Source organism: Rattus norvegicus, chromosome 12 (assembly GCF_021556685.1).
Source record: "Rattus norvegicus strain SHRSP/BbbUtx chromosome 12, alternate assembly SHRSP_T2T, whole genome shotgun sequence".
NCBI lineage: Eukaryota > Metazoa > Chordata > Mammalia > Rodentia > Muridae > Rattus > Rattus norvegicus.
Window position 1 is genome coordinate 50,296,191 of NC_141545.1, and position 126,912 is coordinate 50,423,102.

The following is a 126,912-nucleotide window of genomic DNA, read 5'->3' on the forward strand; positions in this document are numbered from 1 at the left end:
GCTCTGATTCTGTTCCGGAAAGCTCTGCTGCTGCTCTCTCCTCTCTCCCATTATCACCGTGGAAGAATGGCTTATTCCTTTACCCTGGAGCCCAGGATTTCCCGTTGCTGCAGTGGACATCTTTGTCAGGGTCCGTTTTATCATTCGTGATAGCCTAGTATACATTAAAAAAAAGATCTTTTCCCCAAGTTGTTTTTTAAAGATTTTATTTATATGAGTACACTGTTGCTGTCTTCAGACACCAGAAGAGGGCATTGGATCCCTACAGATGGTTGTGAGCCACCATGTGGTTTCTGGGAATTGAACTCAGGGCCTCTGGAAGAGCAATCAGTGCTCTTAACCACTGAGCCATTTCTCCAGCCCCCAAGTTTTTATTACACTTATTTGATATGTGTTTCATCCTTACAACCTCAGGTTTTCAGCTGCCTCTCATTTAATTTAGTCTCAAGATCCTTTGGTCTTTGAAAGTATTGGTAATAGTTTGATTTTAAGACTTATTTCCACCTTACCTAGAGACGCTCCTTGTGCAGATTGATCTGGTTTGAGCTTTTGGGCCATACTCATGTTTGCATCTTGTTTTAACTTCTTCGGGCTCCCAGACACTTGTGAACACTGCCATGTCTTCCTGGGCATACAGTTGCAGTAGCAAATGGGTTTTAGGCATAGACAGTGGCTTACCTTGATGGCCACAGTGCCTCAGACTCATCCCTAAACCCTTACCCACATCACAGAAAAGCCCTCTGAGGAAAAGGTGGAGTAAGAGGCCACTATATTGGCTGATTTTCAAAATTCATGTCTGTATATTGCAGTGTGTGGGGGGGACCACATTAGCCCCAAATGCTGAGGTTCCACTCCTTGCTATTGGCAGGGGCCCCTTCATTTCCACAGTGTCTGTGAGCCCGGAGCATGTCATGCCAGATGAACTGATGAGGTGCAGGGGTGCCGGGCTCACTCGTCTGCGCAGACGTGATCACATTTGGGATCTAAAGCCACTACGTTCCTTGTGATAGAGAACAGAACGGTCTTGGCCAGGGCCTACGATCTTAAGAAACAGGGAGAGGTCGGTTCAGGGTTCAAAGTTCCCTTGGCACAGGAGACACAAGTGCCAGGGATCTGGGATTGGCTGAGAACAAGATTTTAATGATAGGGGAGGGCTTGGAAAGCTAAATTAGAATAATCCTAACAGAGGAATCATCGCCAAAGCTAGCTTCCACAGGACTGGAAGGTACTGTGTTGACTAGCGAAAGGAAAATGTCATCAAGTCTCAGCCAACCATAAACCCCATGAACTACAGCAGTGAGCCAAGAGGCAAGAGATGGCCATTAAGTTCATTGGTTACACAGACGTCAGTGGGCAACCATTCTGATTGGATTTAAGGCCTGGGCCACAGGAAGAAACACATACCTGGTACTGTAAATGTGGCCCCAGGGGTGAAGATACCACTATTATTCTGATATACAGAAGCAGCCTATGTAGGTTTTTATCTCTGTACCCACAGGATGGGTCACTCAAGACATCATCAGAGGAGCCTCTTTGTATGGCCAACTGGTGCAGAAGATTTCATCAGGAGACAGTGGAGCCGGGGGAGCGGAGCTGAGCAGATAGGCTACAACAGTTGGTATATAGTTTGGAGCTGCTGGTATTGGGAAAACTGGGTGAAGGGACTATAAAAGCACACTGTTGGGGAATGGCTGGAAGAAACGTCTGAAGAAGGGTTTGGCTGGAAACCAAACCCGGATCACTGGCAAGGAGTCAAGAGAACTGGTTACTATTCTAACATAGGCAGGAAAAGGAGAGATGGATACTTTGTTTCAAAAAGCCCAAAGCCTTTGCTGAAGGCTGGGATTGGGACACGCCCCAAGTGGTTTTCAGCAGCATTTTTCCCCTCCTTTTCCTCATTCTGGGCTATTTTGTTTATAAAAAGGCTGAAAGAGTGGCTGACAACTGGAAAAAACAGGTGAAAATGGAGAAGGTTGGGAATCAAATCTGGAAGGAAATGGAAGGAAAGTAAGAGGGTCGGTTCCTCTCCTTTCTGAAAAAGCAACAACCATTGGTTGTGCAGCTAGAGAAACCGAAAGTAGAGGTAGACAAACTTGGAGAACAAACAGGTTAATTCCCAGGGATGGAACCAGAGAGATGGAGTCCCCACCTCCCCACCCCCACCCCACCCCACCCCCAGGTGAAAGAGGGCAAGGAACTGTGTCAGAGGGCAGCCTAGTCGAAGAAATGGAAAAGCAAGAGTATGGTCAGGTGAGACAGCCTTTTTCAGGAGACAGGGTTAAATCCACAGCACGCCTGGAGGACAGGCAGCCCCAGGGTCACGAAAATCACCTACAGCATTCCCTGCAGTTGCACCTCGCATGCCTGCCGACGGGGATGATCCACACGGCTATGACAAGATAGGGCAGCATCCTGTAGAAATGGCGGACCCAAGGTGCTTTAAAGAGGCAATGATGTCTCACTTGCCCAGTGTGAAACAAACTCTAAATAAGGAGGCTTCTCAAAATAGAATTATTCCCCAATGCTGGGGGTGGGGGTGGATTGGAAACAGCTGTACTAAGAGGCCAATCCTCAATGACAATTGTCATGTTGGAGAGAAGCAGCCAGCAATTTGTAAGAGCACAAAAGAGAGAGGGCAAGCAATAAAACGAGGGGTCAGTTGATAGCTGAAGGTCGGTAGGCTGTCGTGTAAGAAGGGGGTTCCGTTTGAAGAGGCAATCATAGAACAACAACATCGTTCAGCACCTTTAAGGAGACTTGAGGAGAAGTCCGCACCATCTACAAAAATTATACAAGGCTCGGTAAGTTTTCACTGACTTTTTTTTTTTTTTTTTTTTTTTTTTTACAAAAATTAGGCTCAGCTGCAAACAAAGCCACATCAGACCCTGATCTGAGACTAGTGCCTCGGTATTTGAAAATGCAAATATGGAATGGGAAAAAAGTTACTAGTCTATTAAGGGGGGAAGGTAGCCCCTATGGAAGAGTGGATCGGGGAGACGACAGATAGGGGTTCTAGCACACACTATGCTGTTGATAACTGGGCAAACCATAACTAAAGGCTCTAGACATCAAAATGCAGAGTGCTTTAGCCGCAGGGTATATATGGCAGCGTGCAACAAAATTGTGTACAAGGACAACATTTTCTCTAAATCGGAATCATAAAGAAGGCCAAGGCTCCCGTGGGTGAGCCGGCAACGTGGCAGGGGTTACCATTGGACCAATGAGTGTAGGTCCAAGAGAGATCCAAGGCAATCTCTTGCCATTTGGGAAACAAGATGGGGGCCTAGCTTGAGGCCCCACAGCCAAAGTACAAGCCGTTTGCCCCGTGTCAGCCAGAAAATAACAAGCAAGCAGAAAAGGCTCAACTAAGAAGCGTCGCACATCTACTAGGCAGTCCTGCTCTCAACTTGGCCACAGAGAAACGTCTTACACTATCTCCTGAAATGCAGCTTTGTAGAATAACTGTTGGAGTTTATGTGGGGATGACCTTGGGGAGGAGAAGTTCGACTTCCCAAGGATCCATTGTTAAGCCAGGAATAATGGAAGAAGATCTGAAGGGGGGGATGAAAATAATGGCTTACTTAAAAAAAAACCAAAAAAAAAAAAAACCAAAACAAACAAACAAACAACCAAAACACTGCATTTGAACACAGGTGATGGGATCTCTCAGCTCTTACCATTCATTTTCCTCCATCAAAGGCTGAGCTGAGCTGCCTCCATAGAACCATCAGGAAGGTATGTGGAAGTCCTGGAAAACGTGCATTCCAGCAAACAGTTGTTAATGATCAGAGGCCAAAATTAAAGTTGCCAGTGAATGACATTGAAATAGAGTTTGGCGGATGCAGGAGCTGTCGTGACTATCACTCCACAAACACCTCAGTATTCAGAGCAGGTGCTTCAGAAGGTTTATACCCAGTTTCTAGGAGTTGGAAATCTCAGATAAAATGGGATGCGTGGTGGGTTCCACATTGATAACTGTATTTCAGGGTCAGCGTGGGACCAGAAGGTCAACTGGGAAAGTTATAGGACCTTCTGGCCTGAAATAGCCATACATTTATGGAAACGGGATTGATTTAAAAAGTAAAGGCCCTTTGAGGCTGAGAAAGAAGGGATTGGGCCAGCAGAAGAGAAGAGAAAGCATCTGGGGCAAAAGATGTTGTTAGGAGAGAGTGGAGCTGGGAGAATCACAGCTGAGGAGGGTGCAATGGTTGGTATAGCCTTGGAGCTGCTGTTAGTGGGAAAATGGGGAGAAGGGACCATTTAAGCAGACTGTTGGGAAACCGAGGGAGGAACACCTGGGAGAAAGCTCTGGAGAAGGGCCTGGGCTGCAAACCGGGAGGAGGGCAGACAACGAGGTAAGAGAACCGGTTGCCGTTCGCACACAGCTAGGCCTTTTGCCATGCATGGTGACTAACGTTATTGATCAGAGCAGCAGCCAGTGGAGGGCTGGCTCACACTCACATGCACACACTTGTTACATTCCCTCCCAGGCAGCTGAGGTTCAGACAGTGTTGTAGAGCGGAGGGCAAGGGGGAGAGGGGAAGACACTGTAAGGACAGAAGGGTGGGGAGGATTGCAGCAGAGGAAACCACTGCACCATCGGAACCCAAAACAGCCTCAGTTGCCGCCACAAGCTAAAGCCATCTGGTGTGGAGTGGCTCTCAAGCCCCCACCAGGCAGAGAAGCCATAGGGTGCAATCTCCGGCCCGTCAACTGTGAGCCAATGGATGATCTCACACACGAGTATAAGGGCAGCTGGATCCTGTCAGCTGGGCATGGTGGCAGCATCTTTAATTCCAGCACTCGCAAAGCAGAGGCAGGTGGATCTCTCAGTTCAAAGCTAGCCCAGTCTATACATAGCATGTTCCAGGACAGCCAAGACAACATCATAGAGACCCTGTCTCAAAACAGAAAGAGAGAAAGAGAGAGAGAGAGAGAGAAAGAGGGACACAGAGATGACAGAGGACAGCTCTGGGAAGTCAGTGGGAGGTGTGGGTCGAATATGTTCACATACAGTTTCCTGAAGGATTCATAAAATGTATTAATACTGCACTATACTTCATAGTTGAAACAAGCAATCCGCTATGCACTTAGCATCACCTTAGCCTTTCAGCACTGTTAGAGCTTCATCCATGACTGAAGCCATGACAGCAGGCTCCCTCCCCAACAGATGCCTAAGCAGAGCAGGGTGCCTGCTTCTTAGAGCGTCAGTCTGAAGTGGATACAAATAACTTCAGGACATAAAGTAAAAAGTCATGAAAAGGCACCAGATATTGCCATTGGTGGAGCCATGACATTGATATCATGTTGCTGTCTCATGATACAAAGGAAGGCCCTGAAATAATAGTTATCGGTGTGCAAGTTTGTTCCACTGATAGACTGCTACATCAATGAAAAACCATTCCAAAGGGGAAGGCCCATGTTTAAGCTCTGGGACAGCACCTCACGTGATGTCCTCAGAACTATCTTCTTCCCCTGGTTTTTTTTAGCCCATCCTGTCCCACTGTGACACAACCCAGAGGCTGGAGAATTTATGTGAAAAACACTTACTATCTCTAGAATCTGGAACGTCTGACATCGAGGGTGCAGTGGTAACCAGTCTGGCCCAGACTATCATCCCATAGCGCCTCCAGGTGAGAGAGAGCAGGCTCACTCTACCTCACATCAACCCACCGCCACAGCATCCCTTTGTGACAGCCGCACTGTCAGAGAGAACTCCCCGGAAACACCCCACGTCTCGGCCTAATGAGGTACTGCAAATTACAATCCCAACCCACACGCCTTGGGGAACTCCACTCACCCACAGCCACCTCGAAGAGGCAGCCACCCTGTCAGAGCGAGCCGGGAAGCCTCCCTGTGCAACGGTTCTAGTTTCAGACCAATGTCGGGAGCCAGCGGGTAAGTCTTACACCCAGTAGCAGAGTTCCCGGACAGGGTCCCTGGTTCCACGTCCTGCAGTAACCTGTCCCAAGAGGCATCCGTGAGAGGATACCCACAACTAAGGGCAGCATGCATGGGTGTGTGCCCGGTGGTCATGTGAGGCTCTCAACAGAGTTCAAAAATTATACCGTAAGTGCTGATGGTGGTTTCTGCTCCGGCATCTCCCCCCAGGTCTTCCCTGCCTCCCTGACTCTTCCAACACCAGGCCCCCTTTCTCTTTCTTTTCACAAAGAGGCAAGTACAAATGAAAAGCAAACAAACATAAAAAGGCAACAAGAAAACATGATAGGCAAACAAGACTAGTAACACAGAGAGAGGAAGAGAACAGGAGAGAGAGAAAAAGAGGGGGATGGAGGGGAGAGGGAGGGGGAAAGGAGAGGGAGGTGAGAGGAGGAGGGAGGGGGGAGGGAGAGGAGGGGAGAGGGAGGGGGAGGGAGAGAGAGAGAACACAACACAAATCTCAAGCCAAGAAACATGAGACAAAAAAATCTACAAGGATGCCATTGAGTTCCTTTTCTGGTGGCCATATGGTGCTAGGCATTGGACCAATCCTTAAATGTAGTTTATATACCCAGAGAGACTGGAGGAAACTCATTTCTCCACTCAGACCCCCTTTTTTTGTAATTTGGTAAGGGATTGGGGGAGCTCATGTCCAATTCCCCCAGCAGGTGCTGCAAGCATGTCTGCTTTGACCCTGTGCACCAGAAAACCTGAGTAAATGGTGGTTATTCTGGAGCATGAGAAGGCGGCATTGAGTATCGGCCTCCGCCTCCTGTTCCTGAAGTGAGCGAGAGCTCACAGAATCACGCCAGTGCACACAGAGTCCAACTCTCAAACCCGAGAGGCCAGAGAGACCCCAGGGGTTGACTGGAGGATCCTCTTGTGTGGAATGGATATTTGAAGTATAGGTACGGGGATTTATTGGAAACAGCATAAGGCACTCAGTGACCCAGGCAGGGCACAGCCAAGACTCGGATGAGCCTCATCGGCCATGTGCCAGCCTGGGCTTTGTGAGCACGCAGACAGCTGCAGAGAGAGCTGGGCAGAGAGAAGGGGTTGCAGAAGGGGTATCTTAGAATGATGTGTGTGCTCCATTAACTCTTCATGCCCCAGAAGAATGTGAAGTGGAGATTTGAAGCTCACTTCTTCCCACCGGGGGGGGGGGGCATCGGCTGAGAGCTGAGAGCAGCATGTACTTATTCCCAGAACAGCCTGAGCACAGCGGCGCGCTCGGTGGACAACGACTGGGTGCGCGGTGCTCCTCTGTCTAGGAGGTAACGGAACTAGAGCCTCCACAGAGCTGTGTGGAGCGTGAGGCTTTATTGCCTTAGGTCAGACACCCAGGCAGGGATGGGCAGACTCACAGGGTTAGTGTTTCCTCCTCAGCCCGCCCTGGTCCACAATTCAGCTGCCTCAGAGTCTCTGAGTGGTGTCCACTGTCTTGGTCTCCATGCCCCGCCCCCACCCCTGCAGAGGCTTCTCAGGGTGAGGGCAGGAGGACACCCAGGCACTGTTCCCAAGGCTTCTGCCTCCTGCAGGAGCTGCCCAGCCAGCAGCTGCCCCCGTGCAGGTCATACTGCTCCCGGGGTGGGGTGGGGGGTGACAGCTCTGGGGCTGGAGCAGGGAAGAGGGGACCAGTCCTGCTCTAGCTCAGAGCCCTCAGGGAGGTGCCCTCCACCCTCCAAGGCTCAGAGGGAAGATCTGCAGCCTCTGGGCACTCCAGACCTCAGCCTCTCATTCCAGCAACCTGAGTGTGTGCTCACACTTGAATTTCCTCAGGCATCTGTCACATGGGCCTGGGCAACACATTCATTCTGAGCCCACCTCCAGCTTCTTTACTCACACCTTCCAAGTATTTGTGCCAACCGTGGGCCACACATGGCCAAGACCAATGGCACACAAGTGAAAGAGAAGGCAGAAGTCAGTTCTTTACCCCAAACTTCCAAACTACCTGCTTGTGTCCTGGGCACCCTGTGTCCTTATGGCTGCCCGGGCTCTAGGGTATGTAGAAAGAGCCCTGAGCATATGTACAGACTGCACCCACCCCCGCCCCCGCCCCCGCCCCCACCCCCGCCCCCGCCCCCGCCCAGACCCCCAGCTTCTCCTAGATGGCTGCAATCCCACAGCTGCCCCTGCTCCAGCTTACAGGACATCTCAAGGATCCAGTGACATTGCATGGGTGGTTCGTTAGTACACACTAGACACCACTCTGTGACCCAGCACCCGGGTTCCTTTCTGGGTCCCTGCTGGATTCTGCAGGCCTCCCCCTGGGTGAGCGCCCCACCCCCAACGGCCCAGTTTACTGTTTACTGATTTCGTTACCTCTGGTAGAGGTGAGAGAGTTTGCAGACTTGCGCCGTGAACACCCAGATGTGTCCAAGACCCTTGCATAAAAAAGACTGCATTCCGGGCCCTGGGAGAACTCGGCAAGGGTCAGAGAGGATGGGCAAGCATTTGGACACCACTGCTAGTAGAGGAGCAGTGAGCAGAGCAGGAGTTTCCAGCTCAACAGGGACACAACTCGCCAGTCACGTCCTTGCATCTGTTAAGTCTGCGGATGGTCTTTCCTGCCCAGGGCAGGGGCCCCATAGGAAAGCTCTGAAGACAGCTCTAACCAGAGTTCCAGACCTTGTCCGTGAGCCCTGGCCCCCAGTGCACTACCATCCAGAGCCACACAACTCAACCCAAGGTTTCCAGCCACGTCAGAGAAGGGAGGTGCGGTGTCCCTCTCCAGGCTGCCACCCAATGTCCTCTAGGAAGGGAGGCGGGATACCCCGTCTACCTGTTGGGTTGGTTTCTCTGGTGTCAGACGCTAGCAGACACCATGCATCACACATAGGGGAGAGATCTGGGGATGAGAATGGGAGATTCCTATGCTCACACATGGATTCTGCTTCTTGCTATCACCTGAGACGGTGTCTTAAAGTCAGCACCCTAGCCCCAGACATGCCAGGACCCCTTGTCTCATGTGTTCCTGCTCTCCCCTCTGCCTGCCCAGGCTCTCAGGCCCCCTCTCCAGTGCCATCATAAGCACAGCAGGGGCACTGGAGGGAGGGGACACCCATTCTAGGGGTCGTGTACAGCTGCTGCACCCCATGTCTGGAAGCAGGCATGGCTGTCCTGCCCTCTCCTTCCCCATGCTGCCCCTTCCAGTCCATCTGCATACTCCCTGCCCTCACCCTGACTCTGCCCAGTCTGCTCGTAGTAAGGCCTGCATCACAGGACCCACACCAGCCTCACCTGCCCTTAGTGGGCGCCTCCTCCCAACTCTTGTAAAAGAACAAGCCTCTCTCTGCAGGGAAGGACAAAGACACTTGGCATCTGGGGGGGGGGGGCTCAGCCACAGCGCATGTCCACGTCTCCCTTCCACCTGACAGTGGCACCTGACCCCCACTTGTGAGTTCTCTCCCCTCAGAGTTCTCCAACTTACTCCATAGTGACCCACTCCCTGCCCTCAGGCCCAGTCTCACACCACCAACTCATAAAACAATACGGAACTGCTTTTCATCGCAAGAGCAACCTGGTCACCTAAAATGGTGGCTTAGACGGTTCCCACGGCTCTTCTTAGAGACTATGGTTCACTCAGCAGGGAAGGTTCGTCATAGCCTTCAAAACTCAGCTTAAACGTCATCTTCCTCCAGTGGGGTCCCTGTGTATCTTTCTGTCATTCTGAGCCTGTCCTGCTTTTCAAAACGGTGTACGCGTGGACTGTGGCCGCGGGCAGTTTGTCCTGACAAATTGTGTCTCCCCCTTCAATTTCAGAACTCTAAACGGGAGTGGCCTAAAGGTACCAGTCACAGGTCAGAGACTAGCACCATGGATTAAAATGCAGTAAGACCTAACCACGTGTTGTGTACAAAAAGGCCGACTTTCAATAGGGAAACACAAGCTAAAGGAAAAGGGGTGGAGAAAGGCGCCGGGTTTGCTCACACGAATCAAAAGCCAAGCAGCTAAAGACGCATCAAGCAAAGCAGCCATCACAGCGAGGCAAAAGACCGTGGACAAACAGGCTTCCCCTTTGGCTCAAAGCCATAGCGCCCCCAAGTCTACACCGCTGAGGAGAGTGCGGAGGAGGCAAACCCAGGTATATTTGCAGAAGAAGCGGATAAGTTCTCTACTGCAATCGGAGACTCAGCCCTCCCCTCTTACTGATAGACGAAGAAGACAGAAAGGCAGGAGAACCTCATAGACAGGCAGAGCCTCCCTCACCCGCCACCCTTCACCGTCACCATCCACACAGCCCTGCAGTGAGCAACAGGAGAATCTACATCAAGAGCACATGGAACCTTCCCAGGAAAGCAGGCGGACTCCAGAGAGGGCGCTGAGGGCAGAACTGCGCATGCGCGCAGGACAGGCGCGAGACCCAGACCACCAACTTCAGCCTCTGCCACGGGGGAGAGACGGAGGCAGAACCTGCTGTGCCTTCCTGACCCGGCCTTGAAAGTCCCACTACCCCCTTGATCATATTCTATTGACCTCTCGTGCAGCCAGGGTTCATGGAGGAAGATGGCATCAGGGTGGGACTATTTGAGGGGTGAGTACCTGGAAATATCTCGGGAATCATCATCTTCCGTCTCTCAGGACACTGGCTGACCGCCAGGCCCCGTGCTGGCACCAGTCCCCATGGTGGCACCAGGCCCCATGGTGGCCACTGACCACATCACTGAGTCACTGGGGCTCGTCCCCACTGGCTTCCTTTTTTCTCTCCAAAACATTTTCCATGTAAGCCTTGAGCGCTGTCTCTAGCACAGTGCGCGCTCGCGACCCTTTCTGTGTCGGGGCGAGTGTCCCAAGTGTGTGCTGTCCTCTAGATACACATGTGGCTGAGGAACTAAACTGTAGTTTACTTTTTGTAAAGTTTGGACACACGGGTCTGGGGGTACACGCTGCCCCTGCCCTGTGGAGTTTAGAGCCCATCCGCCATGCTCAACTCTGGTTTCCTGTTAATGACCTACAACATTTATCATGGCCGGGCCCCTCCCATCACCTGTCCCGGCCACTGTCTGTCACACTGGTTTGCTTGGAGTCTTTGGAAACTGGAGCACTAGCTTCACCCTCCACCCAGAACATTCTTCCCACACACAACCCCTGCTTTTCTTTTAATCTCACTATTTGATTCCCAAGCCAGCGTTTCCTTCTGGGTGTCTGTAAGGGGGTCTCCAGACTTGGACATCACTGAGCAGCAGGAGGGTGGGGGCACCGGACTGGCCCAAGGGATGGACGCAGGGACAAAGCCCTGCGCTTCAGCTACTCTCACCTACTCACAACCTCAGCTTTCATATCTGTAAAATGGGGGTAAGAAACACCCAGCCTCTTTCTCAGGAGGCTTACCCTGTGAGTTACACACACAAAAAGCGCGAGTGAGGCCCACCGAGTCGGCGGGGTGGAGGTTCGTGCAGACCAGGTATGGCCCTTGTAATAATCCCATGGGTACGGAGTTGAGTGCGTTGTGGAGTTGTGGAGAGGGTAGAACCAAGTTCACTCACAGCAGAACTAGGAAGGGGGCAGGGGGCAGGGCAGAGAACGCCAAAGCATCATCTGAGCTCTGAGCTGTGCGCTGTTGCAAATCCTCTGGAATCAAAACATCTGGGGTCTGTTCATTCAATGGTGGGTGGTGATGTGGTTTGGCACAGGGACTGGCAAAGGTGGTTACCTCCACCAGGGACATTATTTGCTCCTCCTGTCGGACTCCGAGACTGGCCAACCCTCCCTTGGTGAATCAGAGATTGGGCTGTTTGCCCTGCACAACACCTGAGAGGTGCACTCCAGATGGGGCCGAGGCAGGCAGACGTACCAGGCACACACTGGGAGCCCTGCAGGAGGCCGAAGGCTATGGTAGGGTCTGCAGGCACAGCCTGTGCCCCTCTGTGCGGGCTTGACTGGTGCACAGGACATACACTAGGAGACTGGTGGGACCAAGAAGTAGAGGGAAATGGGTGTGCAGATTCTGGGTCAAACCCCCACCAGAAGTGTCCAGGAGGAAGGCGGGAGGGCTCAGCATGGGTCCCTCCCAGCTGCAGGTCCTGGTGTACACTTAAGGAGTCTGGCAAATGGCAGCTACTGTCACTGGGCGGTAACCACCCCCCCCCCTCCAGGAAGGGGTCACTTTGGTTTTGCGTAGTAGTTTTCATGAATACCACTTTGAAAAAGTTTAATGGGAAACCGGACCGTTCTCTTCCATTAAGAGAAGATTGCAGGGTTGGCTATGCATTTAGAGAGTTTACGGACAGAGGCAGAAGTGCTTGGAAAACAAAAATGGCTGCTGGGAGGAGGGAAAAGTTTAGGCTTGGCGAATGAGACTGGGAATCAAACTAGGCTGGAAGGTAAGCTACCGCCCTGCCCTGCTTCGAGGGGCCTGGAAGAGCAGTAAATAGCACTAGTTAATGTGTAACCGGCCGAGCATACCACCAGAGAATTGCCGTGGGCCTACACAGGCACCTTCAGGCTTCCCGGTCTTTGTGCAACATATGCCTGCTAATAATGAATTGATACTGATAGGCAACGTTAGATTTAAAGCATTTTTTCTTTTAAAGAGGCTGTGGTATTGTGTGGCTTACATTCCTCCTTTGTCAGAGAAATGCTAAAATAACTGGGCTACACAGCATAGGGTGGTCCCCCAAGACTGGAAGGGATTGGTGTCAGCTGTTCTAGAAGCTGGTCAACAATCACAACGGTTGGGTTGTGGTGGAGGCAGGAAGCCACAAAGCTAGTACAATGTAACCTAGCAAGGGGAATCAATGTTACTAAAGGCCGGCTGCTTGGTGAAGGGTATTGTGCTGACTTATAGAAACAAATTAGATTTGATGATGGTGCCACTGAACAAACGTCATGTCGCCACTTTAAGAGTTTGGGATTTGATTGGGGAGCCTGGGGGTGGTGGGGTGCATACTACAGGATTCTGGAGGATACTTTATAGAATCCATACAGAGGTTGAGTTCAGCTGTGAATAGAGCCATAACAGACCCTGAAACCAGACAGTCGTTGATAGAAATATTGGTGTTTGAGGATGCAAACACCGAATGTTAAGAGAGCCATCAGACCACGGGAAGCACGTGGAGCCCCTGTAGATGAATGGAAAAGAGAAACAACTAGTCTCGATTCTCAGGAGCATAATGCAAACATCATAAGGCAAATTGTAGCTAGAAATACCAGGAACCAAAATGTTCAATGTTTTCATTGTGGCGAATTGGGTCATTTCCAAAGAAATTGTAAGGCTAAAAGAATCAGAGCTCAAAATAACAGGTACAATGACTCTAGAGAATATGGTATCAGGTAAGAGAACACGCAGGTTCTTATCGCCAGGAACCACAGAGTCCAGGGTATTGCAGCCGCTGTGGAATGGGCAAACATTAGTCAACCGATTGCCAGTCCAAGAGAGACATACAAGGTAACGTCTTGCCATCGGAGAAAACAAGCGAGGCCTGCCCGCCTGAGGCCAGTCAGGAGGTATCAAGCAGAGAAGAAAATCAAAATTGGGTATTTCTCATCTTGTGCATGCTACAGAAGGAAGTGCAGCTTTGGGTCTGGCCACAGATACCCCTCTTACATTTTCCCCAAAAGTTGAATTAGTTACAAGTTAACCACTGGTGTGTATATACAGTCCCTCAGCTTCAGGGACAGTGGGAATAGTCTTGGGAAGAAGTGGATTCACTTCTCAAGGATTTATTGTGCATCCAAGTGTAGTAGATGGGGATAGCAAGGAAGAAATAAAAATGATTTATATATGGGACAAAGGAGATGCAAATTGATGCTTGGGGCTAGAAATGCTCAACCGTTACTGTTCCCTTACATCAAGGGTGAGACCGCTCCAGTAGAAAGGACAGGAGCTCTTGGGAGTACTGGGAAACTAGAAACATGGCAGACAATGGCCAATGGTCAGAGACCCAAATTAATGGTACAAATGAATGCTGTGGACATAGAAGGTTTGGTGGATACAGGAGCTGATGTTAGTACACGTTCCCAAAAGTCTTGGAATCCAGATTGGCTACTTCAGAAGGTTTACACATGACTTGTAGGAATTGGTAAATTATCACACTCGACGTGAATAAGGCAATGGGTTACCTATGTGGGACCTGAGGGGCAAACAGAGAAGTTGAGACCTTATGTGACTGATATGTCCATAAACTTATGGGGAAGGGGGTCTTTCACAACAATGGGGGTACTCAAATATTCCTGTAATTTGGGGGACAGCAAATGAGGAAACCAGAGGCAATACGGTAGATGCTCCCGGGGAAGGCATCGATGCAGGTGACAGAGAGCAATCGCAAGCTGAGCCCACGGTCAAAAAACAGGACGTCACAGGGATTGCACCTCCAAATTTACAAAAGGGGCCACTGCTGACATTCCAACGGCCTTGCCCCAAAAACGGTCATCAACCCAACCTTTGCGGCAGGAGCAGCAGCCCACAGCCAAAGAAAAATTGCAGGCACTTGAACAACTGGTACAAGAACAGCTGGAGGCTCAACATAGAGAAGAGTCTATCAGCCCCTGGAGTTCCCGTGTTTGCTGTAAAAACAATTCTTTGCTACGCTGCCTCTGAGAGAAGCTCACCCAAGAACTGCTCCTGAGGTTCCTGTGGCAGTTCGCCACTTTTAAGGCCTCGCCTCTGGACGGTTGTCAAGCCTAACAGTTCCTTCAGGGATTGAACGACAGCCGCTGGTTCATGCCTGGGGTCGACCTGCCAAAAGGCCCAGTCTGCAGCTGCTGAGACGAATTTGGTGTTTGCTATGGGACTGAACTGCTGCCAAAGAAGATCGAGCCGCCCCCGCCCCCAAAGAACTGTTGCTGAACAGGTCCACTTCCTAATAACTCTTCTCTTCCACTACGTCTGCTGGGTGGTGGGCTAGAGGAGAGGTGCAACCCTGATTAAGAGTAGCCTGCAAACAAAATTTATGCCCGCACCAGGATTGGTCTATGCCCTGAGCATCTGGACGCCCCTCTGACTGCCACAGTCTGACTCTGGGGACCACGCAGTTTTCTGAGAGTAGAAGTGCTAGCTGTGGGGAAAACAGCACCCTTGTGGCCCTGTCAGCTGCTGGGTCAGGGAGCCTGGCTGGGCTCCCTACCTCCCAGGGTTCACTGTGTGTCTCCCGCCTGGCAGCTGTGCCCTCTCTTCTAGACAAACAAATCTGGAGCTGGGACCAAACTGCCTCTCTCCCTAGAGCTTGATTTCACACCCTTGGGAGCCTCAGAACACAGGGCTACTGCTCTGGAGGCGGCTTTTCAGGTGCTAACCAGCAAAGTACTTGTGGCCACTGGGGGAAACACTCCTGCTCCTCCATACCCCGTCCTGCCTGTGCGCAGCCCACTCTCAGCCCCGGGAGATCCCTGCCTGGTCCACCCTGGTCCCAGCCCTGTTGCATGTTTGGGGTTGGGAGCCCAAAGAATGAACAATATAAAATCTCTAAGACCTCGGAAGTGCCGCTGCCTTTCTCTGGGCTCCAGAATCCCATCTGTGTAAAAAGGATGCTCTACTATCCCAGGCTGGGGGAGAGCACTGACTGATATAACTGTGGACCATACCAGGAGGGCGGGGGCGGGGCCGAGGGCTTTCTGGTGGCACAGATGTCCTTGAGTCACCTATCTTCAGCCCCGCCTCCTCCACCCCCAGCCCCTCCCCCCACTCCTGAGAAAACCTCTCAATAAATTCATGGTTCACCAAGCTGCACGGGGTGGGGAGGGGAGGGGGGTGCATCACTTCCCTCGATGTGCGCCCAGGGTGACTGGCCTCTGTGTCAAGCAACCGGCCTGCTCCGCTTGGCACCTTCAGCTGGCCCTTTGCAGAGCATCTTCCCAGCTGAGCACGTCACACCCTCTGCACACCTGAGTGTCCCTTAGTAACCAGCAACTCTGCCCACGCATGGCCTCAAGGAGAAGCTACAGTCTATGTACACAGGCCTGAGAACATCAGAATGGGTTGGGGGGCTCCATCTATGTGGCTGCAATAAAGCCCTCACCTCAGCTAGGTAAGGCCACCTTCTGGGTGCAGCTGGCTTGGGGAGGAGCACCCCGCACCCTGCAGCCTTCCCCTGGAAAGGAATTTTGAGAGAAAACCCTGCCATTGGCGCTCGCTCTCTCTCTCTCTCTCTCTCTCTCTCTCTCTCTCTCTCTCTCTCTCTCTCTCCTCTCCCTCTCTCTCTCTCTCCTCTCTCTCTCTCCTCTCTCTCTCTCCTCTCTCTCTCTCCTCTCTCATCTCTCTGGTAACTATGTGTCTGTTCATGGCAGGTCACTTTGGAACAATCACATAGCACACCCTGGCTCACCATGAGACTGTACACTAAGTAAAGTCATTTCAACAGTGTAGAAGCAGACTTCACACCATGGGGGATATTCCAGGAGGTGTCTTCTGTGGCATGCCAGGCCTGGCAACAAAGACTGGATATGTTTTCCAATTAGACTCTTAACTCAATCACCTGGTAAGTTTGGCTCACCATCCTTGCTTTAACTGATACTGGATTCCTGACACTGGCTGGCAGCTGGACGCTGACAGGCCTTTCTCAGGGAGTACAAACTGTAGCATTGCTTACAGTCTGTGTGTGTGTGTGTGTGTGTGTGTGTGTGTGTGTGTGTGTGTGTGTGTGAGAGAGAGAGAGAGAGAGAGAGAGAGAGAGAGAGAGAGAAGAGAGATCCATGCTGCTACCCTATGGGTCCTATGTCAACCCAAACGTGTGCCCCCCCATCCCCGCAGAGACCCCCCCCTATCCCCCACCCCTGCAGCATTCAATCAGTGCCACAGTCCCTGGGTCACTAAAGCATAATGCTGCCTCTCACTGCTACTCATTCAGGAAGCTTTTGAACAAGGCCATCTCTCAAGACCACCCTCTGCTGTCAGCTCTTCCTTCTGGTCTCCAAGCATTTGTGTTCCCGCTGTGGAGAACCTACATCCGGAACAAACTCTCTCAGCCACCGGATCACTGTTCTCACATGTGGGCAGCTCCGGGCCTGTCATTCCTCTGGACCTCAGTCTGGGCTCCGTCCAGCACCTGGGGCCGATCTCACTCTCATTTCGGCGATTTTACTTTAAGCTCTCACAGACAAATAACAACCAGGGGAATTGCATGCTGCAATCTTACACATTTCCCTAAGCCACGCGCTGAATCACATCCCAGGCGCTCGGACCGCCCACCAGGAACCTCTGCCGACTTCCACCTCAAGGGAGTCGCCCAGCAGCTGCTCTCAACGGTGGCGGCCTCTAGTGGCCGCTCCGTAATCAAGAGCTGTTCTTCCCTCCTGCTTCTGATCCTTCCTTTCCCAAACCACGCAAGTTCCTGGTGTCGGGATCGTTCCCAGAGAATCCTGTTCTCCAGCACAAAACGATCCTTTCTCTAGGCACTTTGGCTCTGGCATACCACCCAGGCAGAGTAAGCAGGGCGGTGCCACAAGGCTGCCCTCACGTCAGACGCTAGTTACAATTCAGGGCTCTCTAGTCATCCATCCCCTGCCCCCCCCCCCCCATATAGTTAGCAGTTCTTACTAAGGCAAATACAGTAGAGACGACACACACAGAGGAGCAACGAGAGTACTAGATTTGCATTTACAGTTTGGCACAAAGACACACACGGGCAATGCCCTGCAGGGTCCGTACATGAGGATCACAAGATGCCTCATCTCCCCCCACCCCCACCCAAGCTCAGATGCTATAATTTGAGCATTAAATAACCCCACAAGCTCATGTGTTGAAGCACTTGATCCCTGGCTGGTGTTCCACAAGACTTTGGAAACTTGAGGGCAGGAATCGTGGCTGCTGGGTGGAGCTGGGTCACCCGTGCGAGGCAGGGAGTCAGCTTCTGAAAGTTATAGGCCGGCCCTCTAGACACTCTTTACTATCCTACACTTCGTTGGCACTGTCAGGATTAACTGTAAACTTAAGCATGTGCAGTTTCTGTATCCCCCATACAGCTCTTTGCTGTCCAACAGCCTCATGCCCCGTAGCCACAGATGTCATGATAGACACCCCCCCCATAGCCACAGATAGGATGCAGTACAGCCACCAAGTCATGATAGACCAACAGTGACCGATACCATGAGCCCAAATAAACCTCTCCCTGCCTTAAGCTGCTTCTGTTAGGTACTCCTTTAGAGAACAGCTAACACAGACCTCCATCCAGTCTTTTCTGCTGGTGTCTCACCAACTAGGCGTTGATTGGTTGTGGCACCTGCCACACACCGGACAGCCTCCCACCTCCTGCCCTCCCCAGAGGTCACTTCTCCCCAAAGCTGTCGGCCCTCTCACCCTGGGGGGTTGGCCTTTGACTCTGTCCACAAACTGTCTCAGAGGGGTGGAAGGCCACCTCATGAACAAAGGAAGTCCTTTCAAGCCGGGAAGTTTGGTATAGACAGGAACAAGGTTCAGAAACCAGATCTATTTCTTATCACGCTTCCTTGGAAGTGTGACAAACTATAAACTAAGCATGAGCACTTTCTGTGCCCCTATACAGCTCCATAAACAAGGGGCAGGGAGCACAAAGACCTCCCATCTTTTCCACACACAGCATAACAAGCAAACAGGGAGTGGAAAGAGAGGCAAGATGTTATAATCAGGGTGTGAGTATCCTAGGAGAAGGAAGGTAGGCCAGGCATTGCCAAGTGCCAAGATAAATTCAACCACGAGACAGGAGGGTCCTGACCTACCGCCCTGTCCCACTTAACAGAAAAATGGGTTCAGACTTTCCCTGAAGCCCTTCTCGAGGAATCCAGACAAGCAATTTGCTTATGCAAATTTGCATAAAAAATGAGGCGATTCTGGACTTGAGGACCATTTTGGATTCGGAAATTTGGAAAGACTGCACAACTGAACAACATCAAATTGTTGCTTCATCTCCCAGGAGCAAGCTTGTCATAGTGAGGCTGCCCCCAAGACATCCCTGATCTCCAGGACATTTGCCCAGACGCACTTGATGGACGACCTCTGCTGTGACAAAATGCTAGTGAGAACCAACTACAAGACCATGGGCCCTAGGAATGCAAAGATGGCCACCCAGAGCATTCCGTGGAGGGGGCGGGGCTTAAGGGAGCATTCCACGGAGAGGGCAGGGCCTAGAGAGAGGGCTGGGGCTCCCAGGGAAGGCGGGGTGGGGGGGCGTATGGAACAGCCCGGAAGGGGGTCACATTAGCAGCTAGATGGACTCAGCATCCTCACCCGAGTTCAGCCATGGCTGTGCACACAGCGGCTTGTTTTCGTGCTTCCCCACCCCATCCCCCCCCCCCCCGGAGCGAGCAAGTGGGACACAGGTGTCCTGGCTTAACCGAGTCCTACATAGATGTCTGTACAGACATCTGACGCCCAAGGAATCTTAGTTACTTCCTGTTCTATTCCTTCTCCAGCCACCGTGGCATGCTACACACTTTGCCCGGAGGTAGGGGGGAGGTGTGTGTGGGAGGGATGGAAAGACTAGAATTCAGGCCTCTTGTCTTCAGAGCCAGACTGGAAGACAGACACAGGTCAGCAGGGACAGACCCAGCTTCAGGACAGACTCAGGAGACTACGGAGCGCAGAACCCGCAGGACTGGGACAGGGATCACTTCCTATTTTTCACCTGCTTCTAAAAGTCAACTGTCAACCAGCCTTTGGGTAGGCTGCACACCCACCTGTTGTTTGGCCTAGAAACCGGCTGAAACTAGACAGTGACGCGGTTCCCCCAGGGTAGCTGTGTCATTCTGTTTGCAGGGAGGGCAGAGGGCATGGGCTGCAGAGCGTGGTGAGATTATCATTGATAGCGGTTGTTCCCGTGGTGTCTTGTGCGGTCCAGACAACATCGCATTGGCATTGCCTCTGGAATACTTCTGATCATTCCTCCTAATCCCTTGTACTCCTCACGGGTGGAGGGATCGGAGCCCTACACATGCTCGCTGCCAAGCAGGTCCTACCTCTTCCTCACCACCCCGGCCTTGCCTAGGCTCAACCCTGCGCAGCCTGCTTAGGCCCCATGAGTATCTGCCAAATGCTCACGTGTGAGGATCTCTCTCAGATGTGGGAAGAGTTCTGACTCAAATACTCGAGCCCACTGGGACCCACACTGCAGAAGTTAGAGGTAATTCCTGGGGCTCAGCAGCAGGGTCAGCATAAGAGGCAGGCTCCTGCAGGCAGCGCTGTGCCCCTGCCCCATCCTGCCAGCCGCCAAGCTTGGGTCACATCTAGACAGCGTTTTCAAGGCCCTGGTGTCACACCTCTGTTGAACTGTTGCCCTGCTGGGAATCCCTGTGGGGCTGGACGCTGACCTCACTGTCCCGAAGAAGCACACACGGGCGTTTATCTCGGGAGCACTAGCGAACACAGGAGTGATCCCATCCAGGTGGCTAGTCCTCTGGAGGGAGCACGGGGAGAGCAGCCACACCTAGTTCACCCTTGAACGCCTGTCTCCAGTGTTCAGCTGGGCAATCTCTACGCTCCCTGTCGCTTGGACCTAATCCAGTCATTACCCAGTTTTTAGTTCATCCAGACTCAAGCAGACAACCAACCCTGTGACCACACCCAACACCCTTTGTTTCCCACAGAGGGTGATGACGTTGGTGCCTAAGTCCACAATTCAAAAACACAGAGGACATTCATAGAGGGCTCTCAGGCTTCCAACCTCAACTTGCCTCGGAGTCTGCACCACTCTGAGGCCAACATGTGTCCATCACAGTTGGGATTCAACGCTGCTAGAATCGATGTGGAGGATTCCGGGGCCCTGGGAATTGGAGGAGGGTAGGCTGGAAGGGCGATTACCGCAACTCTTGTGGGTTTGGTCTAATGCTGCTTGCATTGTGTCAATCTGAGTCCCCCAAATTGCACGAGAAACCGCAGGGAGGAAACCCTGCCCCCAGTTGGTTTCGATTGGTAAATAAAGTTGCTGGCGGCCAATAGCTGGGCAGAGAGATAGAGGCGGGGCTTTTAGGATTCCTGGGCAAGGGTGGGGGGCACGGGGTGCGGGGACAGAGAACCTGAGGCGAGGCTTTTAAGCAAGTGGGGGCGTGGATGGTGGAGTGGGGGCGGGGCGGGGGCGGGGGCGGGGTCAGAGAGCCTAGCGGTCAAGTCGGAGCTGAGAAGCAGCCCAAGAAGGCTGCACATCTGGGTCTGGGGCAGCCAAGATGGAATACAGGTTTTAGTTTAGTAAAAAATTGGGACTATCGGAAGGTGGATTAGCCACGTAGAGGTTAGGAAGTGGCGCGGCCATTGAGCTGACTTAAGCATGTCAAAATATAAAGGCCGAGTGTGCGTCTCTCCCGAGCATTGGGGTGGGTAGCAGGACCGCGCCGGGGTGGGTTGCAAGAACGCGGCGCCGCCACCGGGATCATATTGAGTGGTGCTAACTGGGTGCTGCTACACTTTTGTTTGTTCTTGTTTGCGAGTTTCCTACTCCCAGTGAGATCAAGGGTAAGCAAGGTCTTGCTGAAGGTTCTGACTCTGTTGGGCCCAGGGAAGGTCTGAGAACCCAGGGGAAAGAGCAGGTGACCGCGTGTCACGGCCCAAGACGGCTGGAAGCCTAAAGTCTAGCACTTCCTACTCCTGCCTGTGATTCCAGAGGTCAGCCTGCTGGCAGGGCGAGTGTGATTCCGGCCACAGTGGGTGGCGTCGCTCAGGTGCAATACCAGAGATGGGAAGTCACGGGAGACTGTGCCCAGGGTAGTCAGTGTGCGGCCTCCAGAGACTGACTGAGGGAGGGGTTTCTGTAAAGGAAGGGTGTGCAGAAGTCTGGCTCTTACACGGCTTCGGAAACCCTGTTGTAGGGCTTGTGTGCCTCTGGCTTGTGCTCTGAGTATCAGCGCCCTTCCTTGCTCCACTATTGAGACCCCGTCTTTCCAAGGAGGCCAGATCGTTTCTCAGTCTCGGGGATTTTCAAAGCCCTGGGTCATGTTTGGCAGCACATCTTTCGTACGGCACACGGGATTCGGGTTTTGGTTGAGGGTGTGACTCAGTAGAGGAACTCTGGTTGGAAAGGATCACACGGGCACAGCCTCCAAACACGGGGACAGTGTTCTCTCAGAGGCCCAGTGGTGGGCGAGACTCTCCACGCTGCACTGTCAGGTCTGCCCAGCTCCAGTACTCAGGATGTGAGGAGTCCAGGCCCGGCTGAGGATTGACAGCAAAGAGATGTGTGACCCTGGCTGAGCTCCACCCCTCACTCACACAAGGATGATTCTGGACTCTGCATCCGTCTTGAGACCCAGGATGGAGCCTGTAGGCAGCAGATCCGAAAGGCCACGCCCTCTGAGGGCCACTGCTTTTCACAGCTATGGCATCATTCTGTTCTCTGACCTGCGACCTCCCGGTGGCCTTTCCTGTTCATTTGACTCAGTGTCCGGTGTAAACACTGGCAAGGTCCCCACTTCCTACTCAAGTCCACCTCCAAGTCCTAACCACAGACTTGAAAGATTTTGGAGATGCTGTCACTGCAACACTTCCATTTAGTGTCTTAATGGTAGGGACACATGTGGGGTTGGGATGAAAATCCACATTTTTCCGAGTACCCAACATCATGCTAGATGCTAAACAACAGCTCAGTTACTCGACGTGGGATTCGCTGTACCCTGAAGCCCATGCACAGCAAGGGCTCCACACTTACAGGAACGGATCCAGTAATGGTTGGGGGCAGGGAGGGGGTCGTCTATATTCCTTTGCGTTCTTAGAGATGTCTGCGACTGAACATAGAAGACAAGGAGAAAGGCCATGGGCGTTATTAAGGAGAAAGGACAGTGAATGAGGTCAATGTCGTGGGCAGAAGGTTCTAGAGACTGATGGCTGACATCCCGTCCCGGTCACAGCTACGGAATCGGACTGATGGAAAACTATCGAGACCAGACACCTCCATCCATCCCTACTGCGGGGTGAAGGGGTCCAGGCCCCCGATGAGGACTGCAGACATGGGGGGACACTGGCAGTGCCTTGAGGTGAATACTGTAGAATAGCACCATCCACGGAGCAGCAGGGCCCGGAGTTCTCCCCCTGCTCTTGGTCCCCGGGACCACCTCATCAACACCACTGCTCCTAAAACTCAGATCACTTGGCAACGTTGAAGACTCAGAAAGAGCCCGTCTGTGTGTCAGCCTCCTCTGCCCTACCCTTTCCTCTCTCAGGAGTTCTGGCCTGTGGTGCCTCTTTCTCACATTTATGACTCATCGTGTGGGATCTGAGGGATCTGGTCCATCCGGACACTTGACCTCCTGGAAAGACAGCGAGATCACTGCCTCTGCAGAGACAATCTTGCTTATCGGTGCCCTGTTTTGGACGCCAGGCTACGACACAGAGTAGGAGCAGCCCTTCCCAGCTGGGTGGGCTCTTCATGGGGACAAGGGCAGGACAGCTGCGGGGGGTCAGCATTTATGTCAAGGTTCATGAGAGGGCCTGGGGCACCGGGTGCTCTGCGTATGAGGGAGTGCGTTCTGCCTTCTGGATAGGAAGGTGATTCTGTGACGTGCTTCTCCACCGCCTCTTCCTGGAGACGGCAAAGGGTGGACCGGGTGAGGAGGGGTGAAGGGCAGGGAGAGAGTGTGATGAGGGTGTGGTGAGCAGAGGCAAAGGACTCCCACTCCCCCACCTCTCCCTCGGCTTTCAATTTGAGGAAACCGAGATCACGGAAAGAGCCGCTCGCTGTGGCCGCTTTTTTGTCAAGGCCAGAAAGGTCAAGGAAAGGTCATAGGAAGATCCATGAAGTAAATGCCTGACCTGAGAAATCCTCCTCCAACGTAGGACTTGTTTCTGGCTAGAGAGACAGGCAGGCCAGGAGGATGGGTATCAGCAATAAAATATGTCCTTGGAGAAACACAAAGAACCCATATTTAAGTGCAGGCTCCAGGGTAGACATGGGGGGCACTGCATGGCTTTACCCAGTGTCATTCGGCCTCCCACCCCAGAGACCCAGGGTCATGGGACTCGGCTTTCCCAGCCCAGGGTCCTACAGATGCCCTATCTGCTGCTTCAGGCTCACTGACAGAGCTGCCCCTGAGGCCTGCCCAGTGAGAGCCCAGGCAACCTCACTGTTGGGAGGACAGTCACACTCTTCCACACACAACACCTTAGCTAAGGCCACAAGACAACTTGGTGGCTGCTGGATGTGAGTGGCAGGATATCTGAGGAGCCTTCTGGAACACACAGTCTCCCAGCCAGCCTCCTCCCCCTCTCCCTCCCCCTCCCCCTCCCCCTGCCTCTCCTACCCGGTCACTGCTTCTCCCCTGACACCGTGCAATTCTCTGTGCTGCTGCAAACTCCTATAATGTGTATCACCACCTTAGGAGGTCAATGACCTGTATCCCTGGGGCTCACAGCCACTCGGCTGTATGGCCTCTGCTCTCTGTAAAATAAGGTTTGCACTGGTTTGCACTGGTTAGGTTGGCCATATTTAGTGGACATTTAGGGTATAATGTTGTGTTTGATTCTTTCGTATTTAATGTTGCTCATATGTCTGTTCTATAGTGAGTGTTCCTGGGAGGCAAACCTCAGGCCCCAGGGAGCCTCCTCTGAGGTCCACCAAACAGTTTCAGTTTCAGGTAGAAACTATGCCAACCTCTCACCATTCCCCGCCAAGTGGAGATCTGAAGGGAAGCCTGCACACGTTTCCCCCAGGACAGGATGCTCTCGGGGCCACCTCAGCAACCAACACCGCAGGAAAGCTGAATTGCAGCCCGAACGCAGCTGAAAATACTTGTCAGAGCCTGACATCACTAAGAGCAACTTAGACTCGGAGACGTTCAGAAAGGAGCGACTGGGATGCCAGGGTGCGACGTCCCAGGTTGGGTGGCGACAGAATCCTCGCTTTGGGGTGCTGACGTGACTGCACTAGAAAGTCATCGACATCCAGTCAGTGGGAACACTTGGTGGCAGAGGGATGTGGCAATAGCAGGGCCAGGATGGTTCAGAAGAAACCTCCAATGTGGTTGCCTGTAGCTATGGAGGGAACTTCATAGAGGTGCCCTGCCCCTGGCTGTGCAGGGGACCTCACACAGATGCTCTGCCCTGCCCCTGGCTGTGCAGGGAACTGCAGAGGCAGAATGAGAGTTCCGGAGTGAGTTCAGGCAGACAGGAGGCAGCAGAAAGGAATGTCCTCAGAGCAGGGACACATGGTCCCGGCCAAGCTTCTTCTCATACGAAGTGTCAGGTCAGGAGAGAGCACACAGACAGGACAGCTTCCTCCACTCTCAGGGAACCACAGCCCAGGAGCTACTTTGTCCCCAGTAATCAATGCTAACAGTTCATCCGAGGCTGCCCAGTGGAATCTGGGCACGCTCACTGTGGTGGGGACAACGTTGAGTTTGAGTTTTGAGCCACATAGGAGCCAAGAAGAACGTGGGTTCTTCAAGAGGGTCCCGGAAGCTGATGAGGAAAAGTCTCAAGAAGTGGGGACCTAGAGTCGACGCCACTCTCCGAGTTACATTCTATTGAGAAACTGCCCTAACTGTTGTGCGGGACTGCCATGCAAAGGCAGGAGTCTGGGTCAGCTACGCGCCATTCTCTTAGCCAAGCACTTCTTCAGGGTACCCTACTCTTTTCACAGCCTCTGTGGGGTGAGAAAATCTGGGAAAAGGAGTAGGAGGGAGTCCGAATCATCATCGTGGACTCTGGTTGATGCTTTGCGTCCCCAGGGAGCTAACTACATTGCTTCTATCTGGTCCACGAGACCTGTGTGACTCTGGGCAAGGCTCTTCATGGAAGGTCAAATACAGAGTTCCACTCGCTACACAGGGCTGATGTGGGGGGACCACAGGGCTGACGACAGTTCCTCCTGGGAACTCCACGATACCATGCTCATGTGAACTCTGAACCTACCAAGCTCCCCCACCACCCCTGCCTGCCCCATGTCTTTCCTAGCTAGAGGAAACACCCTCACACATCCGGCTCTCCCCAGACCTGTAGCACTGGCTGCTCAGGCACAACCAGGAAGCAGCAGTCTGTTTTCCTCAGACTTCATGTGCAATCAATACACTAAGCTTTATACCCTGAGAATAGTAGATAACCAGAGGAGCGTTCTAGTAAACAAGCCACGAACCATGGAGAAGAGAACAGGAAGTCCCTCTCCCATGCCCCACGGCTTCTCAGTGAGGCCCGAGCACAGGACAGCAGGCACCTGCCCGGGCTTTGTGTCAGGACATTGCCTTTCTCTCTAAGAATTATTCCAGAATCTGCCCCTTGAGTGGTTCAAGTCTGCCGTACACTGTAAGACCCTCTTCCCAGTGCAGCTCTGGTTCAGCTGTCCCCTGAGACAGCGGGGACAACAGGAGAAAAGAGTATCTAGGAAGCTTCCCCCGACATCCACGCTATTTTGAATATATTGTCCCTGCATGTGGCTCAAGGGCACAAGATGCAAAGATGCTAAGACGTTCAAACAGGGCGGTCCAGAAAGCTACTGCAGAGCCCACAAGAGGTTCTGCATCCTTGTCACAGGAATCCAAGACAGGTCAGGCGGCAGATACCAAGGCCTTCCTACTGTCTACCCCAGTTCAGAGTTTGCTGGGCCCCTCAGCCTTTGGCCCAGTAGCAGCGGAGCCCCAGTGAGCCATATGCAAGCAGGAGGCTACACACGCTGAGTGGCCTAGCTGCAGCCAGTTCTCAGCCTCTCCTGGGTCCAGGCTGCTTCAGTGGGTTGGTCAGATCTAGTCAGCCTGACCCTGGGAGGCCGGAGACCTTCCCTGAACCATCCCGCCCCAGCACAGCAGCTCCCCACAGCTGCTGCTTCTTCACAATGATCCCCTAGGTTTGGCCGGTTCAGGCGGATCTAATTTATGCAACTGTCACATGGGCAGTTGGTCGGAATGTCCTGGGTTCCGGGCCAGTTGGGCATCTAGCAGACTACTGGTCTATCAGGGTGACCAGTGTTGGGGAAAGGAGGAGGGGACTTGGGCCACCTGCAGGGCTTCATTTGAAACGAAAGCATTGCCTTGTTAAGTTTGAGGTGGAAATGCAGGGCCAGGAGTGAGCAATGTTCTGTTCGCTCTCTAGTGAATGAACACAGCCTCTCCACCAGGAAGGCAGCCACCTCTCCCCCTCCCAACCACCGCGGCGGAGGAGGAGGATTTGGGAAGAGCAGTGAATGCTTCTCAGGCTTTCTGTCCAGGCAATGACATGTGGGTGCCAAGGGTTGGGAGAATCTCTATCCTGAGAGAACCCACTGTGTTCTCGGCCTTAAGAGTCAAGACTGCTTGGGAAACTGATGCTGACCAAATTGCTTTTAATGTACATTTCACGCCCGGCCTCACCCCAAGTTCCAAGAGGGCTCGGGTGTCTAGGAGCTAGCGACTGGCTGTTTCTCTGGAGTGGGTAAGGGAGTGAGAGGCTTAGAGAATCCAGGCCGTGCCTGCCTACAGCCTCAACTCGCCTGTGTTGGTGGCCTTGCAGCTGTCATTCTCACCCCCTTTATTTAACACAGTCCTCTCTCTTGACTGGCACATGAGCTGATGCCTGTGGCAGGAAACCACCCCCTCCAGCCCCAGGGATACACGAGGCCAAGAAATTGTCTATGTTTCTAGAACTAAGCTCTCTCTCTCTCTCTCTCTCTCTCTCTCTCTCTCTCTCTCTCTCCTACTTCAGGGACCCAGACCCCCCCCCCAAAGCACACTGGCTGTAGCAAGATGCTCTAATCCCCTTCTTGAAGCTAATCTCGGGGTTCACTCATCCTAGCCCCCCGTGCACCAAGCCTATGTTTTCTTCCTTAGGAGAAAACCGTTTTGTTTTTTTTTTCCCCTTTCTTTCAAACAATCCCCATACTGGGTTGGAAACCCAAAGCTGCCCTTCTCTGAGCTGACTGCCTTCTCTGAGCTGGCAGTGACCACCATAAGAGCGCCTCCTAACCCTTTTGGATGCAAACAACGAAGCTCCTAGACAGAGCTTATGAAGCGCCTCAGGCTGTGTCTGTGAGAAAGGAGCAGACCCTGGGAACGCATCTCCACCACAGAGTAGGGGGCAGACAAGAGAGACTGGCTGGCTAAAGCGCTACCCCTCACTGCGCCATGCTAGCCCTCCACACTTACCCCGTAGAAGCGAGATGACTTTCTGCGCAGCCTTTTTTTTTTTTTTTTTTTTTTTTTTTTTGGTTCTTTTTTTCGGAGCTGGGGACCGAACCCAGGGCCTTGCGCTTCCTAGGTAAGCGCTCTACCACTGAGCTAAATCCCCAGCCCCCCCCTTTTTTTTAATAACATTTTCAAGGCCAAGCTAATAAGGCCAACTTGTGGTTTCGATTCAGGGGGCTTCCTTCCCATAGGCCGGTGGTGTGATGCCTGTAGCCGGGTATCCAACCGGGAAGTAATAGCTGTGTAGCTATTTCCTCTGAGTTCAAACCTTCTCTTCTGGAGGGAAGGGGACTATTTATACGATTCAGGAAGCTAGTGAATCTTAGAGGTTGGGTAATCCAGAAAAGTCGGAGCTTCTCAAGTCTCCCACCCCCCAGCCGAGAGGCAAGGCTCCCCTGGGACCAGATGGCAGCCACAAGCCATGTGTCAGAGCTTTCCTGACTTTCGACCTGCGCTGGGGTGTGCTGTTCAGAGAGATGTCATGTCCTGTGGGACACCCTGTGCATGACCACAACAAACTCATTGGTTCACAAAGCTACACTTGGGTGGAATCCCCACAGATGACTCCACCATGGTCTCTGCAGAAGCCAGTCCCCACCCCACCCCCATTGACACAAGAGCGATAACAGCTGGAGAAATGGCTAGGCAGTTAGGAGGACTCCTGTTTCCTTCAGGGTTGGAAAAAGCAGAGCTGTCCTACCCTGAGCTACTGCCTTCCCAGCAGCCACACATGTAAGGCAGCTCACAACTGCCCCTGAGGTCATCCGTGCATATGTGACCTACTCTTACACAGAGATATATGTATATATTATTTAAAAAAAATGTGGAGATTCCCCTATGGGTCAGTCTTAAAAACGAGTCCGGGGGGAGGGGTGCACACCGGACCTCGTTCTCTTGTACTGAACCCACGTCCCATAAAATTCACATTTCAAAGGTGTGTGGTTTTCAAATAAGCACAGCCTTTACAGTTAGCTCTCTTTGAGAGAGCTTCACCAGTCTTCCCCTTCCCTACCTCATAGGCTTGGAAACCTATGTCCCCCTTCCTTTGAATTTTGACGTTTTATGTAAATGGGATTCTAAGGCTTTAGGAGAGGGTGGCTGTGGCTGTGGGTGTGTGCATGCCCGCGGCAAGCTCCAGGGGCATGAGTTCCGAGGGACTTGCTTCTCTTTCTGCCTTGCTCTTGTGCGTGAGGTAGGGTCAGCCTCTCTTGTCTCTGCATCACAGTGTGCTCCAGTCTCAGCCGGCTGGACAGCGGATTCTGTGGATGCTGGGTCTCATCAGGAAGACTGCTGTTCCTCTGAGTGGCCTCTGGTGGGGGTAGCAGGTGTGAGCTGAGATTGTCGGTGTTGCCAGAAAGTGCTTTCATGAGCGGAGCCACACTCCCAGCCCCTGGCTTCATTTAAACCAGAGAGACCCGTGTTCAGAAGGCGTCGTTCACAGATGGATAGCAAGTTTTGTACGGATTTGCACGGTTTTGTGCTTACTAAGTGTCTTAATTCCTGAAGTGAAATCTCCAACTCCTGATTCTGGGGGAGAGGGTATCATTAACTTCAGTGTTTAACATGAGGTGGGCGGGGGGCGGTCCTGCAGCATTCTTTGCAAGCAGGATTCCACTCCAGGGCTCCCCAAGATGGTTACTCTTGACTGCCCACTTGCTGAGTTTAGAGTCGTTGTGCAAACACACCACAGGCCATGCCTTCGAGGGATGGTCTAAGTCAGGCCTGCTGTTGGTACCCATTGCAGGGGCTGGGGGCCAAGTCTGAACCAAAAGGAGAAAGCAGACTGAGGACCAGCGTCCAACTATGTGTCTTGATTATGGACGTGATCCAACCCGGCACCTTCCCACCACGACAAGCTGTTTCCCCTAGAACTTCGAGGCAGAACCAGCCCCCTTTCTTTCTCAAATGGCTTTGGCGCCAGAGTAATGAGGCCGTAACGCCATGCCACAGTGTTGGTTTAAGAGGCTACTCGATGAATGGCTTTGCCAACCTTGCTGAACCTGGATTGAACGCACAATTCCCCAGGCCCAGGCCAACGTCACTTAAAATTGGAAAGTGTGAGTCTCCAAGCACGTTGCTTTTTTTTTGTTTGTACATTCCGTCCTGTGCATGAGTTTCTGCTGCAACAGAGATGTTGCCAAGTAGCTCGCTGGGCCTGGATCCTTTGTTTGATTTGGATGGAAACCATGGGTAAGCAGGAGATGGCAAGGAGCAGCAGGCGACTGGGAGCAGTAGCAGAGGGGCGCTCTGTAGGTGTGCCTGTGCTGCTTCAAGCCTTGGGTATTGGGAGGCCAGCATCCCCATGCCGGTTGGTTTTAACCATAACTGGGTGCAACCTAGAATCACCTGGGAAGCAATAATGTACATGAGGTTGGCCTGCAAGCACGTCTGTGCGGCACTGTCTTGTTAATAAATAACTCTTGGTGTAAGAAGAGCGAGTCCACTGTGGGCGGCACTATCCCCTAGGCAGGGGGCCCTGAACTAAGAATGCTAGCTAAGCAAGCAAGGCAGGCAGGCAGGCAGGCAGGCAGGCACCACCATGCATTCTGCTCTCAGCTCTTAACTGGGGCAGGCGGGAGGCTTTTGATTTCTTTACTTCCCGCTCAGTGACGGACTATGCCCCAGAAGCATAAAATCCAGTTTCTCTCCAATGTTGCTCTTGGTCAGGATGTTTTATCACAGCAACAGAAAGGAAACTAGGAAAGCTCCTAAGACAGGACGGCCCAGCTCTCCAGAGCGGCCAGCCTTAGGGCTCCCAGCACCAGGGCCGGGACTCTTGGTCTTTGTAGTTTGACAGCTCTCCGGATCGGTGGTTTCTCTTACATGGCTCTCCTTCTGCAACTTCTCAGTCTCGGTTGTCAATCTCCCCCCACCCCCTGCCCTTTGTCTCCTGTTCAGCTTTCTCCTGGCTGAGACTGCCTGGGCATTCAGCTACCCCCCTCATTGCCAGGGCTCCAACCACAGCAGTTGTCTGTTTTCCACGGGTGCACTCATTCCACTGGTTGGAGAACCACGCATCCTGGGAGGAAAGACCAACCCAGAGGATGTAACAGACAGACAGCCACGAGAACACAACACACTGGATAGCCTTGAAAGCAAGGGTTGGGAAAGCAGAGGGGACGGGTGGGGCGGAGTGGGGGTGGGGGACAGAGAACATGAAAGCTGCAGGAAATTCAGAGCCACAGAGAGAGGGAGAATAAACCCGAAGACAGGGAGGCAACCCTGAGCTGGGAGTCTGCCTAGAGACTCTGGGTCAGAGATTTTCCCAGCCCTCGGGTCCCTTCCCTTTCTGGACCCCCTATTCTTTCTGACGGACTCCTCGGTCTTCCTCCCTTGGGCAGGCTCTTTTCTTGCTTTGGACGGTTTCCTCTTCCAGAACGACTGTTGGGGACTTCACAATGTTTGCAAACTTGGGATAGAAAGCTACTGGGAATGGTAGGGAGGGCCTCATCAGAGGGGCCCATCCCTGCTTTCTGAAATCTGGCTAAGTCCCCCCCCCAACACACACACACACACACACACACACACACACACACACACACACACACACGTGCGCGAGCGCGCCACTGCAGCAGCCCTGTCAACCCCTGCACCCACCGGAGTTCCCTCTCTCCAAGGTGGCGGCTCTCCTAACAGCCGCTAGAGACTCCTTCTGTTCCGACTCATCTGCAATCCCTCCCCCCCATCCCCCACCCCGCCTCTGCTGCACCCTTGGCTTTCACACATGAGCAAGGGGCCAGGAGGTGGGCTACTCATCGATATATGCATGAGGACCGGAGTGGGTCTCCAGAGTCCATGTGACAAAGTTGGGCATGTCCTCCTTGGGGGCTTGTAATCCCAGCACTAGGGGAGCAGGGCCAGCATGCGGTTGTGCAATCTGCACTAGGGCTTGCCATTCCAAGCCTACTGAGTGAGTCTCACTCAGGCCAACAAGAAACACTGTCTCGAAAAGAACAAAGGCAAACAACACCCCCTCCCTACCCCCCTCCCTCCCTGCAGAATACTACACTCCAGGTGGTCCTCCAGCCTCCACATCGGTGCATGCATTGTCACAGAAACACAAAGAGAGATCACTGGATCTCCATCCTGGCTGGACTAATAGCATTCCCCACCAGCAGTGTGTCAGGACCAACATACCCCACCCCCTTCTTCACCCTCTTCCCAGCATTAGAACTGAGAACAAGAGTACCGTGTGACATGGCCTTCGGGGGTGGGGGACATCAACACCCCCAGTGGGATCCCCGAAGATCTCAGCCAAAGCAGGCTGACAGGCTTGGTGTATGGAGCCCATAAGTGTAGGAAGATAGGAGATTGTGGTACTACGGAAGCTGCAAGGCACGCACAAAGTCCTGGGGGTCTACCCTCGGAACGAGCAGACCACTGACCAGGAGCGCCATGCCATGCTGCCTGCCCCATCTCAGCTCTCAGGAAGTAGAGGCAGGAGGATCAGAAATTCAAGGTCATCCTCAAGCATTGAGGGAGTTCACGACCAGCCTGGGCTGGAGGCCTTGCCTCAAAAGGAAGGTGTGGGAAAGAGTGGTGCATATTATTAGTCTGCATCCGAGAAATATTAAATTGAGGAGGTGATGGAGTCGGACGGGTGTCACCGTGTTGTGTGAAACGAGCCAGAACGGGGAACGTGAGCGCCTGGGGAATGTTGGGTTTTTAAGTCCTACCTACACAGGTAGACCATGAGAGCAGAAGGTGGGAGGGGAAGGAAGAGAGTGAATGTAGTCAAAAAGTACAGGGTACACTTGAGATATTTTGGTAGGGGACCCAGTGCTGTGCCCAAAGCACAGACACTAATAAAGGGAAAAAAGACCCCTGAGGAGAGAGACGCCTTTTATTGGGCTCAGTGGGGATGGGCACAGCACAGTGCGGTGCTCCCCACCCCCACCGATTCACAGGGAGCCAAATGTGTTCTTCTGGGCGATAAGTGCAGGGAGGGGGGGCGGGTGGGAATGGAGAGGAGGCAAAGTTCACTGAGACTTGATGGGTGCCACAAACCCAGCAAGAGTGAGGTGTCTGGGCTTCGCAACAGCTGCCAGAATGGAGTCTCACCTCAGTCACACAGACTCAGTCACTCAGTCCCAACAGTGTGGTGTGGGTAGGAGGGGAGTCTGGCCACCTGCTTGCCCCACAGTCCTTTGCTCCAGGTGGCTGGGGTACCAAAGGAAAGTCTAGAAGATGGGAGTCAAAATGCTCCCGCCTCTCTCTTTCCCCTCTGCTTACTGTGGGCAAAGGGACGCCAGGAGTACTCATGGCCCGAACTGTGCTTCAGGTACTGTGCCCAGTGTCTGCCCAGCACTCCAGGGAGAGGCTGCTCTCTAGGGAGTCTCAAGGAGCAGATGGGGAGTTTTAAAGAAATGTGTTGAAACTGTGTATCAATCGAAGCCAGTGTGGCGTCTAAACATTTGTATCCGGAAACTCCGGCATTTTTTTTTTAACCTGTGTGCATTTGATGTCTACATCCTGCTGAACTTGGTCATGTGGATGCCCTGTCATTCTGCCAACACAATGGTGATACCTTACTGTGCCCGCTGTCTCGGTCACTGTTCAATTGCTGTGAGAAGCCACCATGACCAAGGCAACTCTTATAAAAGAAAGCCTTTAATTGAGGACTTAGAGTCCATGACTATCTCTACAGGGGGTGGGGGGTGGGGAGCAGGCAGGCTCCGCAGGCACTAGAGTGGTAGCCGAGAGTTTTGCATCCTGATCCACAGGCAGCAGGTTGAGCGACTGGGCCTGGCACGGGACCCCAAAGCTTCCCCCACTCCCCGAGTGATAACACTGACTCTGACGAAGTCACACCCCCCAATCCTTCCCAAGCACTAACTTGGGTCCAGCCACTCAAATCTAGGAGGAGCCCGTGGGTGCCGTTATCATGCAAACCACCGCAACCATCCACAACCCAGATATCCCTATTATTTAAAGTTAACAGGCAACCTACGCTTTCTCCTGTGCGTGTAAACCCAGGGACTTGTGCACTCTAAGCAAGCTTCTCCCACTGAGCTCCACGCCCACCCTTGTTATTTTGAGGCAGGCACAGGGGTGTGGGTGGGGTGATGGAGAGAGGGAGGGTGGCCTTCCACACCACAAAGGTGGAGGTCAGAAGGTAACTTGCAGAAGTCTGTTCTCACCTTCCACCCAGTGGAATTGCAGGATTGAACTCAGGTTTTCAGGCTTAGCCACAGACATCGTATCTGCAGAGCCATCTCACACAGCACACAGAAAGCATTTTTTTAATTTTAATTTTAGCCCTACCCTACCTACCTACCTACCAGACAAGAAAAGTGCATCTGAAAATCTGATTTCAGTGCCACTGTTTGGTTTTCGAATCCCAGTCATCCATCCTCAGTCATTAAACAAGGAGAGTAATCCTAGAAATTCCGGTGTCTCACCGAAAATGCGCAAATCTCATAGCCCCCACATCCCTGTTTCCCAAATCTCATAGACCCCATATCCTCGTTTCTGGCTGTCTTCCCAGACGGTGTACTCAGATAGTACACGGATAGAAAGACCCCAAGGCAGGGCTGTAGAGATGGTGCTGTCTGTACTTTTACAAAGTCTGTTTTGTCTGTTTTACAAAGAAGTCTGTAGCTGGATCTGGAGAGATGCCTCACTGGTTCAGAGAGCACCGGGCTTCTAGTAAAGGATTTGATTCCTGGCACCGGTTGGAAGCTCACAGCCACATGTTGACTCAAGACCCAGAGGACCTGACGCCCTCTTCTGGCCTGTGTGGGTACTGCATGCACATGGTGCAAGGGCACAGGCAGGCAGAGCAGTCGGAAAGAACTTTTATATTTGATACTAGAACACTTATTTTTACCCACATCCCTTCCACCTCATCTCTTGTTTTCAGATATTCTGATTTTATTTTTGCTCAGTATTGAGGAAGTGACATTTTCAATAAATATATAACTCAAATATAAACTCAATTCCAGAGAAACTTACCAATTGGTTTTTCACCACTTAGAAATGAGAGGACATGTTTGAGGTATAGATTTTCTTTTCTTCTTACACACACAGAAAAGTAATCACTAAAATAATCCACATACTCATCACCCCCACCCTCCCCCCTCTCTTCACACTACTAGCATACCATATACAAAAGTATAGATTTTTTTCATCTGTTTCCTTGATGTCATATGCAATAAATTGCCAAGCTAGGGCCAGCAAAAAAAAAAAAAAAAAAAAAAAAAAAAAAAAAAAAAAAAAAAAAAAAAACCAAAAAAAACAAAAGAACAAAACCAAAAGCAAGCAAGCAAACAAACAAACAAAAAAACCCAACAAAACAAAAAAGGAACAACAAAACCTCTACCTCTGATTCCTTCCCAACTTTCAGTGTTACATTTAAATCTTCATTCTTTCGGAGTCCGTTTTTGTGCATGGTGTGAAGTAGTACGGGTCCCGCTCAGTTCTGCTGCGTGAGCATCTCCACCATTGGAGACTATCGATTCCTCTAATGAATGGCCAAAGTATCTCTCTCTTTTTAAAAAGCAAACTGGCTATGGGTAGGTAAGCTCACTGACGGGCTCCGTGATAACCCCACCGGTCTGTGTGCCCACACGTGGCGCAGGACACCATACTGGCATTTGCTGACAAAGCTTTGCATAAGCATTTAGATTGGGTGGTATAAGTCCTCTGTGATAGCCAGGCTTCTGTCACTAACGAAATAGCTGAAGGGGGAAAAAAAAATCACCTGGAAAAGAGAAGGCTCGTTTTGGCTCTGAGTTTTGGAGGAATCAGCCCGAGGGGTGGCCAGCTGGCCCCACTGCTTTGGGGATTGCCTAAAAGCATGGTCCTGTAATGGTCTGGGTGAAACGGGGTGGGGGATGTTGGGGGGTATGGGGCCGGGGTGGGGACACTGGTGTCTCAAAATCGTCCTTGAGGGCATGATCTAACGCCCCCCCCTTCTCTCTCAGCCTCATCACCACCTTCCGCTTCGCAGCCAAACTGCGGCGGCGGGGGTGGGGATGGGGGTGGTAATCAGACCCAAAAGGTATCACCTGACATCTTCAGCTGATTTCTCTGTGTGCATGCTTCACACACGTTCATGTGCACACGTGTGAGCAGACGTGTTGCCTCAACCCGATTTGAAGCCGGGTCTTTACACTGGCACAGAGAGCTCTCTACCAACTGGGCTGCCTCTGCAGACCCCCCACTCCCCACCCCTAACTTAATTTTATGTTTTATTCTGTTGACTGTTTTGCATTATGTGCAAATCTGTGTGGTTTTCAGGGTTGGCTTTTTTTCTTTTTCTTTTTTTCTTTTTTCTTTTTTTTTTCTTTTTTTTTTTTTTTGATGTGAGAAGCACGTTGTGTGTTTGTTGTTGACATGACAGCATTTTTTTTTTTTTAAAAATCAAGACTGAAGAGAGTTCCATTGTGTGTATGTGGCACGATTTCTCTTTGGTTGGTCTATTGACAGACAAGAGTCAGCTGTTTTGAATCCATAGCATTGTGCCCGCTATGCAGATGTTCAACTGACTGCAGGGTCCCCAACTCAGCAGGAGAATTTAGATGAAAACGTTTCTTAGCTAGAGTTTTATTGCTGTGGAGACACCTCGGGCAAGGCATTTAACTGGGGCTGGCTTGCAGTTTCAGAGGTTCAGTCCAACGTCCGCCGTCCGTCGTCCTGGCAGGAAGCATGGCAGCGTGCAGACAGGCACGCGGTGCTGGAGAAGGACCTGAGAGTTCTACACTTTGATCCACAGAGAGCCAGAAGGAGACCATCTTCTGCAGGCAGCCAGGAAGGGGGCGGGGGTGGTGGTCTACCTCTGGGCCACAGCTGTCGGAAAACACTTCCCAGATTTCACCTCGGCGATGCTGGTCTCTTCTTAATCACAGCTAATTTCTTTTTTTTTTTTCCTTTTTTTCAGAGCTGGGGACCGAACCCAGGGCCTTGTGCTTGCTAGGCAAGTGCTCTACCACTAAGCTAAATGCCCAACCCCCACAGCTAATTTCTTAGCTCCAGCTGACCAGCATTGATTTTCCCAACAGTCCTTTATATTCTTGACTCTAAAGCCAGAGCTTCGAGGCTAAAGCTTCGGAGTTCTGCTGCTTGCTGAGGCTGGGGCATGGCCCACTTGTTCTTTTCTAACTCCTTTGCTGCCTAAGCTTGGCTGTCCTGGGATTTGCTTTGTAGACTGACCTTGAACTCAGAGATCTGCATGCTTCTGCCTCCTGAATGCTGGGATTAAAGGCATGTGCTCCCATGCCCAGACTTGGGCCTTTCTTTACCTGGAACTTGCTCTGTCCCAGGCTGGTCTTGAACTCAGAGATCTGCTTGCCTCTTTGCCTCTCTGTCTTCTGGGATTAAAGGCACATACCACCACACCTGGACCTTTCTTTGATTCCTTTTCACAAGGCCTTTATAAGTTCTGGACTGTAGTTCATTTCAGGTATAGTCAAGTTGACTACCGAGAATAGCCGCTGCAACATTGTATTCAATTTGTAGACGGGTGGGGAGTTCCCAGCTAATGACTACACAGCACCTTCCCATCTACTTGGAGCCCTTGGTGGTGTCAGACTTCCTTGGCTGGGGGTTGCTCCCAAGTACTTTGCTCTTTGGGATGATTATGGGAATGGAATTGTTTTTTCAGGAACGCCTATTGCCGATGTAGCCAGAGGTCCACCCACAGCCACGTGTCACTTACGGATGGGGACACGTCTTGAGACGTGTGTTACTGGTTGAGTGCATCGGTAGGTGGATGCTGCTGAGGATTTGGGCACCTCCGGGGTAACATGATCTTGAGGAGTTATCGCTGGAGTATCACCTGACCAGGCTGCCATGCTTGTTGTCCCTAAGCCTGGGTGTCTGAGAATAGAGGGAGGTCTGCAGCAAGGACTCTAGAAAGTACACATTCACTCTCCAGCTGAAGCCAGAGGTGGCACAACTCACCTGGGTAGGGAAGACCCCCTAGGCCAGTAAGTGCCACACCAGAGGCACTGACCCTGGACTCTGCTGCCTAGAGCTGGTCACTCTGGGGAAGGCCCAGGCATGATTACCTCTGCTCCCTGTGCTTGGCCACATCCCCTCCATTCTCACTGACACTTACCCTGGGGAGACCTCTCTCTCCTCCAACATGCATTATTGGTCTTTGTGGAAATGGCCAGGAGAGAGGTCTTGTCGTTTGCAATGGCTGAGCCTAGAGACCTTCCGGCATAAGTATAAGGACTGGAGACCTCCCAAAACCCCATCCCACCCCACCCCCAGTGCCAATGGTGGAAGTCAGTGACAGGAGCGAGTGGGCCGGGTTGGGGGTGGCAGACAGGACATTGGTGTCCGCACGGAGGAGCCATGTGATGTCCTGTGAACAGCGGTCACGGTCAGGCAGTGGCTCTGGATGCTCACACAGACCCTTCCCGTTAGAAGGCTCGAGTACTGTTAGACTCCAAGAGCGGATGCCCGCCACCCACCGTAATGGCTCTGTGTCTTCTTGCTGAAGGAAGCAATTTCCAGGCAACACACACACACACACACACACACACACACTCCCCATGGAAGCCGCCACCGAGAGGTACTTACCAGTGTGACTGGCCAACTCACCCCATTACCAGGGGAGCAGAGGAGAGAGGGTGGTCATGAAGGCCTCGGAGTCTATTTCCCATTAATGTAATGAAACGTCCAAGGATGGGCAACTTTATAGGGAAAACAGCTCACAGAGCTGGGTGCTTAAAGGATGCCAGGTCTGTGGGCTCTTTCTTGCTGGCAGAATCCTGAACCCACATGGGATGTCACAGTGCAAAGGGCTGGGCAGGGATCGAATCCCTGTGCCTTCAGATGCCCCTCCCTTTTCTTAAAAGCCACCAGGACTGAGGCTACTGCCCACCCTGGGGGCTCTTACCCACCATTCCCAGATGGGTTTCCACTCTCTTAAGACCTTACAGTGGGAGTTCAATGTCTAGAGACTAGTCCCGGACGACACCCTCCTCACACACCAGTACATGGGCGGGCTGGCATCTCTTCAGGCCTTTTCCAGCCATGAGCTGCTTTAGGGACCACTGGTGGGGCTGGCTGGCACTCAGTACAGTGCATTGCTTCAGGCCCCTGCCCAGGTTCCAGGGCAACACCTAGTCCCTAGGTCAACCCTTGCAGCCAGGCCTTGACAAGAATTTCTTCGGAGGAGGGGGAGTGAGAGAAGAGTGGAATGGGCTACTGTTGGGGAGGGATCCCCTGCCCAGGCTGTCGCTGAGCTGTGGGACACTTGGAGAGTGTTTGATGTGAAACCCTAGTCTGTCTGTCCATTGGTTCCCTGGCTGGCCTGCCCTATGGGGTGGGCCGGGGGAGGGTCCTCTCAGAAATCATTCCATGGCACCCCTGGTCTGCAGGTGCCTTTTCCCCTGGAGTCACTCCAAAAGAATTGAAGCCTGATCATAGGCTGCAGTTTGCCGAGTCACGTGTGAAGATGCCACAAGCTAATTACAAGCAAGCAGGCAGGTACACAGTGGTTCTGCTGATGTCTTGGGAGAGGGGGAATCTGAGCCCACTAATTTTGCACAAATAAAAGAGTTGAAGCTATTGGAAGTACCAGCGTCACAAGTCTACCAGGCAAGGCTGTGGCATGCATCATCGTGTGCGCACAACTGAGCACTGTGCAGATTCCACCGGGATGGGGGGGGGGGGCTGCACTGTAAGGCACTTTCCTGGACAGCGCGGAGCCCTCAGGTTATCGCCCAGCACTGAGAAAAAGAAAGCATTGTTTTATGGCTTGATTACAGGGTATCCCATGGAGGCTCATGTGTTAAATACTCAGTCCCCGGCTGGTGACAACGTTTTTGGAGATTATGAGAGCTTTGAGATGTGGTTCCTGCTAGAGAGCCGAAGACACCAGGAGTGGGGGCCTTAGAAGTTTTTATTCCTGCCCTGGTTCCAGATCAGCCTCTTGAGACGCATTGCCTGTAAACTCCTGCTGCCAGAGACCAGGCCGCTTAGCCAAGAAAGCCTCCCAACCCAGGATGGACCCCCCCTGGGGGGGCAAACAAATCCTCCTTCCAGTCATGTGTGAGATGCACTGTCGAGCTCTGATGCTGAGTGAGCGGCTCTGGGCTTGGATGGGCTGAGCACCCCACCGGGGCTCCAGGCTCCGAGCTACTCAAGAGGCCACAGAAGCGATAGGAGAATGAGAATCTAAAACAAGTTTCTAAGACTTTCACGTAAGAAAGAGGGGAGAGAGGAGGGAGGAATAGCAGTTTTCATTAGGGGACACAGAAGGTTTATGGAGGCAGGGGCCCGGAGATGGTTCAGTGGGAAAGTGCTCGACACACAAGACCATCCGGACATTGATCTTGACTAAGCCAAGACAGCTCACTATTGAATGCACACTCCAAGACTGATCTGTCAGGTCTGCAGAAAAGGACTCGGGAGCCTGACTGTGGCGCCAGTCTGTTCTTAGGGACAGGCTCTGCATAGGAAAAACCAGGTTCAGAAGTTCAGAGTTAAAGGGGGAGAGAAAGGGGGGGGTCAGTACTACAGGTTTGACTAACTAGACAAAGTATCACTGGCAGACTTTTGAGCTGATCAGCCCTGAGTGGGGTAATAGGGATGGTGGACGGTGTGGTGTACAGGGGACTTTCAGAGCATAGAGGTGCCCAGGCATGAGTAATACAAACCACCCCTTTTACCCAAATCCCCACCTTTACAGCCTTTTAAGAGAGTTTCTCAGTGTCAGCTATGGAGCCTTTTGAGCTAAGCCAAGAATGGATACAAAATGGCTACAGTTATGTTAACAGGAACAGGCTTCAGCAGGCTTGATGCCTGACATCCACTTACACATGTAGCAATGCAGACGTGTATAACCCTCTAGCCAGTAGGGGCTTAGGTGAGACGTCATCTCCAACAAGGAAGACACCCAGCATTGCCTGCAGAGATGCAAGCATTAGCGCACACCCGCCCACTGCTCCCATGCACGCACCTGTACATGCAGGTTACAGGCATGCACACAGAGCTGTCACCCCCAGGCCACTCGGGGGAATAAGTGCAGCTGACTGTGCGAGCTCCCTGGAAGCCACCCAGGTGGTGTGGCCCAGTCGTGTGTCATTTGTCCCACTGACAGGGATGAAGAAACTTTATCAAGAATGTCCTCATACGGGGTTGGGGATTTAGCTCAGTGGTAGAGCGCTTGACTAGCAAGAGCAAGGTCCTGGGTTCAGTCCCCAGCTCTGAAAAAAAAAAAAAGAAAAAGAAAAGAAAAAAAAAAAAGAAAAATGTCCTCATATGAGAGCACAAGGCCCAAGAAGTGGTTGGCAGGCGCCAACAAGACGAAAGCACCTGGTAGACACAACCCACGCCCATGTTGTGATTCCACCTGAATATAACTCAGCCCACATGGTGATGCTTCTGGGATGGGGACAGGAGATCCTGGGATTTATCCGCAGCAACTGTAACCAACTCGGGTGACCTCCTGGCACAGCGTGCTGTGACAACACTTCTAGCTGCCTGTTTGTGCATAAGCCCTGTGTTAGGTCTTCTTTTTCTCCTTCTCCCCCTCCCCTTCTTACCACCACCACCACCACCACCACAACCACCACCACCACTACTAGTACTACTACTCTACTACTACTACTACTACTACTACTACTACTACTACTACTACTCATTGTTATGACAAAATACAAAATCAGCTTGAGAGAGGAAGGGTTTCTTTTGGTTCACAGTCTGAGGGGGCACAGTGGGTCCAGCTGGAGACAAAAGTGTGAGATGAATTGTTTCATTTTGTCCACGGTTGGGAAGCAGAGAGTTACAAACGTAGACATTCGGCTTGCTTCCCCACCCCCTCTTTAAGTTTATTATTTATGTGTGTGGATGTTTTGCCTGCATGTGTGCCTGTGTGCACTCCTCTGGCACTGGAGTCACAGATGGTGGTGAGCTGCAGTGTGGGGGATCAAGCTCAGGTCCTTTGGAAGAGCAGCCAGTGCTGTCGCCCCAGTCCCAGATGCTGCTTTTTAGTTCATTCTGGGGCCCCAGCCCCATGAGGCCCACAGGTAAACTGGTCTAGAAATGCCCTTCCAGCTCCCCAGCAAGCTAAGAATGGTTGGTCATCACAGGACACAATACTGATGAACCCAGAAGAGGGGGTCACACAGGCAACAGCACAAGGGTGCTTGGACAAGGTGTTTTCTGAAGTTTAACAAGGAGACAGGACTTTGACAGAAACTCGTTCTCTAGAGAGAAGCGCTAAGGTGGGCGGGAGGTGGCGCTGGTCCGTGTGATGACAGTGATGACCAGTGAGGCCAGAACAGAAACCTAAAGGGTGCTTAGGGGCTTGTAGCTTCAGCAGAATTATCTTCCCGCACCCGGGGTGGCTGTGGGGAAGGGGGTGACTCAGGGAAGTTCTGAGCGCTCTGGAGCCTGCAGTGGAGTCACCCCCTCCCAGCCTGCCTGGCTTCCTGCTCCACCTCCAAAGCCTCTCCAAAGCCTCAACAATAGACATCCCTGGATAACTTGGTGGCTACACAGACCAGTGACATCTGCATGCTTTTCGCACAAAGGGGTCCAGGAGCCTGTGGCCCTGCAGCCAGCCTGTGTGATGAGGTCTCTAGGCGTGGTGCTCCAATGTTCTGGCCCAGCAGATGGGGGGTGGGTCTCGAGAGTCTTCTGGGTCTAAGCAGCACCGGATGCTGCGCCACAACTTTCCTCAGCCACCTGTCGCCGCCCGCAGTGCGAGAGAGCTGGACTCAGCCCTCTTCCCACTCTCAGTTCCCCTGACCCCCTGGGGGACGTGACTGAAGCAAAGCTTCCCAAAACAGAAGTGCAGCATAACTGTGACCGCAGGCTAACACTCCCCTAAAGACACCAGCGGCCGCCGCCCGCGGCCCAGTCCTCGGAACTTGCCAGAAGGTCACATGATACGGGCGAGGAGGGTTAGAGCCCCAGGGAGACTTTACAGTGGATGACTTAAGTTGAGATAATGTCACCTGGATCCGTAGAAAGTGAGGGGTGGAGGGGCCCGAGAGATGACATGGCTGTTGGAGTAGGCGTTGCCCTCGCAGAGGAGGACCTGGGTTTGGTGGTTTCACAGCCTCTGGCTCTGGGGAATCTGACGCCCTCTTCCGGCCTCCTCCGCGGGCACCGAGCAGCGCATGCTGCACAGACATACGTGCAGACCAAAGCGCCTGCGCATGTCAGATAAATCTTAAAGGAGACTGGAGGTGGGAAGCAGCGAGGGGAGACGTAATGGGGATGTGGAAGGACGTGAGACTCTGTGAATTGTTCGTAGCTTGTCCCTTGTTCCGGAGACGAAAGGGGCCCGGAGCAAAGGGTACAGTGGCCACAAGAAGCCAGAGGTGTGGGGATGGAGGCATTCTACCAGAGGCTCCAAGACAAAACATGCCTTCCCCAAACCTTATTTGCTTTCTTGGGGCCCATACCTGATCTCCACCCTGCAGAGTCCGTAAGGAACCAGAGCTTCAGCAACAGGGAGATACTTTGTTATGTCAACAACAGCTAATGTTACAGCCATCCCCAACAATGGACTATGGAAGTAACATCACAGTCCTCTCAAGAGATGCAGAGAGAGCATTGGCTGAAACTCAGTGCCCCCTGAGGAGAAAAACTCTCCATCAGTAGCAGCCTGTTGACTGGAAGCTGTCCCAGCCACTTAGGAAGCTAGGACAGGATGGCAAATTCAAGGCCTTCCTGGGTTGCACAGTGAGTTCAACTGAGGTCCACTGGAGTAACTTGGTGAGACTCTGACTCAGATTTTCAAAAGCTTTGGGCTGTAGCTCAGGGGTAGAGTAGTTGCCTAGCAAGGTCCTTATTTATTTTATTTTATTTGTTTAATGTCGGTGAGTAATTGTAGCTGTCCTCAGACACACCAGATGAGGGCATTGGATCCCACTGCAGATGGTTGAGCCACCATGTGGAATTGAACTCAGGACCTCTGGAAGAGCAGTCAGTGCTCTTAACCACTGAGCAGTCCCATGAAGGTCCTTATAAAAGGGCCTAGAGGCCTCGAATCCAATCAGAGAGCAGCTGGTGATCTCATAACAGTGGTGCTACCGTTTCACGTATGGGTGAATCTTGCCTGGTCTTAGAATCACCGGAATTCACGGCTGGGCAGGAGCAGCCCGTACGTACTCAGTGGCCCTCTGGGCATCACAGGGCCCTTAGAAGACCAGCTGGCAGGGAGGAAGTGCCCGGGCCTGATTTCTTTGTCTTGCATCCAAGCCACACGGTGTCTAGAACAACAACTCCTACAGGAGCCTCCCTCGCCTGGCCTCCGGCTTCTGTTAGTGATCCGTTGTCTCTAGGACTGGCGTTGTCTAGCCTTGAAGGGTTAATCTGCCTTTAAAAAAAAAAAAAAAAGAGTTGTGTTCTTGGAATTGGGTTACCAGATAGTAAGTGGTGTTCTGGCTGGTTTTATTCCAGCTTGACACAGCTGGACTCATCTGGGAGAAAGGAAGCTCAACTGAGAAAATGTGTCCCCCTCCCCACAAGATCTGGTTGTATGCAGGTCTGAAGGGACCGAGAAAGGCACTGGGTGAGTCATGGGAGCTCCCTTTCTGGGTTGGGAAGAATGTACGGACCAGAAGATGGGGGACGGTGGTGGGAGCTGTGAAATGTTTTGTAAGTGCCATGTGGCAGTGACAAGGTGAGCCCACGGTATAGAACCAAGGGAAAGAGAAACAGGAAACAGCGTCCTCGAGTGTCTGAGCCACTCTGTCATCTCTCTCCTTCGGACCACCCCCAACCATCCTGTCCCAGCCATTTAAAATCCAATGCCTAGCAGTCCAAAGCACCTAGTCAGGACTGTTGGGAACCCTTTGTCACTTTTCTGAAGCAGAGAAAAAGAGAGAGAGAAAGTCTGCCAGCCAGGCAGAGTCAAGACAGCCTGGGGCCTGCTAAGCCATGGACACGGACTGATAAGGAGGTGCACCTGAGGCTCGGGGCTAGGGACTGAAGATTCTGATGATCTGGGTGAAAGGAACAGAGGGTTTTGTGTGTGTGTGTGTGTGTGTGTGTGTGTGTGTGTGTGAGAGAGAGAGAGAGAGAGAGAGAGAGAGAGAGAGAGAGATAACAAAAATCCTGTGTATATTTTTGCACAAGCTGCTAGCTCGTGGCTTTACTTCCCAGGGTACTAAAATATAAGTGCTGTTGGTGTTGCTGTGCTGTTGGTGAGGTAATGACCTGAGACCCTCCCTTGCCTGTCTGTTGCCTCTCTTTTCTGTCTTTCCTATGATCAGCTTCCTATGTCAACATATTCGGGAGACAAAGAAGCTGAAATGTATAAAGTCCTTAACCCCGTAGTGTCTGAGGCTCTAGCCGTTGGGCGGGGAATCTTCTGGTTGCCTAGGTGGCGACGAAATAAACCTCACCCCGGAAGCAAAGTGTCCCAACCTCTCCTCTGTCCAGGTGTCCATGACAACAGCAGCTCTACCTGTCAGAGTCCAAGAATCTCTGAAGAACGATACCCCAGACTCCAATACTGTGCAAAAGCCAAGAGCAGTTCTTCATTTCCTGCATGTTGAGGTCCGTCTCCCCATTTGGGAATGGAGACCTCTGGTGGAATCACAGGCTCAGCTTTTATTGTCTGTTAGGGGAATTCCAGGGAGGGCTGCATTCACTTTTACCTTGATTGGTCAGCACTATCCCTGGGGGTCTGAGTGATTCTACAATCGGTAGAATTCTAGCTACCTATTCTTGCTTCAAGCCAGATGACAAGGTGTCCTCGGATTGGCTGCCTGAGGCGGTGGTTGGCTGACCACAGGTTCCTGGATCCAGGTTCTTGTTTCTGGAAAACAGAAACTTAGGCCTAGTCTCCCAAACTGCCAGTTTGCAACCTGTCGTGGAGTCAGCCTGGCTCTGGATGACTTGGTTCTTGAATCCCCCCCCCCCCCGGGCCTCCCTCCGATCTGTTACCAGATCAAATCATTGATTTGTCAGGGTTTTACCTGCCTTGGTCCTAGTCGTTGGCCAAGGGGTCAATTAGGACCTAAGAATGGTAGGTTATTGCCAAAACGTGGGCCTTTCTGACTTAGCATCTTGGCCTGTAAAGTGGAGTAATGGATGTTGTCTTTTGGTGGCCCACAGAGGCTGAGATGCTAGTCAAAGGCTGGGCGGTGGGGCGCTTATCAGAAGTGTCTGCTTAGATGATCCAGTTGAAAGACAGGAGACCGTCGCAGTGACTGGACTGGTTAATATCAGCTTTCAGCAAGCCAGACTGTAGCAGCTTACGTCCTCAGGTGCTCTGTGGACAGAGTCTGTCAGTATCAGTCAGGTGAAAATCTGCTGAGACAAACATAGACTGGGGACAGAAGTTAAAACAGTCTAAGACCAAAAGGGGAGGGAGGATTCTATTTTTAAGGACAAGTTCGAGAATTTATCTGGAGTTCATTTAATCTGTGGCAGGCAGGTCTAAGTCTTGGATTTCCAGAAGCTCAAGTGGACTTTAGTTTTACAAAAGGATGTATTAGAGTCCATATTTTAGAAAAAGCAGTTAGCATGTGTCTGTAAGACAACAGAAGTAGATCCGTGCCTTTGAGACTCAGTAAAATTACAGGTTTGGGTCAAAGGGAGTGGGGACCCCCCCCCAGTCTAGAGGGTGGATATACGGATTGAACAGAGATGTTATCTAAGCGTGACAAGAAGCATCTTCAGATCTGTACTCGTTAGACAACCAAAGGGAGTTTAAAATCTTGAGCTTAGGACTGAACTGTAAACTGCCAGTGTTCCGTTAGCTTATCAGAACTCCATTGATCGGTGTTGAAACTTGGAATTTTCAAGATACCAGTGCCACAATAGCACAGGCCAGGGAAAGAAACCTGGAATGATTTTCAATTTTTTAAGACATCTTTGATCATTTCTATACTCCTTGGACATTCTGAATCTTGCCCTTTTTCTGTCTGGTCATTTGTCATGAGACATGGGTCGTTATCGAGAGCAAGTTACTGCCCAGCGAGTTTACATAAGGGAACAGTGAAACGCCAAGTCATTTGAAGCCTGTGGTTCGTGAAGCAAACCTGCTTGCCTTTCTTAAAACAAAAGGCCCAGCAGTTTTAACTGATAAATTTGCCGGCGAAGAAACAATGGTAGTGGGTTATTTTGACATGAGGAGCCGTTAAGTTACAAGTAGCTGCCCACGCGATCAGAGGATTTGAAGAAGGATAAATTAAGACGACAGAGTCTGGTCCTTACGCTGTCGCCCAGCCAGTTACCCCAGGCTCCTGCGTCTCTATGGCACCCAGGGCAGAGGCAGGCAGTCTTGGGCCGTCAGGTCCGTCAGGTCGGGAAGGCAAAAAGGCTTTTCCTGTGGAGGAGGAACATGGGAGGGGCTGACCTCGCCTCGGCTACAGCACCGCGTGCGCGTGCGCGGTGATCAGTTCTCCTCTGTCCGCAGAGCAGGCCCGGCCCTGGTGGCAGGCGAGGCATTGGGGCAGTTAAGCCCCATGGTTATCACACCACAATCCAGATGGTGTCCTCTACCGCTGCGCCCACCTCTTCTTGGAGACCTTGGGAGTCCGGTAAGTTCACACTTCCTCAGTGCCGCTTTCGGCAGATCTCTAACAGTTATGACTAACGGCCAGTATTGACCTACCTCATATGCGTCTGAGTTGAACAATCTTTGTCTGTTCCAAACTGCCCCTTGCAAACATAGGAGACCAAATAAAACGTCAATTTACGATGAACTGCATCAGTGCTTAGCCTATCGTTCCCGTTGAATCGGAGCCTGAGAAGTCAGTTTTGAATTGAAGCTTTTTTAGTATTAATTTAAAACTTTTTAACCCAAAAACCTATTTGATAAGGAAACTTAAATAATGGAACATTAGAGTTTTCCGTATGGTTCAGTTTTAGACTGAAACCACTGTCCGGACAGGGAAAGGATTTTTAAAAAGCTGGGTCTGAGAGAACTGGTGCTGGGCTGCTGGAGCCTTGCCAGAACTCAGGAAAACTGAAAGGAAGGATGCCTTCCGGGTGGGGTAGGGAGCGGGGGCTGCCTGCCTGTTGCCTCCTCAGTTCATTACTGCAAGTGAAGGGCTTCAAGAGCGACAATCAGACCAAACTGAGGCTGGCATTCCCAGGGAACCTGAAGATGTCGTTTCAGGCTGCAGATATATTATTAGACGGGTTAAATGAGCCCTCAGATGGCCAGCTTGGAAGTCTGGGGGCTGGGAAAGGTAAGGGCTTGAGCCATGGTGACCTGCCCAGTGTGCAGCGGAGACCCACAGAGAAAACTTTTTATCTCCTTTGTGAGTTCAGGCTCAGTGGAGGAAGGCTTTCTTTCTTTAATCGTTTCGTCTCTTAATTTGGAAACAGAGTAACTATGAGACGAAACTACAGACATAGGCAGGGTAGACCTGCGCCCAGGGCAACTGATAGGATTAGGGGAAGGGGGCGAGGGAAGAGAACCAGACGCCCCACCAAAGGGACCCAGATGTTCTATGGTGCAGGAGTTATAGCCTGCAAAAGATGGTTAATATTTTTCCAATTGTAGAGTTAAACCTAGATTCCTGGAGCCAGGCACCTGAAGTCTAGCAGAGTGGAGCAGGCTGGCTATCCTTGGGAAACAAACAAGGACTTATACATGAGGACGAAGATCATGAACAAAATACACACAGATCAAAGAGCGACATTCCCGGGAAAAGGAGGGCAGAACACAGTGAGAGTTTAACTGTAAGACTCTATAATTTATAGTAGATAATTATAACATATAATAAGGCTTTATAATTTCTTCCCTTGGTTTTCCTCTCCCAGACAGGGTCTCACTGTGTAGCCCTGGCCATCCTGGAACTCAAACCTGGAACTGTGGAGACCCAGGCTGGCCTCGAACCCACAGAGATCCACTGGCCTCTGCTTCCCCAGCGCTGGGATTAAAGGTGTGCGCCTGCATGCCCGGCTTTATAATCCCTTCCTGAAGTGTCAGTGTCAGCCAGTTCTGTACACTCACTATTTCCGTGGGAGCAACTGTCTCCTGCAACTCAGAAAATAGAGTCCCACCTCCTTGTCTGCGGTCTATGTTCTCCATCTGTTTGTCCCTTTCCCCGATTCTCTCTTTGGCCGTGTCAGGGCATCTGCACTCAGCTCCTCTGAGACAGAGCGTTTGAGGTTGTATCCCCATCGTATCCCCATGTGAGGGGCTGGAAGGGTGGGCACAGGAAACTGCTTGCTGTGTGACAGGAAATGTGAAGCTCGCTGGCTGCTGGCCGGCACCCACATGACAAGCCAGGAGTGGCCTGCGCGTGCCTGTGACGCCTGGACTGAGCTAGGCGGGGACAGGAATGTCACTCAGGCTTAGTGGCTACAAGCCTAGGTGAAAAGCAGGAGTCCCACAGTCAGCAAGAGACATTGCCTCAAAAGAGGACTAGACAGGGTGACTGAGGGAGAGACCCGGTGCTGCCGCCTGGCCTCCATGTGTGTGGGTGGGCATGCACACACACCAAAAACAAGGTTAATAAAAGAATTCCAAAGTCAGTCCTTTTCTTTATTTTTTTTTTTTTCGGAGCTGGGGACCAAACCCAGGGCCTTGCTCTTGCTAGGCAAGCGCTCTACCACTGAGCTAAATCCCCAACCCAAGTCAGTCCTTTTCAACAGTTTCTTGTGGGTCCTTTGAACTCTGCCTCTCGGAACACCCCTCGATGACAACTCACGTAAACCTTAGCCCGTTTCCCTCTGCCCTGTCTGCTGTCCTCATATCTGGTTGCTTTGGATTAAGTACCACATGGTGTTTTCTGACACAGGAATGGCGTTATCCCACAGAGACACCTGGGCATTAACTATCTGGCAACTCCTGTCTACCCCAAGCTCCCCAAAAGGATGTTCTTCAAGGTCTCCACCCTAGTAATAGGTTACCCCCGCACCCTGTGCATCTACTGGGCTCCAGGGTTCCCCCGCAGGTGCATGGACTTTCTTTGTTATTCAGTTGCCTCCTGGTGCATGTGCAGCCTAAAACACAACTCAAGCACCAGGGTGATGTTCTCGGCTCTCTTCCCTCAATGTGGGTCCAGTCATCTCTCCCTCGTGCCTCTGAGGCTCATCAGCGTTACCATGTTATCTCTTATGTGAACATTTTAAGCTATACTCACTGAGAGAGGTGATAACAATCCCTTTGTATAAAAGGTTTCATATGCAGGGGGCCATACCTCCACATCACCTAGGCACGACCCTCTCCGCGTGGCTTAGCATGATACCCAGCGAGACATAAACAGGTGCTATCCTGTCTGCTGGAGGAATGGCAAGTATGTGTTCTGTGCACACACACAACCCATTGAAACCGTTTGTGTGTACATGCATGTGTATGGGCCAGGGTGCACGTGTGGAGGTTGGAGGACAGATTGTGGAGTTGGCTCCCTCCTCCCACCAAGAGGGTCCTGGGGGCTGAACTCAGGTTCTCAGTCCTGGCAGCAAGAGCCTTCACACACAATGCCCTACCACTGGGCCCCGACACATATATCTTGACTTTTTTTTTTTTTTTTTTTTTTTAATTTCTGAGATAGGGTGAGCCGCAGATCTAGAACCCACAGGTCTGGTAAGCCAAAAAAAAAAAAAAAAAAAAAAAAAAAAATCTCTAGAGTCAGAAAACTCCCGTTCCGTAAGTCGTCAGATCTTGTCATAGTACAAACACGTTCTTGACAGTCCTTTGACACCCTGGGCGCCTGTCCCAGGAGCCCAAGATGCCAGAGAGCCCTGGGGTCAGCGGGGGAAACTGAATGGCAGTTTGCCACCTATGAAGATGAACGTGCTAACGCTGTGAGGCAGTCCCTTGAAGTACAATACTCCCCTATGTCCCAGAAAGGGAAGGATTTTCCCTCATGAGATCAAGAGAGCACACACACACATACACACACGGAGAAGTTGAATCCCTGTGTGTAGCTGGTCAGAGCGCGGCATGACACAGAACCTAGACTGTGCCAGATAACCTGTGCTAGATGAACCAAAGCAATGTCATTTGCTCAGCAGCGCCTCCTATAGTCAAAACCTGGAACTGACCTTTTCCAGTCACCATGGAAACGACCCTGGAACCTGATACACAGTAGCAAGTTCTGTAATCATTCTAATTAAGAACTTCATTCTAGAACACGACAGATATATTAGGAAGCATCCAGAACACCTTTTTGCAAGAATGAGAATAGAGGCTCATTGTTGGCCTAGATCTTCTGCTTTGGCAGGGAAAAGCAGTCAAACAGCCTGGTTCATATTTGTAGAAACAGAAGGGCGTCTCACGTGGCTCAGTCTTATACGTGGGATTATTTCAACTGCCGGTAAGAGAAAACTCTGACTCTTGTCACTTCACCAGAAGTTGGCGTGTTTTCCAAAATATCGGCAAATCCAGAGGTGGACGCTACAGCATCTGGTTGTCCTGGAACTCCTCGTGCGCCATGAGAGCTGTGCCCTCTGACTGCCTGGGAGCCGGAGCACAGAATGGACCAGCACCAGAAGCAGGGTTGTGTGATCCACAGGCCTCTCTACATGAACAAGGAGGCATGCAGGGGACTTCCCCGGCATCTCATTGGGCAGAACTGTGTCACATGTTCCTGTTTAAACCAATCACTGGAGTCTGGGAAGCCAGCTCACTGGGCAAAGAACATTGGCACTCCCATAAAAGTCCGATGAGACCCCCATAAACCTGTTATCTCCCTGCTGGTCAAGTTGAGACGGGAAATTGCTGGAGCTTGCCAGCCCAGTCGACTAGCCAGTCAGTGAGCTTCACTTTCCATGAGAGAACCTGTCTCAAAGGTAACAAAAGGGACCTGGAGAGATGGCTCAGTGGTTAAGAGTGCTGGTTGTTTTTCCAGAGGACCTGGGTTATATTCCCAGCAACCACATGTCGGGCAGCTAGCTCGCAGCTGTCTGTAACTCTAGTTCCAGGGGGTCGATGCCCTCTGAGGGTACTGCATGCACGTGGTGCACAGCCGCACATGCAGGATCACACCCATACACGTAAAATATTTTTAATTAAAATATGAAATAACTTGTTTAAAAGGTAGCGAATGGATGAGGACACCAGGCGTGAATCACCGGCTTCCATAGACATGCACACGAACATACACAAATCAATAAGCAATAAATGAATACATGGATAAATTAATGAACAGGTTAATTACTGGCAGAGGGACCTGATGATTGGCAGAGGCCAATTAGGACCTGCCTAGGGTAGAAAGTGGCACACCTCTTTTGAAGCGTGTGCCCAAGACTGGAGGTAGTACCAGGACAAACTCGACATTGTTTAGAGAGAAGGGAAAAGAAATTAATATTGAGTGATGACTATATTGATCTGTGTTTTCTAGAGAAACAGAATAGATGAGGTGAACATGTGTGCCTGTATATAAGTGTATGCATGTATATGCATGCAGTATATGTATATGCAATATGCATGTATGTATATGCAAAAAACATGTATACATATATGTGTACATATACACATACATATACACACAACATAGATACTTATGTGTGTATACATATACATATATACATGTACACACACACACACACACACACACCAAACCACCCTTTGGGATCCACAGGGCATGGGTTCCAGGTGTGTTTTAAAGTACCAAGTCCTCAGGTGTTCCCATCCCTTCTATGGTCGGCGTCATACATGTGTAGAATCTCTTTACACCCTCCTTTATACTTCCTGTCATCTCTATGTGACCTATATATTTAAAGCAGTGTAAGTAGCATGTGATAGACACTGGACATCACTGGCTAAGAAAAAAGAATGAGACAACAGCTTGTGTGTTTCAGCACAGAAGCAGTCGCAGTCATTTCTTTTCTACCCACGATTGGTTAACTTCACTCTGGGCGACTGGCAGATGCAGAGGCTGACTGTTTGTGTGGACACACACATGTATGTGGTACATTCATGTACGTAGGTAGCTGTGGAGGCTGAGATGTTCAAGCTTCGCAGCCAGTGAACTGGAGACCCTGGTGGGGGCAGGTGGCTCAGCTCCAGTCGGTGACTGGCAAGCTAGAGGCTATGAAATGCCAAAATTCTGATTCAAACCCAATGCAAAGCGCTGGCAAAGCGATTAGAAAGGCGGCCTGCCTCCTCTGCCCTTTCCTCCCCTTCAGGTCTGACTGATTGCACAAGGCTAACCCACCCTAGGGAAGGCAGTCAGGTGCCCTCCCCTGTGGATTTTCATCCAGAACCACCATTACAGCACACCCCGAGGAATGCCCAAACCTATTCCTGTCTGAGTGTGGCTTAGATCACCCACCCCAGCATCGAGGCAAGCTAACTGGGGTTCCTTTGCATGGAGAAGGCCTCGCTCCACCCCCTCCCCCTTGCTCTCTGTCCAGTGTCTTTGAATGTGTTTTCTCTGGAGGATCCTTCATGGAGTTGATTGGCAGCTGAAATGAGAAGACATACGTAGCATTCACGGCACAGAGGTGGCCTCATCAACAAGTCGCAGCTGTGGTTATCACCTGTCGGGAGCCATAATGGGACAAGCTAATAACTAGCAGGTGTTCACCTGATGGCCAGCCTCGAATTATTATGTAATCTGTGACCAGTTCGCCCTTATTAAGCAAGGCTGTATGGGATTCATTTTAGGAAAGACTCCTGCTATTAAAATGCCTTTCCTGTTATTATTAAACACATAGAACAATCATTAAGTAGTAGCACACCCCTTTGGAGCAGATCTCTGCAGAATTGTGAAGATGTACTCTATGCTATATAGACAAATGACTTCTTAAGTCTTTTTTTTTTTTCTTGGTTCTTTTTTTCGGAGCTGGGGACCGAACCCAGGGCCTTGTGCTTCCTAGGCAAGCGCTCTGCCACTGAGCCAAATCCCCAACCCCGACTTCTTAAGTCTTAATAATGAGCTTATTAAAAAAACTCCTAAAATTATATCAGTGATTATTAAGCCCTTTTATAGTGGGGCTGCTATTAAGTCCTTTTCTGATTGATGTCAAAACTGCAGTGAGAACTCTGCCAGTCTCCCAAGTGCCACCAGTTAATTGCTCTTAGAAAGTAACCAGACTTTCTTCTACTCAGAGCACATTCCAAGAGGTTGTAAAACAATTAACCAGTGGTCATAAAAAGGAAACTAATGATTTATTATAGGTGCTAAGACAGAGAATAAACTATTGACTGGGTTTATCTATACAAAACTTCACTAATAACTTAGTTATGGTTTTAAACCTTCAGTGTACCTGTGGAGCTGTGACAGGTGATGGATGTTTAGCCAGATAATTACTCCTGATGGATATGCATGCAAACATTCTCTGTTGCAAGTTTCTATTTCAATTTACGTACGATTTGATTTTTGTGTGTGTGAACTAGTGATGAACATTGTAACGTGTGATGGTGTATTCTGAAAGGTGTTTAAGGGCTTAGGAAAAAAAGGAAGAGTGGGAACTGAACTGAGAAGAACCAAGCTGAGCAGAACTGAGCTGAGGAGGTTTTTAGACAGAACAGTTTTTAGACAGAATTGAACTCAAGAAGAACTTAGACGGGGTTGGGGATTTAGCTCAGCGGTAGAGCGCTTGCCTAGAGAGCGCAAGGCCCTGGGTTCTGTCCCCAGCTCCGGAAAAAAAGAAAAGAAAAAAAAAAGAAAGAAAGAACTTAGACGTATAGGCATAGCATTGGGAGAAGAGGCATTGAGAGTAAGAGCATTATTGGGACATCAGGACAGGAGGAGAGAGCAAGGTTAGAAGGAGAATGCAGAGTGGAATAACTTAGAGACTATAGGTAACATAAGAGGGCAATGTGCAGAATGCAGAGGGAAAGAGGAAAAAGTAAGAGGCTGGAGAGAGCAGAAGGAGCAGGCAAGCGTCTCCTTACCACGGGACAGGACAGGCCATTTCTTAGTAACAGGGCAGGCTTAGTCTTATTAAAAGGAACAAGCTTTTTCTTACAAACTTGGGTTTAATCCATTTAGCATTCAAAAGGTAGAAGCTTTTTCTTTGTTCAATAAAGATTGGAGCTCATCTTTCATCCAGAATGAGTGAGTTCTTTCTGCACCGGTGCTTGGTTTTTTTTGCTCCATATGCATATGTAAGTATGGATGTGTGTGTAAGAATGTAATTGTAAGAATGCATGCAAGCCTAGGAAGCGAAAGGCCCTGGGTTCGGTCCCCAGCTCCGGGGGAAAAAAAAAAAAAAAGAATGCATGCAAGCTGCTCCCAACTGGTTTGAGTGGAAATGAATAAATGCACATTCACGGATCTGTATATGAACCTATATGAGTTTATGCATATTTCCCTATGTAAATGTTTTTCCTTCTGTAAGCGCTATTCACATCTCTTGGTTCAATAGAAGTTTATTGCTCCTAACTTCCCCCTAGCCTGACAAGCAAGAGGGATAGGGACAAAAAGGGGAAAGGCTCTAGCAATTAATCCTCTACTTTATCTCCTGCTGTTTTAGAATGAAGTGCTAAGTGCCAGTTTCTAGCCTCAGAGGAACACAGAAGGCGGGTCAGCTACAGTAGCAGAGCATGGTGACTTAGATAAGTAAACTTTTTATTATTATTATACAGCAACCCTAAATATCTTGTAAGACAAAATCTCACCCTTCGCGGACGCTCTTCCCCCTCTGCTACTTCAAGAAGAATCAACAAGAAAGAAGACCCCCACTGGCACTGGCTCCCAGCAGTCACTCTTACTGGGCTGTGAATTGTGAAGACGTTCGCTGTGCAGGACAGCGATGAGCTGTATATTCGGCGCCTCACTGCTGCGCGCGATGCCCATGGTCGTCGCTAGAGGGCGCCACAGGCACCCTGCCAGAAGCAGCGCCAGGCTCTGGCCACAGGGTGAGCCAGCCCCGACTGATAGCAGCCTGGGAAAGCCTCCAGGCTACAAGGAAGCTTTCCCAACGTTTCTCAGGCCGCCCCGTAGGGTGTGTACTGGCTAGTGTTATGTCAACTACATAAGCCACAGTCAAGCCTCAATTGAGAAAATGCCATCAATGGGGGGCATTTTCTTAAGTGGTTATTATTGTGGGGTAGACCGAGTTCACTGTGGGTAGTGCCATTTTCGGGCAAAGCCATTAGCATTACCCCTGCATAGCCTCCGCATCAGCTCCAGCCTCCAGAGTCCTTGCCCTGACTTCCTTCAGTGATGGAACCCAAATAAGCCCTTTCTTTCCTCCTTAACTTGCTTTTGGTCCTGGGATTTTATCACAGCAATAGTAAACCTGACCAGGTCATGAGTCCCCTGCCTCAGTCTCCCCATCAATGGGTCGTTAGGAGTTTGCCCCGAGCCTGGTTTTGCCTCAGTTTTAAATATACATGGACGGAGACACGGGATGTAGGTCACGGTTAGGCATCTTAGGTCACCCTTGGCAACTTGGCACGGCTGACGCTGATGCCTGGAGGAGGCTGGAGGAGGATGCTCTGTGCTGTGAGCTGTCCAGGAGGCGGCGCTGAGCTCTCACGGGTGACTTGGGCGGTTTGTCAGGTTCTGACGTCCGCATCCTGGGCTGTCATTCATCCCCTGCCGGTCCCGCCTCCTCGCGGCTGCAGCAGGGCGCGGAGCGGAGACGCGTCCGGGCACCCGGTACCGACCAGCTTGAGCCATGGCTTCGGTCCCTGCGGGTAAGCACGGGCGGGCGGCGGGAGGGCGGCCAGGCCCCGCGGCCTCGGTGCCGCTCACCGCGCTTCCCTGCTTGTCCCGCAGAGGCCGAGACCCGCCAGAGGCTGCTGCGCACCGTGAAGAAGGAGGTAGGGGCGGCCACCCTAGGGTGACAGGGCCACCGCGGACACCTGGCTGGCGGTGACTGTGCATGGCTAACCAGGGAGGGGTTGGGAGGTACGCTGTAAAACGGGTGTTTCAGTGCGTGAGGCCCTCCTGGTGTAGGAACGGAAGGTGTCTAGGTGGGATCTTTTCCTTGTGGAGGGACAGGTACTCACTCCTGGGGTATGGTAGGGTGATGTGGGGGCTCCTCATTAGGGATGCGGAATGTCTCCAGGTAGATCAGGTTTTGGAACAGAGCAGCAGTTCAATTTTGGAACATGGAACTGTCTCCTTAACCCACCCCAGATACTCAGTCCTTGGAGCCACCTCTAGGTGCCAGGGACTCTATCCAGGAGAGCCTGTGACCTGGGCCAGGGTCCCAGGGCAGGTCCCTCCACGGATCCACGGAATCAGACAGGAGTGGCTGCCTGCACCCCCCACCCCCCACCCCCCACCCCCCACCCCCACCCCACCTCCCACCCCTGAGATGGGAGCCTAGCCTTACCAAGGAGTTCACAGTCAGTGACCTCCCAGGGCCTTGGGAGCCAGGAGAGTTTAGAAGGCTGAGGTGGCATTTAAATGTCTGTGGGCCTGTGGTGTTTCCCAAGGACATGTGGCTGTGTATGGGAAACACACGTGTACCTGCCTGGAAATACCTAAGGCTGATGTATATCTTGTTTGTGCGCATGTGAATCTACATATGTACATTTGTGTGAATGAGTAAGACTGAGTACGTATGGTGTGGCGTTGCCCTCCCTATCCTTCAGCCCCCACCCCCACGTCTTCATCTTGGGGTTCTTACCCTGAGATCTTGCCTGGCTGTGAGCCAGGCAGGAGTCTGTCCCTTGCTTCCTGAGCGTGGGTGTGTGTGTCTATGCCTATGTATATAACTGTGTGATGTGCACGCACATACGTGTGTGTGTGTGTGTGTGTGTGTGTGTGTTAGGGGTGCCACCCAGGAGGCCCTCCCTTCCTGGTGTCAGCCACCTGGGCAGCTGGAGGCCGGGACCTGTTGCCCGCTCCTTCCTCCTCTTGGGGATCGTGGGTGTGTCTCTGTGTTTGTGTCTCTGTGTGTAGCACATTCCTTTTAAAGAGCCAGCTCCTCGGATGATTGCAGATTCTAGAATTTTCCCTTGAGGTGATACGTAAGATAGATAGAAGGGGGGGGGTCCCGTGGAAAGGCCTAGCAGTCCTTACCTCTGTCTCTGTTTGGAGAGACTATGCAGACCCCAACCCCGCAACCTCACACCACTGCCCTTCCAGGAAGGGTCTTAGCCCACAGGTTTAAAGCTGGAAGTCATGGTTTTTACCCAGCCCTGGCTGGGATGCCTGTTCCTTGGCTGTCAGAGCCTCGGGCTAACACCCCCCCTCCATTAGGGAAACGGTTGACCAAATAGGATGTACTGTATGTAGAAGAAGACAGGGTCAGCAAGGCCCTGGGGCACCTAGGAGACACTCATGTCAGGCTGTGCCACAGGCCCCCTCAGCATTCACCACAATAAGTCCTCTCTTTGTAAGATCATCCCTTTCCCATCTGCAGAGTGACATGTGCAGCCCCATGGCCCACATGCCCCCTACATCTGGTCCTCATTTCCAGTAGCTCGGGCTCCTGGAAATGCCTTGGGGGTGTTGCCCCTGCCTTGGGACCACAAGTCTACTGGATTCCTTGCCTCTGGGGGACCACTAGGTTTGGAGTGAGCCACCTTCTTGGCTTGAGCCTGGGTGGAGTGGGCTTTTCCTGCCCTGCCGAGAGCAGATTATCAAAGCTTCAAAGTCAGAAGCAGAAGTTGGGGTTCCCAACCGTAGACTTCTCAGTTTCTAAATTTTGCGTTTATGGAGGTCGGTTGCTCTGAGGGTCTAAGCTTCTTTGGGGGTTTCCATGTTCTGTGTACTGCAGATGTAGCCACCCTGTGAAGACGGGGCTCACAGGAGGGGGAGTGGCTTCAAACAGCACCCAGCCAAGAAGGGCCAGAGGTAGGATAACCCCACCACCACCACCACCACCACCAGGCCATCCAAGCTCTTGAGGTCCAGGGGTGGTGTGATTCCCATTACCTTACCAGGAATGGCGTGGCCAGAGGCAGGAAACCATGTTTGAAGTGTACAGACCCAGCGCAGAGGAACAGGAGGAAGTCTGTCACCTGGAAGCTCCCAAGTCATCCCCCTCAGCTTACCGCTCTGTACACTGCTTCCTTTGGCCACCTCTTTGGGTAATGAGCCACCCCTCCAGTGTCAGATATGGATGGGGGGAATCTGCCTACCAGTCTGATTAGCAAGCATCATCCCCTCTGTCTCTGAGTTCAGATGAGCCACACCCCTGCACGCCACAGCCTCCCTCTTCGTCCTGGAAGAGGTGACAGGGGACATCCCTAGATAGCCAGACAGCTGTGCAAACCTGCCACAGAGCTGTGCCACAGAGCCTGTGGGGTTGGAAGCTGTGTCCAGAGGCAGCCTAGGGAGCTGCCGGGACCCAGGACTGCAGTCAGGTAGGTCAGGAAGGAGCCCCAAGTTCAACTAGAGCAGGAGTTGGAAGTCCAGAATGGAGACACTCTGCTGGAGGAAGCAGGTGCTGGCAGACCAGGTAGTGACATGAGAAAGAGGATGATTGTGGAAGGGACATGAGGTCTTGCACACACCCCAGCACTGAGCAAAAACACATACCTGCAAGCCTGCAGGGTATGACAGTGGAGAACCAGGAAAGTCCTGGCAGAGAGAGGGGACAATAGAGGACTGGGCTGCAGGGACATGCTGAACTTGAGAGTGCAGGGGCAGCTGGAGCGGGGGGAGGGGGGGACCTGCTGGAAAGAGAGGTGTTCTCCCCCACCACACACACACACAAGAAACAAGTGGGGGATGGTGGGAAGCTTGAGGAATGTGGCAAGTGAAAAGGGGTGTGTGTCACCCAAACCAATGGCTTGTGAACTGCACAGTCTCCTGGGGGCACCTGCCTTTATCTTTGCCAGTGTCTGGGTGTCCATTTTTGTCACAATAGGGATGAAGATGACTCAGTGAGCAGAATAAGCTGTGACAGACATACACCCTGTCACCTGACATCCACCGTGCCTCCCTCCTGTGCTTCTCTGGGGTTGGGTCAGTGTCACATCCCTGTTTCCCCCAGCTAAAGCCCCTCCTCCCCCAGCTCTAAGCGGTTTCCTCCCTGGCCCGCCTTCCCTCCCTGCCACCACCCCTTAATTTTGTTTTGGTTCCCAGAGCAAGCAGGGACTGGCTTCCCGTTGTCATGACAACAGCCATTAAAAAGAGCCAGCCACGTGATCCAGGTTGATAACGGAAGCTAAGTGACTAACCGCCTTGTTTTCCTGCCTGTGGCTGCTGCCAGGAGGCCTCTTAATTGGAGAGGAGAAAGCAGGGGCTGGTGGGCAGCAGCTGAGACCCCTGGAGCGTGTCAGTGCCAGGAGACAGATCCTGCAGAGGAAGCCTTGGCTAGCTCCGGGTGGAGAGGGGGTGTGTGTGGGGGCTGAAGGGGGGACTGTCCAGCAGAGCCACCCTCTCTGTCTAGCGGAGCCCGCCCCATCCCTTCGGCCTCAGCTGAAGTGGAAGACTGGATGAAGGGGGATGTGCTAAGGAGGTTGAAGGAACATCAGGGAACTGAGCCGCGTTGCCATGGAGACGCTCGGGCTTTACTCTAAGTCCGCAGCAGTTCTTAATGTAGGACTGAGGACAGCTTGGCCACCTCCAAAGAGTTGCCAGATAGCACGCAGGTCACCGCGCAAGGCTTGAATCAGACGCGCGGGGGCGGGGGTGTGGGTTAATAGGTTCTTAGGGTACTTGTGCAGCTCTGCCCCAGGGAACCTTCGGTGTGTCTGGGAACATTTTGGTTTGTGACAGCTGTGGGTGCTCCCAGGGTCTGCAGGAAGAGGCCAGGGGTGCCACCACTTAACACCCTGCGGTATAGGAGACACCCCCACATGCCAACATGATTGCCCCACCCACCACCCCTCACCACCACCACCACCACCACCACCACCATCACCATCAACACAGCTCTGACCACTGTGATCGACATCAGTATCACCATCATCACCACGGCCCTCATTACCTCCACGGTCACCCCGCTCAACCACCACTACTACCATCACCTCTCTCCCATCACTCCACCGTAACCCGTCCATCAACAGAGACTCCTGCCTGGAACACACAGCAGCAGGCTTAGCTAGGATCTTCAGAACTCCGTGGAAGCACAGTCTGGGGCAGATGTGTGTAAAGGAGGGAGATGAGGGGAGTGCGTGGTTGCCAGTGTGCCCTGTGCCGGCTGCCTACCCGCCCCAGACAGGTAACAAGACCATGCTACAGAGAACACAAGAGCGGGGAGCGCGGGCTCCAAGACTGTTGCACCTGCTCACCATCAACATGGATCCTCCCAGCTCCTAGAAAAGGACTTCTGTTCCTCTCTTCCCCCGCCTTCCCTTTCTTCCATCCACGAATGTTTACTGAGCATCCCTGGGGTGTAACCTTGTTCAGGAAGCGGCAGCTTGGGAAATGACGCTCTTGCTGTACAGTCTAGCAGGGGCACGGATGAGAAGGTGAATCGTGGGGTAAATCGCTTCCTGTTGGTCTGGGTTTAAATCCCCAGCGCTCGGGTGAGACCCGACAAATGTGTAAATACAGCCCGGGGAGGGCAGAGACAGGATGATCCCCAGAGCTCTTGGACAGACATTGTAATCCATCAGTGGACTTCAGATCCTGTGTCAAAGAAGAAGATGGAAAATGACTGAGGAAGATTCCAGACATCAACTTCTGACCTCCATGTGTACATGGACACATACATACATACACATACAATATATATATATATATACATATACACAATAGATACATGTGCATATATGCATGTGTATATACATGTATGTGTACATACATACACATACACAATATAAACATATGTATACACACGTGTATGTGTATATACACATATGTATATATGTATGCATATATATACACGTGTGTATGTGTACAAATACATATATAGGTACAATGTAAACGTGTGTATATACCTATATATGTGTGTATACATGTGCAAATATACATACACATACATGTTCACATTATAGACATTAGTGTGTAATATACACACGTATGTATATATATGTGTGTATAAATGTGTACCTGTGTCTGCATATACATACACATACATATACTCAAGATAATTTTGTGTGTATATATACGTATGTTATATACACATGTGTAAATGTGTGCATATACATACATGTATACATATATAACCATAAACAAATATGGATGGTGCTCAGTGTTATAAGACAAGGCAGGGGAGAGACAGAAGAGAGGGCTGGCCAGAGAGGTCGGGGCCAGCCTCTGTGATGGGGCGATCTTTGGGCAGAGACAGGGGTCGCTATTGATGTCTTCCATCAAGCCTCCAGCATGTACGAGTCCTTGCGTTTGGAGGTCAGTGGGGCTGGAGCAGAGAGAACAAGAGGGAAGATGAACTCCAGAGGAAGACCTGGGAGGCTCATCATGCCTGTGACCAAGTGAGACTTTCGTTTTAGTCTGAGCTGAGAGCCATGGCGGAGTTTTGGGCCAGAGAGGAAGATGATGGTATGAGAGAGTAGTGTGGGGCAAAGGGCAAGGACTCTATATGGGAGAGGAAGCTCAGACTCACCTCCACTCCCCTCCCCCACCTTTCTTTCCTTCTTTCTTGAGAGATGGTCTCACTGTGTAGCCCTAGCTGTCCTGGGACTCACGCTGTGGACCAGGCTGGCCTCAAACTCAAAGAGATCCACCTGCCTTTGCCTCCCAAGTGCTGGGGCTCACAGCATGCACCACTGTGTTCAGCTTTCTGTCTCATTCTTTGCGAGCTCCTGTTCATGAGCTGGGAGCTGCTGTTGCTCCTGTTGTGTGGAGTAGAGGCTCTGAAACTGCCATTGAGTATGTGTGAATGTGATGTGTGTGTGTGTGTGCATGCCCATGTGAGCATGCATGTATGCCCTGTCTGTGGTCTTTGGAGAGCAGAACTCCTCATGGTTAATACAGTCTCATTAGCCCACTGCCACACCTGATGTGTTTTCAAAGTTCTGACAAGGTGACTTTCTGGGAGCTGTGGGTAGCACTAGGCATGCAAGGCTGCTCCCGCACCTCCTACACCTGTCCCCCTGCAGGCCTTCCCCTGCAGCAGCTCAGGAGGGGCTCCAGGAGCTGCTAAGAGTATTTGATGCAGTTTAACAGAAAGATCAGGACTGCTTTGTTCCCAGTGCCAGCATTTGCTGGCTACAGAACCCAGGAAAAGGGGGTGGGAGGCTGGAAGGCGAAAATGAATTTCTTAGTTCAGGCGTTTGGGGAGTTTGGAGCAATCGGATTCAGGTATGGTCATATTTAAACGTCCATGCTACCATCAGACCTTGAGTCTGCCTGGTGACATTCGAGGAAGCCTCTGCTGCTGCTCTGTGAGGAGCCGGTTTGCCCCATCTCCTCCTCTTCCCACCTCCCAGGTGAGTGAGTTGGCCAGCCCAAGACCTCCGAGCATCCCAGTTGGCCGGCACCCTGCTCAGAAAGCCCACTCGTGCCTGTTCACGCGGCTCTGGATGGGTCAAGTCTGTGTTTACGATGTAATAAAGACTGCCGACTAGTCTTCCCGGGAACAAGCCACAGCCACTCAGGCAGGGCTGGGCTGAGCCGTTGGATGACATGTGGCATGGACCTGGCTGACCTCTCTTGGCCCTCCCCAGGCCCCCTGAGGCTGATGAAACACCATGTCTTATGACAGCCATTAAGGAGGCACGGGATGGCAGGTCACTCACCTTAGCTCATAGAGATGCCCATGCTACAGCCAAGCCCCACTTCCAACTCTGTTCTGCTTTTTATGGGAGCCCAAACCAACAATGCATGAGTCCTTATGAAGCACGACCTTGGGGAGTGTGTGACCCTCCCCGATGATAGACCCTCGACAGCCTTCTCTCCTTTGTAGTGACACCTCTCTGTCCCTGCTGTCCTGAAGCCTGCCACCCTCCTCTCTTAGGAGTCGAGTCGGAATAGCTGAGCCTTCAGCAGGCTATGTCCCTGTCCTGGGGTAGAGAGCAGGGTCTTTCCTCCAGCTCCATTTTCTCAGTCAGCCCACCGGAGAGGAAGCCCAAGGAAGCCAGACTCACTGGGCATCACCCTCTGGCTGCTGTGTCCCCAGGCCCTGGATCCTAAGAGTTCTGAATGCTGACTGTTATTTCTTTCAATAGTTGGGGAGCTTGGAGAATGGACTCTGGTTCCTTCTTCACAGGGACAGACTGTGAGCAGGGGCAGATGGATCTCTTGTGAGCTCAGGGCAGGCGATGATGGGTGTAGTGAGATCCAGGACATTCAGAGCCGTGTAGAGAGATCCCATCTCAAACACAAAATAGCCAGACGAGACATAGTAAAAATGAACCATATGGAGAACCAGGCATGGATGGCTGCCTGCGATCCCAGCACTAGGGAGGTGGAGGCAGGAGGATCAGGAGTTCAAAATCATCTGCAGTCGCATAGGGAGTTTGAAGCCAGCCCGGACTCCATGATTTGTAATTAGTTAATTATTTAATTCAGGTCTCTGGTAATTTAGAGACCTGATGCTACTCCGGCATTGAATGCATTCCCTTCTGGTTATTCTTGTTTAGTAAATTATGCTTGATTAGTAAAACTGTAGCAGCCTCCCTTTACTGAACACGAATGCTAACTGCTTTTCCGTTTCTCATTTAATAACAAAGCAGTCCTCCAGTGGACCAGGCAGCTGGTCCCCTCCCGACAAGGAGACTGAAGGCCAGAGAGGTTAATAAACACAGAGAAGCTCACACAGTCAAAAAGCAGCAGAGCACGGTCTGTCTACTGTTCGTTTCAGCTTCAATCAGTCCTAATTAAAAACAGCCAGAAAACTAAGTCTACAAAGCGAAGGGGCTAATAGATGTCTCAGTTCAAGTGTCTGGGAGGTTTGGGGTGGGCGGGTTTAGGGACAGCTACATCCCGCGGTTCCGGTGATGTCCTCAGGCCCCTTCCATCGCTGTGGGTTGCATTTCGCCGCGTTCTTTGGCTCTGTAACGTCCTCAGTCACAGCACTGACGTCACAGGAAATTGGCTTTGGGTCTGGTCCGGCCTAAATGACGCGATCCTTTTGTGCCCACCACAGTGGGGCAGGTCGCTGTGATTGGTCAAGCCTGGAGGGACAGAGCAGAGTAACATGGGTAGGAGATGGCATCAGGAAGCAGGACACTGGGCTGGAACCACAGCTGCCCATAGCCAGAAGGGAGTTTGACCTGCCTGCCTGCGCCTGCATCAGGAGGTTGGAGGTCAGGGCAGCCGAGCTCCAGGGAGGCGGACAGACTTCCATTACTGTGCTCACTAAGTAAACGGGAGGGAAAGGGCTCTGTGCCCGGTTCCGAGGACGCAAACCTATCACGAGGCCACGCCCCTGACCTCATCACCTCCCAGAAGCCCCGCCTCCTGCGCCATCATTTGGGGCCTCACGTTTTCAGCCTAGAGATTCTCAGGGGCTGTCAGTCACTCCGGCCGGACAGCGTGACATAAGCTCGAAGACGGTGTGGTTTCCAGTTCTGTAAGGGCCCTTGAAGGGCCTAATTCCAACCTGTGCCAGTGCGCCTGCGTGACTTAGCCACAAGCCCCTACTTTCTGGTCCCCGGTTAAATTTAAAACGCAGCACCAGGGGCTGCAATCCTAGCGCACCTGCAGGAGGTGGGAGGCAGAATCAGGAAGATCCTCGAACTCGCAGCACAGCTGACATGGCATGAGAAACAGAAAAACAAAGGGCGGAGGAGAGGGCTGGCACCTGAGGATGTCCTCTCACCTCCACACATGCGCAGTGGCGGACACACGTGAACGCGTGCGCGCACGTGAAAATAAGACTATTCCTCACTAATCCCAGCTCCTTTGCAAGGACTCGGTGGAACCACAGAGCTATTGCTACCGAATGGGAGGACGGGTCTACAGTGCATTTCTAGAAAGTTCTATCACATTTTAGATAATCTATCAAGTACTTGATATACATTTGCATGTGCAGTACAAACAAATCTCAGCCATCTGAGGGGCGGGCCTCTGTGTTACCTCATTTTGGAGACGTTTAAATGGAGGCACAGAGAAGTGAAGTGAATTGTCCGAGGACACACAGCAGGTAGCAGGCGGGCGTCGGGATCTAAAACCATCCCTTAAAAACAACATTCTCACCGCTTTCCATTTTAAGATCTGGGAGGGTAAAGTCAGTTTCTGATTTATCTGAGCGTTGTTTTTGTTTGTTCGTTTGCTTTTTGAGACAGGGTTTCTCTGTGTGGCCCTGGCTGTCCTAGAACTTGCTTTGTAGGCCAGACTAGCCTCGGACTCGCGGTGATCCTCCTGCCTCTGCCTCACCCCACCCCTGTACCCCACGTGCCGAGCGCTGGGATTAAAGGTGTGTGTCACCACGCCCGGCACTTATTTGAGTGTTTTAAGCAGCTCCCCAAGGCTTTAGTTTTTCACATCCTCCCAAGTTTAGACGTTCTTGGGGAGAGGAGGCATCTGTGCTGGCTTGCTCATCTCCAGGGCTGTGCGTCTGGAGATGGGGCGTTGCCAGGGAGGTCTGTTGGCCGTGCGGTGGGCAGCGCACCTGTGAGGAGGCTGGCGGCTCTCCGGTGTGGGCGGAATGTGAAGCACGCTCGGGGCTCTTTTTTTTTTTTTTCCCCTGCGTGTGGAGGAGACTGAGGCTCCTCCCAACCCTCTTATCCCAGGAAAAGGGAAGGGTTCTGGGTGGGTCTGGGGCCCTGGCGCAGGAGTACAGGGGGCTGGTTAATAGAAACCTCATCTGCTGTCGAGAACACCTTTTCCCGTGGTTGTGGGGGTTTGGGCAGTCCTCAGATGGTCAGGGAACTCCGCCCAGTACCTTTTTATAGCCATCAAGTAAACCATTAACTGTGGCCCAGTCGCCTGAACCACAGACCTCCATCCGCCAGCCAGCCCCAACACCTATTTAGAGCAGGTGGGTTGGGAGAGGGCAGGGGAAAGATTTCCCAACAACCCTGGCCCCAGGGGCTTCCCGCTCTCTAGTGTCACAGTTCCCTGACCTGCCTTCGAGCTCGCACCCCTCCACGCTGTGGGTCATCTTCCCAGGCCTGCAGTCTCTAGTCCCTTCACCCCCACCCCCATCTCCACCCCACCCCTGCGTGCGCACCTGCTCCAGAATGCCGTAGTCCGCAGTCCGCATTGCCTTTGAGCACCGCCTTCCTCGTACTGGTAATTGGCATATGAGAAACGCACGTTCCTTTGCGAGCACGATTCTCCCAGGGAGCCAGTGTGTGCCAGGCGAGCAGGGAGAGGTGACCCACGGAAGCTGAATAAAGGCTGGAGAGCCAGGAACCGTCGGTGACCCTGATGCTGATGTTCAGTTTCAGGGGCCAAGTGAGCAAGCTGCCTGGACCCTGCTGCCGGGGGGGGGGGGGGGCTCCACCTGAGACAGCCTGGGGCTCCCCAGCCTTGATTCAAGTCCCGATCTTCTCACAGGCTCCAGTCTGGCAGGGAAGACGGAACAGTGACACCCATGATGCAAGGTTACCATGGATCTTTGGGCTCATGTGTGTCACACCAACTTGTATGTAGCAAGTGCCTATAGGCAGCTGTTGAGTGAATGAATGAACGAACGAACGAACGAATGAATGAATGAGGAAGAGAAGGGGTGAACAAGACAGTTTACTGTGTGCCTGGCCCAGCATGGACAGATAATGCAGGCTTTGGACCGCCATGGCTGCCAAGCTGAGTGCCCCACAGGTGGCCATTTCGGGTTGCTACTTAAAACACCCTGAAGGCAGCCTGGGAAAAGCTTTCAGCGCAGTGCTCTTGGGATTTCCGAGAGAAGTGGTGGGGACGCCCTTGAGATGCTCAAATGCGTAAATACTCAAATCCCTTCATTTGAATATAATTTGCATAGAACTTGAGCTCACCCTCTAGCTGGCTTCTAACAGGCATTTGCCCTGTGAGCAGGGGTTCAGAGTGGGAGAGAAGCCGGAGGTGATTGGCATGGAGAAGGATGCATAGGCAGAGGTCAGGCGGTGGGAGTCCCCTGTCCTCTGGCTCTTGCAGGAGGGGGTGACACCCATGAAGGGGCGGGGTGTGGGGGAGGCAGACGAAGCTGGAGCCAGCATGGAAACAGCAGCTTGGAGCAAGCCTCCCCCTCCTTCCTCCAGGTCTGCTTGTGACTGGGGGCTGGGGATTGGGGGAGCAGAGCCTCTCAAAATATCCCCATGTTCCCCGACCCCACCCCCATCCCCCGCTCAGGAACTCTCCTTTCCCATAGCAAATTAGAAACCGCCACGGGATCTTTGCACCTGCCCCTCCCTTCCTGGAGCTCTGTGGAGACAGATACAGGCAGATTCTTCTCCCTGCTTTACAGCTGGGGAAACCGAGGCCTACAGTAGTAGTTTTGGCTTGTCTTTCAGATTGTGGGGCTTTGCTACCTCCAGGAAGCCCTCTCTGACCTCCCTCTCAGGTCTCTTAGACCCAGTTTTATCACTTCAGAGAACAGTGCTCACTCGCGCTGTTGGGTTCCTGGGATCCAAACCCAGGCCATTTTACCTGCTGAGCCGTCTCCTCAGCTCCGGGACGTGCCTTTGAGTCAAGCAGAATTGTAGTACCTCCCGTCTGTCACCCTGATAGTTCAGTGGATGCTGGGTCACCCCTCCTTCCTCATACTCCTCTGACAAGGGCTATTTTTAAAGCCGCCCTGCAAAGCCCTTAGGTGTTCACCATAGCATCCTCCTCTGGAAGGTAGCAGGCCTGGTGCCCAGAGACTCCAGCCCAGACACAGCCTCTTGGCTCCATCACTCACCAGCCTAGGTTTCGGCTGCCGGAGGTCGGTGCCAGCTGGAGCTAGAGGGGGCTTAGCTGGGCCCAGGGGATAAGCAATACCCCCGGGGACCTCTATGCAGGCCTGTGTAGTGTGTACCTCCAACCAGGGGACCCTATGGACCAAGTCCATTATGTGTGTCCACTGTTAAGGCAAGCCATTTGTTTTAACACTTGTTTTTAAAGATTTGTTTATTTTATATATGTGAGTACACCGTCACTGTCTTCAGACACACTAGAAGAGGGCATCGGATTCCATTATAGTTGTGAGCCACCGTGTGGTTGCTGGAACTTGAACTCAGGACCTCTGGAAGAGCAGTCAGTGCTCTTAACTGCTGAGCCATCTCTCCAGCCCAGTTTTAAAACTTTTAAAGGTTTGTAAACACCAAAGTAAAAGAAGCCACATGACCTTGACTGTGGCCTTAAAGTCAGCGCCCCAGGTTTCCCAAATAAAAACTCAGAACACCCCGCAACGCTCCCTATAATGTCCGAGATGCGCTTTCACTAACACCATCCCCCTGCATCTGAAATCTGCGTGGGCGGGGCTATCCTGTGCTAAGTCTGGCCATTCTCCCCACATCCAGAAAGCCTTTTTTTCCCCCTAGCCCTTGCTGACTTTGGTCTTTGACATACAAGCCCCATCGGGAAGGACAGGGGCTGGGGACAATTCTGGGAACTACCTAAGCCTAGGTGCCTGACATTATGGTGGCGACAGCCTCAGGGTGGTCACCATCACATATGAGCACCTGCCGTGTAGACAGGGGCTCAGGATCCTCATTCAGCAAACCCCTGTTCTATCTCTGCCCCTAGAAGGCCTGTGTCGATTTGGTGCAGCTCTGTGCAGCCTCCTGGGGGAAGGCATTTTGACTGCAGATTCTGGAATGTTTAGCCAAGTTCTGTGGGCTGGGGCAACAGGTCCCACCCAAGTCAAAGACTTCAACATAACCTGGGCATCCATTTGGAACCTGGCAGAGCTCCAGGTGGGTTGTGGGAGGGCGTGGACACGCTGTGGTCATCAAGCCGGGCAGCAGTGGGCCCAGGAACAGCAGCCCTCTGGCTTGGGAGAGCTTCCCAGCTTGCCCCGGCTCTCTCTGGAGATCAGTTCTCCTACGCTGTTTAAATATTTACAGGCGAGAGGGTTGGGGGAGGAAGGGCAGGGCTGGTGTCTGAACGGAGGCAGGTGTGGCGGCCTACGTGGAAGGGCAGGGCTGCGGGCTGTGTCCCTGGCTGGGCTGCCTCGAGTGGAGACGTTCACAAAGGCGTGTGAGCGCCCCCTGTGGAGAGTCCGTGCCATCTCACCTCCACTGTGCCTTGTAGATGTGTTTGCCAGCTCTCCCACAGGGTGAGACCCAGCTGGGCAAATCTACTTTGCGGGTTTTTGTTTTGTTTGTTTGGTGTTATTGCTGTTGGCTTTTTCTTTTCTTTCTGGTTTTAGAAAAGGTCTCTGCCTTTTTATGCCAGGCTCGTCTAGACTGCCTGATCTTCCTGCCACTTCTGAATGCCTGATTTTCAGGACTGTGTCACCATGCCCAGCTCTGGGTGGGCTCCTAGACTGTTTTGTTTTGTTTTGTTTTGTTGTTGTTGTTGTTGTTGCTGTTGTTGTTCGAGACAGAGTCTTTCTATAGCCCTGGCTATCTTGGAACTCACCCTGTAGACCAGGCTGGCCTTGAGATCAGAGATCTGCCTCTCCAGTGCTGGGATTAAAGATGTGCACAGCTGGGGTTGGGGATTTAGCTCAGTGGTAGAGTGCTTGCCTAGCAAGCGCAAGGCCCTGGGTTCGGTCCCCAGCTCTGAAAAAAAGAAAAAAAATGTGCACAGCTACACAAGTCAATTCTTAACGTTTATTTATTTATTTTCTGTTTCTGTTTGTCAGCGCTTATATACGTGCACCATGCAGATGCCTACAGAGGCCAGAAGGTCCTCTGGAACTGTAATTATAGACAATCGTGAGCCACCGGGTGCTGGGAAGTAAACCCAGGTCCCTGTAGGAGAGAGGTCGGTAGCCTTAATCACTGAGCCATCTCTCCAGCCCCTCCACCACCCACCAGTTCTTAAGGGTTTCCCAAAGAACGAGCTGCATCATGGGGGAATGCAGCCAGATACCAGACACCCAGTGGTTGCAGGAGAATAAAAGCTTACTGATCGCCTTGAACTCCTGTGGCCTCCCAAAAGTCCCTGCAGGGTGTCACTGACACACCTTGCCCTCCTGTGTCCCAGCCTTTGTCCATGACTTCACTTCCATCTCTTACCCTGCCAGGAGTCTTTGCTGGCCTCCAACCCTCCTCCCAGACTGCTCTGCCCCTGGTCTGTCCGGAGAGCTCCTCTCCCTTACAATGGCACAGCCTCGTGCCTCCTGCTGAAGTGCCCTCCTCCACAGGCTTTGGTGACCTTTTGTGGGAGGGAAGCTTCCACCATGGTGCCACTCACCAGACTTTTTAATTTCTTTTTCTGGCCTTGGGCAGAGCTGGTCATTAACTCCTGTGAAATCATCCAGCTAGACCTGGGGCCAGCGTAGGCGGAAGGGTCTCAGTTGCAGCCACCTCTCACTCTGACCCATGTGAGAGCCCTGGGCTCAGGGAAGATGCTCAACTTCTCTGAGTTTTTGTCAACAGACAGCGTGTGTGTCCAGTCAGGTCAAGGTGCCAATAGGAAACAGATGGTTCCCCCAAACTGCTCGTAGGAAAAATGAGTTTAAAAAGAGGTTGTTGGCTAAAGAGGGAAGGGGACCAGGAGACATCAGGCAGGTGAGGAAAGAGCAGGAACAAGGAACCAGCACCACCCTTCATGATGGTGTATGGGGAGGAGGGAAAAGAGGGCAGAGGAGGCAACCTTGCAGGGACAAGCCTCAGTCAAGGGTCCTTTCTTCCTGAGGAAGCTTGGACAATGCCTTCTCTCATAGTCCCTGCCACCTCTTCCCACTGAAAAATGTGGAACACCTTACCCACCACCCCTGGTCTTCTCTTCCTTTCTAATATTCCAGTGCAGTTTAGGCACAAGTGAGCATTGACCAGATTGGTGAACACTGCTAACCTGGGTCACAGAAAACGAGTGCTAAGGGAGGGGCCAAGACTTGAGCTGAGCCTCTGTGTTTCCCTAGGCCTCTCCTCTGGCCCAGATCTTTGGACCTGAAGCCCCCAGGCTGGCCTGTCTGTCTCCATCCTCACACCTCACTCTCTCAGTGTGTACATGCAGGAGCTGACCAAGAGACCGAGGCGCCTCTTCATGTCCCGCTGTGGTTTCAGGGTCTTTTGGTCCCGTGGTTTCCTGTGTCTCTCGCCTGTGGTTCCCTATCTCAGCAGTTCCGGGTGGGGATTGATTCAGCACCAAGGACAGGGGCGCGAGCAGAGGCAGACAGAGGAAGTGGTCCTCTTTGAATGCTTCAGGGGAGCTGGGAATGCCCTTCAAAGATGCTCAAGGGGGACGAAGGTGCCAAATCTCACACCCCACAGATGTCAGAGCTGGGCCACCTGGGAAGGAGTAGAGTCTGGAAGAGGAAGCCACTAGGTTAGCCGGGTGGTTCAATCAAAGGTACAGAGAGGAGAGTCCTGGCGCTGCAGATAGTGGGTGCTTTCATTCGCTTGGGCTGCTGTAACAGAATCCCACAGGCAGGTCGCCATGCAAGGCAGAGATGTGCTGTCTTGAAGCTCTGGAGGCTGTGAAGGAAGGCTGAAGTCCAAGCCTCTCCTCTTGGCTTCTAGATGCAATTTTCTCTCTTGCATCTTCTCTCTGGACCATCCTGTGACCCTGTTTCCCTCCTTCTATGGAGACACTGCTCGTACTAGACCAGGGACCACTCCATAAGCTAACTTTAAAGGTTTTCTTTACAAATACGATCATATTCTCAGTCAGTAGGAGGCAGCGTTTTACGATAACCAGTCTGGGGGTGGGAAGGGGAGATACAACCCAGCACACGGCCAGTGACTTGTCACAGCCAGAGAGTCTGGGGTGCAAGAGAAATATCAAGGGAGAGAATGGAAGGAGATGAGACATTCTGGGAAATAGAGTTGGGGGTGGCTGAAGGTACCCAATGATAGGTAACAGAACTCACCAGGGCTGTTCTTTGCTCTGACCGAGCTCTGAGCCCTCAGAGAAAGCTGGGGACTTGCCACATGTCCAGAGGATGTTCATGGCTTCCTTTGGGAACACAGAGCAGATGGGACCCAGTATCTCCACACATGGGCAGCAGGGCTGCGTCAGAACAGCCCCAGCGGGGACAGGCAGATGGCCGCCTCTGAAGAAGAGGGACATTGGCAGCAGAGCCTTACCTACAGAAGACGGAGTAGACACTGCAGGGGCCTGGAGTAACACACTGTGGGCGTGTCATCCAGTTAGCAGAGCCCCTCAGCTAGACCACCTGGGCAGGAAGGCTGGGCCAGGACTCAGAGGACATTAGCCTGCTAGAGCTGTGCTCACACAGTCAGCAAACTACGGCCCAGCCGCCAAGTTTAGCTTGCTTGCTTTAATTTGTTACTCATGTACTTTTCTTCTTACATTATTTATTGTGTGCGGGTGTGCATGCCGAGGTCAAGGGACAGCTTGTGAAAGCCCATTCTCTCCTCCCACCACGTGGGTGCCAGGGATCGAACTCAGACGGTCACGTTTGGCAGCAAGCACCTTTACCCACACAGCCATCTCGACAGCCCAATTACGTCATTTTATCTCTGCAGCAATCTTTCCTTCCTTCTGGGTCCTGGGCTTATTTCTTCCCGTTTGCTAATTCCCAGGGCATAAAGGTAAGCTGTCGTGCGAGGTCTTCCTTCTTCTGCCACCGTGCTTTCCCGCTATAGTCTCCCCTCAGCTCTGTCCTCCCACACGTCTTGGCGTGCAGTGTTTGCTCACACTTACCTCAGGATGCCTTCTAATGTCTCCTGTAGCTCCTCTGACCCATGAGTAATTTCCTTTCCACAAATGTGTAGGTCTTGCCCCCTGCTCCTGACATCCTGTTTCATCCCAGTGTGATGTGCATAAAAGATTCAGGTGGAGGCGTGGCTCACTGGTGGAGTGCTTGCCTGGCACGTGTGAGGCCCTGGGTTCGAATCATAATCGCACCTTTGAAACAGGGTAATTTCACGCCGGGTTCCTGTTGAGAACACTTCCTAGCGAAGCTGGACTGGAAGAGCTGGGTGCTGTCCACAGTGCTGGTGCTGATAGGGGCGGACTGGCTGCGGCTGCCATCGGAGCACTTAGTGCTGTGTAACAGAGTGCCAATGGTGCTCTATCCTGTCTGTACCTCCAGAAAGCAAGCGCCAGGAAGAGGAGGGGGCAGCAGGGTCCGAGGGCAACACCCCTGTCAGGCAAGCGTGTGGTGTGCCACAAGAACACAGAATGGCGAATCTCTGAGTGGGGGTCCAGGACGTAGCTACTCCCGCCTCTTGTTAGAGGTCTTGGGATGGATTTCTGGGACAGGCCTTTGGATCACCTTTTGACCTCAGTCTCAAGGTGGGGAAACTGAGGACCAGAGGGACAGTCTTTGCTTAGATTAGACCATGCCTCTGGAGACAGTGGGAGGTAAACCCAGGGAAGCCAGAGGGCATTCCAGCCCCTCAGGTAAGAACGGTTCACAAAGCCAGCTATCTTTTTCCTGAGTAACCTCAACTGCCTTCCCAGGAGTCACTCAGCATGGTGTATCCCAAGATGGGATTTCATTCTGTTCCATCCCTCCCTCCCTGGCAGGTGGGCACTCCTGAGCCTCTATTTTCCAAAACCTGCTGGGTCCCACGTAGGGACTTGAACCCATCTTTCCTAGATCCCACAATTGACCATCCCCATGCTGCCCATTTCACTCCTGTATCTTCAGACTCACGGAGTTACCATGCGCCCACAAGTCCTTTACCGAGCACATAATATTCATTGCGGATAAGGCAAAGGCAAAGAAGGGGGACTTGTATTCTGGAGGAGAGACGCAGGCAGGATGCCACAGGAATCAGAGCTCAGACCTGGACCCATGCTGAGTTCTTCACAGGCTCTCTGGTGGGCAAGGGAAGGGAACAATTCTGGTAGTTGTGTGCAGGATGGTACATTTTGCGTGACCTCTGGAAGAGGTGACAGACCTCCACGCAAACTAAGTGAAATGGGCACAGATCTGCCCCATGCCAAGAGGCTGTGGAAGGAAGAGGGGTTTACCCAAACACCCCAGACAGCCTGCAAACACTCTGGTGGGAGAATTGCGAGCCCGGGGGTGCAGCACCCCATCCAGTCAGCCTCTCCTCCACCCCCCTATGTGCCCTGCAGGTGAAGCAGATCATGGAGGAGGCTGTTACCCGAAAGTTCGTCCATGAGGACAGCAGCCACATCATCTCCTTCTGCGGTGAGTTGGTGACCGCCTCAGCGGAGGCAATGAGGAGCAGCTTCCTGGCTGGGCTGCAGCAGAGGAGGCGTACCTGTGAGGCAGCTCTTGCGTCATGTTGGGCTTTGTGACTCCCAGGTTATTTTGGGATGCGGAGGGCACTCCGCAGGAGGAAGTGGATTTGGAAATGCAGAGCTGTGAGTTGGGCGTGGGGGGGGGTCGCCCCCTGTGTCCTGTGGAGGGCTCCCTTTACCCTGACGCATCCCGTTGAGGCACAGGATGGGTAAAGGATGGAGCTAAAAGGGTGCCGAGGGCTGGGGCTGGGCTTGGTTGGTAGAGCGCTCCCCTCAAATGCTCAGCACCCCAGATTCCACCCACAGCATCGGGTAAAGCCAGGCACTGTGGCGCATGCCTGCCACCCTAGCACTCCAGTGGTGGAGGCAGGAGGATCACAGGTTTAAGGTCATCCTCAGCTATGTATTGGTTCCTGGCCAGCCTGGGCTACAGAGGACCCAGTAACGGATAATTGGGTATGGGGGATAAGCAGCCTCCAAGGTGTCTTGAGACTCACATTTAGTAGATGGACCTTTGAAGGCTTGGGATCTGCTGCAAGCTGACCCTGCTCAGGAGCAGACAGGTTCCTACTGTGCCTGGATGTCGGCCAGAGACTGGGCTCCCGGTGCCTGCAGTCACCTCATGCTCATGGTAGGGGGTGGGGAAGGGACCTGAAGCTCATGGCGGGTGTTTTGAATCGGGAGCTCCGTCCAAGAAGGTTCTCTTCTTGGAACTTTAGCACATGGAATGTCTCACCAGTAGTGCACAGCGGGGTCCCCTCCTGTGATCGTGGCCCGGGGAAGATGCCTGAGCACAGACACCTAGCCATCCTGCCAACCCCCATCCATGCGGCTGGGCACCCGTGACTCTGGCTTCACATGGAGCGTTTGGGGTGGGGGTGGGGTGGAACCTCATCCTTTGTAGCAGGCACAGCAGGGTTCGCATCCTCCCTCACGTCCCAGTCTGCTTTATACTGCTGGTGACAAACACCAAAAGCAACTGTGCGAAGAGTTATTTCAGCTTGGAGTCTGGGCAGGAACCTGCGCAGGGCGGGAACTCAAGCAGAGCAGGAACCTGGAGGCAGGAGCTGATGCAGAGGCCATTGGAGGGGTGCTGCTTACTGGCTTGCTCAGCCTGCTTTCTTATAGAACCCAGGACCACCAGCCCAGGGATGGCTCCACCCACAATGGGCTGGCTCCACACACAATGGGCGGGGCTTTCCCCAATCGATCACTAATGAGTAAAAGGCTGCACAGGGCTTCCTGAAGCCGGGTCTTGTGGAGGTGTTTCTTCAATTGAACTTTTCTCCTATCAGATGATTCTAGCTTGTGTCAAGTTGACACAAAATGTAGCTTGGACAACAGTGATAGATGGACAACGGTGGCGAGGAGCAGAGTGAGGGTGGTGGTAGTGGTGAGGATGGTGATGGTGGTGATAGACGATGGTGACAGTGGAGGTGATGGTAAGGGAGCTGACAATTGTCACAATGACAGCAGCTGTTGATGGTGACCCACGGTTACTACTCACTGTGCACACGCTCTTTCGAGGGGAGGTTAAGGCAGAAAGAGAGGGTGTGATCTCCCACAGCCACACGGCAGGGCTGATGGGATGTAGAGAGATGGTGGACCTTGGCCCCGTGCACGTGCGCGTTAGCTGCCAACCTCTCTTGACTCCTTTGGCGCACCTGACAAGCCGGCACGGGTGCGGTTTCTCTGCACTGTTGTCGCTCTTGGTGCTGGGGACTGTACACAAGAGACAGGGCAGCTAGCGACCACCATGTCCCCGCAGCGGCCGTGGAGGCCTGCGTGCTGCATGGACTGCGGCGGAGGGCGGCCGGCTTCCTGCGAAGCAACAAGATCGCGGCGCTCTTCATGAAGGTGGGCAAGGGCTTCCCTCCGGCCGAGGAGCTGAGCCGCAAGGTCCAGGAGCTGGAGCAACTCATTGAGAGCGCGTGAGTGTGTGTGGGGGGGGAATGGGGGCACGTCGGGGCGAACCTGGAGGGCGTGAGTGTGCAGGGGCGTGGCTGGGGCGAGCCTGGAGGGCAATGCTTGGTTCCCTCAGCCGGAAGAAAGTCACACCACCTGCCTCTCTTCCTCCACCTCCCTTTCTCCCTCCCCCTCCCCCTCTGCCTTCCTTTTTGCTCCTCAGACATACCAGCCTTCCCCACACCAAAACCTTGGCACACGCTCTGCCCTCTGTCCTCTGACCTTCCCTCTTACCACTCAGCTCTCCCCCTAGCTCTGTAAGTGCCAAGGCACTCTCACCTCCGTCCTTCACAACCCTGCCCCGGTTACTTCACACTCAGCAGAGTTGTGGTCCTGAAGTACCCCCCTGAGTGTATTCTTTCCTACCGCCGTCTTAAAGGCGAAACCAGATCCAGGGCCTGCAAGAGAACGTGCGGAAGCTGCCGAAGCTACCCAACCTGTCCCCGCTGGCCATCAAGCACCTGTGGATCCGCACCGCCCTGTTCGAGAGGGTCCTGGACAAAATCGTCCACTACCTGGTAGAAAACAGCAGGTGAGAGACCGATGCTTGCGCTCTGCCGCCACCCGCTGGCCATTCTGGGAACCGCGCCCTCGAGAATAAATGTTTTTTTCCCCCCCACTGAGGTTTGAAAGGCTTGAACAAAAGCTTTCTGCATGTGTGACCCTGAGCTAACTAGCTTGAAAGCTGGAGAGGATTCAGGTGCTGAAGAGCATTGTGCAAACGGGGACTTCACATTTAGGGCAAGATAAAGGGATCTTGGATGCCGTCCTTCTGCGATGACCGCAGAACAGTCGTCTCCCTCTGTGTGCCTTAGTGCTAAAAAGCACGGGGTGATTTACGGAGAAGATGTAGAAATGATTCTAGCGGGCTACGGATTGTTGAAAATACACAACGAGGCTAGACCCTTCCAGATTAATCTGATGTCAATGTTTTACAGTGTGAGACTTTTTGACCAGTTCCCATCCTGATAATCACAGTTACAGATCATTGTAAGCCACCACGTGGGGGCTGGGAATCAAACCCGGGGTTTCTATGAGAGCAGTGGGCACTTAACCGTGGAGCCGTCCCTCCAGCCTGAACCAACTTTTACGTCTCTCTATTGATATTTACGTGTTAGATGAATTTTCAAAGAACTGGGAAATCATTGCACCGTGTTGCTCGCAAACAAGCGAATCCCCAAACTTTTAGCATGAGCATCCGTTGATAGTGTCACACATCTAACAGAACCAGATTCCAGAGGCTTGGGGCTGGCGTTTGACTTAGGGTGGGGCAGTCTGTTAGCACCGTCTTTGGGTCTGTACTAAGGCTAGGCAGCGTTTTCTTGCCTTGGTAACAGGACAGCTTCACCTGAGAGCCTGACCTCTGACTCTTTCGCTCTCCTAAAGTCCTCGCGGCTGTGTGGCGAGCCGGTGCCTGTGAGTTCCAGGCCAGGCACCTTTCATCAATTGCTTTGCTCAGCCTGTGAAATACAGTTATTTCACAGCTGAGTCCCTCAGCCGGGCGAGCTAGTCCGCCCACGTGCGCCCTCCGGTGTTCGCCTTGCAGACCTGCATGCCCTTTCCTCCCAACAGTAAATATTACGAGAAGGAGGCGCTCCTGATGGACCCGGTGGACGGACCCATCCTTGCATCTTTGTTGGGTAAGAGTTCCGGGGGCTGGGGATTTAGCTCAGTGGTAGAGCACTTACCTAGGAAGCGCAAGGCCCTGGGTTCGGTCCCCAGCTCCGAAAAAAAGAACCAAAAAAAAAAAAAAAAAAAAAGAGTTCCGGTGTGGGCTGCATTTGGTCCTTTGTTCTTGGAGCTCAGGACTTGTCTCTGCTGCGGTGTCTTCTTGCTGAACTCTGGGGCATCATCACTGCCTGTAGGGAAATGAGAGCTCTGAGGGAGCCCGTTTTTGAGGCAGTTGGGTGGGAGCACTTTTGGGGCCTCCAGGTTCCCAGCCCTGTGTGCTCCACAGTGGGGCCGTGTGCCCTAGAGTATACCAAGATGAAGACTGCAGACCACTTCTGGACTGACCCCTCAGCCGACGAGCTGGTCCAGAGACACCGGATCCACAGTTCGCATCTGAGACAGGATTCACCCACCAAGCGGCCGGCGCTCTGTGTGAGATGGGTGGGCAGTGTGAGGGCCTCTGGTAGGGTCTAGACTTGGCCTTGGGGCAGGCAGGGAACAGGGTGGGAGTCCTAACGGCCACTCACTGCCTCATCCCTCTCTCTCTCCTGTGCTGATACCAGATCCAGAAGAGGCATTCCAGCGGCAGCATGGACGACCGACCATCCATATCTGCCCGGGACTATGTAGAATCTCTGCACCAGAACTCCAGGGCCACCCTGCTCTACGGAAAGAACAATGTTCTGGTTCAGCCAGTGAGTTCTGCTGTGGCTATGTCATGCTCTGAGGGTTTGGGTACAGGTTATGAGGGCAGGGAGGTCCATTTATTCATCCATTCACCTTACTCTTCTTTTTTTTTAAATATTTTATTTATTTATTATCTATGAGTACACTGTAGCTGTCTTCAGACACACCAGAAGAGGGCATCAGATTTCATTACAGATGGTTGTGAGCCACCATGAGGGTGCTGGGATTTGAACTCAGGACCTCGGGAAGAGCAGTCGGTGCTCTTAACCACTGAGCCATCTCTCCAGTCCCACCTTACTCTTAATGTATGTACCTACATACCCATCCGTTCACTCAGGTATTCACCAACAACTCCATCTATCCATCAATTCATCTATCAGTATAGCCATCTACCTATGAATGGTGTCGTTTCATTTACCCAGCAGCATCTGCATCCATCCATCCACCCACCCATCCATCCACACATCCATCACCCTCCATCCATACATCCACCCACCCATCCACCCATCCACCCATCCACCCACCCATCCACCCATCCACCCACCCATCCACCCACCCACCCACCCATCCACCCATCCATCTACCCATCCATCCATCCATCCACCCATCCACCCATCCATCCAACCATCCATCCATCCATCCACCCGCCCACCCACCCATCCATCCATCCATCCACCCACTCACCCACCCATCCATCCATCCACCCACCCACCCATCCATCCACCCATCCATCCATCCATCCATCCACCTACCCATCCACCCACCCACCCGTCCATCCATCATCCATCCATCCACCCATCCACCCACCCATCCACCCATCCACCCACCCATCCACCCACCCATCCACCCACCCATCCACCCATCCACCCACCCATCCACCCACCCATCCACCCATCCACCCACCCACCCATCCACCCATCCACCTACCCATCCACCTATCCAACCATCCACCCATCCATCCACCCATGTACCTAACTGTCTATCTCCTCACTCATTCACTCGCTCAATCTCTCCATCCCCCCATTTTCCAACACCTACATATCTATATAACGTGCACACATATTTGCTTGCCCACCCATCTGCCCACTCATCGTCTCTCTATTCAGCCTCCCATGTGTCTGTTTGCCAGTAAACGCTCATCCATCCGCCCAGTCCCCTGTATCTCTATCCCTACATCCACCTGGCTGTGATCCATCATCTCACCACTGACACAGACATGTATACACACATGCATACGTCAATCCACACATACATCTCTATCTCAGTGCACATGGCAATATCTCTAGCTGGCTGCCCTGCCCGTCACCTCTTCCATTCTTCATATCCCCTCATCCTTGTTGATCTTTCTGTGTGTATAGCTATGCACTTTCTGTCCACCCACCTGGCTATCCACTTCTTTTCTAGTCTATTCCTACATCTCTGTTCCCAGGCCATCTGCCTGGCTAGGAACTCTTGCTGTCACTCAGCAAACATTTAGCCAGATGCTGTGTGTGGCAGAGGTGTGGTATTATGAAGGTGGCCCTCTTCCTGGATGACACCTGCCAGTGCTTGCTGTGACGTGCCTTGGGCTGCGCTAACCGTAGAGATGAGAGAGAAGCCCAAACAAGGGGCAGAATTACCATTTGCTCCCACAACAGCTACTTCTATGAATCTGTTGCCTTCTGTGCTCCATCTATCTGAGCAAAAGGGGGGGGGGAGTGTGAGGCATGAGCAGCCCTGCCCTGAGGGGGCTGTCCTTTGCTGTCTTCTCCTCAGGGTCATTGGGTCACAGTCAGTGTGGTGTTCTGGTACTGCTGGAAGGAAGCAGGAAGCGGTCCTAGCTCTGTGGTCACAGCCTTAATGGCTGGGTGACCCTGAGCATGTCGTTTTGCCCTGTGGGCTGTCATACCTGTATCCCAGTGGGCACAAGGCTCTGATATCTTTGATTTAGCAAGCAATGAACTTAAGATGTAGCCAATTTTCAAATAAACCAACTAGAAACTTCAAATGCTAAGAGCTGGGGTCCAGTATGGTCAAGGTTCCATCCGGAGCTGGGAGAGAAGAAGAAGGAGAAGGAGGGGGAGGGGGAGGGGGAGGGGGAGGGGAGAAGAGAGAATGAATATGAATCATCAAGATATTGAAACAGGACTATGCCAGGTTCTGACCGCAGAACTGCGTGGTTTCCCTGAACCATATATGGCTCACAAAACCCAAAGGACTTCCTGTCAGTCCCTTGACACAAGAAGTTTGGTGGCCTCTGACCCAGCAGTTCTGTGAAGTACACACTGTTCACTGTCATCTCCATCGAGGGTCCGAAGGCCCGTGGAACATGACTTCTCTGCTTTCCAAGGGGATCTGGGACGGGGTGACCTGGAGAGACGAGGCTGTCACCCAGTTCTCAAGTCCAAGTCACAATAGTTTTGCCTTTCAAAGCTGAATCACAGGCTCCTCTGTTGGGAGACGTTTAAAATGCACTCGTGTGTGTTCTACCTGCAAAATAGCAGCCCTGCCTGAGCTCAATTGAGGGAGTGATTGAGCCTGTGTGGGATCAGGCCCTCAGCAGCCGCTTCACAGCTGTGAAATGCCACAGGCGAGCAGACATCCCCAAGTAGGAGATGGATAAGACTGCAGCTCAGGAGTGGCAGGGCATCCTTCCTGGAAGAGAGATGGGAACATTTTCTTGCCCACCCCACTGACTTGGGATAATGGGAAGTGGGCGAGATGTTCCATGGGCAGATTCTGGGCAGGTAGAGGGTCAGGCCGCTGGATGGAAGTATGGTGGGAGGTGCTTGGAGTGAGGGATTCTGGGTAATATCTATGGAGATGAATTACAGGTGGTTTTCTCCGCTCATTTGGCTCAGTGTTGATGGGCTTCTGAGAGGTTGCCGAAAACAACCCAACCCTTTGATTCTGCTTCTGCAACCTTGAGGCAAGGCTCAGGCCTGTGTCCACCAGAGTCCGGCAACATGACCAGGCCTGAGTTCTCCTCTCTCTGCAGAGGGATGACATGGAAGCCGTGCCAGGATACCTGTCTCTGCACCAGACAGCTGATGTCATGACCTTGAAGTGGACACCCAATCAGCTGATGAACGGGTCTGTGGGGGACCTGGACTACGAGAAGAGGTAAGAGACCATCAGTCTAGTGGGCCACAAGCCCTTCTACTCTCCTACACACAGAGATGCTCTCTTCAGGGAAAGACAGCCCAGCCTGGTGCGTGACCTGGTTGTTATGGTTACCTGGCCCGGCCTCCCTGCTGCTGTGGCCCCAGAAGGAACACCAGTCTTGAGAGCACCTGGAAACAGGACGCAGGGCCTCGGGAGGAGGCGTGGTCAGCTGCTCACATCCATAAGTTTTATTCTCCGGGCCCAGTGAGATGGCTCAGTTCCTCAAAGCCTGGGTTCTATTCCTGGAACCCATCTGATGGAAGGAGAGAACCTGACTCCTTCATATTACCCTCCTACCTCCACTCCCACTCGTTCAAAGTGGTATGCACCCATCACTCACACACACCCCTAAATAAATAAATAAAAATATAATTTAAAGAATTTGTAAATGCACTCCCAGGCCTATCGTTAAGTGTAAGGATAGCAAATACCTGTAAATGGCACCTCAGCAAGCAAGCTGTGAAGACACAGGGGACTGAATAAGAACTAGCCCCGCCCCTCCCAGTGATGTCACTTCCGTATCCCCCAGTCTCAGTTTCCCCAGCTGTACTTAGGGTGTAGGAGTGGAGTCCTTCACAGAAGGTGCCAGAAGTGGGTTGCAGCTGCTCGCGTGATGCCTGTGTTCATCCAGGTTCTCCCAAGAGCGGGTCCCACAAAAGGATTGATGGACGAGAGATTTCTTCAGGGAAGGACCTGGGGGGAGCTTAGGGCAGACACAGAAGAGAAAGGAAGGAAGGTCACATAGGAAGAATATCGGTCAGAACAGCTGGGGATGCTGGGCTGAATGGGCCTGGACCACACCCATGTGCTCAGTCCTGGCTGGCATCACGTCACCTTGATGGAAATATGGTAGATCTGCACAGGGTGTGGAGGCTGTGAGGTGCTGCTGAACTCCACTTCCTGGTACAGGATCTCTGCATGGTTGCATTCCTGGACTACCACAAAACCTATATTCCCAGGTACCCCCTCACATGCTGTTGTGTTGTGATAGGGGAATAACTTATTTCAGGATCGTCGCAGGTCCTGAGCTAGAAGCATATACTAAGTCAGTACTCGGAGAGACCGTGTCGCAAGCACTGTGTTCTGAGCTGACCGTGTGAGGGGCTCTGGGTCGAGTCCTTCAAATGAAATATTCCCTTAAATCCTCATAGAAACACTACAGTAGAGATCTTATTAGCGTACCCATTTTAGAGCTGGGGCTATAGAGTCCTCATTTTTATATCGGGGGAAACTGAGGCTCCTCAAATCAGACTTTTGGCCTCTGTAAGGTCAGAACTGGGAGAGGTCATTCTGACTTCTGCCCATAGCTGCACAGTGGCTGCATGGCTCTGAGCTAGTACCTATGTTTAACTTCTAGGTACAAAAAGTCAAGCTCAAGCGACTGAACCATCTGTCCAATGATTCAAAAAACCGAGGGGTGGGAGACCCCAGGCAATTGAGTAGCCGTCCCTGAACCCACCAGGTCTCTTGCCTCTGCCTTCCTGCCCACCCTGTACTCAGACAGGTCTCTAATGGTTCAGAACGTCCCCGGACAGCAAGAAGCTCTTCCTGGGCTATCGAAGCATAAACCTAGCATTTCGCACATGGTGCTTGAGTCATTAGTCACTGCATTAGTCACTGTGGCCGGTCAGTGCTGATTGGTCAGCGTGGGTCAGGTGATCACCCCTGAGTGCCTATTGGCCAGTCTGGGTCAGGTGATCATCCCAGAATCCTGGGCTAGAGACTTGGCAGAGTCTGGCTCCGGTAACCATGTAGACAGCGAGAAGAGAGTTTTATTCAGAAAGTTGTGGTAATAGGATCAAAAGAAGGAGAGGGCGGCTGGACAGGCTGGGGACACAGATGGCTAGCACAAGTGGGTGAGAGGGCAGTCTGGCTTCGTACAGTCTCCCCCACTTCCCCTTCCAGTGTCTACTGGGACTACGCTGTGACCATCCGCTTAGAGGAGATAGTTTACCTGCACTGCCACCAACAAGGTAGGGACCCTGGGGACAGCAGGTGGCTGGGCATCCATTGTGGTTCTCTGTCCCTGCTCCCTGCCACACTCCGTTCACTCATTTACCGTTATGAGACACTCGGGTGTGCCTCCTGAGTGTGCCTGCTCTGAATCATTGCAGCCACTCAGTGATGGGGGATGGGGGACGGATAGGGTGGGGCATCGCACCTACATATATATAAAATAACGCTGAATGTTGGCTATAGAGAGAAGACCTGAAACTAGATCTTTGTGACTCCGAAATCAGTGGTCTGCAGACCAGAGATCAGTAACCATTATAGTCCCTCAAAGCCAGACGTACATCTAGAATAAGCAGAGTGGGCCGAGCTTGTCTAGGCACGGAACTCAACACTTTAATCCCCTTTAGTAGAACGAGCAGACCTCTGTTCAGATCCAGGCTTTGCAGCTTAGCAACTATGTTACCTTAGGGGTGACCTAAAACCTCTCGAAACCTCGGTTTTGTCCCTTGTAAAATAGGGAAGGGACAGCCAAGCCTCACAGGGATGTTCCGGGTGTTACAGTAAGACAGCACTTTTAACACACAGTATGGCTCTGGGGATGAAGGCATGTGTTTGCAGAGTGGGGGCCGTACCATGCTTTGTGGTGACATCCTGCCATCCTCTCTTCTCCGGTGGTGGCAGTGGACAGCGGCGGGACCGTCGTGCTGGTGAGCCAAGATGGAATCCAGAGGCCGCCCTTCCGCTTCCCCAAGGGCGGGCACCTGCTACAATTCCTCTCCTGTCTGGAGAATGGGCTGCTTCCGCATGGGCAGCTGGACCCGCCGCTTTGGTCACAGCGAGGAAAGGTGAGGGGTTGGCTGTGGGGGGGGGGGGGGGCTGGAGGAGGCTGGGGGATGCCAGCCGTGGGGTATCACTGGGTCCTGCTGTGACTTGGTGGGCTCCCGCGCCCCCCCCCCCAGACCCTCAGTGATGCCAGGCTTGGGGTGAGGTGGCTTTCTGAGGTCTGCCGCGGGATGCACTCCTGCAGGGGAAGGTGTTTCCTAAGTTGCGCAAGCGGAGTCCACAGGGGTCCTCTGAGTCCACGTCTTCAGACAAAGAGGATGATGAAGCCACAGATTACGTTTTCCGCATCATCTACCCCGGCACCCAGTCTGAGTTCGGTAAGCAGCCCTGGGCTCTGAGGTGACCGGCTCCTCCTGAGAACCACTCCAAAAGTTACCCACGGGAGGCAGCAGGGCTGGGTTCTGGAACCAGCAAAGGGCACCCAAAAACTTAAGTGTCCCGGTGTTTTCCACCTCCGCCAAAGTGAAACCAATAGTCACTCCTTATTCATCTAGTAAAGCCACCACAACGTGGGAGGGGACAGTAACGATGACAGTGGCCTGGGCTCTGGGACCCGACTTGCTTGACATGGGCAGGTTTCTTTCCATCCCTCCCTGACTTTCTTTTTCCTCATGGGTGAAATGGGTTGTTTATAGGGTCTGCTACAGGCGTTCAGCATACATAGCAGGCACATTCCATGCGATCTCTCTTGTCAGGACCTCACTTCTGGTTACAAGGAGTCAGTGCAAGCATAAGGATCTGCATTCAAGTATCTAATAAGATCGGAGCCTGACTACCCATGTCCATAACTGCAGTCCTGGGGGTCAGGAACCTGCAAATCCCTTGCATTCCCTGGCTAGTCAGCCAAGATGAGCCTTTGATTTAGAGAGAGACCTTCAACAGAAGAAAGTACCCCAGATATTGCTCTGGCCTCTGCACACAACCATACTGTATTCAGCATGCACGCGTGCATCCACACACACGCGCGCATACACGCGCGCACACACACACACACACACACACACACACACACACACACACGAAGCCGGGCACGGCATAGTGGCAGGCACTTGTTACCCTAGCGCTAGGGAGTCATAGTCGGGCACTAGCCAGCCTGGGTCTCACTGGCCGGCCTGCCAATTTACGCTGCTTGCCAAGTTCTGGGCTAGTGAGACTGTCTCAAAAGCCAAAATACATGGTTTTGGAGAACAACACTTGGGGCTGACCTCTGCCCTCCACACACATGTGCACAAACATGTACAGACATCCACATAGCCTTGTGCACCTGCACATACACACATATACATACACACATACACACACACATATATATACACATACACACATACACACACATTCCAAGTGCACCTGGATACACACACACACACACACACACACACACACACATATATATATACACGTACACACATACACACACATTCCAAGTGCACCTGGATACACACACACACACACACACATATATATATATATATACACACACAAACACACACACACTCCAAGTGCACCTGGATACACACACACACACACACACACACACACACACACACATGACTGGATTGAGCCAGGTGTGATGGATACCATTCATCTAACATCCATGAGGCTGAGGCAGGAGGATTGCACATTTGGGGTTATCTAGGGCTGCTCAGTAAACCTGTCTCTTTTTTTTTTTAAAAGATTTATTTATTTATTATATATAAGTACACTGTAGCTGTCTTCAGATACACCAGAAGAGGGCATCGGATCTCTTTACAGATGGTTGTGAGCCACCATGTGGTTGCTGGGAATTGAACTCATGACCTCTGGAAGAGCAGTCGGGTGCTCTTAACCTCTGAGCCATCTCTCCAGCCCAGTAAACCTGTCTCTTAAAGAGAAACAGTCCCTGCTGCTGCTACTAACGTCACTGTTCTGAGCCTCTGTGCTGCAAAATGAGGACAGTTGCCTTCTTTACATGTCACCAAGGGTGAAGGGCGAGCCTGGTCTAGTGCCTGGCACAGGGTGAGCACTGTACAAGCGCCAGTTTTTCCTCCTCTGATTGGCACGATGTATGTGGGAGCTGTGTGGAGCAGGGTGGGGAACCCCGGGGAATTGGTTTCTCTAGTGGCCTCTGTCTCTCCCACCCTAGCCTCCCTCCCCCTCACTGATTCTTTTTGTTTTCTGTCTCAAGTTACCCTTGACCTCTTGGGCAGCCCCCGGCCCATGTCCGTTGGCCCTGCCTGGATGATGCTAGCAGCTGGCCACTCTGTCCTGGTGGTGGCCAGGGGGCTCCAGTGGGCACAAACCAGAGGGTGCCAGACCGTCCCCACAAGGAGTGTGAAGGAGCAGCCCCCCAGTAACGTCTGGTTCCCCTTCCCTGGGGGCTGGGTGACACTTCAGCCATGTCCCCATTTGCGTCTTGTTCCCAAGGAAGATGGAGAGGGATGAGCAGCCCTGTGGCCCCCAGTACCCACTCTGTCCTGCAGAAGGCGGCCATATGCCCCCAGTACCCACTCTGTCCTGCAGAAGACGGCCATATGCCCCCAGTACCCACTCTGTCCTGCAGAAGGTGGCCATATGCCCCCCCAGTACCCACTCTGTCCTGCAGAAGGCGGCCATATGCCCCCCCAGTACCCACTCTGTCCTGCAGAAGGCAGCCATATGCCCCCTCAGTACCCACCCCACAGAAGGCAACTGTTAGGTTCTGTGGCTCACTGGCTTATGGTTGCTCACCCTCTACCTCCCTGAGACAGGCTGAGAACCAGGGCATTTTCTGGCCAGCACAGTGATGAGTCTGTGAGGGGAGGGGGCGTGGAGCCAGTCACCATTAGCAGGTACAAGAGCCTCATTCTGCAGCTAGCATTCTTCTCTGTCCAGTGGGTTATGATGACCCAATCAGCCTCTGAGCTCTGATGACAAGGAGAGGGGACAAGTGTCTCTCCCACTCAGGGATCAGAAGAGCCTATGAGAGAACAGTTGTCCTAAGAGGTCATAACAGGGGAGAAAATGACCACCTGTCTCATGTCCTGGAGTAGGGACCAGCACACCCCAGCCCAGGGGCCAAATCCAGTGCCCACTCTGTACAGCCAATGAGCTGGGCTTCAAGTCCTTGACTGGGAAACAGCAAAAGGAAGCCAGGTGTTGAGCCAGCAAGAAGCCACAGAGAGTAAAGGCGTTGCCACCGTACCTGTCAACCTGAGTCCAATCCCTGGAATCTACACCATACACAGAGAGAATCTATAACAAGTTGGGTGCATTTGAGGGTTTCGTCTGCAGGACGTCAGTGGTGCTAGACAGGCATGTGGCTTTTTACGGAGTCAGCTGTTGAAGGTGATTTCTACTTTAGAAGTGTGAACAATGTTGCTACCTTCCCTAGCCAGGCTCCCTGGCCCTGGAACTGCCCATGTATTGGGAAGAGCGCCCTCCCTTCTGACCACACAAGCTCCTGTGAAGGACTATGTCTAGGAACTCAGGCTCCCCAGCCTTTCCCCCCCGGAAGCGTCCAGTAGGTCCCCCTTCCCTAATGTCACCTTCCTGTGAACAGGACTGAATGGGGATATGGCGAGGTGAGGTTCTCTGCACTGGGATAGGTCTGTCTTCTGGCCCTGTGCTCCCTCCTCTCCCTTCCCCTCTCCTCCACTCTGCTCTGCAGCCAGAACCTCTGGATCTTGGTGGTGGCTTTCACTGGATCAGGTGGACTCAGAGATGACGTCAGATTGTGGTTGGGCACTTTGGGACTGTCACACTCAGATCCTCCCTCTCCCTGAGCCAGCTTTGGGGGTGCTGCTTGCTTTGGGGTGAGGTTTCTGTAAAACACATGGGTTTAACCAAGGTTATTGCTGGCCCCTTTTCTACCCACCATCCACCACAGTGCCCCAGGACCTAATGGACGTCTCTATGAACAACCTTCCATCCCTATGGCAACCCAGTCCTCGGAAGTCCTCCTGCTCTTCCTGTTCACAAAGCGGCTCAGCTGACGGCAGCTCAACCAATGGCTGTAACCACGAGAGGTAGGCGGGGCTTAGGCTCCTCCCTCAGGGAGGAACTTGAAGCACAAACCAAAGGCCCGTGGCTGTCTTATCTCTTGCCTCATCGTCCTGAGTTTTGGGAAGTGTGAATGGCACACGGAGATAGGTTTAAATTAGGGGTTCACGTGGTCCTGGCCACTGGAGCGCCCTTGCACGTGTCAGTCAGGGTAACGTTCTGAAGCAGTAACACACAGTCGTGAAAGAACAATGGTTTTTTTTTACAGCAAATGCTCGAGTGTCCTGAATGCTGTGAGGCTGCCACGGGCCCACTTTCTAACGGACGTCTGTGTCACTAGGCCACAGTATCAGAGGCAATGGTATCTCTACTTTTCAACACAATGGCCCCACTCACAAGGAGGCCGAGAAACCCGGGTCCAGCATGCACCAGGAGCCAGAGCTCTTGCTTAGTGTCAGCCATGCATTCTCTGTGTGCTTCATGGAACATTCACTTAGAAGGGCTATTACAAGGGAACAGAACGTAGTCATCATGGACTGTCGAACTCTGCCTAGTGTCTGCCCTCAGAGCGTCTACTTTCATACCTGCATCGACGAGGAGCTCGCCTCCTTGCAGAGTTGCAAGCCCAAGGAGCGGCTTGCCGTGTACACCTTGAGCAAGCCTGAGCCTCACATCCTAAGGGCAGCAAGAGGGACAGTCACTCCCAGGACTTCAGCTGTGCTCCCTTTTCAGGCTTCCTGGGTTTGTCTGGTATTCCCCGGGTAGCCTCAGAATAGATACAAAAAGAGTCTTCCATTCTGAGCTCCGTAAGAGCTCACACCCCATCTCCCCAGACGGCAGTGCTTGGCACTGCTCTGCTTCCACTCCTGACAAGCACTGAGCAGGGAGCATCAGCAGCCCTGAGCGCTGCCTACTGCGCCTGCAGCTCACGAGGCCAAGCGTAAGGGCTACTCCTCAAACATCAAGGGGAGGGGCGGGGTGTGGGAGTGAATGTGTGTGTGTGTTGGAGAAGGTTAGTGATCCCAGCACCCAAGAGACTAAGGCAGGAGGGCTGTGGGTCCTGGGCTAGCCTGGGCTATATAATGAGACCGTATCTTAAAAAAAAAAAAACAAAAGAAAATAATAAAAGGTCGATGTGCTCGCATGATTGAGAGGTTTGTGTGCACAGTGGCTTTGAGCCTGGTTGGATCCAGATGCTCAGAACGGGAGCAACTTTTCTGGTCTCTAGGTGCGGACTGAGCCAGCGCCTCTGTGGTGCTGTGTTCTTGGGCTGGCCCTCCCTGGTGATGGCCAAGACTTCCAGCAGCCACTACAATATATCCCACTGGCTTAGAAACTCAGGCAGGAAAAAAGATCGTGCTTCCAGGTAGATACTGGAAAAAAAAAAAAACCCACCAAGACTGATTCTCATTGGCCCAGGATGGGTCACATGACTACTTCTCCACCTGGTTCATGCACTAGGTGATCATCCAGGGCATCCAAGCCATGGAGACACGACGTTATGAAGGGGTGATTCCCCCAACAGAACCCTGGGCTGTGACAGAGAAGGGGTGTGTGTGTGGGAGCCACAGCAGCCTCCTGCCGCCCTGACAGCTGACTTTAGCCTGCTGTGTGGAGCGTGGGTGACTCCCCTGTAGAGAATCTAAGCTGTGTGTGACCCTCTGTTCCCTCCTCCTGCAGGGCTCCACTGAAACTGCTCTGTGATAACATGAAGTACCAGATCCTCTCCAGAGCCTTCTATGGATGTGAGCATTTATCGATCGAATGTCTTGTGTGCCAGGCATGTTCCCAGTCCCCGGGGTAAAGTGAATGTAGGTGCCTGTAGCAGGCAGTCCTTTGAGGGGACAGGGCTAGCTTGAAAAGCATCCCTCAGGCATTCCTTTCTCCATCCAGCGGGGATTCTGTCCAAATCTGACCTTTGTTCTTTCTACACGGATGGGAGGCAAGCCCAGAGTGAGCCCAGAAGTCCTCCTACCTTCCTGTCCCTTCCCTGCCCACAGCACATCTAGTCAATGTGATAGCCTCCAGCAGAGGAGAGTAGCTCTGTCCAAAGTCAAAAAACATCCCTTAGGTTTAGTTGTCAGGATACCCAGTCATCAGCTTGCTTTCCTTGTCTGGAAAGGGGACAGTGAGAATTTTCTGGGTTGAGAGATGGGTAACAGGACAGCCCCACTGGAGCTTCCAGGAGAGACTTGGTGAAGTGTGGTGGGCAGAAGATGAAGCCTTTCTTCCCTCCCGGGCCAGGGCTCGCCTACTGCAGACACCTGTCCACCGTGAGGACCCACCTGTCAGCCCTGGTCAATCACATGATCGTGTCTCCAGACCTGCCCTGTGACGCTGGGCAAGGGTTGACGGCCAGCATCTGGGAGCAGTACATCCAGGACAGCACGGTGAGCTGGGCCTGTTCACCAGAGGGCAGAGTGGAGGGAGGCCATCTTGTCAGGTCAGACTTATAGGGACCCAGGTAGGCAAGTCCAGAGACCTACAGCTGACTTGAGCCCCATCCAGATGAAGGGTAAGGGAGTCAGGAAACATGCATAGGTACAGTATCCCAGTGCAAAACCTGAAATCCAAAATGGTCTGGATTTGAAACACTCAGATGTGAAACACCAATGGAAAATCCCATACCTGACCTCACCCAGCAGGTCCAAACGTGCCATGCGCTAAAAATAAAGTGACCTGCAGGCTGTGTGAATATCTGTATGCTAAACACGTGGAATTGGAATAGACCCATATTTATAAATGCATATATATATATGCAAATATTCAAACTTGGAAGAAAATGTAAGTCTGAAACCCTTTAGGGCCTGAGCATTAGGGACAAGGCTAGTCTTTCAGATCCCAAAGAAATAGCGAGACCCACAGTTTATTTAAATTCCTGATAACAGAATTCTCACAGTTTTTTTTCCTTCCAGTTTATTGTTGCTTGAGTTGAGGAGGAGCTCTCACTAAATAGCCCAGGTCGGCCTTGAACTCACAATCCTCTTACATCCGCTTCCCAGGGGTTGGAATTGGATTTGCCAACCTGCACCAGGTCTGGCTTCCTTTTAGCTCTTTTAAAAAGAATCCTTTTCCTGTAGTGCAGTAGTGGCAGCAGCATTAACGCGTCCCCTCCTGTACCCCTGGCATTTTGATTTTGAGAATGAGTTCCTAGAAACTGATTGCTGTGTGTTAAAACCTTAAATAGATAAGCCAGAGTACTCTCTCAGCCTCCCACGGGCACAGCGTGAGCCTGCTGGTTCCTGGGAAGCTGCTGGCTTCTAGGCTCAGCTCCAGATCTGCGTCTCTCGGAGAAGAGCCCACGTCTGTTTCTGAAATCCCCGGAGTGCTTCCTTGATCCAGTTTGGGAGATACCAGTTTAAGGTCAAATTGGGTGAAACAGTGGATGAGCCAAAATTACTTCATTGAACACCCCCTTCCTCTACTCTTTAGTCTTTTCTCAAGGCTTACCGCCTTTCCTGTGCTGGGTACACTGAATCCCAGGAACAGTCCCCCATGTCGTGTTGCCTGGAAACACTGGGTTTATTTCTCACTGGCGATCCTTATCAATGGATGTACCTCCTTCTTCATCTGAAGCGCTCCTGAACCCACCATCCCCTGCCATTCATAGTCCCCTGAGAAGCGGGAGGGAACCCACCAACTTCCTCCCTGTCCCAGGGGAGCAAATAGCGTCCATTACTTCTCACACTCCATTGGTCAGAAACGGTCATATGACCAACACCTGGCTGCAAAGGCGTCTGGGAAATGTAGTCTAGTTGTGCCAGGAGTCCTAGAAAGTGACTTTCCTATTTTTTACTATCATCCCCTCTCTTATTATTCTAGCAAAATAATTGCAGCCGTGGTGTTTACAAGAAACAGGACCGAAGGCCGTAAATAAAACAGGAAATATTAAAACTTAACATAGCACCATATTACAAAGAACTAGGGGCTGGAGAGAGAGCTCAGTGGTTAAGAACATTTGCTGCTCCCAACACACACATAAGGCAGTTCACCATGGCCTATGACTCCAGTTCCAGGGGATCTGCTTACCTCATTTGGCCTCTGAGGGGAATCAGGCATACACACAGGACACATCAACTCATGCAGGTACTCACAATTGTAAAATAAACACACATTACATACATACATACATACATACATACATACATACATACATACATAGGTCCAGGTTTTGTACCTGTAAAGTAAAACAGAGAAAGATTCAAATCAACAACTTAACCTTCTGTCTTAGGGACTGGGGGGAGGGAGGCGGGATGGGGGCAGCAAACTGAACCTGAAACAGACAGGATGAAAGATAGTGATCAGAACAGAATTAAACACACAGAGAACAGAGATGAGAAACACAAATAAAGCTGGATCTCCGGGAAGACCAGCAAAGCTGGGAAACACCTTATTAGAACCACAAACCTGTGGGGGGGGGTACTCAGGTGACCAGTCAGAAGTCAGTGAGGGGACATCACTACAGACTCTATAGGCAAAGGAATGGATTGAACATGGGAACACCATGGAAATGTATGCACCAACTGAGAACCGAGCTCACAAACTCCTAGAGACTCAAAACTTCCTAAATGTCCTCAAAAAGGATCGAGAAGCCTCTGCAGAATCACTTTATAACTCATAAAGAAAAGCCAAGGAGGCTCTGTGGTTAAAAGCACTGGCTGCTCTATCAGAGGATCTGGGTTCAGTTCCCAGCACACACATGCTGGCTTACAACCATTCAGAACTCCGGTTTCAGGGGACTTGACTCCTGCAGGCACTCTGTCCTCTGCAGGCACTGCAGGCCCATGGTGCAGTCATTCAGACAAAACACTCATGCACATAAAATAAAAACCAAGGGAAACAGTGGAGATCCAAATGGCTCCGGAGAGCCCCCCCACCCCTTGAAGAAAAGAAGTCTTTTCTGGTGAAGACTTTGCATTTGTGCCACAACGGGTTTGGTTTTCTAATTTCTAAAGAGCTAACATCTACCTAGGTGGTCAAAGTTCCCATGGCAACCTAAGGAAGGATACACTGTAGCTATCTCTTAGGCCCATGTTTTTTTTTTGAAGTAGCAAAGCCAACCCCACCCTACAGGAAGCCCTAAGCCAACCTGTGCAGAATGCTGTTAGTATGGGGAGCTGCTCAAAGTGTTCACATCGGATTATTTTGCTTTAAAGTAATTTTCTTCATGCTGACTGGAGAAGAGATTGCATTTGTTAATTAAATGGGAATGCTAGTTCCTTAGGCACTGCCTTGGGTACATGTCCCCCCCCCCCCATTCTCCCCGTTTCTGTCCTCCCCCTCCCTCCCTCTCTTCTTCCTCTCCCCTCTTCCTCCTCTCCCTCTTGCCTCTCCTCTTCCTTTTTGGTTTTGGGGCTTTTTTTTTTTAACTATTTTATTCTAAATGAGGTCTCATGTAGCCCAGGCTGGCCTCAAGCTCTCTGTGTAGTTAAAGATGACCTTGACCTGCTCGGAGTACTTGAGTTGTAGCGTGCCCCTTCGCCTCTGCCATTCTATGAAATGGGTTTCTCTGGTCACATTGTTATCTTTTTCTGCACTCCACACTTGCCCCCTCCCCACATCCCCCATTAGTCCTCACACCTGCCTGGGCTCACACCTGCCTGGGTTGCTCTCCTGGGATATCAGAGTTAATTACAGGTCCCTGTGGTATGTTCTCTCTCCCTTATTGTAACAAATTCCCAGACCCGGAAGCTCCTAAAGAAAAACTGTTTATCTTAGCTCTCCTTGTGGAGACCTGGGTCTGTGGGCCCTGTAGCTGTGGGCCTTCCGCAGCACAGAGCAGCATGGCAGGAACACACGGCTAAGGAGCAAATGAGAAAGGCTTACCATGGGGCTCAGCCACCGTCCTCCACTGTGACCCAAACCTGCTTGGGCTTCTCTTCAGGGCCCCACCAGCTTCCAAGCTAGGGACCAAGTCAATAACATAGGCATTTTGGGGAACGTTCCAGACACAAAAGATATGGCTTTGCTCATTCACAGAAACAAGATGGCAGGGCATGGCTGTAGGCTGTTCTGGCTTCTCTGTTGACCTGACCTTGTGCCCTCTGACCCCTCCCCAATAGACTTACCCGGAGCAGGAGCTGCTGCGGCTCATCTACTATGGAGGTGTCCAGCCTGAGATCCGCAGGGCAGTGTGGCCCTTCCTCCTGGGCCACTACCAGTTTGGGATGACAGAGATGGAGAGGAAAGAGGTTAGTTACCTGTAAGGACAATGGAAGTTCTAGAGTGCCGAGGAGCTGGGAACTAGGCAGCTGGGTGCTGTGGGGCAGGGTACGGGTGCACTCGGGTACTATGGAACTCGGTCCTGTGCATCCAGACACCATGTAGCAGGTACTGAGCAGCTGGGTGCTGTGCTGCTGTGCACTATGTACCTGGGTGCTGTGCAGTGTGCAGCTGGCCCTGTGCACCCGGGCACTATGCACCTGGGCACTGTGTAGCTGTGTACTATGCACCTGGGTACTGTGCAGCTGGGCACCTGGGCCCTGTGCACCTGGGTACTGTAGAGCCCCAATTGTCTATTACAGTCTTGGTGAGAGACACAGGGAAGAAACAGGAACATCAAGAAAAGAGCTGTGTGGTGGAAATACAACACGAGAGAATTTTCAAACAAGCCGACCTCCTGTTTTGAGGTCACGTAGACTCCTGTGCACTGTAGGAAGCATTGCAGAGACCTGTATGACCTTTACTCAGTTTCCCCCATGGTGGCCTCCAGCAGAACCGTGATGCCCTGTTATGTCACAGAGCGCCAATGTTGGTACAGCATACCATCCACTAAAGCCCCTCTGTCCTCCTGTAACTCTGTGTGTGTGTGTGTGTATCCACATATGCATGCTGGTGTTGGTATGCATGTATACACACTGGTGTGTGTGTATGTGTGTCCATTTGTGCACAATGATATGTGTGTATTTATTTACTTATGTCTCAAGACTTGTGCATTGCTGGTGCCTTAAGACTCCTCGTCTTAGTCAGGCATGGTGATGCACACCTTTAATCCCAGCACTCGGGAGGCAGAGGCAGGCAGATCTTTGTGAGTTCAAGGCCAGCCTAGTCTACAAAGTGAGTCCAGGACAGCCAGGCTGTTACACAAAGAAACCATAAAACAAACAAAAAGAATCCTCACCTGTCCCTCTCTAGCCACGTCTACCTCCGTCCCACCGTCATCCCCTGGCTCCTGCTCCAGACCTGACTTCCATTTCCCAGATTTTCTCTGATCTAGACCGTTGTATAAACAGCTATGTAGTGTGGAAAGTTTGGGTGTTGACTTTTTCATTCAGTATAAGGCTCTAGATCCATCCAAATTGTTCTATTGATACCGGTTTCCTTTTAGTGGTGTAGTAACACCACCCATGGGCATATGCCGGGGTTTCCCTCTGAATTCCCTCTGAATTGTTGTGATGCTGTCACAAACCTCTATTTATTTACTTTTTGTTTTTCGGCTAAGAATAACTGACTGCTGCTGACATCCAGGGCAGGTTTTCTCTGGGAAATGCCTAACTGTGAGATTGCCGGGTCATGTGATACAGGCGTGTTCAGTCTTGAAGAAAACGAGAAAATCTAGTAATCTGATATTGCCCTCACCTGATGGGTGGATGAGTGGGCGAACTGGTGTGTGTGTGTGTGTGTGTGTGTGTGTGTGTGTGTGTGTGTAGGTAGGTAGCAGGATTTTGCTCATCTCGTAATATATATGCCTAGCTTGGTGCCTGGGACAATATAGGTACTTATCCAAAGAAATGAATGTGGAAACAGATTGAATAATCAGTCGACAAGGAATGAGGAAATAGAGAAATTATGCAAACAGTGGTTGTGCGGGTGAACAAATTAGGAAGAGGGGGAGACAAGGGGGAGAGAGGGTGAGGACAGAGTAGCCTTCCTCTCCAGTACTGTGGGCAGGGGACATCATCCAGATCTGTTAAGCGCCATCTACATTGAGTGCAGACAGGCCAGAGCCCGTGACCCTCACTTGTGCCCACAGGTGGACGAGCAGATCCACGCCTGCTACGCACAAACCATGTCGGAGTGGCTGGGCTGTGAAGCCATCGTGAGACAGAGGGAGCGGGAGTCCCACGCGGCTGCCCTGGCCAAGTGCTCTTCCGGAGCCAGCCTGGACAGCCACCTTCACCGGATGCTGCACCGGGACTCTACCATCAGCAATGAGGTAACCAACAGCTGGCCTTAGGGAATGCTGGTGCGAGGGGCCAGAGCCTTGGGACAGCCCCATCTTCAGCAGAATCAGATCTAGGTTCAAGTTGCACCCAGAGTCTCTTGCCAGTGCCTTTCCTCTGGGCTCAGTTCCTGCATCTGTACAGTGGGGGTGGTGGAGGTCTGGGGATAGCCCTGAGAAGACAGCATGAATCAGGTTCCACTGCAGTGTCTGCCTCCACGTAATCAAATAACATTTACTGAATAGCTACCATATGCAAGTACTTTCAGGAGTATTCAGAACGTCTGTAGCTGAGGCAGACCCCTGCCCTCACACAGACTTTAGCTGAACAGCATGAAGTAGACTGGCCAAAGCCAACTGCCTGGCAGAACATAGTGTCAGAGCGGAGAGGAGCAGGAGGTTACAATGTAGAAAAACTGAGACTTTGTTAGGAAGGACCTAAATCCTAGCCAGAGCTCTCAAGCGCAGCAGAGCAGTTAAAGGTGGGTCGCTCAGATGGGACGTCTGGAAGGTGGGACCAGAGGCCAAGGTCATCCCCGAGGAGGCTCCAGGAAGCAGCTAGGAAGCCGAGACTCTGGAAAGGGACTTGTCCGAGCCAGTGGAAGGGATGGAATAAGGCTTCCTGTATCCCAACCCAGAAGCCCCTTGTGTGACTTTCTCTCTTTTCTCGTTCCTGTCTGAATCAGTCCTCCCAGAGCTGCAGCTCAGGCCGCCAGAACCTCCGACTGCAGAGCGATTCCAGCAGCAGCACACAGGTGACTTTCAGAGGCTCCGCCCCCACCCATGCCCAGCCCCGCCCACAAGCCCGCCTCCCACACCCGCTGCTGCATCCATGCAAGCCCCACCCTCCCATCTTCGGTGGTAGGGTTTGGATGTCCATCATTCAACAGCTGCTATGCTGGATGCGTTCCACTTTCTCTGGCTAATATTGGGAGTATTACAAGCAGTTGCTGCCTCCTTGAAACCCACAGCAGTGGGATGCAGACCCTGTGGACCTGAGCATCCCGGGATCCAAGTCCGGGGTAAAATGACAAGGGTATGCATAGAATGTGCTGCATTCGTCAGGTCACCTCTAGGCCACTCACAAGAGCAGTGCAGTGCAAACAACATGGAAATAACCATCGGGCTGTGTCACTAGGAATGAAGGGCGCACGCCCCAGTCGGGTCTACACAGGTGCAGTGGTTTGTGGGTATTTTCACTCAGCATTGGTTGAATCTTAGTTGGACCTAGGGCCTATGAACTCAGAGGCTGACCAGGAGTCTGCTCCTCTATAAAATAGTAAACCACACTTTGCTTCTGCCTCCTTCCTCTCTGTCCTCCCTTGAAACAACTGTACTATGATCACAAGTCCACGGTGTGGCCTTCCAGAACCTTCTGGATGCCTTTACATACACGGAAATATATAATGTATAGAAAGACTTGGTGTCTCACTTAGGGTTTCACCAAGGCAAGTCTTATAGAGGCAAACGTTTGATTTGGGATGGCTTAGAATTTCAGATGCTAAGTCCATTATTATCATAGCAAGAAGCATGCCAGCAGACATGGTGCTAGAGGAGCCTAGAGTTCTGCATCTTGAAGGCAGAAAGGAAGGTCTCTCTTCTGCAGGTAGCTAGGAGGAGGGTCTTCTGCACTGGTTGGAGCTTGAACATAGGAGCCTCAGAAGCCCACCCCACAGTGACACACTTCCTCAGACAAGCCCACACCTATTTAACAAGGACACATCTCCTAATAGTGTAAGTCCTTGAGGACCGAGCATTCGAGCACATGAGTCTGGGAAAAGAGGGGCAAAACTATTCAAGCCACTACACTTGGTAGTTCTTAAGATCCCACATAAATGCTAGCAGACGTGTTGTATTGTGCAATAGCTTTTGGATGTCACTCCACCTGGAGCCTCAGTAAACAAAAGGAAAAGCACAACTGGAGTGATGGCTCAGTGGTGAAGGGCACAAACTGCTATGGCAGAGGACCCAGATTTAGTTCTCAGCACCTCCATGAGGTGCCTCACAACCAGGTGTGACTCCAGGAGATCTGGTGCCCTCTCCTGGATTGCAAGGCCACCGGCACTCATGTGCACACACAGAGACACACACAAATACATACATACATACATACATACATACATACATACATACGTTCCCAGCACCTACGTGGGGTGCCTCACAACCAGGTGTAACCCCAGGACATCTGGCGCCCTCTTCTCGACTCCAAAGGCATCTGTACTCATGTGTGCACACACCCAGACATCTACACACATAAATAAACAAATAATAAAATAACTTTTAAAATGAAAAGTATAAAAATGTGTATAAAATATTACCTTCTGGGTAGAATAATTTGTGTGTGTGTGTGTGTGTGTGTGTGTGTGTGTGTGTGTGTGTGTGTACACCAAGCTTATGCACATGACAAGGTCCCATCCCTGCTCATGAAGGAGCAGAAGTAGACCCAGTGAACTGAGAAACAGTGTGAGGCTTTGCCCTGGTCTTTACTGTGAACTTGAGGGCTAATGGCTGAAGGGCATAGAAACACAAGTAAGTCTAGGTGTTAGAGGTTTGTATCCTGCGAAGCCACACCCCTCTCCCAAACTTGTTTCCCTAGTCGCCCTCCTCAGAGCCAGCTTCAGCCAGTTGAATTGCCAATGAGACCTCAGCACTTGGAACACACCGCCTTTGTGCTGACTGCGTGCTATTCCACCCCATCCATCCTCAAGTAGTCCCTGTTGTTGGATATTAAGTTGCTGCTGTAAGCTGTGCTGCCATGCCCGTCCTGACTCGCACGTCCGTGTGTCCCTTTCCTCAGGTATTTGAGTCAGTGGATGAGGTGGAACAGACAGAGGCAGAAGGCAGGTCAGAAGAAAAACACCCCAAGATCCCCAATGGGAACCCAGCAAACGGCACTTGCTCCCCAGACTCCGGACACCCTTCCTCCCACAACTTCTCCTCCGGCCTCTCAGAGCACTCAGAGCCCAGTCTTAGCACCGAAGACAGTGTCTTGGATGTCCAGCGCAGCCTCCCCGCTGTGTTTCGGCCTGGGGACAGCAGTGTGGAAGACGGACAGAGCAGCGAGGCCACCACTTCCCGGGACGAGGCCCCCCGGGAGGAGCTGGCAGTACAAGACAGTCTTGAGAGTGACCTCCTTGCCAACGAGAGCTTGGAGGAGTTCATGTCCATCCCTGGCAGCCTGGACGTGGCCCTGCCCGAGAAGGATGGCGCCATGATGGACGGCTGGCCTGGCGAGGCAGACAAGCACGGTCGGGCTGACAGCGAGGACAACCTCTCAGAGGAGCCAGAGATGGAGAGTCTGTTCCCTGCCCTGGCTTCTCTGGCTGTGACCTCCTCTGCCAACAACGAGACGTCCCCTGTGTCCTCCAGTGGCGTCACCTACTCTGTAAGTCACCAGGAGTCTTTATTGGACGAGGGTAAGGCTGGCCGCAGGCTTCAACTCCCTCATGTCTCGCTCTCTCCATCTTGGGGGCTCACAGGAAGGGCTTGCTGGGCTGGGTCCCCTGGTATTGCCGTAAAATTAAAATAAGGGTTCTTTTATCCCGCACTAGATCCGGCACCACAGCGCCCCAGGACATCTGTTAGATGTCTTCATCTCAGTCAGCCAAGCGTCTCACCCGCTCTGCTCCATCCCATATCGCACTCTCTGAGCCTGGCAACAATCTCTCTACCCATCCAGTTCCCAAGGCAGGTTGCCGCCATGCCAGAAATATATCCCAATTCCATGGCGGCCCAGTGTCTCCAGCCACCACACACTCTCTGGAATTCAATTAAATCGCCACATGAAAGAACACACAACACAGTAACCTCTGATCCAACTGATAAGATATAATTGCCCACCTAGACATACAAAGCCCTGTACACATCCATCCCTTAAGAACATTCATAACAAACTACAAAGGTACAGAGTAGAATCTTTTTTTTTAAAAGATTTATTTATTCATTTATTATATATAAGTACACTGTAGCTGTCTTCAGATACACCAGAAGAGGGCATCAGATCTCTTTACAGATGGTTGTGAGCCACCATGTAGTTGCTGGGAACCGAACTCAGGACCTCTGGAAGAGCAATCGGGTGCTCTTAACCGCTGAGCCATCTCTCCAGCCCCAGAGTAGAATCTTAACATCCGCCTCCATGTTCTTTTGGCTGCTTCTTCCTCTCCTCTATCTCCAGTCTTCTCCTCCTCTCTAAAACTTTTCTCCCGCCCATCCTTCCTTCTCGTCCAATGACAGGCCTTGTTCTATCTTGTACCTGCCTTCACCTGCATAAATGACATCATCCTACAGTCTGGTTCCATCACTTCTCCTGGCTGGAACAAGTCCCCCTCCCCACTGTCAAGAGCCTCAGCTCCCTGGCTGTTCTCTGGAGCCTCCTTGGAGATGACCTTGGCCTCTGGTGGCTAAGGCTGGGCTCTGCCTTCACGGGCTTCAGCAGAACAGTGTAAGGGAGACTCACTTTCACCATGATGTATCTGCCAGTCATCGGCTTCCACTTCCATGCTCTGTGGCAAGCGGTTAGCCAAAGTCAGCGACCTTCACCCCTCAGCACGGTGCCCTGCACACGCACCTCCCAGCCTGTGGGGAAGCCAGGAAGCTCTGTCCCAAACTGGACAGGGCACGGCTCATTCTGACGTCTGCTGACGGGGTGGGATACCGGGGGGGGGGGCTGTCTGCGTTTCATCCTCTGGCAGGCTAACCTGGGTGTGTATCCATGGCAAAGGTAGACGCTAAGCAGAGAGAGCTGAGGTGCCCCTGTGTGTTTGGGGCCTCTGCTCTGCCTGGCTCGGTGACATCACTGCAGCCACCCGTGCAGCATCGCTGGCTGGCATCAGAGTGGGCAGAGACAGAGAGGTCGCAGGGCAGAAGGAGTACGAGGAGAGGTCGAAATACTGAGACACGAGCCCTCCCTGTTACTCAGAATGGCTACGAATCTCTAGTGCAGAAGCTGGGAGGTGGGCGGGCCCCAGGGGGCCCCAGTGCCTTCTCTCAGATGCATCTTTCCTTCTTCCTTAGTTGACAGCCTTGTTTTGTGGGAACACATGCTACATTTCCCATCCCATGTGACAGTCACACAGGTCTACTCCATGGTTCTTCTTTCTCTGTGTCTTTGGTATCCGGTGTTATCGGGTGTGGGGACCTTTGTGTGCTTATGGGGGTACTTGTGAGCACCATGAGACGCTCTTGGGTACTCAGAAACCATCTTTTGTTGTTGAGACAGCACCTCTCATTGGCCTGCAGTTCTCCAATCCATCAGGCTGTCCAGCCGGGCAGCAGGCCCCAGTGATTTTCCTATCTCCCCCTCTTCAGTTCCGGAGCACAAGCATGTGCCTCCAGGCCTGGCTTTCTACATGGCTGCTGGCAGCGGGGGTGGGGGGTGTGTGTTTGACTGAAATTGGGTTCTCACACTTGCCAGACACTTCCCTGACTGAGCCATCTCTCAGCTGCTGAAGAATCTTTTCAGAAGATCCCTCATCCATATTCACCCTGAGTAACATCCCCCCCCCCCATTCCTGACATGTCCTTTCCTTGGGTACAGGGCCGCCTGGCCGCCATGTTTGCTCAGTACAGATGTCCCCTCAAATTTGATAGTTATACTCCTGTTTTCAACTCTACCATGGTAGAAATGTATTCTATAGGAAGCAAAGTTTAAATATGACATTCAGAACTCTCCCTGCACTAGCATATGAGATATGATTTCTCCATGTAGAGAGAGGGCAACGACTGAAGCCTCCCTGGGCCACGCCATGTCAAGGGGGCTTCAGACTCTCTGCGGGGCACTCTGCCCTCAGCTTGATGCTCATAGGTTAGGTACAGGCCGCACATTTTTTTTTTAAACTTACTTTACTGTAACATTTGAGTTTCTTCACAGTAACCCAAGGCAAGGAGCACCCGCCCTTCAAAGACTCTAAGTCTGTCTTCAGTGTTGGGGAAGCTTAACAGTTATCCACTAAAGCTTGAGTTTTCTCCCTTTCACCAACTTTTAAGATCCCATTTTAGGGACTGGGGACGTAGCTCAGCCAGTAAAGTCTTGAAAGCAAAGGAACGCAGATTCCGTACCAAGGCTCCCGCCTCTAGTTTTGGTGTCTTTTTTTTTTTTTAATTTCATGTCTTAGACAGAGGGTCATTATGCACCCCAGGCTGGCCTTAAGTTCACTCTGTAACCCCAGCTTCAAACTGACAGCCATCCTCCTGCTGTAGTCTCTTGAGCACTGAGGTGGCAGATTGGTATCATCTTTAAATGCATTAAATGTATTTGTTTAATATTCTGTCTCTGATACAGCTCTGTCAGTGTCTGTCTGTCTCTCTGTCTCTCTCTGTTTCTCTGTCTTTGTTTATCTTTCTCTGTCTCTGTCTCTCTGTGTTTGTCTTTCTGTCTCTCTGTCTTTGTCTCTTTCTCTGTCTCTCTCTGTCTCTCTTTGTCTCTCTGTCGTTGTCTCTCTCTGTGTGTCTCTCTTTCTCTGTCTCTCTGTTTCTGTTTGTCTCTGTCTCTTTGTCTCTTTGTCCCTCTCTCTCTCTCTCTTTCTTTCTCTGTGTATATGTGTGCATAGGATGTAAAAGCACACATGTCTGCCTGTAACCCCAACACTCTGGGTGTTGAGGCAGGATTATGAGCCTGGGCTACATCATGAGACCCAGTCTCAAAAGAATACTCTTCCATCCCACAAAGTCAACGTAGCTTTCTCAGGAAACAAAGAGAACGAATCCAACTCCAGAGTGAGCATTTGGGAGGTGAGGGTTGGGAGTGGTGCTCGGGGGTCAGTGTCCCCTTCTTCCTCCTCCTGCCGCCCACAGCCAGAGCTACTGGACCTGTACACGGTGAACCTGCACCGCATCGAGAAAGACGTGCAGAGGTGCGACCGCAGCTACTGGTACTTCACAGCCGCCAACCTGGAGAAGCTGAGGAACATCATGTGCAGGTGCACTCCGACCAGGGGGAGGGAGGGGGTTGTGTGGTGGGAGGGGGAGGGGAGGGGTGGCATGGGGAGGAGTAGCATGGGGGAGGGGAGGGGATGAGGAGAGTGCAGGAAGAGGGATGAGGTAATAGAGTACACAGAATACAGGGAAAGGGAAGGTGGACTAATGGAAGAGATGGAGAAATAGGGAAGAGAGGAGGGGGTGGGATGATGGAGGGGTGGGAAATGGGAAGTGGAGGGGACAGAAGATATCCAGGATGGAGGTTAAGGATGGGGTGCTGTGGGGAAGATTGATCTACAGGAAATCCCCAGCTGTAACCCCCTTTGTGTCCCTGTTGATGATACCACACCAACCTGGAGGTTTCTTTCATTCACAATACCAGGAGTGAAATATGACAAATTTAAAATCAAAGGCGGAGAGAAAACAAAGCTATGCATGTTATAGAAATTATTTAAACCCTGCCAATCTTTGGTTACTGAGTTCCAGATTAAAACATAAACACACACACACACACACACACACACACACACACACACACAGACTTTATATTTTTAATAAGCCTTAAGCAGCACAATGGCTGATGTCTTAGGGTTTCTATTCCTGCACAAACATCACGACCAAGAAGCAAGTTGGGGAGGAAAGGGTTTATTCAGCTCACACTTCCACATTGCTGTTCATCACCAAAGGAAGTCAGGACAGGAACTCAAGTAGGTCAGGAAGCAGGAGCTGATGCAGAGGCCATGGAGGGGTGTTACTTACTGGCTTGCTTCCCCTGGCTTGCTCAGCTTGTTTTCTTATAGAACCCAGGACCACCAGCCCAGGGATGGCTCCACCCACAATGGGCTGGATCCTCCCACCTTGATCACTAGTTGAGAAAATGCCTTACAGCTGGGTCTCATGGAGGCATTTCCTCAACTGAGGCTCCTTTCTCTGTGATAACTTCAGCTTGTGTCAAGTTGACACGCAAAACCAGCCAGTGCAGCTGAGTAGCTGCCTACACTCCATGCTGTTAGAGTCTGCTTTCCTATTGATAACATCGTTATTACTTACTGTGTTTCATCCAGGCTGCTCTTAGCTCCAATTGGCCAACCCACAGAGCCACATTTTTATGGCTCTCCTATCCTCTTTTTTTTTTTTTTGGTTCTTTTTTTTTTTTTTTTTTTTCGGAGCTGGGGACCGAACCCAGGGCCTTGCGCTTCCTAGGCAAGCGCTCTACCACTGAGCTAAATCCCCAACCCCCTCTCCTATCCTCTTGCACCTTCTTCTCCTGCTTCCTCCAAGCCCAGGAAACCTCAACCCCACCTATGTCTCTTCTGCCCAGCTATTAGCTGTCAGCATCGTTATTCACCAGTCAGGATTAACTGGGGGGGGGGGGGGTTCAGGGTCCCAGGAGCTACCTGCAGACTCCAGGTCTTGGGGGCTCACACTTGATGCTACAATAGACAGTTAAAGACAACCCCTCCCCCCGACCCATACATACTAATTAATGCTTAGCTCTTTCTATACTTACACAGTCCAGCATTCCCTGCCTAAGGAATGGAGCCACCCACAGTGGACTGGGTCTCCCTATATCGATTAATATGTAATCAAGACAGTTCCCCACCCTCCCCTAGGCAGCTCCACCAGCCAGCGTGACAGAACTATCACACTGACTTTGCACACACCCGTTGCCTCTCTGTGCCTCCACCTCCTCCCCTGAGAAATGTGTTCTTAATGAGACTTAACTTCACACGATCATTTTGAAAGACTCAAAGATTCGAGGTGCATACAGGGCTGGGTATATTGTCGAGGCCCAGAGGTCCAGAGCTATTTCTCAGGAGGACTGATCCAGATTTCTGACAGGATCAGTAGGGAAAAATCTCTGAGTCACTCACTCATCTGTGTAAAGTGACTGCCTCCAGTAGCCAGAGAATAAGAAGCACTTGGAAGGGATGTATGGGACTGAGTGGAGGGGTGGATGACACTCTGATCCCATACACCCATGACAGCACCCCAGGCTGGTGGGGCACCTGCAGAGTCCTGTGCTCCGTGATGCCTGCTTGGACAGGTTGGCTCTGATGGCTGCACCTAGGATGTATGGTGACACTGAGGGTGGCCATCAGGCTGAGGTTTGGAGGGCAGGCTGGGAGAAAGCAGCAAGGAGTGGGCAGAGAAGCTGACCAGGAGAGGGGAGGCTGTGTGGGGATGCAGGGCGTGGCACACTCAATATGCCCGGGTTCTCCTGCAGCTACATCTGGCAGCACATCGAGATTGGCTATGTCCAGGGCATGTGTGACCTCTTGGCTCCGCTGTTGGTCATCCTGGATGACGGTGAGTGTGCCCCCTCCCCCCAGCGCCCCGTAGGAAGGGAAGGGTCAGCCTCACCTTGTGTCATCATGGACTGGGCCAGGATGGAGACACAGCAGGCCTGCCTGGTGGACATCTCCCAGCCCCAGCAGTGCAAGATGTCCTTGTGTCCCACCGTGCCTGGCACTGTGACCCACCTGGCTGAGCCACTGCTTGACCAGGAATGAGAACAAAGTAAAACTGGTCCAGACGGTGTCCTAGGATGAGGTCTACCGAATGGTGTCAGACTGAAGAAGACTCCTCCACGGGCTCTTTCTTTTTTTTTTTTTCTTTCTTTTTTTTTCTTCCTTTCTTTCTTTTTTTTTTTTTTTTTTTTTTTGGTTCTTTTTTTCGGAGCTGGGGACCGAACCCAGGGCCTTGTGCTTCCTAGGCAAGCGCTCTACCACTGAGCTAAATCCCCAACCCCCAAGGGCTCTTTCTTAAATGAAGGGAGGGAGAGAGTGGGTGGAGGGAAGAAGGAAGGAAAGAGACGAAAAAGAAAAGCAAGATAATCCAGATGTTACCAGCTCACTTGGCAATGCCAGCCTCTCACATAAGGCCAGGCACCTTACACTCGCCCTGATGTCTACATCAGACAGAATTATTATAGGGAAATGTCAGACGTGTACCTCTCATGAATATAAAGGCAAAAAGTCTCCAAAAAAAAAATCAGCAAACTCAACACAACAAGATATAAAAGATTACACTGAGTGACCAAGTGGAGCTTATCCCAGGAATTCAAGGGCAGTTCAATATCCAAGCATCAATCATTGTAAGCCAGGACTTGACTGTAAAAGACGCAGGCAGGGTGGGTGTGGTGGCTCTGCCTGTGGTCCCAGCTCTCAGGAGGCAGAGGCAGGAGGGTCAGAGGTTCAAAGTTATCCTTGACCAAAGTGAATTTGATGGTGTCCCAAAATGTTAAAAGAAAAAAAGGGGCAGGGGGAAGGGTGGAGAGATGGCTCAGTGGTTAAGAGCACTGACTGCTCTTCCAGAGGCCCTGAGTCCCATTCCCAGTAACCACATGGTAGCTCACAATGACCTGTTATGGGATCTGGCGTCCTCTTCTGGTGTGTCTGAAGATAGTGACAGTGTACTCACATAAAATAAATAAATAAATCTTTTTTCAAAAACAGAAAAAGGAAGAACAATTGAAAAGGAACTACAATTATCGATGGTGTCCCAGTTATTATGCAGATAATATGACTTAATGGGGAAAAATCCAAAGAATAAGAAAACACAAGTGGGTTTGCCAGGGTTGTAGAAAGCAAGACCAGTAAGCAGAAAGCTTGTATGTCTACACAGCTGAGCTGAACAATCCCAACGTGAAATTAAGCAGGCAACTCCACGTGTGATGTCTCCCGAAGACCAACACATTTTTAATACCTCTAAAGGGTCCGGTTTACACGTTAAACACCACAAAACATTGTTGGACAGAAGGGAGGAAACCTAAAGAGGGGGCTGTCTCCGACCACGGCTAGACATTGGCAAGGAGCATTGTCCTCTGTACTGTCTGCAGATTCTGAAAGCCCCAGCAAAATGCCCAGGTGCAGAGGCAGGGTGGTTCAGTAGGTAAAGGCGTTGTCACCAAGCCTGAGGACCCGAGTTTGGTCCCTGGGACTCACATGGCAAAAGGAGAGAAACAATTACCACAAGTTATACAAACACACACACACACACACACACACACAAACACACACACACACACACACACACAAACACACACACACAGAGAGACAGAGACACAGAGAGAGACAGAGACAGAGAGAGACAGAGAGACAGAGAGAGAGACAGAGACAGAGAGACACAGAGACAGACAGAGACAGAGAGAGACAGAGACAGAGAGACAGAGACAGAGAGACAGAGACAGAGAGACAGAGACAGAGAGACAGAGACAGAGTGTTACATTGCCTCCAGGAGGGCCTGCACATAGGTGCTGAACTGAAGCTAAGAGTCTGAAAAGAAACATTTGCAGTTAATGTTCTGCTGACTGACCAGAGTTCAGACTCATTTCAACTCCATAAACTCGTTTTGTCGCATTTAACCTATTGCTACCACAGTGACCGGAAACCCACATGCAAAGCATGGCAGACCCCTGCCTCACGCTACACACAAGGAATGCACTTGAAATCATCCCCAGAAAGCCCCAGGATGGCAGAACCCTCAGAAGCAAGTGTTCAAGTGAACACTCGTGTCTTTGCTGGGACAGTCGATACTGGTCAGTCGAGGAACCAAACCAGCCTCGTCTGCGTGAAGTCCTCTGAAAAGTGTTTCCTCTCAGACAGCACAGACAAAAAAAACCTGGTCCACGGCGTGGGCCCAAGCTGGCAACCAAGTTTGGTAAACCACAAGAGTGTCACAGGTGGCACTGGTTTTGAGGGGATAAAGAAGTCTTGGAACAACTGAGGCACGGCTCCATGAAAGACTGCCTCTCAGTGGCCTCTCTTCTCCCGACGTTACTTAGGGAAACAGGAAAAAATTACCTTTTTCCACATAGGTTTTCAAATGCTTTCTTGATCGATGTAAACAGGTATTCTAGGCAGCATTTGCCAAAGGAGTTTGGCCTTTCTTTACAGACCGGCAACCAAAGCCCTTGCTAGATTGATGGTGAGTTTTGAACTCGCAGACTTGAAAATTCCATGAATGGGTAGAATTTCTGAAAGAATAAGATGAGTACCAACAAAGCAGTGTGGGCTTTGTGTCACAGCCAGTGGGGATCTTTAAAAGGAGCATCTGCGTCTGAAGGAGCTGTTCTCCCCAGTGGCTCTAAGGCAAGATCCGTGACCCACTAAGGGTTGGCAAGCATCTGAGGAAGTGGCCTTTGCTGGGCCCTTCCTGGCTGCCTGCCTCTAGAGTGGCTGTGGACCCTGTTGTGGGCCTGACACTTACCTCTTCAGGAGCTCCAGTGCCTGAGGCCATGGCATGACTAACCTGATGTCTTGTGCTGCCCCCAGAGGCCCTAGCCTTCAGTTGCTTCACAGAACTCATGAAGAGGATGAACCAAAACTTCCCCCATGGAGGCGCCATGGACACACACTTCGCCAACATGAGGTCTCTGATCCAGGTAGGACCTCATGTCCTGCTCTGACTTTGGGGGGTGGATACAAGGTGGGCAGCTGAGGGTATGGCTTAGCTCTCAGAGTGCTTGCACACAGAAGCGCCTGGTTAATCGTTCATTCATAACGGATAGCATGACGCAGTACAGCTTTTTCAGATATCCTTGCTCTCGCTTTACCCCCTTCTGCATTTACCTCCTTCCCATCCCTAATTGGAGGCCCCCGTTTCCACCCCCTCTCAGATCAGCTGTACCCCACTACTCCCCTCTCTGTTTCTCCCTGTCCTCCCTACCCTGGCAATGGTCCCCTTTACCTTCCTTCTCTGTAGTTACCGAGGCTGTGGTCTCACATCTGGAGCTCTGGAGCTAGGAGGGTCAACTGAGAGAGAGAGCATATGTCTGTCTGAGTCTGGGTCATTCAATGTGATCTCCCCTGGTTCCATCCATTGACCACCAAAGCTCATGATTTCATTTTTTCTGTCGGGCTGAACAGCATCCCATAGTGGATATGGGGCGTTTTCCATTGTCAGTTTGTTGGTCGAAGGACGTTGGGTTGTATCCACATCCTAGCTGTTGTAAGTAGAGCAGCAGCAGACATGGCCGGACAAATGCCAGCAGAGTCAGGTGTGGAGTCCTTCAGGCAAAGCCAGGGTGTGGAGCAGCTGGGCCATGAGTTCGATGTATTTTTAGCTGTTTGAGATTCTCCACACTAGTTTCCATCGGAGGTGGGTTTGCGTTACATTCCCACCAACACCGAGTCCCTCTCCAACTCTGGCTGGCTGGTTTGTTTATCTTAGCCATGCTGATCGAGGTAAGATGAAATCTCAGTGTTCTTTCGGTCTGCATTTCCCCCAGCTGCCAGTCAGAATCCACAAGAGGCAGGCCCAGCAGCCAGGCTGGGCTCTGCAGGAGAATCCACGCAGGCCGGAGCTCTGGGTGGTGTAGGGGGATCCTGCTCAAGCCCAAGGCAGCCCTTGCTGCTGCCTCAATGGGATCAAAAAAGCCACCAGGTATTCTGCATACAAAAGGTAGAAGAATTGGGGCCTGTGAGGTAAAAGTGACCGCTACCAAAACCGAAGGCCTCAGCCTGAGCACTTGAGCCCACAGGTATGAGGAAAGAATTGACACAGTCCTCTGATACACACGCATGTGTACACACATACTGCATATCATAAACACCCCCCACATACACACCTATATGCACATGCACACTCACCATACCACACACACACACATATACCACACATAGTGCACACACACACTATATACCACACAACACACATACTATACACACACAACACACAACACACATACACACAACACACATACTATACACACACAACACACATACACACAACACACATACTATACACACACAACACACATACACACATCACACACACACAACACACATACCACACACACACTCCATACCACACACACATATATACCACACACAGTGCACACATGCACACACTCATACTACACAACAAGCATGTATATACACACCACACAAACACATACCATACACACACACATACTACACAGCATAAACACATTTACCACACACCACATACACATTCACACCACACCACACATATACACACACACCACAGATACAAACATACACACCAAAGACAGAGACATAGAGAGAGGAAAAAAGACAGCCTAGCACAAGATAAAGGACCAGAGTTCAGATCTCCAGCACCTTGTGAAAGCCGAGCCTGGTGTGCCTTTTAAGCCCACTGCTGGGGAAGTAGAGGCAGCAACTGCATGGCTCTGTATTCCCAGCAGCCATGCAGGAGAGTTCTGTTTTCTCTGAATCCTTGCCAACACTTGTTACTGTCTGTCACTTTGGCTTTAGCCATCTCAGTGAGTGCAAGGTTGTCTCTCATTCTCTGACTTGCTGCCCCTGACGTTGAACCAGCCGTAGGCTGGACACTGTAAAAAATCTCTGGAGAGACGTCTGTGCCCTTTGCTCACTGTTAACTGTACCTGGCTGCTGAGGGCTGACCGGCATGCAGGGTCGTGGATCCTGCTGTCCCCTCTGGGCCATCCGTTTCCCAGGGGACTGACAGACCTGCCCTCCCTCCGACAGATCCTGGACTCTGAGCTCTTCGAGCTGATGCATCAGAACGGCGACTACACCCACTTCTACTTCTGCTATCGCTGGTTCCTGCTAGATTTCAAACGAGGTACAGACTCCGTCTTGTCCCCAGACTCCTTGTAGTAGAATTTCTTGGGTGACGATGAGTGGGAGGGGGAGGCTGACAGGACACCCGAGGGAAGGGCATCTGTCTATCTTGGAACAAGCCTTATCAAAAAGTGACTGTGCAGTAGGGGCCATGAAATCCTGGCCTCGGGATATGGGGGACCGCTCAGTCATTCAAGTGCTGTTGCACAAACAGGAAGACCTGAGTTCAAATCCCCAGCACCCACATAAGAGGCCAGGTATGGCAGCCAGTGAGACAGTAAGGGTGCTTGCTTGCTACCAGGCTGGATGACCTGAGTTTGATCCTGGGACCCACTTGATTAAAAGAGAGAACTGACTCCCACAAGTTGTCCTCTGACCCCCACACTATAATGGGTAGAATTGAAGAAATTTTAAAAGCCAAGTGCAGCCATGCGTGTCTGTGGTACAGTAGTGGGGAGGCACTGTGATGCAAGCTGGCCACGAGAGCTTCCTGGCCAGCCAGCCCACCCAGCCGCATTGCTGAGCTCTGGAGGTGGAGATTGATAGAGGATGATATCCATACCAGGCCTCCACAGGCACGCTCAAGCACGCGTGCGCGCACACACACACACACACACACACACACACACACACACACGCACACGTACACGTGTGCTCCTGTTTCACAGGTGAAGAAACTAAGAAGTCCAATAGGAAGCTACCAATGGGTAGGGGAGCGGGAAGCCAGGGTCCAAGCTTGACTGCATCCATCTCTGGGGACAGGTCCCTCCCATCTGCCTCTCTGTTTAGTACAGACCCCAAACTCATGAGTTGTGGTGACTTCAAGCACACATCACCCCTGACTGGGGTGTCGCCTCCGAACATGTGCTATTGTGCTAACCTGGGATGGGTCCAGGAACACCTGGCGTGTGTGGTGGTATTGACTACTTGCCCTACACTGTGTAGCGCCATTGCTCATCTCATCTCTGGTACCTTACCATGACCAGCTGGCCCTATGAAAAGTTGAGGTGCAGAGAGGCTGGAGGCACACAGCCCCAGCCCACAGCTCCTGGCTGGTGAATGAAAAGTTGCAGCTAAAGCCAGCTTACTGGATTTGGTAGCCTTGCTCCTAAGGCAGTGGTTCTCAATCTGTGGATCACAACCCCCAGGGGGTTGTCAAATAATCCTTTCACAGGGGTTGCATAAGACCATCTGAAAACATGCATTTCCTATGGTCTGGGGAACTGAAGAAGCAGATGTCAGCACTGGCACCGATAGGCATACTGTTGCAAAATATGTAACTTGGTGTTGTTATATTAACACTGTTACCTGTGCTACACCATGCTTCAAGACAAAGTTTCACATTTGTAACTACCGATAAATATTTCACAACATATAATTACATACTTTTGTGATTAATCACTATGCTTTAATTATGTTCAATTTGCAACAATGAAAATACATCTGCATATCAGATATTTACATTAGGTTTTGTAACAGTAGCAAAATGCCAGTTACAAAGCAATGAAAATAATTTTATGGTTGGGGGATCACCACAACATGGAGAACAGTACTAAAGGGTCACAGCAGGGCTGGAGAGATGGCTCAGTGGTTAAGAGCACTGACTGCTCTTCCAGAGGTCCTGAGTTCAATTCCCAGCAATCACGTGGTGGCTCACAACCATCTGTAATGGGATCCGATGCCCTCTTCTGCTGTGTCTGAAGACAGCAATACGCACATAAAGTAAATAAATGCTTCTTTAAAAAAAAAAGGGGGGGTCACAGCGTTTAGGAAGGTTGAGAACCACTGGCGGAAGGACTCTAACATCTCTGTGCTAGGCTGAGGCAGCAGCGAGCTTGCTTATGTTATGTACAGGTCGCTGAGAGCCATTGGTGCGTGCCCCTGGAGACAGAGAAAGGACAGTAGCAGAGGGCAGGGCAGGGACAGGCCCCTGCCAGTCAAACCCACTTATGCTCAGATTCTTCACACAGGAACCTTAGATCCAGGCCACAGATGGGGAAACTCGGGGTCAGGCAGCAGGGTCCAGGTCTCCAGCCTCCCCAGCCACGGTTCTGCCTGGTCTGGGACAGTCAGCTAGGGAACTAGGATGCGTGCAAGGAGGACTAGGAAAGACAGGCCCTGCACTCTGTCCTGGACCAGCTCCTACATATGTGCATGTGTGTCTGTGTCCCGCAGAACTGGTCTATGATGACGTCTTCTCCGTGTGGGAGACTATCTGGGCGGCTAAGCACGTGTCCTCCGCCCACTACGTGCTGTTCATCGCGCTGGCACTGGTGGAGGTCTACCGAGACATCATCCTGGAGAACAATATGGACTTCACCGACATCATCAAGTTCTTCAATGGTACCAAGGGGCGTGAGCAGGGTGGGATGTCCCGGGGCGGGGCTCCCTAGGGGCGGGGCACCCAGGGATGAGGCTCCCTGGGAGCAGGGCTCCCCGGAACAGAGGTGGGGTTCCCCAGGAACAAGGCTCCTCAGGAACTGGACTCCCCAGCCTGGAACAGGCTCCCTAGGGGCAGGGCTCCCTAGGGAAGCTCCCCAGAGGTGGGGCTCTCTAGAGGTTCCTGATGGCAGCAGCTTGGCAGATCCCAGTCATTCGGGAGTGTGGGGATGCACATTTAACACTTGGGTGTTGGGACCTGAACCCATGTCCTCTGCTAGCACAGAAAGGGCCTTCACTCACCAAGTGTCTTCCCAGTCCCTGGTACCCCCTTGGCGCTTTATCAAGGAACCTGGTAGATCTCAACACACACCCCAGGTGTATTTTTCTCCAGGCTGAGACTCTGCGGCAATGCCTGGCTCCACCACTGGCCAGCTCTGCCCAGCTCTGCCCATTGGCAAGGGGATGCCCTATCTCTGAGTGTCTATTATATCATCTGTGAAACACCAGGATCTACCCCACTGGAGTTCATGAGTAGGGAAAACCTGGGCACAGAGATGCTCTTGGAGTGGTGAGGCCCCAACAGGCCTCTGGGAAAGGCCTTGTCTAAATGGCCTCCCTGGGTCTCAGTTCTTCAGGGAGACAGTGTTGCAAACACCTCCTCCCTCAAGGGAAGTCTAGAGAATTAATGATGAGCTATGAAAAAGTCCTTCACAGGTAGCTGTGCCCACAAGAGGCCCAGTAAACATGAAGCAAATGCTGTTGTCAACCCCACTTAAACATTAATTAAATACTAAAAGCCAGGGCTGGGTGGCTGCTCTGTCATAGAGCACTGGCAAGCACTAGGCCCTGGGCTTCACCCCAAAACTTAAAGACTAAAGAAAGTTCCAGATAAACAAGAGACCCCACCTTGTGCCCAACCTTGGAAACATTGCTAGATTCCTTTCAAGTCATCTTTTTCTTTTGGGATAATTTTGGATTTTGGCCACCTACCACAATTTTATATTTAGGACTGTTCTTTGATTTACCAAGGAAGGTTACAAACAAAGGTGGCACCAAACAGTGGTGCCCATCTCCCAGCTTCCTTTCGGTCACTGCCTAATGCGTTTCTGGAATGTTCAGCGCCAAAACTCAGAAACCAACTTTGGCAGACTGTGAGTTTCACCTGTGCCAGAAACGAACCAGGAAGCCACACGGGATTCAGTGCAGTCCTCAAACACAACACAAACACACCTTGAGCCGGTGTGAGCCGGTTGCCAGAGTACTTGTTTAGCATCCATGAAGTCTGGCACTGTCACACCCATGTAAACGGGGCATGGTAGTGCAGAGCTGCAGTTCAGTTCCCACCCTGGAAATACAGTTGAGATGATCAGGATATCATATTTGCATTATCTGTCATCAGTAATAGATGGTCTGCTGTTTCCTGGCTGTTGGGATTAGAGAGCAGCAGTGGGCATGACTGAGGCAGTGTCTGATGGCCCAGCCAGTGTCTGAGGGCCCAGCCAGAGTCTGATGGTCCAGCCATTTTCTGATGGCCCAGCCAGTGTCTGAGGGCCCAGCCATTGTCTGAGGGCCCAGCCAGTGTCTGAGGGCCCAGCCAGTGTTTGATGGCCCAGCCAGTCTCTGTACAGTAGGCTGTTGAGTCCTTTGACCATATGCCAAGGAGTGGTGCATCTGAGTCATGGGGTAGATTTCTTTTCAAGGTTTGGAGAATGTTCTACAATGGTTTCTAGAGCATCTGGGCCAGTTTGCACTCCCAGCAACCCTTGGGTGAGCCTGGCCAGCATTTCTATCTGTTGCCCCACTGCTCTTTGCCATTCTGACAAGGGTGGGGGAAGTAGGGGTGAGGGGTGGGGGGAGCAGACGAAACTACACCTACATCTTTCTGATTGCTAAGAATGAACTTTTTTTTGTTGCCACTTTGTATCTCTCCTTTTGAGAACTGTTCAGTTCTCAGTCGCATTTTTCTAAGTAGGGTTGTCTGTTTTCCCCGAGTCTTTTGTTGTTTGTTTGTTTTAGCTCTTTGTATATTCTTGACATTACTTCTCTGCCAGGTAGATTACCGGTAAACATCCCATCCCACTCTGTAGCTTTCCTCTTCCTCCTTTGCTGTAAGGGAGCTCCTCAGTTCTGTGAGACCCCACTTATCAACTGTTGGCCTTAATTTGTAAGCAGTTGAGCTCTATTCACAAAGTCTTTTCCTACACTGACATCCTATAGGGACCTCATATGTTTTTTTTTTCTAGAAGCTTCAGTGTCTCATGTTTCACATTGAGGTCTGACTCTGTTAGGATCTCTATTGCTTGGAAGAAAGACCGTGCAGAGCGCAGAGCGAGCAACCTCAGGTTGAACCGGTTTATTCAGCTCACATGTCCATAGCTGTTCACTATCAAAGGAAGTCAGGACAGGAACTCAAGCAGGGCAGCAATCTGGAGTCAGGAGCTGATGTAGAGGCCACTGAGGGGTGCTGCTTGCTGACTTCTTCCCATGGCTTGCTCAGCCTACTTACAGAACTCAGGACCACCAGCCAGGATGGCTCCAACCACGGTGGGCAGGACCATCCCCCATCAATCACTAATTAGGAAGATGCCCCACAGGTTTGCCTACAGCCCAGGCTTACGGAGGCATTTTCTTAATTGAGAATGACTTCAGCTCCTGTTAAGTTGACATAAAACTATCCAGCACAAGGTGTTCGATGGAGTTAGGTTTTGTGTGGGATGATAGACGGGGTCTAGTTTCATTCTTCTAGCATGTGAACAATGAGGCCTCCCAGCAGGATGTTTGAAGACATCTTTACTCCAATGTCTGCTTTTGTGTCTTTATCAACTGTCAGTAGAAGTTATTTGCAAGCGCTCTGGTCTTCTGTTTTTGTGCCACTTCTTTCTTTTTTGTGACAGGACCAAGCTGTTTTTATGGCCATGGTTCCGTAATATATCCAGAGACCCGGAATGTTAACCCCATCAGCACTGTCCTTTCTGACCTAGGTTGCTTTGGCTATCCAGGGTCTTCCATGGTTCCTCATGGAGTTTGAGGTGTTTTTTTCTATTTCTGTGAAGATCGTGATGGGGATTTTGATTGGGGGTTGCACCGAATCTGTAAATGCTCTTAAGGGAGTTCTCATCTCCACTGTATTAATTCTGCTAATCCATGGCTTTCTGTTTTCCAGTCTCCCCTCGGTCTTTGTTCAGAGGCGTAAAGACTTTTATGGTGGAGGCCCCTCGCCTGTTCAGTTAGGTTTATTCCTGGCCATCTTACCTTCTTCGAGGCTGTCGTGAATTGAGTGTGTCTGTGATCTCTTTCGGTACAGTCATCCTCTTACAGGAAGAGCACCAGTTCCGTGAGTTCCTTCTGCCTCCGACCACGTTGCTGGAAGTGCTGACCATTTCTCAAGGTTCTGTGGTAGACTTTCTAACTCCTTTCACATACAGTATCATGCCGTCTGCAGAGAGAAATAGTTTGGCTTCTTCGGGTTGTATCGATGACAGCGCTGTCTTCTTGCTGACTTTAATGGGGTTGCTTTGAGTTCTTCTCCTCTTAGGACAACGTTGACTGCGGGTTTGTCACACAGAATCTTTATTATGTTGAGTTACATAATCCCCACACAGACAGACAGACAGACAGACAGACAGACAGACACACACACACACACACACACACCCCAGCCCTATTCCCTCTAGGACTTTAAACATGAAGGTATGCTGGATTTTGTTAAAGGCTTTTTCTGAGGACCAGGATGTCTGCTGTGAGAGAGCATCTGCTCTACATGATACGGAAGCTGCATCCATAAAATCTAAGAGGATTTGGTCACTTACACAAGATCAGAACCAGGCAGCACCCACTGGCAAGTCAACAAGGGTGGGAGAAATCTCCCAAGGCGACACTTCTGAGTGAGGAGCTACCGGCATTTAAAAGCCCCTGAGAGAGGAAGCAAGAATCAGTCTCCCCCAAGGATGAGCCCCGCTAATAGGTTATACCCAGTCCCAAGAGGTCATATCATATGGGTATATGTGCTCTCATATAAATGGACTCAGTTGCATGCATTTACACACACACATATACAGACACATATGTAGCAATAATAATTATTCTTAGCCATGAATTTGAAAGGAAGGTGGAGGATACAGGAGGAGTTGTAGGAGGAGAGCAAGGGGTAGAATTATATAAACATGGCAGTCACGTATGAATCTTCAGAAAACTGAATTAAACTTGAAAAAAAAAAGTCTTAACTGATCAGAAGTTCAAGGTCATCCCCTGCAGATAGCTAAATGCAAGGACAGCCTGGGCCATAAGTTCAAGGCCAGCCTGGGCCATGTCAGGCCCTGCCCCCTCCCCTCCTTGTGCACCCCTTCTTTTGCACACTCGTCTGTTTCTGTTGTTACCACCACAGAATCCAGTTGCATGTACTCTTTCAAAAAGTATCTCTTTGAAGCACTCTCTTTCAAGGCTTCAATGTGCAGTCACACACCTATCTTATAACTTACTAAGTGTCGTTGGTTCAGTTTGAAGATGTGACAGAAAGCCCAAAGCAACCCACATCTTAACCCAATCCTCCTGCCTCAGCATTCCAAACTTCCTCAGTCCAGGACACCCCTAGCTTTTCCGAGACACGCACCCAGAGCAGCCCAAGTTCCCAACGGTAAGGAGGGAGGTCCACACCATGTGACACCTTTGTCCCATCCTCACTACTCAGAAAGTCTCTGGCACACGCAACCTGAGGGGAAGCCCTCACCTCACGTGGTTCCTGGCTCTAGAATACACACGCCGTTCGGGCTGTGCACAGCTTTGCCTTCTGATGAGGTCACACGACCCCACCACCCCCCACTTCCCTCAGACTTTCACACCATCCTTGCTTTTATCCCAGCAGCCCCACTCCCACCCCAAAACCTAACATTGTCTAGACCGAACACCACTTGGAAGAACTTAGAAGATGTACGGTGAACTCTCTGCAGCCAGCAGGTGTGTCGAGCTGACAGCTTCAGAGTGTTGCTGAGATCTCTTCCAAGTGACCGCATAATCCCACAATGCCCCGAGACCTCGAGATCTCACTAGGATCCCTTAGGGGTTCCTCAGCGCTGCTTTAGGAACTGTGGTCTTAGCTTTTTGTTTTATCTTCTTTTTCTCTTTGTGAAATGGTTTCTCTGTGATAAAGTCAAGCTTTGGATTATTCTGTGTGCAAAGCTTTGAAGATCTTAGCATTTATGTGGCTCTCCCTATTTCTTCCCCTCTCTTCCCCCATCCATGGCTTTGATCATTTTGGCAGAATCGTTAAGAATCTGGTACATGCCTGGTCTTACCTTTTAGTTTTGAGACAAAGTCTTGTTATGTATCCTGGCTAGCCTTCTTCCCTCAGCTTCCCCAATGCTGGGATTATTACAGGTGTTTCCTATGGTGTCCCGGCCTGACATGGGCTTCGTAAAGTATTCAGACATTCTCCCTTCAGGGAAGGGTCTCCTAGCACAGTCTGACCCTGGTAAGGTCTCACCAGGCAGCATCTCTTTGTTTCCATGGTGGTGTTGTGAAAACACCTTCCTGTTTACAATGTTACAATCCTAGCTGCACAGATGGGGAGGCCAAGGTCTGCAGGTGCATGTCTCCTCCCAGAGTCACTTTGTGGCAGGAATACCCTAGAGTCCACATCAGGAGCCAGACCTGTCTCCCAGGGGCCTACACTCAAGGCTGCTCACAAGTGTTTCTCCTCTTTCAGAAATGGCCGAGCGGCACAATGCAAAGCAGATTCTGCAGCTTGCCCGGGACCTCGTGCATAAGGTGCAGATTCTGATTGAGAACAAGTGAAGATCTGCTGTCGTCCGCCCCCTCCCTCCCTCCTGCAGCCCAGCACAAGGCCCTGGCGTCTGTGGACCAGCGTGGACCTCTGTGCAGAGAGCCATGCTCTTATCCTTGGCCACTGGGCAGTGAGTGGGGTAGAGAAGAACCCATCTTGGCCTTACGTTTTTCCTGTTTGACCAAAGAGTGCCCAAGTCTGGGATTTCCCCACTTCTTGGGAGTTGAGGTTGTGAGTGGGTAGAGGTGGCCTCTGGCTCTGTTCTTCCTTTCCTGTTTCTTCCTCATCTGTACAGGAGAGGCCTTTGGGGTTTCCTCTGCACCCAGCAAGGAAGGACCTTTGGAGGTGTTCCAGAACCTTCCTGCCAGACTGGCTTGAAGCAGGCTGTCCCCATAGGCATTGCTCACATTCAGAGTCCCAGGTGTTTTCAAGCGTCACCCCTGCCTTCAAGCCACCAGGTCTCATCCCCCACCCCCAATCTCCCGAGGTGACTCCGATGCCCCCTTATAGTTTGTGTGCCCCACCCAAGAACCTCTGGCTTGCAGGAGGGGCTACCAGCATGTCTCTGTGTATCCTCACTCGAGGCCTGTTCTGTCGTGCCCCTGGCAGAAGCTTCTGACTCAGCCCTGCCTGAGTCCCCGATCTAACGATCTAACTCCCTGTGTTTCCGACTTTTCTCTCTCCGCTGCCAAGAGACTCTCTTAAGAAAGGGCATCTCTCTTAAGAAGGTGCCCTGGAGATCCAGGAAGAGATTGCAGGAGCTCCTGATGAGAGCCCAACCCTTCCTGTCCCACCCCCCCGGGGAGACATCCCCACCATCACTGGTGGTCTGGGCTCAGAAGCCTTCGGACTTGGTAGGAGCCATGCTCAGCAAGGTTGGGTTTTCTCTAAGCACTTTGTTCACTCAGGACAGAGGAGGGATGAGCGAGGGGGTTGGCCCATGGCAGGGTTTGTCTGTGTTCCTTGATGGAGAGCTTGGAACCAGGGCTGGATCTGAGGACATTCCCTCCCCACCTTCACACCAAGACCTGCTTATCCACACACTGACCCCCATTGAGCTTTCGTACCTGCATCCTGGGTGCAGCGGAAATCAACACTCCTAGTCTAAACTTGTCCCCAGGATCTGCAGCCTCTGGGACAATCAAGAAATGGCAGGGAGGATTTTATGAGGAGATATACATGGCTTGAGGTATCTTCAGGCTGGAGCCCCACTCTGTCCGCTTCCTGTGACCTCCCACTCCCACCCCCGCCCCACCTCCCGAATCAGATCCTCTGTCTCATATGCAGGGGGCAGGGTGGATAGAGAGAGCCTTGTAATCTCCATGGAAGACTGAGGCTGCTTCGGCCCCACTTGTGCCCAGGGAGGTGGCCAATGAGCACAGTCACCGGTGTAGAGTTCCATGCGCCTTCCAGCTAGGTCCCCCAGCTTCCCAAGATGGGGGAAGACAGGCCGTCAGATAAAAGTTTATTTTGCCGGTGCAGAAGGGGTATTTTAGCACAGCCAGGTCCGGACCTCCTGACCCTTATTTATTTATTTTTATAACTGACCAGCGTGGAGTATAGCACAAGATTCCCCTCCGCCTCCCTCGTGCCTCCCGAGCGTGCGCTTGTGGTTCCGAGTGCCTCGTATTTATTCAATTTACCAGCCGATGACGTCTGTGTGCAGTGTTCCCTGGTGTCCTGGAGTTGGGCATGGGGTGGGGGGAGCGGCTTCCTCCTGCCCAAGGAGTTCTCTTTTTAACGTTGCCCAAGTGTCTTGTAAATGTTCTTTGCCAAGATGACTATTCAGAGCAAATATATCTGAGCAGAAAAACATAAGCATGGGTCTAATTATTCGCTTGTTTATGTTGTTTTGTTTTGTTTTGACGCACTGTGTAGCCCTGGCTAGCCCGGGACTTGCTCTATAGACCAGATTGGCCTTGAACTCAAGACATTCCCCTGCCTCTGCCTCCCAAGTGCTGGGATTAAAGATGGGTGCCACCGTGCTCAGCATTTGGGAAGCAGCTGGAGCGGTGGGGGAGAGGAGGCAAGGTTTCATGTAGCCCAGGCTAGCCTTTATATCCAACATAGGCAGCCTGAAGCTGACTTTGCACTCCTGATCCTCCCAACTGCTGTGATTATAGGCATGCCCCACCTCAGATTTTTGGCTTGGGGAAGAATCAGCGGAGCCCTTACCTTCCCTCATCAGAGTGATGGGAACAGTCACCTTCCCTCACCTTTCCCATCTCTCCCAGGGAGGTCCCAGGAAAAGCAGGAAGGCTGCAGCAGGGCAGAGGGAGCAGATGATGTTTCTGACGTGGGCAAATTCTCCTCTCTCTAGTCAGGTGACCAAGGAAGTTCTCCCCTCCCCTGGACCCAAGTAAGCATCCCTCACATTCAAGTCCCTCAGCAGCCATGACGCTGGCCATGTGTGCACATACACAGTCAGATACACATGCACACCACACACACACTCATACCACATACACACATATACACACAACACACACACTCATGCACACATCTTACACACACTCAAGCACACCACACACTCATCTACACACCTTATACACACCACATTCACACACATGCACACCACACATACTCATACACCACACACACACATTGCACACTCACCCCACACATACACACTGCCCACTCACCCCACAAACATACATACCACACACACACACATACACCACATACAAACACAGCACACACACTCATGCACGCCACACACTCACACACATGTACACACCTTACACACACCACACTCACAACACATCACACATGTACACACCACATACACACTTATACACCACATACATTCACAGACACCACACACACACTGCACACTCACCCCACACACACGCACACCATACACACGCACACCATACACACGCACACCATACACACGCACACACACACACACACACACACACACACCCCAACCAAATGTGCTTAAAACAACTCACTTTTAAAACTCCAAAAAGAAAGCCAGATCCGTCAGCATGGGCAGCAGAAAGCTTTATGAATGACTAGTTCATGAAATATTCTCTCAGTAGAGACTTGGAGCTGCAGCATCCATGAGCTCCTTCCTCTGTTAGCGTGTTAACCAGCCTCCCCTGTGTTAGCCAGCCTCCCCTGTGTGTTAGCCAGTCTACCCTGTGTTAGCTAATCTTTCCTGTGTGTTAGCCAGCCTCCCCTGTGTTAGCCAGCCTCCCCTGTGTTAGCCAGTCTCCCCTGTGTTAGCTAATCTTCCCTGTGTGTTAGCCAGCTCTCTCTGCTGTAACTGACACCTGAAGTGATCTGATCCTAGGATACTCTGTCTGGGTTTGTGTCTAGGAAGCCTCAGTCCATGGTGGGTGGACATGCTGCTCTTAGGCCTTAGATTGGGAAGAACACATGATGACTGAAGCTTACTGTAGAGCAAAACCACTCACCTCACAACCACAGGGCGGGGTCCCACATTCCCCTAGTGATCTAAAGACCTCCCTCTAGGCCCTACCTGTAAAAGGCTCATCTGCTGACAAAGCTGGGACACTGAAGATTCAATCAAGGGGGTGTGGTGATTTGTATATGCTCAGCCCACGGAGTGGCACTATTAAGAGTTGTGGTCCTGTTGGAGTAGGTGTGACCCTGTTGGAGTAGGTGTGACCCTGTTGGAGTAGGTGTGACCCTGTTAGAGTGGGTGTGACCCTGTTAGAGTGGGTGTGGCTTTGTTGGGGAGGTGTGGCCTTGTTGGGGGTGTGGCCTTGTTGGAGGAGGTGTGGCCTTGTTGGGGCTTGTTGGGGAGTGTGGCCTTGTTGGAGGAGGTGTGGCCTTGTTGGAGGAGGTGTGTCACTGTAGGTATGGGTTTAAACAACCTCAACCTAACAACCTCCAGATGAAGATGTAGAACTCTCAGCATCTCCTGCACCATGCCTGCCTGGATGCTGCCATGTTCCTACCTCGATGATAATGGACTGAACCTCTGAACCTGTAAGCCGGCCCCAATTAAATGTTGTTCTTTATAAGACTTGCATTGGTCATGGTGTCTGTTCATAGTAGTAAAACCCTAAGACAAGGAGCTAGAAAGAAAAAGAGAGCAGACCTGGGAGTGGTGTGGTGGGCAGAGTGCTTGCCACATAGCACAAGGACCTGTCCATAAGGCCAGATGTGGCACCACACATCTGGAATCCTGGTGCTAGAGAAGTAGAGATGGAAGAACATGGTGGCCCACTGGCCCACCAGCCCTGCCAATGAGAAACATTGTCTCAAAACAGGTAGATTGTATATAAACTGACTACATGACCCGCTTCATGGTGTGGGAAGTTTTATTGTAGATATAGGGGAAGCTTCAGGAAGAGTCCAGAGCAGAGAGAGAAAGAAGGAGACATGGCCAGGACTGTTTGCTAGAGGGGAGAAGAGCAGCCAGGGACAGAGACCAGGGAGGACATAGTGAGAATGACAGTAACTACAGCAAATCAAGGAAAGTTGGATTACAAGGAGGGCGAGTGGCTGCCAGGAGGGCAGGGCCAGCAGACCAGCCTGGGACTTTGAAGTACATTAGGGACTAAGGTGGAAGCTAGCCTGGACCTTGATAGGCTGATGGGTGCCACAGGTTTATTTAACTGGAGCACCGTAAGTCCCTTTTTGCCAGAGGTAAGGGAAATGACTTCTTTCGGTAGACAGGAACCAGCTTCACAAGTTCCTGAGGGATACTGGCTTTTAACCACCAGAAGTCCTCCTGTAGTGCAGGACGAGCCCATTTCTGGATATTCAGACTGCCTTTGGAGAATTGGAGTTTTCCTTTGGACCTGACAGATAGTACCTGTCTTAGTTAGGGTTTTATTGCTGTGAGGAGACACCACGACCAAGGCAACTCTTATAAAAGAAATCATTTAGTTGTGGCTGGCTTACAGTTTTAGAGATTCAGTCCACCACCAGGGCAGGAAGCATGGCATGGGGCAGGCATAGTTCTACATCTTGATCCGAAGGCAGCCAGAAAGAGACTAACTTCTGCAGGCAGCCAGGGGAGCCTCTGTTCCACACTGGACTGAACTCGAATACTAGGGAGACCTCAAAGTCCACCCACACAGTGACACACTTCTTCCAACATGGCCACACCTATTCCAATAAGGCAACACATCCTGATAGGGCCACTTCCCATGGGCAATACATATCCAAGCCACCATGAGACCTAAGGACCCAGGTTGACTTTTGGCATCCACACACTTGTATTACACACACACACACACACACACAGAGAGAGAGAGAGAGAGAGAGAGAGAGAGAGAGAGAGAGAGAGAGAATGCAATTGGAGAGTAAGGGTGTGAGAGGCGTTGCACACACATACACACACACACACACACACACACACTCTCCCTGAGAACAATTGGAGAATAAAGATATGAGAGGCGTTGAAGATACAGTAGCGCCCAGTGAGACATTTATATCCCAAGATGTAAAGGAAGGGTAGAAGTAGGCAGGACAGTCTCACAGTGCCAGATGAGCTGGGATCGTCTGTCCCTACCTACACTCTGGAGACAGGATTCCAGCTCTGCTGCTGTTGTACAGTATTACCCTCCAAGTCACAGCCACCATTCTCATTGGTGTGCTATACCCACTTGCAAAGATCCTCCCAGCAGGACATGTGGACAGCGGGACATGTGGACAGCGGGACATGTGGACAGCGGGACATGTGGACAGCAGGACATGAGGACAGCTGGTATGAAAACAAAGGCTGGTATGGCCATACCCATGGCCATGAGCATTTTCACCCTGAGTGTGTGACTCACAAGGTCATGGGTCCCTCACCTGTGTATCTAGCCATTCCTCCCAACCAGTTGTACCAGGTTCTGCTCTGATTGAATTGTGGCCTTGGGGTCTCAGAGAGAGGCTAGTGTGTAGGGTACACGTGCTGGGGAAGGCTAGAGGAAGGAGTCTCCATCTTCGAAGCCCAGAGAAGCCATCATCCATGCTGAGAACTGACTTTCCGGGTGTGCCTGGCTTAATGTCACCCGCACACCTCCCTGTAGCCTTCACCTGTTGGTTTCTGTGTGAGCCTAATCAACTCATTGGTTGCCCTGGATGGGATCAATTCTAGTTGTCTTTGGTGGGGGAGGGGAGTAGATGTTGCTTAGTCCTTTTAACCCCCACCCAGGGTGAAAATTCTCATGACAGCCATTTACGACTGTGTGTCCCTAGTTAAAAACTTCTCAGACTGTTTTCACACACATGCAATGGGAGAGTAGACGTTTCCTTGATTCTGGACTCAGACCCATGCCTCCCTTCTGGTGGAGCCCCATTCCCTGACATTGCTGAGCTGTCCTGGCTGGAAACCCATAGTCCCTGAGTTCCTGCCAGCCCTCCTCCTTCAGCTTCTCCGGTGAGCCTGTGCAACTTAAGAGGTGGATTCCAGCTGGGCGAGCTCCTGGCGTCTCTGCTGTGTGGTGGAGGATCAGTCAGAAGCTGTAGCTGCCCTCCTCCCCCTGCCAGTGGCCATTTTCTTATTTTAAAGCCTCAGAGCACAGTGGGAGCTTGAGCCAGGTTCCCATTCTGGAGCAGCAGGATTTGGCCTTCACAGGCAGGTGTCAGTTCATGTCTAGGTCACCCTAGCAGAAGGTGGAGGGCCACCAGCCCACTTAGCTCCAGTGGGTTTTCCTCTTTAGGGAGCTGCTTGGAGTTTTGCTGGGCACAGGTCTCTAGCCTCTGTGGCTATGGGGCTCCTGGCTGACATCAGGTCCTCATTTTGATGAAGAAAGCAATATAGGGAATTGGGGGATTTGGTGTTAAAGACAGAATGTCTCTGGATATGCTTTTGCTTCTTGTGCTGAAGCCACCCCTGGAGTCGCTGGCACAGTTTGAAGAGAAAATTAAGAACCTTAGTGTAGGGGCTGGGGATTTAGCTCAGTGGTAGCGCGCTTACCTAGGAATCGCAAGGCCCTGGGTTCCGTCCCCAGCTCCGAAAAAAAGAACCAAAAAAAAAAAAAAAAAAAAAAAAGAACCTTAGTGTACCCCCTGCAAAGTCAAAGCATATCCCACCATGAGAGAGTGGCCTAAGGGTGGAGAGAGTGGACTCCCCTTTGTGTAGCAGAATCTGTCTTCATAGAATCTCCCCCAGTTCCCTGACTGCACTAATGTCTCCTCTGGCAACACCCAGAACGCCTCTGGCTAGGGTCTAGGCGCTGAGGCTGAAAGACCCACTTCCCAGCGTCT

General features: G+C 51.7%; 1 protein-coding gene and 4 long non-coding RNA genes across 8 annotated transcripts in view; 3 read left to right on the forward strand and 2 right to left on the reverse strand.

Annotated features, from left to right (window-relative positions):
- The window catches only part of LOC102551333 (uncharacterized), a 9,296-nt gene extending 9,108 nt beyond the window's left edge, over window positions 1-188 (forward strand). The window contains exon 6 of the long non-coding RNA XR_015634385.1: window positions 1-188. This exon is cut by the window's left edge and continues 62 nt beyond it. This is a non-coding gene — a long non-coding RNA (uncharacterized LOC102551333).
- Window positions 189-43,327: 43,139 nt separating this feature from the next.
- On the reverse strand, window positions 43,328-47,468 carry LOC108352469 (uncharacterized). Of its 3 annotated transcripts, none has more exons than XR_015634392.1 (4): window positions 47,198-47,468; window positions 45,817-46,108; window positions 45,556-45,652; window positions 43,328-44,206 (listed from the first exon to the last, which is right to left on the reverse strand). It is a non-coding gene; the product is annotated as an uncharacterized LOC108352469 (long non-coding RNA). The 3 variants fall into 3 exon arrangements; XR_015634393.1 differs by lacking the exon at window positions 47,198-47,468 and adding an exon at window positions 47,056-47,162 and having other exon boundaries at window positions 43,700-44,206; XR_015634394.1 differs by lacking the exons at window positions 43,328-44,206; window positions 47,198-47,468 and adding an exon at window positions 47,056-47,171 and having other exon boundaries at window positions 45,346-45,652.
- Window positions 47,195-49,329, forward strand: LOC148002371 (uncharacterized). Its single transcript, XR_015634391.1, has 3 exons — window positions 47,195-47,381; window positions 48,353-48,531; window positions 48,613-49,329. It is a non-coding gene; the product is annotated as an uncharacterized LOC148002371 (long non-coding RNA).
- Window positions 49,330-56,310: 6,981 nt separating this feature from the next.
- On the forward strand, window positions 56,311-121,551 carry Sgsm1 (small G protein signaling modulator 1). 2 transcript variants are annotated; one of them, XM_087578139.1, is made up of 26 exons: window positions 56,311-56,392; window positions 56,475-56,518; window positions 74,577-74,652; window positions 76,474-76,636; window positions 77,050-77,202; window positions 78,243-78,310; window positions 78,628-78,773; window positions 78,905-79,036; window positions 82,006-82,130; window positions 84,078-84,145; window positions 84,807-84,970; window positions 85,153-85,285; window positions 87,133-87,297; window positions 88,813-88,951; window positions 90,606-90,670; window positions 91,170-91,315; window positions 94,988-95,116; window positions 96,898-97,080; window positions 97,773-97,841; window positions 99,884-100,471; window positions 103,879-104,003; window positions 106,229-106,311; window positions 109,278-109,387; window positions 111,477-111,573; window positions 113,748-113,915; window positions 119,656-121,551. In XM_087578139.1, exons 1-26 carry the CDS (start codon window positions 56,374-56,376, stop codon window positions 119,742-119,744), a joined length of 3,447 nt encoding a protein of 1,148 aa, XP_087434265.1. In that variant the 5' UTR covers window positions 56,311-56,373; the 3' UTR covers window positions 119,745-121,551. The 2 variants fall into 2 exon arrangements, with proteins under 2 accessions (XP_087434265.1, NP_001099407.2); NM_001105937.2 differs by lacking the exon at window positions 87,133-87,297 and having other exon boundaries at window positions 56,347-56,392.
- Window positions 64,046-65,345, reverse strand: LOC134481307 (uncharacterized). The gene is made up of 2 exons (XR_015634395.1): window positions 65,205-65,345; window positions 64,046-64,678 (listed from the first exon to the last, which is right to left on the reverse strand). It is a non-coding gene; the product is annotated as an uncharacterized LOC134481307 (long non-coding RNA).
- Window positions 121,552-126,912: the final 5,361 nt, after the last annotated feature.

Excerpts from the sequence above, each read along its gene's own strand:
- Sgsm1 (XM_087578139.1), top strand. Across the intron at positions 100,472-103,878 it reads CCAGTGGCGTCACCTACTCT|CCAGAGCTACTGGACCTGTA; the intron begins GTAAGTCACCAG and ends TGCCGCCCACAG. Across the intron at positions 109,388-111,476 it reads ACATGAGGTCTCTGATCCAG|ATCCTGGACTCTGAGCTCTT; the intron begins GTAGGACCTCAT and ends TCCCTCCGACAG.